This window comes from Puma concolor, chromosome A1 (assembly GCF_028749965.1).
Source record: "Puma concolor isolate L17-30 chromosome A1, mPumCon1.1.hap2, whole genome shotgun sequence".
NCBI classification, from domain to species: Eukaryota; Metazoa; Chordata; class Mammalia; order Carnivora; family Felidae; genus Puma; species Puma concolor.
In genome coordinates, this window is record NC_141667.1 from 214586194 (window position 1) to 214690654 (window position 104461).

Genomic DNA, 104461 nt, shown 5'->3' on the forward strand with positions numbered 1-104461 from the left:
GTGGTAGTAACTGTGTGTAGTATACGGTAACTGCACGTACAAACTGCCTCCATATCCTTCTCTCCTCCCCCCCCCCCGCCCCCGCCTTTTTTCATTTTATCCTTGCAACTTCCCTGAGTCTGAATGTTGGGCAATGTCATTCCCCTTCCACAGATAAGGAGAGATTTGGAGAGGTAAATGGGTATTGCAGGGACACAAGCCCAGAAAAATGATAGACCACACACTAGAACTCACACCTCTTCCAATGGTTACAAACGGCAAAAGAGGGGCCAAGAGGGTTCAGGAGTTGGAAAACCCTTCACTGGCTTCATCTGTTGGCGAATTTTTGCACCAAAAGGCTTCACTTAAACATTAATAATAAAATGGATCTTTCTACATCCAAGTCAGCACAAAACCATTTGTGGGGAGTGAGGTTTATTTCCTTGCTTACGTTTCTTCTTTGTAATTTCATCTTAAATATAACCGTCCATGCGGAGCGAAGGGTAGAATACGCAAATTACCACTTCTATTGCTTTCATGGGTTGGAGAATTGCGGCATTAAACAGAAGTATGATCAGTAGTTGGGGGTGGGAAGAAAGGTCTGGTGTGGGTCAGAGACCTATAGGCATTGCGGTTGGAGCCTCCGGGTCTCCCTTGAATAGCAATTTGATGAGAATAACATCAGACCATAGGGTTTAAATCCTGGCCCCTGGTAGGAAGGAGGGTTGGGGAAGAGCCAGCTCCACCACACAATGCCCAAGAGGGCATTGACTTGGGCCTTGACTTTGGGCCTCCGAATCTCCGTCAAACAAAAAACCCTACACGTCCTAGGGGTCTCAGCTCGGAGTCTGACCCCAGGTTTCGCTGGGACAAAACGGTCCCCGCCTGGGTGAGAAAGAGATCTTCTGGGGCCACGCCCTCCTTTGGGGCAGCGGGGGGCGGTGCCAACTAAACCCGCGAGTGAACCGCCCTAACTAGTTTGTCCCTGCGGCCGTCTCGTAGGCGACGCCCCGGCGCCCGGAGTCCTCCCCGCCTCCCATTGCCATGGCTGCCGGTGGCGGCGTCGCTCCTGCCGGCGAAGGTCTGCGTTACGCCGAGTATTCGCCGCCGGCGACCAAAAGGGCCGATGCGGACATCGACCACGGACTGGTGAGTCCCGCCGGCCGTTCCCGCCCGTCTCCGGGCCTGCCTGCTGGCACCCCGCGGACTCCTGCAGGCCGTGCGTCACTCCTCACCCCTCTCTCACTTCCGACGGTGGTAGTCCCGGCGTTCACGTCCTTGTGCCACCCCCTCTTTCGTGCGCCGAGCTGTGCTCTGTGCCGGGCGTGGACGAGTAGGCGTGTGTAGTCTCTGTTCCCTCAAGGAGCTTACAGTCTTGCGGGGAGATAGACCAGGAGACAGGCAGTTGCAGATACCGCGTGATAAGTACGGTAGGATGGATTCGCCGATCACCCATCATCCTAGGTAGGATGGATTCACCTATCGCCTAGAGTGGACCCCACTCCAGCCTTGCGGGGGTAAGGGGTGAAGTCAGAGGAGGCTTCTTGGAGAAAGACGGTTAAAAACTAAGATCTGAAGAATGAGTGGCAGATAACTCAGCGAAAGGAAGAGGAAAAAGTGTTTCAGGCACCGGTAGTAGTGTCTACAGAGTCGTAAGCCAGAGAAACAGGGCCCAGTTGGAAATTGCAAGTGGTTTCTTCAGGCTAAAATGCAGAGCTGGGAAAAGTAAGTGTCCAGTAGAAGCGTAATGCAAGCCACATACAGATCTTTAAGTTTTCTGTAGCCATTTTTAAAACGTGAAAAACAGGTGAAGTTAATTTAATTATCTTTTTAATGTTTATTTTTGAGAGAGAGAGAGAGCGGGGGAGGGGCAGAGAGAGAGGGAGACACAGAATCGGAAGTAGGCTCAAGGCTCTGAGCTGTCAACACAGAGCCTGATACGGGGCTCGAACTCACAAACCGGGAGATCATGACCTGAGCGGAAGTCGGATGTTTAACCGACTGAGCTACCCAGGTGCCCCAGGTGAATTTAGTTTTAACAATGTATTTTATTTAGCCCCGTGTATCCACGTTGATATTTTGACATGTAATCAATATAAAATTGTTGAGGTATTTTTTATTTGTATCCTTTTTTTATTGTACCAAGTCGTTGAAATCCAGTGTGTGTTTTACACTAATGGCACATCTTACCTGAGACTAGCCACATTTCAAGCGCTCAGCCACATGTAGCTAGTGGCTACATTATTAATCTGTGCAGTTGCCAGATATAAGTGGGGGCTAGAACATGCGAAGTATCTGATAAAACACGTGAACAAGTTAGGATATCCTGAGGGCAGTGATACCATTTTGATGAGCTTTAAGCAGAGAAGTGACGGGTTTGGCTGTTGTAAAGTTCTCTCAGGCTTTGTGTAAGAAGAGTGGAAGAAGTCTAGAAACATGGCTGTTTTGTTTCTTTTTCACGTAGCATTCCATGCTGTGCCAGCCTGCCATGATGTAGACCTTGCCTTTAGATGCACAGCACTTAACTGTCCCATACCCTTTGTTGACTACTGTACTGTGACATTTTTTATGTTGACCTGTCGTTTTCCGGTATTTTTCTAAGTTTCCTAAGAGCAGGGACTGGGGATTTTCTTCTAGTAACCGCTCACTTTGTGGGCACTCAGTTATCCTTACTTGATTAACTGATACATTTCTGGAGCGGTCAGATTGGGCTTGCCTGGGAAGGTTTCCGGAAGCAATGTGTTTTCATTCAACAGACACTTCTTGAATACTGCTAGGTACCAGTTATTATTCTAAGGCCTTGGGATAGGTGAGTAAACAAAACAGGTGAAAGTTTGAAGTAGTAAGCTCTGAGCTCTTGCTTATTTGAGTCATTTCATACCACAACCTTGGGAGGAAGGTTCTTTTTCTCATTTAAGAAATGAGGAGATTCAGAAAGTGGTAAGTAGGGGCGCCTGGGTGGCTCAGTCGGTTAAGCGTCCGACTTCAGCTCAGGTCATGATCTCACGGTTTGTGAGTTCGAGTCCCGCGTCGGGCTTTGTGCTGACAGCTCAGAGCCTGGAGCCCGCTTCAGATTCTGTGTCTGCCCCTCCCCTGCTCATGCTCTGTCTCTCTCTGTCTCAAAAATAAATAAAAACATTAAAAAAAAAAGTGGTAACTTACCCAGGATCATTGTCATAATAAGTAAGGGGCAGACCTAGGATTCCCTCTACCCTTCCACCGTGACTTGCTGACTTCTTAGAAATAAGGCTTTTTGAGGGTAATATTCAGTCTGTGATGTAGACCGGGTAAGTTCTTAGGTAGAGGAATCTCTTTATGGAGAATTGTAGAAATCTCAGTACTGGACCGACTTGCAAGGCAGTTGGCAGCTCTGGTATTTTGAAGATAGAAGTAATATTGGTGATCTTTCACATCTGTAGGTACTTCATTTGGAAGAGGGTATGTGTAGAATTTAAGATATCAGTTAGATGTCTTCAGTAGTCCAGGCACATGAAGGCTAAAGTGTGGGCCAGTGATTCTAAAGTGATTCCTGTCCTACCTAGTGCCCCCTTTTTTTATAATAAATATTTTGTAAAGTCTTCTGTAATATCCTAAAATGATCATCATAGACAATGAAATATACTCATAAAAATAACTTTTAAAAGTCAACGCAGTGCAGGGCACCTGGGTGGCTCAGTTGGTTAAGTGGCGTCTGACTCTTGTTTTCAGATTAGGTCATGATTGCACGGGTTCATGAGATCAAGCCCCGCGTGGGACTCTGCACTGACATCACAGAGCCTGCTTGGGATTCGGTCTTCGCTCTCTCTTCCTCCTTCACTCCCTCCCCCTCTCTCAAAATAAATCAATTAAAAAAAAAACAAACAACCAATGTAGTGCTTTAACTGAAACATAAAGGTGAAATATTTTATTAGAAAATAACAGGTTTGCTATTTAGGTATGTATGTAAATGCTCAGACATGATTATATTAGAAGATAAAATGAAGTAATCAATTGCTGGCATATTGCAAAGAATCACTATGAATGTGACAACTATAAATGCAGACTGATTTCACATGCATTCTGGCATTTCAGATACCGTAAGGGCCATCATCATTGACAAACTGATTTTTCCCAAATTTGTTAACAATGTGTGGTAAAATTTTGAACACAACAAAGTGGATACTTCCCTCAATTTACATAAATAATAGTTGCACTTCTGAAAAATTTGGTCTTCTTTAAAATAGCACAAAAATGGGGCGCCTGGGTGGCTCAGTCGGTTGAGCCTCTGACTTCGGCTCAGGTCACTATCTCGCGGTCCGTGAGTTCCAGCCCCGCGTCGGGCCCTGGGCTGATGGCTCAGAGCCTGGAGCCTGCTTCTGATTCTGTGTCTCCCTCTCTCTCTGCCCCTCCCCCGTTCATGCTCTGTCTCTCTCTGTCCCAATAAATAAATAAACGTTAAAAAGAAATTTTAAAATAGCACAAAAATGATATGTTTTATATATATTATAAAAGTTTAGACTAAGATGATCATAAATAAACTTTCCACCTACTTAATGCCCAGCAGATCTTTTAAAATCCTGAGGGATGCAGACAGTTCTCTGTTATACAGGGTTGTCTTACACATTTTAGGACTTCTAGGATGAATAGTTCCCCATCCACCAAATACCCTCCGTCCTATCCAAATGATTGTGACAACCAAAAGGTCCTCACAGATTTTCAAAATGTCCCTAAGGATCTGTTCTGCTTCTGTTGGAATCATTGGCCCAGGTAATGACCAATGATGTGTTCGAAGATAAGAGAACTGATAGTAATAATTTTGGGAGAGCTTGGAAGTACTGAAAGTGATGGGAAGCTGACAAAGAGTAAGTGTTAGGAAAAAAGAAACAACCCAGGAGTGGGACATATGGGTAATCTTAGGAAATAAAATAGTAAAAAATAAAATATCAAGGAGTTGAAGAAGAAATTTTTTACATTGTTTCTTAAAAAGATCCAATTTATTTTAAAGTTGTTGAAATATACTAAAGCAGCTGTAGATGTTAAATAACTCTTTCTCAGGTAAACTTCCCTTTAGAGACTAGGAATTAATGTGCAATAACCAGTTTAGGAGATTAAAAAGATAAAAATACAGGCAAAAATACCCGTGTCATACCTTGAATAAAATAGTAGCTTAAAATTAATTCTTTAATAGAGGTCATCGTCAGATTTTGCTTTGTAGCAAAACTGATTCTTATGAAAAAGTAGAGAAGAAACTTGAATGTTAGGAAGAGAATATTACCAGTTTTTATAGCATTTTGAAAAAAACCCGGTTTGTATGAAATGATAGCCTTCAGTTTTCAGTACTTTCCCAAAAAGTGTAACTCCTAGTGTCAGTAGCATAGTGTAACATGTAATTAGCCACATACACATTTCAGTATAGGCCAGCTTGGAAACGAAAACCTATCAAACATGTAAGTCATTAACTACTTACTACCAAAACAAATCACTTCTAGTATTTTTCATTGCAATTTGATTTAAAATGTTTACCTTGAAGCTTCCCTTTGAAGAAATCACATGACTTACATATCGTATATCCATATTTTTAATTTTATCTGATTTTTTCCCTCACTGTTATCATAAGCGGAGGTTATGATAACCTCCATGGGCTAAGCTCCATGGGCAGGGACTTTGCTTGCTGTCTGTGTTTTTCCAGCATTTATAATGGTGCCTGATATGTGATAAGCTTTCCAAAAAGAAATTGCTGAGTGAATAAATGTTATTCTGGAATGGGAAGGAATGAGAACTATTCTCTCAGTGAATGGAGTTAATAAGAATTTCCACTTGTCTCACCACTGAGTCCTACAAACAAAAATACAAACTTCAGCTGCCTAAAATGTAGCTTATTATGTTCTCTCCCCATACGAGCTGATTCTCTTCTTTCCCCTATCGTGAACAATGCCATTATCACTTCTGGTTTCTTCTCTATCTCCAGGTTTCTTCTGTTAGTTCGTTATCCTGATCTCTGATTTCTTTCTCTGACCTTGCCACTGCTATTGTTAGTCTTATCATCTCTCCCCTGGCCTATTGTAATAGCCTTTAAAAAGCAGTCCTCTTGGCTTCTGGTACTTTATCCTTTTTAAACTTCACACTGCCATCAGTTATTTTTATAACCTTTTTATAAGTGTACCATGGTCCAAACTTTCCTCAGGGTGGTATACAGGGCTTTCTATCAACTGACCCCCAAACAACTTACCCCAACCCTATTTTCCATTCCCCACACTGCACTGTACCCTGTGCTCTGACTTCACTTGGTGCGGTTTTCTCCTCTGTCTGAAATTCTTTGCCTGGCAAACTCCTGTTCATTTTGTGAGACTCAGGTTACTGATGTGAAGCCTTGCCTGACTCAAGTTCCCTCTCCCTAGTAATGTTTCCTCTTGTGTACTTCCTCAGAAAGTTGTACAGTTTTTTGAAATATTTCATATATCAAAATTATTCATCGTTGGGGTGCTAGGGTGGCTCAGTCAGTTAAGCATCCGACTCTTGATTTCGGCTCAGGTCATGACCTCACAGTTTGAGTTCAAGCCCTGTGTCAGACTCTATGCTGACAGTGCCGAGCCTGCTTGGGATTCTCTCTCTCCCTCTCTTTCTATGCCCCTTCTCTCTGCATGTGCACTCTCTCTCTCAAAATACATAAATAAACTTTAAAAAGTTACTCATCTTTGTATAAGCACCCAGGCTGTGAAGTCTTCTGAGCAAGAACTTTTTTATGCTTCTGTGATTGCACTGTAATTGACCCAGGGTAGTCACTTAATTGTTTATTAAATGAACAGCTATTAACTTTATTACTGTTGAGTGACTTAAACATGAATGTTTGATTCTGACATTGATGAATGTGTTTTTTCTGTAGGATTTCTCCTTTATGTTAGCCTCTGAGGAAGAACAGGAGTCTTTGTGTAACTTAGCACCGGGCCTGGTGCATGCTGAGTAAATGTTTGTATATGTATATGGTAAATGCTAAATAAATATTTGTGGTATGAGTGAATAGTCTCCATCTTTACTCTCTGCATCGCCAGTTCTGCCTCTTCCTGAGGCAGAATGATTTTTTTCCTTCTTAATTTCCCACTGGTACAGCTATTGTCTATCTTGAACTTAAGTGTTATAGTCTCCATAGAAGTTTCAGCATTTTATAACACTTTCAGGCAACTTATATTTATTGAGAAGGTTATTTACTGCTTATGCTGTTTTGGAAGAATAAAATGCCTTAGGGAATTAGTAAACAAATTTGAAGCTCTTTTTCCCCTCCTCCAGCAGTGGCAGTTGTGATGGAGTGAGCTGTTTTCCCAATTTTCAGAAATACTTGGATTCATAGTAGTGGAACATTTAAATTTTTTGGTTTGTTTGGTTTTTTTGTTTGTTTTTTTTCTGCTGAAGATTTGAAATTAGGTGACAGTAACAGATACCAGACTTGACCCACTTGTTGATTTGCTGGTATTTAAATAGTGCTTCTCCTTTTTGAAATATGTCTTTTAAACTAAGATTAGATAGCCTTCATAGGCAGGGACCAAGTTTTAAGGATCCTCATTCTCTCAGCTCTCAACATAGTACCAGTAACCTGGTTACTGCTCCATAAATTTTTATTGAATGCTTAAATTAGCAATTGAATGAAAACAACTGGATAGGAAAAAAATAGAAGATGAGAGAAATGTTTTATAGAATTATGAACTGATAGCCCTAAGGAATAAAAAAGAATAAGATAAATGAGACTCTCTTGTTTCACTTTTTAATGGTAAAGAGAGGGCTAAAATATAAGTAATAGTATGTGTAGTCAGAGTATACATAATACTCTGACTTCTGATGTGCTTTTCTAGGTTTTGGTAATTTTATTGCTTATTAACCTCCAATAACACAGTCTCCAACTCTGTTTTTAAAGTTTGTCAATTCAGTTTAATTAAAAAAATTTTGGGGGCACCTGGGTGGCTCAGTCGGTTAAGCGTCCGACTTCAGCTCAGGTCACAATCTTGCAGTCCGTGAGTTCAAGCCCCGCGTCGGGCTCTGGGCTGATGGCTCAGAGGCTGGAGCCTGCTTCCGATTCTGTGTCTCCCTCTCTCTCTGCCCCTCCCCCGTTCATGCTCTGTCTCTATCTGTCTCAAAAATAAATAAACGTTAAAAAAAAAATTAAAAAAAAATTTTTTTTGAACACCAAATATATGGAAGCTATATACTAGATGTCTGTGGGGAGGATGTGGATAAACCAGGATTGCCACTCTCAAGGACGGATGTCAGCAAATTTATTTTGTAGAGGGCTAAATAATATTTTAGGCTTTGCAGGCCATAGGATCTCTACTACACTACCGAACTCTGCCATTGTAAAGCAAAAAGTAGCCATAGATAATCCATAAATGTGGCTGTATTCCAAAAAAAACTATTCTAATAAAACTTTATTTTATTTATCCAACAAATAGTTGGAGGGCCGCATTTGGCCTGTGGGCTTTAAGTTTGCCTGTCACTGCTCGAGAAGGTAAATTGGATCAAATTTTTTTTTTTTTTAATTTTTTTTTCAACGTTTTTATTTATTTTTGGGACAGAGAGAGACAGAGCATGAACGGGGGAGGGGCAGAGAGAGGGAGACACAGAATCGGAAACAGGCTCCAGGTTCTGAGCCATCAGCCCAGAGCCTGACGCGGGGCTCGAACTCACGGACCGCGAGATCGTGACCTGGCTGAAGTCGGACGCTTAACCGACTGCGCCACCCAGGCGCCCCTGGATCAAATTTAAATACCTAATGCAAGACCGATTCTATTAAGTGCTGTCCTACTTTAAAACTCCTAGAAGAGAAAACGTGGGCAGCAATTTCTTTGATATTGGCCTTAGCAACATGTTTTAGATATGTCTCTTCGGGCAAGAGAGACAAAAGCAAAACTACCTAAATGTGAGCTACGGAGTCCCATTTTATTAGGTAAAGTACTGAGGCTAAGTGCTGTAGTAAGTACAAAGATGAATCAAACATGGGTTTCTCCTCAAGAGCCTTGAAAAATATCTCATTTTTCAAGAGAAGCTAGAAAGAGAGAAAACCAACTGTAGCTTATATTAAGGGGGGAAAAATAAGGGAAAATATGTTGGGATAAGATTGTGGATATACCTGAGTGGCAGGTTAAGGAACGAGTACCTTATCTATAGGCTGTTGCAGTTTTGTAGGAGCTGTGTGATCAGTAGTGGGCTTCAGGAAGATAAAGCCTAGGGCATTGTTCAAGAAGGGTAGAGGATAGAGAAGCAGAAGAGGGCAAGACCAGTTAAGATTGTATTACAGTGGACAGTCCTCTGGAGTCTAGAAGCCGTAATGGCAGCTGTAATAGTGGTGGTAGCTAAATGTTTTGTACCAGGTATTAGGCTAGTTCTTTAAATGCATGAACCAATTTAGTGCATGTAATAACCCTGTGAAACGTAGATACTGTTATAATCCCCCACTGATGGATGAACGAATCAAAGCTTAAAGCAGTGAAATAATTTGCCCAGGGCCACACAGTTGATGTGTGGATGAGCTCCAAAGGTGTTCTGCTTTATTTTCTTTTCTTTTTAATGTTTATTTATTTTTGAGAGAGAGCCAGAGCATGAGCAGGAGGGGGGCAGAGAGCGAGGGAGACACAGAATCCGAAGCAGTCTCCAGGCTCTGAGCTGTCAGCACTGAGCCCGACATGAGGCTCGAACTCACGAGCTGCAAGATCGTGACATGAGCTGAAGTCGGTCGCTTAACCAACTGAGCCACCCAGGCACCCCGGAATTCTGCTTTCTCTACTCTGCTTTTACTCCAAATATATTCCATCCCCATTGCCCTTCAACCTGTCTGTGTCCTCAAGGTCTTACTAGGAAAACAGACATATTTAAATTATGTAAAACAAAGGAAATGGAATGTAGAGAGTTGGTTTTACAGGTGAAGAGTTGTTGAGAAGATGGGATTGTGAGGCAGTGCAGAGGCTGAGAACAGGAAAAAGCCACTAGCGCTCTCCGGCTGCAGGGTCAAAAGGAAGAGGTGTTTTCATAACCACTGTTCTGTAACTAGACCGTGGGGGTCTGTGCAGGAGGGAGCTGGAGCCTCGGGACACGGCTGCTGTGAGAGCTGCTGCTACAAGGCAGAGGAAAGGGGAGAAATACCGTGGACTTCCCTTTTTCCCCACCCTCCTGTCTCCCACCATTGAGCCCCATTCATCAGACTCAACTGGAGCCGGGTGACACAGGAGCCTGCAGGACTCAGCTCTCCTCCCAAAAGAACAGAGTAGGGAAAAGCCGGGAAATGGACCAGTGAATGCAAACAGGTCTGGACCAACACACTCACTTTTATCTGTTTTCAGCTGTAAGGTGATTTGAATTTCACAGATGTGAGAAATTTGAAAGCATAGTCTCCTACCAGCAGTGTTACCAAACACTAGTTTATAAATGGTGTCCATTCCCTTAGCCCACAGGTCTATGTAACTCACAGCGTAAGACAGAGTATTTCAGGAACTCCATTTTCACTGTCTTATGTGCTCTGAATGTTATCTAAATGCTGTTAGGGATTCAATAAACATTATTAGCTCTCGTGAAAATCTAATCACATATAACATTTTTTTTCTTTTAAAATTAGATGTTTTTTCAACTACAGTTTTAGATTTACAGAAAAGTGAGAAGAGAGCACACAGAATACCCATGTACCCACACTCAGTTTCCCCTTTTAACATCTTGTGTTAGTATGGTACATTTCTTATAATTAATAAGCCATTGTCGCTTCATACATTATTAACCAGAGTCCCTACTTTATTCAGAATCTCTTGGTTTTTACCTACAGCCCTTCTAATGTATTCCAGGATCTCATCCAGGAGATCACATTACATGTAGTTTTCATGTCTCTTGGCTTCTCTTGGCCGACAGTTTCTCAGACTTGCCTTGTTTTTGATGCGCCTGACAGATTTGAGGAATGCTATTCCGATATTTTGTCGTGCCCCTCCACTGGAATTTGTCCATGTGGAAGGCACGTACTAGAAACATGATTTCTCACTATTTAGGTTCTCCTTGAACTAATCTGATGACGTAGCATTTGTCTGGTTTCTCCACTGTAAAGTTGGCTGTTTTTTCCCCTTTCCCTTCCCCTACTGGACTTTTTGAAAGGAAGTCACTATGTGTGGCCTACATTTAAGGAGTAGGGAGTTATGCTTCCCCTCCTTGAGGGTGGAGTTCTTTATGAAAGTACTTGGAATTTTTCTGCACAGGAGATTTGTCTCTTCTCCCCCATTTATTTATTTATTCCATCATGTATTTATATCGGCCCGGATTCATGGATATTTATACTTTGGGTTATAACAGTATTGTTTACTTTGTTGTTTAAATTATTCTTCCTTCGGCCTTGGTATCTCTTTCAGTTGGTTCCCATATACCTTTGACATACCTCATTATTGTGGAGTTTTTTTGAGCACTTCCTTACTTCTGGCACTATAAGGCGTTCTAGGCTTATTTTGTATATTTCTTGCTCCTGTCCTAGAATCAGCCATTTCTCTAAGAAGCCTTGTGTGTATAACATTTTATCTCATGGGAAACTTCATTCTGGGTCACAACTCTGGATCCTAATAGTTTCATTTTTATCCTCTTACCCAACTTGTCCCCATTTTCCTTATCTTCCTCTTGTGTAGCTGATGAAGTATGATAGTAAAAGATTTCCTTGTCTTGGAGTAAGTGGCTTTGCTTTTAGTCCACTAGAGAATGTGGCATTTCTCCTACAGCTTCAGCAATGCACTTTTTTGCTTTGTTGGTTTGGCTTTATTTTTGTTTTTCAATATCTGCCGACAGAGAGTGTCAGGGGATTGTGAAATCAGAGAGAGAGAGAGAGAGAGAGAGAGAGAGAGAGATTCATCAATTGTTCTGTATTTATCATTATATTTCAAGTTTGTTATAGTTTTACCAGGTCAGTGAACAGAAGTGCCTATGTCCAGGGATATGGTAAAATATCACATATTCCTCTAAGTAATTTATTATGGTCTTCCAGAGAATAATTCCACTTCCTTTTGGTATCTCTGGAATTTCACAATAACTATCATCACCATCACAACTGAAAAAATAGTTTTGGGGGTGCCTGGGTGGCTCAGTCAGTTAAAACGTCCGACTTCTGCTCAGGTCATACTCTCCTGGTTTGTTAGTTCGAGCCCACATCCGACTTCTGCTGTCAGTGCACGGCCCACTTTGGATCTTCTGTCCTCCTCTCTCTACCCCTTCCCCCGTCATGCTGTCTCTCTCCCTCAAAAATAAATAAACATTAAAAAATTAGTTTTGTATAGCAGGCATATAGAACTGAGGAGATAAGAACTAAGCCAGCCATGAAATCAGTTACAGATGGTACTACAAACAGCACTTTTCCCCTCAAATACTGCCTACATACAATGATGTTACAGTTTTATTCACCAAAAACTTTATTACTATATAGTATTTAATAATATTTCTAAATATATGGTTTTTGTAAAATTAGTAGATTTTTAAAGAGTAGATTTATTTTTTTTTAGAGAGAGAGAACATGAGCAGGGGAGAGGGACAGAGGGAGGGAGAGAGAGAGAGAGAATCTTTTATTTTTATTTATTTATTTATTTTAAAGAGAGAGCATGCAAGTAGGGGAGAGGGGCAGATGGAGAGAGAGAATCTTAAGCAGGCTCCACACTCAGCATGGAGTCTGATGCAGGGCTCAATCCTACAACCCTGCAATCATGACCTGAGCTGAAATCAAGAGTCAGACACTCAACTGACACCCCTTTTCCAATGTGTGGCTTGAACTCATGACCCTGAGATCAAGACCTGAGCTGATATCAAGAGTCGGACGCTTAAGCGACTGAGCCACCCAGGCACCCCTGTGAAGAATTTTAAATAGAAGTTTTAAAAAAGGCTCTGAATTGATACCCGGTTTGTATATTCCTTTAACTGATTCAGGGTAGCCCGTTTCAGCCTTTCCCTCCATTCTAGAAAACTTGTACTATTCTATTTAAACTACATGGAATATCATGTAGTTTAGAACTGTTGACTCATTCATTCTCATTTCTAAGTGTCAACACATCTATTTCTTTTTTTTTAATTTTTTAAAAATATTTATTTTTGAGAGAGAGAGACAGAGAGAGAGAGAGAGAGAGAGAGAGAAAGAAGGGTAGGGGCAGAGAGAGAGGGAGACACAGAATCTGAAGCAGGCTCCAGGCTCTGAGCTATCAGCACAGAGCCCAATGCAGGGCTTGAACTCTAAAACCGTGAGATCATGACCTGAGCTAAAGTTGGATGCTTAACCAACTGAGCCACCCAGGTGCCCCTAACACATCTATTTCTGATACTAAAGTTGTCTATATTGGTATCATAGAGTTTTTGACTCTGAGATTTTGTAGAGGATTACTTTTTCACTTTTGGGGGCGCCTGGGCATCCGACTTCAGCTCAGGTTGTGATCTCATATTTCGTGAGTTTGAGCCCTGTGTTGGGCTCTGTGCTAACAGCTCAGAGCCTGGAGCCTGCTTCGGATTCTGTGTCTCCCTCTCTCTCTGTCCCCCTCCCCCCCCCCCCCCCCCACTCACACTCTGTCTCTTTCTCTCAAAAATAAACATTAAAAATAAATAAAGGAGTTGTTGTTTTTTTAATTCACTTTTGGCCAGTACAAGTTTTTTTCCAGATTTGTTTGCCCCAAAACACTGCCTCTTAATCTTTTCAAATGTAAGTTCTTTTATAAAATGAAAAATTTCATACCTGTCTCCTCCTGCTTCCATAATGTTAGTAATATTTTCTATTTTTATTCATTGCATGTATGAAAAGAAGATAAAACTGTATGATATGCATGAATGTACTGACTGCATGATGTGCATGCAAATGGTTAAGGAGGAAGTAAACTAACAGTTAATGTCTGCTAAGTGCCAAACACTGTGATTACATTGTCCCATTTCTCATCATAACCCTGTGAAGTTAGATGCTACTTTTCTTACATATAAGAAAACCGAGGACCAAAGAGTTCTCAAGGTCATATAGCTAGTAAGTGGCAGGACTAGAATATGAAACCAATTTGACTTTGGAAGTCCTTGACTTTTTCACTAAATTATATTGCTGCTTCATCATTTAGATATCGGAAATTGATGAAATCCAACTCAAAGAAATGATTTATAGCCCTGATATTTGTGGTAATTTTCAGAGTCTTGAGATGCTTCAAGATAGTTTAAAATTCTTAAACCTTGAAGCAGAGTTAATTTTATCTCACCTTAACTCAGAAAGGAAGAAAAGAATACTGTGTAATGAAATTTAAGCTGTGAGTATTACCACTCTAAGAAATTGTTGCCTAAAGTAAAATAGGTTCTTGTAAGGGAGTAAAAGTAGCTTTTAGAAAGTGGCATGATTTGCCAAGCAAGAAGAATAAGCAAAGCTACAGAGTGTTGCAGGTAAGGTGTACATCAGGTGTAATCTAAGGGAGTTTAGGGAGTACTTGCCCAGGGCCTCTAAAGTCAGTGTAATAAAAGCTTGTAGGAGTACATGATAGAGAAGAGGCCAGCTAGAGATTCAGCAAGATCATTTTTATGCTCAGGGTGCAAACTTAAGTGCAAGGATAAAAAGGGAGATGCCAGAGATCATTGCATTTGTTTTTATTGGAGAGTGCCAGGAAGAATTTGTTTTTAAAGGTTATTTGTAAGTAGATAGGTCAGTGCATGTTTCACATATGCACTAATTTATTTAATTATCCCCTGTTGGGTATTCTAATTGTTTCCAACTTTTTATATTATGAATAGTGCAGTTATAAATATTCTCATATATAAGTTTTTATGCACCTCTCTGATTATTTTCTTAGTGTAATTTTTTCTAATTGTAGTTAGCCTAGTGTCTTGCATATATTTAAGGCTGTTGATTCCTATGCTGAAATTACTTTCAAGACAGATTGTCCCAATTTGCATTCCCAGCATCAGTTCATGAGATTGTTCATTGAGTTACTCCCTCAACAACTTGTAAGACTTTCAGTTGTTGGCTAAATTGTGTGCCTCTCATTAGTACTGGTCTTTATACTGAAAGAATGACAGAGTGCCACATGTTCCCATCCAGAAGAAAAGTTGAAGGAAATATGAGTAATTCCACTTATTTGCTTATTGAAGTGGTCAGTTTTATCCGCTTCCATACTTAAAAACTGAATGATTTTATATTAAATGTGACAGTATTGAAAATACAACTTATTGGGAGTGGGTGAGGGAATATAAAATTTTGTGAAAAAATAGGGAATTATGAGGAGTAAGGGCATCAAGGACTGGTGCTAGAATCTAGTTTGGCATGAAATAATTAAATGACATTATGTTCTCTAGGTCATTAAAAAACTAATAAATAGGATAAGACATTATAAGGTGTTTGTGAATGGGTGTTGAAGTCGGATAGGGATGTTTCATTGCCTGTGAGCTCACAGTGGAAAGATTGATGAATTTTTATAATCTTTTAAAAGAGCATGGCAATAATTTAATTTTTTTTAATGTTTATTATTTTTGGGAGAAATAGAGAGACAGAGTGCAAACAGGAGAGGGGCAGAGAGAAAGGGAGACACAGAATCCGAAGCAGGCTTCAGGCTCAGAGTTATCAGCACAGAGCCCAAGGCGGGGCTCGAACCCATGAAACACGAGCCGAAGTTGGATGCTTAACCGACTGAGCCACCCAGGTGCCCCATTTAAAAAAAAATTTTTTTTTAATGTTTATTATTTATTTTTGAGAGAAATAGAGTGCAAGCAGGAGAGGGCATGGCAATAATTTTGAATTGTTGCTTGAAGACATAGGGTCTGGTCTGGAATTAGGATACTTGTATTTTAGCCCAGGTGAAGACACTAATGACCAATGCTAAACCTTGGACAAGGAATGTCACTTTTTAGGACATCAGTGTCTTCCTATATAAAATGTGGGTTTTTCTATGTAATTCCTTTCAGCTCTATGATTGTGACATTGACTTACTGTATTAGTCAGAAACAACAACAAAACATTGGACACCCTATGGAAGCTGTTGGAAATAAAGCAAAACAGAAACATATCTTTTTGTATAAAAGTATGGTGTCTCTATATCTAGAATAATTTGTGTATTTCTGCTTGTACCTTTTAAAACAGTCAAATAGAAATGGAAATTTTCCAGGGGTGCCTGGGTGGCTCAGTGAGTAAAGTGTCCGACTTCGGCTCAGGTCATGATCTTACAGTTTGTGGGTTTGAGCCCCACATCAGGTTCTGGGCTGACAGCTCAGAGCCTGGAAGCTGCTTCAGATTCTGTGTTTTCTCTCTCTCTCTGCCCATCCCCCGCTTGTGCTCTGTCTCTCTTGCTCTCAAAAATAAATAATAAACATGAAAAAAACATTTTTATTTTTTCCTTTTTTAATGTTTGTTTGTTTATTTATTTATTTATTTATTTATTTATTTATTTATTTTCAATATATGAAATTTATTGTCAAATTGGTTTCCATACAACACCCAGTGCTCATCTCAAAAGATGCCCTCCTCAGTACCCATTACCCACCCTCCCCTCCCTCCCACCCCCCATCAACCCTCAGTTTGTTCTCAGTTGAAAAAAACATTTTTAAAGAGAAATGGAAACTTTCCAGAAAGAGATGTATTGAGGGGAGAAGTATGTATTGAGTGTGGAGGTGTGGGGAAGGGAAAGCTCATTTGAAGAAAGGCGAAATTTGTTTAGAACTGTAATTCAAGGATAGTTTAGAACTCTTAATTCAGGACATCACTGGACATGGAAGTAATTTAATAAAAGTACAGTAATAAAATGGTAAAGGATATCCATTGGGTAAAAAAGTCTCTGTCCTCCAAATTTTAGAAAACAGAACTGAGGATACTCCTTAAACATAAAAGAGATCAATTTAGGGCCAGCAAATTAAATAGCAGTGATGAACAAGTTAAAGTAACTCTTAGACCTAAATGAACCTTGAAGTGCCCAGAAGACCCAGCTTTTGAGAAGAGGTATATCTGAAGCTTCAGATCAAAGAACACATTTCAGAAGTTGTATTTATAGATTTGATGTGTTTAACATCAAGAGCTACAAAGGAAGAATACAGAGCCTATGATAGTTATTACTTTTTAATAGGTATTTTCCAAATGCTGTGGTTATTTTTCAGTATCATTCTGAGTTAGCTTTCTGATCAGAATTTTGCTTCAAAAATCTTGTCTGTTTTTGGTCTGTCTGCTTAATCTTGAGATGATTCCATATTGTTAAATAGATGGAAGGTTGACTTTATGTTTTATGAGTTGTCTGATCTAATCTGTTTAAAATATTCCATAGGTAACTAGTCTAATCTGTATTTAACATTTTATAGATATTTAATATATTCTATAGATGATCCCTGCCCTCTATCACACATACACATTGACTTGGGATGACCAAAGGTCACAATGAGTTAAGGGCAGAACCCTAGTCAGAAGTCAGGTTTCCCAGCTTCTAACCTTTATTTTGTCCCTATACTTTCCCTTTTTCCTCTTTGGCCTAACCTTGACTGTGTCCTTCAGCTTTATCTGGACTCTTCTCAGAAGCCATCTATTGCCCAGAAGCAGAGTACTCAATCAGCTGGCCATCTGTCTGTTTAACCATCTGTCCCCATATACATCCATCCTGTCAACTAACTACTAGCTTATTTAGCCCATACTATATTTTGGGAATATAAAGATGAATAAAGCCTACTTTTTGCTCTCTAGAGGCTCATGATTTAGTAAGGGAGACAATTCTGGGATCACAATGGAGAAATAAACTGGGAGATAGAGAGGTGGTATTGATGTTGGAATAGGGGAGATTCCAATGACATTGATTTCTTTCATATTTGAGAGTTTACTTGATCTTGCTGCCTGTCTAGAGTAGTTCCATTTTTCTTCTTTCCTGTTTAGTAGCTGAAAAGCCATGTTCGCAACACTCTTCTCTGTTAGGGATAAGGATTGATCATATCACCTTTTCGTGAAGGGTGGTGACATAGAAGGGCAGGGACTAGTGGAGTCAGTGAGGGTAGTGGGGATATGACTCAGGTACCTCTGCTCCCTTGCTCACAGCCAGCAGCTTCAGAGGAGAGAGAACTTATTTTGATAAAAAGTGCCGTGTTCCAGATACAGGGTTGGGACCAGCTCCTACGGAAAATGTGTAAGAGTAGGTACAGGTTTCTTATTGGCAGCCTCTGTCAAATATCTGCAAAAGCCCTCTTTCAGCCTCTCAATTCCATTGCTCCCTACTACATCAACGAAAATGAAATAAAGATATTAAAATGAAGTCTTCCCCTCTCAAGTTATATCTAGTGTTAAAGTGAAAGTTTTCACAAAATTTCTAATTCCAATTACTATATGATTATAATTTTATACGCATAGAATAGTTTTTAGTTAGTGCATCCTTGTTCCAAAATTTACTGATGAACTGTGTTAACACTAGCAAAGTATGTGTACTAGATTATTCTTAGCGCTCTGGTTATCTCAGTATAATTGTATAAAGCGGTGGATCTTAACTTCGATGTTCCCACATATTAATATAGCAACATGAGAAAATGGATGGGGTTTACAACCATGTGCTTTTGCAAGTAGCCTAGAGCATGCTTTATATGTGGTCCATAATCTGATTTAAAATCTGAGCCTAAGAATGGAAGTGTCCTATGCGTCAACTTTTGAGAATCATTGACAACTAGTATTAGCATACCTTTATTGTCCAAGAAGTATTTCTAGCTAAAAATCTAGTAAGTTTTAAAAGGAATTAAATATACTTATGGATAAATAAAATAATGAAAGCAAACTAGTAAAATTTGAAGGCATGCATGGTTTAAGATTGTGAATCAGTTTGTAACCTTTGTGAGGTCATCTTACTGATCTGTTTCTCTATCCCTACTGCAGTGTCTGGTCTGTAGTAGGTACCCAGATTAAATGTTTAAATGTTGATTTAATTGGTGAATAATATATGAATCAAGGGCATATGCCTAAAAGCTTTATTTTCTGGTCCTAAAGCAGAAATCTGTATCAGTCAGGATTTTCCAGAAAACAGAACCAAGTAGTATGTATTATTTATCTATTTATTTATTTTGATGATTTGGCTTAAATAGTTATGTGGACTGGCAAGTCTAAAATTTGTAGGTCGGGCCTGCAGGCTGGAAGCTTTCAGACAGCAGCTTATTCTTGAGGCAGAATTTCTGCTTCCTTAGGGAAACCTCAGTTTTGTTCTTAGTGCCTTTCAGCTGATTGTGTGAGGCCCACCAATATTGTCAAAGATAAATTTCTTTAAAGATAATATGCACTAGCCGCAGGTATGAAATACCTACACAATAGTGTTTAAATGACTGACGTAGCCAAATGGACATATGAAATGAACCATTACAGTGTCTTTAGGTTTAAGAACATGAAACCAAATGTACAGCCTGGTTTGGCAAACCTGTGATGAGCCCAGGAGCTCTTTGTGCTAGAGCTCCTAGCATCCAGGGCTAGGTTGATACTGGGGCAGGATTTTGACAAGCTATGTTGAATGTGAACAAAGAAAGCTGCTTATCTTATTAGGAAGAGGGGAGATAAGTTTTACATCAGTGGGTCACTGAAGAAATGCAAACTAGTACTTTAAGACTATTCTTAAGAAATCACTATTTACAGCAAGGATTTCAGTTTGGGGATTTTAATTATATTAGAAAGTGGAGAAATACTCAATTTGGCCATGCCTGAGTTTTGTTTCTTAACTGTGTTTGACTTTTGGCTTTGTTTTGTTTTATTTTGCTTTGTTTTTGTTTTGCCCTTTTATTTACTGTCTAGTCTTGTATAAATTAATGCTTGTCTATAGTTAAAAATAAATCGAGTGACTTAAAATTTTTTTAATGTTTTTATTTTATTTATTTTTAACGTTTATTTATTTTTGAGACAGAGAGAGACAGAGCATGAATGGGGAAGGGTCAGAGAGAGAGGGAGACACAGAATCTGAAACAGGCTCCAGGTTTTGAGCTGTCAGCACAGAGCCCTATGCAGGGCTCGAACTTACGGACTGCGAGATCATGACCTGAGCCGAAGTCGGACACTCAACTGACTGAGCCACCCAGGCACCCCAAAATATGTTTTTATTTGAGTTTTGAGAGAGAGAGAGAGAGAGAGGAAAGGAGGGTCAGAGAGAGAGGGAGACACAGAATCTGAAGCAGGCTCCAGGCTCTGAGCTCTCAGCACAGAGCCGGATGTGGGTCTCGAACCCGTGAACCGCGAGATCATGACCTGAGCTGAAGTTGGATGCTTAACCAACTGAGCCACCCATGCGCCCCTCAAGTGACCTTAAAGTGGAGGAAATACAGATGTAGTCAAGTTTTGCCTTCACTTTTTACGTAATTTAAGATTTTCAGGGGAATTGGTATTTTGAGAGAGGTTCAAGTGTGTTTGTTTTTGGCAATGGCTGGTAAAGGCAGGTAGATTAATGTGGACTAGTCCAATTTAGATATGATAGTCTGTGAAATTCATGCCAGCTTGAAGAATTTAGGGAAGGGTAATTGTAAAAATTATCTTCCTAATGTCATTTTATCATGTCTGACATTTTTTCTTGAATGTCAATTCTCTTCCTCTCTTTCTTTTGATCTGAATGTGCAATACTTTTCTTCCCCAAATTCTGCTGATTTGCCAGCAGTCTTTCTTGTTTCCTTTCTTTTTTCTTTTCCACTTATGTTGTCTAAATTCAAAGAGCTTTCTTTGTAGAAATTGAACCAAATAATAAGGCAGCATAAAACTCTGAGTTCAGCAGAAAGTGATTTGCTTGTGATTAACCCTTGAGAATTGAGAGTCACTGCAAGATAACAAAGAAAGAGTGTTTTTTGATACAACTTGCTCATTCTTCTTTTCCAATCGTAGACGAGACCTTTTTTTTTTCTCTCCAGTTGTTATGAATTCACATACTGCTTTGGTTGGGCTTTATGTATTATACTTATCACGGCATGGTTTTAGAAAAATAAGTACCGAAAGAGAGCTTATGGCCTCCCTTTCCTCTGACTGCAGTCCTGTCACAGACTTTACTCTCAGCAAAAAGGGAACTCATTTTCCAGTTGTTTAAGGCAAATAACCTTGACATCTCTTCTTACCCCCCAGCTTTATTGAGGTATAATTGACACATAAAAATTGTTTACATGTAAGGTATACATGCAATTTGATACACATCGTGAAATGATTACCACAATCAAACTAATTACCACATACATCACCTCACATTGTGTGTGTGGATATGTCTGGTGAGACACTCAAAGACCTACTCTTAGCAAAGTCAAGTGTAAAACTTAACTCATCTTATAACTAAAAATTTGACCAACATCACCCCCATTTCTCCTACCCCCAGCCTGGCAATCACTGTTCTACTCTGCTTCTGTGAGATCTTACAGTTTTGTCTTTCTGTGTCTGGCTTATTTCACTTTGCATAATGCCCTTAAGGCCCATCCACGTTGTTGCAAATGTTAGAATTTCCTTCTTTTTTGTGGGTGAATAATATCCCTCGTATATATACATATTTTCTTTATCCACTCATCTGTCAGTAGACACAGTCTCTCAACAAATCTTAATGCCTTTATCTTGAAAGTATATCCATGGCACAAAAACAGACACATAGACCAATGGAATAGAATAGAAACCCCAGAACTAGACCCACAAACGTATGGCCAACTCATCTTTGACAAAGCAGGAAAGAACATCCAATGGAAAAAAGACAGTCTCTTTAACAAATGGTGCTGGGAGAACTGGACAGCAACATGCAGAAGGTTGAAACTAGACCACTTTCTCACACCATTCACAAAAATAAACTCAAAATGGATAAAGGACCTGAATGTGAGACAGGAAACCATCAAAACCTTAGAGGAGAAAGCAGGAAGAGACCTCTCTGACCTCAGCCGTAGCAATCTCTTCCTCGACACATCCCCAAAGGCAAGGGAATTAAAAGCAAAAGTGAATTCCTGGGACCTTATGAAGATAAAAAGCTTCTGCACAACAAAGGAAACAACCAACAAAACTAAAAGGCAACCCACGGAATGGGAAAAGATATTTGCAAATGACATATCGGACAAAGGGCTAGTATCCAAAATCTATAAAGAGCTCACCAAACTCCACACCCGAAAAGCAAATAACCCAGTGAAGAAACGGGCAGAAAACATGAATAGACACTTCTCTAAAGAAGACATCCGGATGGCCAACAGGCACATGAAAAGATGTTCAGCGTCGCTCCTTATCAGGGAAATACAAATCAAAACCACACTCAGGTATCACCTCACGCCAGTCAGAGTGGCCAAAATGAACAAATCAGGAGACTATAGATGCTGGAGAGGATGTGGAGAAATGGGAACCCTCTTGCACTGTTGGTGGGAATGCAAATTGGTGCAGCCGCTCTGGAAAGCAGTGTGGAGGTTCCTCAGAAAATTAAAAATAGACCTACCCTATGACCCAGCAATAGCACTGCTAGGAATTTATCCAAGGGACACAGGAGTACTGATGCATAGGGGCACTTGTACCCCAATGTTCATAGCAGCACTCTCAACAATAGCCAAATTATGGAAAGAGCCTAAATGTCCATCAACTGATGAATGGATAAAGAAATTGTGGTTTATATACACAATGGAGTACTACGTGGCAATGAGAAAAAATGAAATATGGCCTTTTGTAGCAACGTGGATGGAACTGGAGAGTGTGATGCTAAGTGAAATAAGCCATACAGAGAAAGACAGATACCATATGGTTTCACTCTTATGTGGATCCTGAGAAACTTAAGAGAAACCCATGGGGGAGGGGAACAAAAAAAAAAAAAAAAAAAAAAAAGAGGTTACAGTGGGAGAGAGCCAAAGCATAAGAGACTGTTGAGAACTGAGAACAAACTAAGGGTTGATGGGGGGTGGGTGATGGGTACTGAGGAGGGCACCTTTTGGGATGAGCACTGGGTGTTGTATGGAAACCAATTTGACAATAAATTTCATATATAAATAAAAAAAAAAAAAAAAAAAAAGAAAGTATATCCAGAATCTGACCCCCCCCCCCCCCCCCCCCCGTCACTAATCACTTTGGTCCCAGCTACCATTATCTCTTGGATTATTTTAATAGGCTCCTAACGCATCTCCATACCTATGGCTTTGGGATTCTATTCTTAACATGACAACTAGTGGTCATTTTACAGTTCTAACTAAGATAATGTTAGGCCTCTTCTCAAAACAATCAAGTCTCCTATCACTCAGAGAGAAGTTAAAGTTTTTTATGTTGATCCTTAAGGCCTGACATGAGCTGTTCCCCATGTTATCTTCTGATCTCATTACCTTTTTCCTCCCACTTCTGCTCTGTGTACCCTGGCCTTCTGGGTATTCCTCAGGCACACTAGGTATATCCCTGCTTTGGGGCCTTCAAACTTGTTCCACCTGCCCAGTGATCTATCTTCCTTAAATAATGGCATGGCTTCTTGACTTCCTTCAGTTTTATTTTTGTTTTTTTCCAAAAATCACGTTTTCAGTGAATCTTTCCCTGCTTATTCTATCTAAATTTGCTGTTCTCAGTATATAAATACACATCCTTGTCTTTACCTGCTTAATATTCTCCATAGCACATAACACTTTCTATTGTCTCTTTTCCTGATTTATATTGTTTAATGTCTATTTCTTGTGCTAAAATGTAGCTTCAGAAGGATAAGGATTTTGTCTGATAAATCATCAGGACTTAGAATTGTGACTGGCATATAATATCGTAGGCACTCACTGAGTATTTATTGAAATCAGTCAACCAGTCAGAGATGAGAGATGGCCTCCAAATAGCTACTTGAAAAATATCTAACTCTTTTATTGGGAGTTTCTTTATTTTTCTTTGTATAACAACTCAATCATTTCTTCATGTTTTCCTATATGGACCTGTGGATTATCTTCACTTACGTAATGAAATTTACTGACGTACGACTTTTTACTTCATTTTCTTGGTCATCCATGAGACTTTTGGATATGTATTTATCTGGTTCAGGATGTTTAGAGACATGATTATGTGTTCTTTTCTTAATTAAATGTGACTGTCCTTGTCCATTATATTTTCCTATTTTGAATAAAATTCTATTCAGTAGCAGACACCAATGTAGTACACAAATCATACAAACTCCAAAAGGCATCTGGATAGTGGGGAACCTTCTTAAGGTCATTTTTATCTCATTATACAAGTTTTTGAAAACCTATTATGTACTGGATACTTCGTCAGATTTTGGAAATGCAAAGAGATAAACAGTCCCTACTTCCAGAAAGCTCATCTTTTAGGAGGGGTTGAAGTAGACAGATAAAACCATTATTAATAATGTATCATGTATTATAATAGATCTGTTAAATACCGTGAGAGCACTAGTGAGGGCACTAAAGAGGTTTGCTTGGGTGAGGAGGTGAATGGGGAGAGCTTCATTGGGAGATGACTTAAAGCTATTTGTTGAGGAATAAGTAGGGATTTTCCAGGTGGACTGAGCAGAGAGGAATAGAAAGGAGTAAAAGTAAAGAAGGACTAGCAGAGATCTGCTATTGTTTGCACAGTGTGCTCGTCATTTTTTATAATCTTGTCTCATAAATCATTTTGACCATCCTATGACGTAGGCATTCACATTGCCATTTTATTGATGAGGAAATGGGCCCAGACAGATCAGCTTAGGGTAATAGAACTGGTAAATGTTGGTTTGGATTTTGAACCTGATTAACTTTGAAGCCCATGTTTATCTATACATTCAGGAGTGGAATGTATGGATAATCAGGGTGGAAGATTGAGAGAGTTCATACCTGCTGCATGGATGAAAAACATGAAGGAAGTCTTATATAAAAAGTAAATATTTAGAATAGTAAAGGCAAAGAGGAATGGTATGAATTTGGGTTGAGGATGATGATGATACTGAACAGATTTGAAGGTCAGCAGACATCAGAAGCCATAATTTTCTACTGATGCCATTTAGTGTGGACATAAAACTTTTCTTTAGCCAGACTTAGCAGTCTAGGGAAAAGATTGTCTATGGTAACTCTCTAACCATTTTGAAACCAATCAATGATTTCATTGAGAAGTTACCATTCATTGGTTTCTGCATATGCTATTATGCATATGCCTGGACATTTTTTTTTTTTAATTTTTTTTTTCAACGTTTTTATTTATTTATGGGACAGACAGAGACAGAGCATGAACGGGGGAGGGGCAGAGAGAGAGGGAGACACAGAATCGGAAACAGGCTCCAGGCTCCGAGCCATCAGCCCAGAGCCTGACGCGGGGCTCGAACTCACGGACCGTGAGATCGTGACCTGGCTGAAGTCGGACGCTTAACCGACTGCGCCACCCGGGCGCCCCTTGCCTGGACATTTTAAAATTTAAAATATTCATACTTTGTGTATGGTCAAAGGTAATGCTTTATGAAAAGTGAAAACCGCTTTGTGGCATTTTTCACAGATATAATCTAAAATTGTCATGAATTTTTAAGACTTAATTAAATACCATTGGCCAATATCACATACATTTGTTATGTGTATACATATAGTCTTTGTTTTCCATGGTGACCATAATGAAATTGTTAAGAGCTGAATTTCCAAATTTGGTGCAAGTAGAATATTTTCTGTTTTCCTTATATATAGACCACTGTTCCCAAACACTAGTCTGGACTGGTTGTAAAGAATTAGTTGGTGGAATTTTTAACTGATTTGTAACTGATTTCTTTCTTAGGTGAACATTTTCCCCCCCAAGTTTTAATTTAAATTCCAGTTAGTTAACATATGGTGTAATATTAGTTTCAGGTATAGATTTTAGTGATTCATCACTTACATACAACACCTGGTGCTCATCACAAGTGCCGTCCTTAATCCCCATCACCTATTTAACCCATCCCCTTGCTCATCTCCCTTCCAGTAACCCTCAGTTTGTTCTGTATAGTTAACAGTCTGTTTCTTGGTTTGCCTCTCTCCTTTCCCATGTTCATTTTTTAAAAAGTTTGTTTGTTTGTTTTTTGAGAAGGCATGAGTGCACAATCAGGGGAGGGGCAGAGAGAGAGCGGGAGACACAGAATCCAAAGCAGGCTCAGCACAGAGCTGTCAACACAGAGCCTGACACTGGGCTCACACTCAGGAACCGGGAGATCATGACTTGAGCCAAAGTAGATGCTTAACTGACTGAGCCATCCAGGTGCTCACTGCACAGGTTCATTCGTTTTTTTTCTTAAATTCCACATAAGTTAAATTATATGGTATTTGTATTTCTTTTTTTTTTTTTATTTTTAAAAATTTTTTTTTCAACGTTTTTTATTTATTTTTGGGACAGAGAGAGACAGAGCATGAACGGGGGAGGGGCAGAGAGAGAGGGAGACACAGAATCAGAAACAGGCTCCAGGCTCTGAGCCATCAGCCCAGAGCCCGACGCGGGGCTCGAACTCACGGACCGCGAGATCGTGACCTGGCTGAAGTCGGACGCTTAACCGACTGCGCCACCCAGGCGCCCCGGTATTTGTATTTCTTATATGTGCACATTTTTATAGAAAGATCAGCTTCTTTAAGTATGTGCTAGCCTAATTTTGTACAGAAAAGAAAAATGTATCTAAGAATTTATTTAGATCTTCTGTATACCTAGAAAATAATAGCTGCTTTTCAAACCCATATACATCTGAATCTTCAGAGAAAATCTTTCAAAACTAAAACTTGCACAAGGCAGCTTTGTGGATATTTCTAAAAACAATAACAAAAATCCTTGTATAGCATCCATATTTACCATCTTATCTCTCCTATGTATGTATGACACCTGTGACAGTTGTAGCTAAGTCAGAGTACAGTTGTATACACATATTTCTTTTCAGTTTTTTATTTTATTTTATTTTTTATTTTTATTTTTAAAAAAAAATTTTAATGTTTATTTTTGAGACAGAGAGACAGAGCATGAATGGGGAGGGTCAGAGAGAAGGAAACACAGAATCTGAAACAGGCTCCAGGCTCCGAGGTGTCAGCACAGAGCCTGATGTGGGGCTCGAACTCATGGACTGCGAGATCATGACCTGAGCCAAAGTCGGCCACTTAACCGACTGAGCCACCCAGGCGCCCCAGTTTTTTATTTTATTGTTTAAGTTTACTTATTTTGAGAGAGAGAGACAGCACAAGCTGGGAAGAGGCAGAGAGAGAGAGGATCCCAGGCAGGTTCCCACTCAACACAGAGCCCCATGTGGGCTCGAACTCACGAACCGTGAGATCATGACCTGAGCCAAAATCAAGAGTCGGATGCTCAATCGACTGAGACACCCAGGTGCCCCTACACATCTTTCTTTTTAAAGAACACTGCCTGATTTCTTCTATTTTCAGCACCTATTGTAATTTTCCTAAGTCAAAGAAATAACATTTCTCTAGTTTTCTGTGAAATCACAGATGTACCATGTCTAGTCGCATGAGCAATTTTAGACATTTAACCTGGTTATTGCCTAGTTGTTAGAAAATGACTGTCTTTGTGGTAGTAACGCTGTGCCTCATTCACCATTTTGCTTTTAAATTGTCTTTTCAGTGTCGTTTTTGTTGTTCTGTTACTGGCAATTTAGTTTTAAAGAATCATTATTTAAAACACATTCAAAATAAAAATTGAAGTATATCGTGTGCTTGACACTGGATCAGATATGATGTTGCTTATATAAAAGAAAGAAATTAGATCCCGTTAGCCTGAGGATATAATACTGAAATTTAAGTAAATGTGAAATAGCATAGTGATAGAGCATATGTGAAATTTTTTTTGAATAGTGGTAAATTAGAGATGTTGATGGAATTGTCTGATATTTACAGAGTTAGGCCAAATGAACCATGGGCTATTTAAACGCCCCAGTATGTTTTAGATGTTATTTTACTTTTAAAAATTAAAGTCGAATAAAGGTATTGTCAAGAATTCTGTGTGAACTACTTGCTGAGATTTCAGATTCAATCTCCTGAACTTCCTGTTTTCTACATTTGCAATTAGATAGTTTCTTTTCCCCTTTGGGGTCATTCAGATATGTGGAGGGCTGGGGGAATTTATTGTTGCCTTAGAGCTCTCTCAATTTGTGTCTGAAAAAAAAATACCAGTGATGTTTTAGTGCATGAAAAACTGTTACATAGCAGATAAATGTGTTTTTCTAGGAAATTGATCATATTCTTATTTTGGACCAGTTAATGTTAAAGTTTTAACTTAAGTGCTTTATATCTAACAGTTTTAGTATTTCCATAGAAAACTTTATGAGAAAGACCTATGTTCTTATTTCAGAGTCTAAGATCTGATTGTGTATGATACATGGTATTTTTTGAAAATCTCAAGTGGAGTTCAATTTCCAAATAATATATTTTTATTTGTTATAAATGGTTTATGCTTAAAAAGTGTAAACTATTTTATTTTATTTTATTTTATTTTTTATTTTTTTTTAATTTTTTTTTTCAACGTTTATTTATTTTTGGGACAGAGAGAGACAGAGCATGAACGGGCGAGGGGCAGAGAGAGAGGGAGACACAGAATCGGAAACAGGCTCCAGGCTCTGAGCCATCAGCCCAGAGCCCGACGCGGGGCTCAAACTCACGGACCGCGAGATCGTGACCTGGCTGAAGTCGGACGCTTAACCGACTGCGCCACCCAGGCGCCCCCAAAAATGTAAACTATTTTAATATCAATTAATTAAAATATAATTAAGGAGGTAAATCAGTTATAGTTCTCTTCCAATAAGGAAAATGAGGTTGGTTTTTTTTTTTTTAATATTTATTTATTTTTGAGAGAGAGAGAGACCAAGCGTGAGTGGAGGATGGGCAAAGAAAGAGGGAGAATCCAAAGCAGGCTCCAGGTTCTGAGCTGTCAGCACAGAGCCTGATGCTGTGCTCAAACTCACAAACCATGAGATCATGACCTGAGCCAAAGCCGGACGCTCAACCGACTGAGCCACCTAGGTGCCCCAGAAAGATGAGTTTTTGATGAAAGCTGTGCACAGCTTTGTCCATTCACTGTGGGTAAATAAGATTTGACTGCAGTTTTTGGTCATATATTGAACATTCTTACTTGCGCCAGTGATCTACCTAATTTGGGTTTGGTTTCTTTTTGATTTTAAAGGTTGTAGGCCTTTTCATGTTTATCTTTCTATAAAGTTAGTCTTGAGAAACAGAGGTTAACTCTGTTGTCGGTGTTATTTTTCTGGTATTATTTTGATATATTATTGTATTATTAATACTTTTCTTGTATTGTTGAATGAATGTAAAGTGAAGTATATGTGGCAGGTCTTCTCATGTGCTCTAGGACCATGAAGGTAAATGATACACCCTTTTTGACCTTAGCGAGCTTATTTATTTATATATTTTTTATGGAGGTTCTCATGTTGGGCTTGTGAACTAAAGGGCTTCAGAGAAACCTTTGGATCCCTTCAAATTATGTATAAAAAATTTGCTGTGTGTACATATGTGTGGTTTTCTGGGGTGACCCATAGATTTCACCAGATTTTTAAAAGGTTCTTTATATGTAGAAAAGCTAAAGGAGACAGAGCACATCTAACTATAAACTAGTGTAGTAAATGTTGTAATAAGGGTAAAAATAAAGGTCTTTCGGAGATTAAACGTTGGAGGCCCATCACGTTTCAGGTCCTACATAGGACTCATTTGATATGGACCCTTGCCTTGCTACATGCTATGTCTGTTGTGCATAATATAGTGACTGATGTATAGTAATTTTTGTGTCATTGAGGGTCCTGGCAGTAATGGATGGTTTTTTTTTGAAGATAGTTTAATGAAGAGATTATTTGCAGAGGTAGGCATGGTTTAAGGTAACCAGAAATGGGTGATGAATCATCCAGAGGCTAACAATGGTTGGAGACTGTTATCCACCCAGAGAAAGGGGCAAGAGAATGGGAATTATGTATGTTCCAGAACCCAATGAGAGTCGTGGGCATGCAAGAGGAGCTCTTTAACAGGAGCTGTGGCTGAAAAGGAAACATAACAGGAAGTAAATTGTACCATTACTTCCATCTTTTTCCACCTTTTGCTTTTCTGCTGATGCTTCCTGTTTAAGAAGACGGTCTTTTGTGCACAGTTATCAATCCCACTTGGCCACATAAAAGTGGGTGCTGGGCGCTGCATACTTCCCTACCAAGAGATGAGGAGTTCACATACCCTGTGCTGGGATTACCACCTTTGTGGGATTTGTTCTGCTGAAGCATAGTCAATGGCTCTCACATATGCTCTCAGCTTTCAGTATTTCAGACTCCAGGGATGGTGTGGGGTGGAGGGGGTGAGTTCTTCTGTTGCGCCACCAGAGGGGTGGGTGTTTGTAGGCCCATTTCCCTTAGTTAGCTAGCACTGGGGGTGGGGGAGGGGGAACCCATTAGCCATAACGGACTGATGCATACAGCTGGAGCTGAACTTTGTCTTCTTTCGCGTAAGTAAAGCATTTTTCAGTGCTTGACTGTGTAATGTTTTCCTTGGCAACTTTGATACCAAGATGCAACAGGCAGAAGTGTTTGGAGTCCTCTCCTGGGATTCGTCACCTGTGCCTGGTGTTCTTTTTGAAACTTCCTCTCTTTGGTAAAACCCAGACAGAAACTAGTGGGCAAGTGAGGACTTGGCTAATGTGGATAAGGGGATGCAGAAGTACAGAGCAAGTCAGAGAAGGGTGGAGAATGAATCTAGAAGGACAAATGGAGAATGACAGCAGAGTCCTTAATACTTATTTGTTGAATTCAATTGAATATTGTTAAACATTTTAGATTTACAAATTAAAGGGAAAAATGACCAGATGCCTAATGGTTTAATGTTTCTGATATAAATACCTCCAAATGAAAATCTCTTTGGAATTGTAGAGGCAACAATTTGTATTTTGAGTAGTTAAAATAGTAAAAGTGACACAATTATTAATCTATAAAAATGTGAAATTAGAATAACACAACTTTTTAAGACTATATTTTTCAAATATGGTTTTTTGAAACGTGAGAATTTGTATTATTTAATTTAGAGAAGACCAACTCATTTTCTAGGGCCTACCTCAAAAATTACTTCTATGAATCTTCCCTTAGACAAATTTAAGTGTTTGCAGAACACTGTTCTTTTTTCTGCTATACCACTTATATTCAATTAATAGTAGTTATTTTATTGATAATATTAAAAGCAGTTCACATTTACTGACTGTTTACTATGTGCCAACCCACTGTGTTAAGTCCTTTACATACATAATTACATTTTATCCTCACAATAACCCTAGGAAGTATAGATACTGTTGTTTCGCGCTTGAGATGCCTCACCGGACAGAAGTTCCACAAAGGCCAAAGGTCTTTATGTGCTAGTATTAATATTTCTGCAGCATTTTGTTGTTAGCGTCCCCTAGGTATTCTTTTAGTTGAGTACCTTTTCATATGTTTATTAGCCATTTAGATTTTTTTCTATAAAGTCCCTGACCTTTTGCCCATGGTTCTGTTGGATTGTCTCCCTTACTAGTAATATGGAGGAATTCTGTACATGTCTTTGGATATATGCTCATTGTCTATTATGTGTTACAAATGACTTCTCCAATTCTGTGGTAGATTTAGACTAAAGTGTTGAGAACAGGACATATCGGGTAGGCAAATATAAATATTTCTAGACAGATGAAAGACTAAACAAGGTTATAAGGAAGGAATAAATTCACACATGAAACAGTTGAGTAGTTTGTTAGGACTGAGGTTCATTAAAGTGAACCAGTGGAAGATAAGACTGGAAATTTCAAACCATACAGCCTCAGGGAAGCTTTAGAAAATGGTAAACATATACCTCAACAGAATATCCTCTTTAAATCTATACTCTTTAAATCTATACCTCCCTTCTGTTCAGGACAGACAACCTGTCTAGACAACCTGAAGGGAACTTTGGAAACTGTTTTGCCTCTCTGGGTAGCTAGCTCTAGACTTCCTCTGCTCTGCTGGGGGAAAAAAATCTTTCTTTACTAGGGTATCCAGTGTTACTGCCTGGTAAAAAAGTATATCTTAGCATTAGAACTGAGGAGGAGAACCATAGATGAACTTCCTTCATCTTGTCTATGAAGAGCTCTAGATTTCTAAGAGATGCTGGATATTAAAGTTAGAGCACTTTCATAACGTCCCTCCAGTCTCAACCTCTGTCTTACTACTTCTGCACCAGTGTGAAATGAATCCATTCTGTTCCCTACTGAGGAAATTTTTTTTCTAGATGTATTTTTTAGTCTTTCCTGGATCTTACAGATTTACCTCTCACCATTAGAGAAAAACATTTCTATCGTGTCTCTCCTGAATTCTGTATCCATCAAAATTTGATTTGGCTGCAAGCGCCTAAAAATAATAGTGGCTTACAAAGATAGAATTTTATTTTTATCTTGTGTAAATAGAGGCAGTCCTGAGGTGCTATGGCGTCTCCCTGATCATCTGGGGCACAGTCTCCTTTCATCTCGTTGTTTTTCCTTCTTTATCCAACATGGCTGCTCTAGGTAGAATATCTACATTTCTAGCCAGTAAGAAGGAGGAATAGAAAAGGAGAAGGACATTTCTTCCATTCCCCAAAGGACTTCTCAGAAGTTGCATATACCACCCTGCTTATATCTTATAAGCCAGTATTTAGTTAACATAGTCATAGTCTAAGGGAGGCTTGGAAATATGTCTGACTAAAAATAGGAATTCCCAATCCTAGAGAAGAAAGGGGGAATGGATGTTGGGGTGGGGGAGCTATTGAGCTCTGTTATGTAAACCTTATCTGTTTTGATTTAAATATTTTTCTGAGATGGTAAAGGAGAAAAGCATAGAATAATATGGAGTATATAACCAATTTAAATTAGATTTTGATCAGAATGAGCTCATAACTTTATGGATTCTAAATTCTTGGCTCTTATTTAAAAAACTTTACATTGGTCTGTAAAGGTAGAAATAAACTAACTTTTAAATTATTCATAATTCTTACTAATTTTTGGCACTTTGACTTCTTTACTAAACATAGATCTAATGTTTTATCAAAATTTAAAATATAGCAAATGCTATTGCAAATATAAAGGAAATATGTTCCTTCTATCTTTGTAGAAGATAAATATATTTAACCACTATTAAGAATAACCTATAGAAAATATTTTAGCATAAAAGCTCTTGGGTAGAATGAATTCATATATACAGAAATTAAGTGAAATCTAGAATAATTTTAGTTTACTGAAAATTAATTTTTTTTAATGTTTATTTATTTAGAAGGACAGAGATATAGAGCATGAGCAGGGGAGGGGCAGACAGAGAGGGAGACAGAGAATCTGAAGTGGGCTACAGGCTGTTAGCTGTCAGCACAGAGCCTGACGCGGGGCTTGGACTCACAAGCCATGAGATCATGACCTGAGCCGAAGTTGGATGCTTAACCTACTGAACCACCCAGGTGCCCCAAGTTTACTGAAAATTAGCTAATATGGTACACAGCAGGTAGAATCCCATAGACACTGCAGATTCAAAAAAAAATTCTGTTTTTCACAGCAGAGCTTGAGTAAAATGTAGTATTTAACATAATTATTCTCATTATTTTAAATGGTTTACTTGAAGAAAAAAAAAAGCCAGTGTAAGACTACAAGTGATAATCATTTTTTTTCCTTCACAGGCAAGAAGTTTGATAGCTGTCGGACTGGGTGTTGCAACTCTTGCCTTTGCAGGTAAGATAAGTAAAGCATACTTCTCAATAAATGTTGCAGGAGAAATATTTCCAAATAGCTTCTATAGTGATTCATGAGGATACCCTCTGTATTCTGAGGTTTGGGTTTTAAGACATTATACATTTTCATTTGTTTCTCCATTTATAGTCCCTGAACATTTGTCAGTGTAGCAAAAGCTAGATAACTGTGTAGTGAAGAAAATTAACAATAGGAAGCTAGGAAAACTAGCCCCAATAATAGTTGATCTTCATAGTATTTTTTTTTAGCTTGAACTATAAAGTACTTTAAAAACATTCTTCAGTATGAAGCAATGTAAGTGATATGGGGTTCCTCTGTTCTCCCTTGTTTTTTTGTTTGTTTATTCTTGTTTTTTTCTTGCAGTAAGATGTCATATTTCCTGAGCAGTCACTTTTTTTGATGAGCATAGTTATTCCCTGTAATGTATTAGTTACTTCATTTTTTTTAAACACATTGGTGTAATTTCTTCTGAAAACCTGGGAGAATTTCTTTTACTGTCCAAATCACCAAAGAATAGTTATAAAAATTTAAAGCAAAATTGTTATCTCTTCCAGTTGTAAATTGGATAGCTATTTGCTAATCAGGTGTTGATCTGAGAGCATCTCTTGTTACATTTTTTGTTTTAGCATTTGTGTTTCTTAAGTTTCGTGGATTTGATTTTGTTTGTTGGATCTTCTCTTTAAGTGAAGCTACATTCCATGTGGTTATGTGGAGTTGGTAAGATCCAATTGCAAAATGGGACATAAAAGATTGTTGTTTTGTTTTGTTTTATATGATACTTAATTTCACGCAACTCTCTTAAAGCACCTTAAGCATAAACACTTAAAAATCAAGATCAGTGGTTCAGATTCTCTTGGTCTTTGTGCCATCAACGTCTTGTGTCTCATCGTGATGACTACACTGAGGTTTTCTGAGAAGACTATCATCCAAAAAGGAATCCTGACAAACTTGGCCCTAAACATGAAACGTGAATTTTAGTATCAACTATTTTAGCAGAATTGGTATAGTTATTTTGAAATTCAAATGGAAGATTTTTATTTGAAATTAAAGACAGATGCTGTACTTTTGCTAGGGTCTTCTTTCTAAAATGAGAAGAATTGGTGTGTGAATTGTGTAACCACACTTTTGCCAAGTTCTTATTACTAACTAGAATGCTAATAGCAGGCAGCTCTCTTCCAGAGCCAAATGCAACTGAATAATGGAATTTAGGAGAAAGTACACTTAGACTTGTTGGAACTTGGTCTTCTGGTTTATGGTTAACGTAAACCTTCAGATGTCACTTGTTGAAGACTTTACCTACTTTTTTCATCAAGACTGCCTGATTATATGTGCTTTTATATTTTAAATTTTGAGATAATTTAAAAGCTATACTGTGTACTATTGTAGAATCAAATGGAAATTGACATCTATAGGACAAGAGGTTTGGATGAGTTAGGCTCTCACTTAATTCAGTGTCACTTATTTAACTTATTTAATTTCCCTTTATTTAATGCTCTCCTTGAGGTCAAGAACTTTTTCTCTTCTATGTGGATTGACTATTTCCCATCACCCATATCTAGCATCCTATTTTTCACATGTTTGCACAGGAATAATAGTGTGTTTAGACAGGTAACTTCTTTTTTTTTTTTTTTTTAATGTTTTCTTTTTTTAATATTTATTTACTTTTGGGAGACAGAGTGCAAGCAGGAGAGGGGAAGAGAGAGAGGGAGACACAGAATCTGAAGCCGGCTCCACGCTCTGAGCTGTCAGCACATGGCCTGACGTGGGGCTTGAACCCATGAAGCGCGGGATCATGACCTGGGCCAAAGTCTGACGCCGAACCGACTGAGCCACCCAGGCGCCCCTAGACAGGAAATTTCTAAGAGGTGTATGTAATTGAGCTTTCCCAGTGGAAATCTTGATTTGCAAAGAAGGTTATGGTTGGAAATTGAATAAAATCCGGAGTATCATAGTGGGTTTTCTAGCAAGACTTTTGGGAAGAGAGACACTACTGTTGATCGGTACATAATGCTGATTAGGGTACAAAAGGTAAATTAATCAGGTAATATTTTATTCTTGTTCTATGCCCTCAAAATAGTTTGGGACCTGTTTTGCTATTGATGACTCAGGAGTTTTAATTATTAGGATACCTAAGAAAAGAAAGCACCAAAATAAATTATGCTTTTAGGAGAATAGTTAAATTTGGTGAGAAATTGACAGTAAATATCTTTGGTGAATATTTCTTACATAGTTGCTTTTTACTTTGTAGATAATTCCATTAAAATTGTTCCTATGTTTTACAGATCCTAAATAGTATTTGTTCTCTTAAGTATTTCAAAGTGATTATCACTGGGAAAATCAGTACAGATAACCAGATGTGTGAATCTACACATACATAAAAGGACTTTATCTATAGTTTGTGTTAGAGTACTAGGATTTTTTTTTTTTTTTTTTTTTGGTTACCTATCCTATCGTATAAATAGAAGATATTAAAAATTTTTTTTTTCAACGTTTATTTATTTTTTTTGGGACAGAGAGAGACAGAGCATGAATGGGGGAGGGGCAGAGAGAGAGGGAGACACAGAATCGGAAACAGGCTCCAGGCTCTGAGCCATCAGCCCAGAGCCTGACGCGGGGCTCGAACTCACGGACCGCGAGATCGTGACCTGGCTGAAGTCGGACGCTTAACCGACTGCGCCACCCAGGCGCCCCATAAATAGAAGATATTATACATAAACATTGACATTTTCTAATTTTATAATCATTAATTAGAACTTGATAAATAATAACTTTATTTTTATTTTTATTTTATTTTTTATTTTCGAGAGAGACAGAATGTGCAAGCCGGGGAGAGGGGCAGAGGGAGAAAGAGAGAATCCCAAGCAGGTTTTATGCTCAGCACAGAGCCCAATGCAAGAGCTCATCCCACAACCCTGGGATCATGACCTGACCTGCAAGAGTTGGATGCTGAACCAGCTGAGCCACCCAGACATTCCTCAATCTAATAACTATTTTAATTCTGTTAAAATGAAATGCTTCCTCCATTCAATAAATTAGACATTTGGAAAAATAGAACTTTCTGGTAAATTTTGAAATAGTTATTGAAATAATACATAGAAAAGAAACTATCGATAAATATTGTAGTTACTACCTTGTGGGTATTGTCTTTCCATATTATGGAAAATATGTTTGCTCTTATTCCTGTTGTTTTTTTAGGTCGCTATGCATTTCAGATCTGGAAACCTCTAGAACAAGTAATCACAGAAACGGCAAAGAAGATTTCCACTCCTGTGAGTTAAAGATGGCTTTAGTTAGAAGGCTTGTTTTGATTTTTGTTTATATGCCATATTTGATAGTAATTTAGAAAATGTCTTAGATTTTTCAACATTTGTAGTTTACTTTCTTCATGATACCTTTGGGGTGTTTGTCTATTTCTTGATTTGTTTCAGTCTCTTAGTCACGTTATTTTTATTTCTAATCTTATTCCTGCTTTTGACATCTAATTATTATATCTCTCTTAGTAGTATTACACCAACTTTGAGGTAATTTATCTTCCTTGTTTAATTAATATTAATTCTTTTAGTGATTGTCTATATTAATTCTTGTGGTAGAAGCTGGATATAGTTGATGAATAAAACAGACAAGTTCCTTGCCCTGATGGAGCTTACCCAAGAGTTTATTTCATCATAAAATTTGAAACTGATCCCCGTGTACCACCGCCTGATCATTTCAAACATAAAATTATAAGATTCCAATGCTGAAATCCTATAGGGTTTATATATTCATCTATAGGCATTGTAGCTACTCTGCTGAGCTAAATGTAAGTGAAGAATGAATGATAGTAGATACTTAAAAGCTACTGCGTAGTGGACTGGTTTGTAACTACTGGACACAATGCAAAGAAAACTCACTGAAGTGTTGCAGCATAATCGTTGACTTCTGGGAAATAGAAGCAGATATGGGATAGATCAACTTGGCTTGCAGCAATTGGAGAATGAATGACTTGTTTTAGCAAAGGCATTACAGGCTTGTGAGGCTTAGTTAGCCATGAACAATGACCACACTTTCAAAGGATGACATACAAATAATTAAACTCAGGTCCAAAAGAACTGCAAGTGATTTTGCAGACCTATAAATGTATGTCTGTGATTAGAGGGAGCATGTGTGGTTTTTTTTCTGTGTTCCTATTTATATTTTATTTGGCTACAGTATTAATAGGTATTTAGCATTCGTTCAGTGATTATTCATTAAGGGCCTTCTACATGCCAGACATTACTGTGGAGAGTGGGGTATAGTCAAGGACCATATAAAGATATTGCCCTTAGGAGTGTATATTTTAGTGGACACAGACAATTAACAAGTGAATGAATAAGTAAAGTATATACTATGTAGAAGTGTTGACTGCTTATAAGAAAACTGAATCAGGCTAAGAGTTTAAAGAATAACAGCAGAGAGGAATTGATACTAGATGGGTCAGGGAAGGCCTCACTGAGAAGATGAGAGAGCAGATGTGAATCTCTGAAGAAAGAGCTATCTAGGGACTGAAACACTGCAGAGGTCCTGAAGTGGAAATGAGCTTTGCAGCAAGAATAACCCCAGTGAAATATGCAAAGGGAATAGTGGTAGAATAGGGACCAGATCATTTGAGGCCCCATAGACTATGATCAAAACTGTGAATTTTACTTCAAGTATAATGGAAAGCTTTTGGAAGGTTTTGAGCATGGGGGCAATGTGATTTGCATTTTATTTTATTTTTAATGTTTATTTAATTTTGAGAGACAGAATGTGAGCGGGGCAGGAGCGGAGAGAGAGGGAGACACAGAATCCAAAACAGGCTCTATCCAGGCTCTGAGCTGTCAGCACAGAACCCGATGCGGGGCTCGAACTCATGAACCATGAGATCATGACCTGAGCCGAAGTCAGACGCTTAACCAACTGAGCCACCCAGGTGCCTGTGATTTGCATTTTAGATGATCACTTTGCTGCATGGAGGGTCAACAAGAACAAGCCAGAGTGAAAGCTCTCAATCCAGTTAAGAGGGTATTGAGATACTTCAGGTAATAGATAAATGGTGGCTTGAAATACAGGAATGAAAATAGTGGCATAGTTCCTTAATTCAATGTTACTTACGTCTTTCCATATGTTTATAAATAATGAATGGAGAGAATTTCAGAAATTATTTCTCTTCTGTTAAGGTGATATTCAGTAGATATATTTATGCTATAAATAAAGGACTCCCAAGTTTTGTAGAACTGCATTATTTAACATTGTAAAGGAAGAGAGAGCAAGAAAAGGAGAAAATTTTCACTGCTCTGTGGAGGCTCACGGATAAGGTAGAATAATTTGAGAGATTGTCATGGGTATACTAAATAGAGAAATAATGTGTCCCTCTTTCCTTTTCCTTTGTGGGCTTGAGTTAAGAAACAGTTTTTGATAAATCTGGCCCTGTTTTCCCCCACAAAATACTACTGTTGCAGTTTGCAGTGAAAATATTTTTTAGAACATCTTTATCATCGTCACTGTCATCATAATTATACCTCTGTGAAGATAAGGGTGTTTTAAACAATTCTTTAAATATTAATAATTCTAGGAAAACTGAGAAATTAAATATGCGCATGCTTTCTCTTGGCACTAATGATTCCAAAAAGTCAAACTTCATAAAACACAGCATTTACAATGTTTTGATGTTATTAATATGATTCATTATTAAACCAAATAGGGTTGTTAAAAAAATAGGAATTTGTAACTGTGTGCCACTAAATCTCTGTCACTCAAGAGAACCTGGAAAGCATTCAAGGTTCAAGTTTCTATGTTTTTAAAAAAAATTTTTTTTTAAGGGAGCCTGGGTGGCTCAGTTGGTTAAGCATCCGACTTCAGCTCAGGTCATGATCTCACACTCCTTGAGTTAGAGCCCTGCCTCGGGCTCTGTGCTGACAGCTCAGAACCTGGAGCCTGCTTAGGATTCTATGTCTCCCTCTCTCTTTGCCCCTCCCCTGCTCACGCTCTGTCTCTCTCTGTCTCAAAAGTAAATTTAAAAAAATGAAAAAAAAATTTTTTTTAATGTTTATTGTTGAGACAGAGACAGAGTGTGAGCGGGGGAAGGGCAGTGAGAGAGAGAGAGAGAGAGACAGAATCTGAAGCAGGCTCCAGGCTCTGAGCTGTCAGCACAGAGCCGCCCCACCCCCCCATCCCCCCCATCCCCGTGAGGCTCAAACACAGGAACTGCTAGATCATCACCTGAACCAAAGTCAGATGCTTAACCAACTGAGCCACCCAGGCGCCCCTCTATGGGTTCTTTTTAAATTTCTTCTTGAAGTTTGTTTTCTCTGTACTTTATTTAACATCATTTTGTCCTTAAATCTCATCTTTGTATTTTCATACCTTTTTTTCCCCCCATTTTTCTTGAATACTACCTGGAGTAATTTTTTCATATGGAATGCATGGATGGTAAATGTTTTAAGTTCTTCTCTACTAAACGGTTTGTTTCTTTTCTCTCATTGTTAGTCACCAGCTGCTGGCTCCTTGGAAATCTGGTGAGCCAGTATGAGGGAAGAACAGAAGTTTCTGCTCAGGGGCCACCTGGCTGGCTCAGTCAGTGGAGCCTGCAACTCTAGGCTCATGAGTCTGAGCCCCATATTGAGTGTAGATTACTTAAAAAAAAATCTCTGCTCAGACTGAACCTCAGTGCCCACATCCATGCTTTCCTGTATACTCTCAGCCACATTTTCTGGTAACTGAGACTCTCAGCTGGAATTTCTTGTGTTCTTATTCTTACTCCTTTGTAAGCAGCCTGTTTCGGTTTTCTTTTGTTGTTTGTGTTTTAGGTTTTTAGTTTTTTGGTAATTTTTATTTGTTTTTTAACTCTGGAAGTTTTGGGTTTTTTTTTTTTTTTCTTTATTACTGATGTTCTGAAATTTCACAGGTATTCTCAGTGAAATTTAAGTGAAAACTCCCTATCTTTTATTCTAGAAGATTCTCCTATACTTTTTCTTTAATTATTTTTTCTTTTACATTTTCTCTCTTTTCTGTTGCTGGAACTCTTACTAGAGACACATTGGACCTCTGAGTCTATCCTTTATGTCACTGAACAGTTTCTTTCTTATTTTTCATCTTCTTATCTTTTTGTTTTACATTCCACAGTATTTCCATAGCTTATCTTCCAGATCACCAGATTGGGTTTTAGCAATGGCCAGTCTGTTATTTAATCCATCACTAAATGTTTTACTTCAGTAATATTAAATATCTCTTTTCATAGCAATTTACTCTTTTATGGATATAAGATACTAATTTGAAAGTTGTCAAGTCCTCTTCTGCTTTCTGATTTACCTCCTTCCTCCAAAAGCCAGTTGTTACTTGTTCATCTTTCTTCTGTTTTATTGCCCCCCGTGGTATTGGATTTGTTCAAATGTCTGACAATCTTTGGTTATTGGTATATGTTTGTGAGGACTGAGTTGAATAATATAAATGTTATAATAGTATAACAGTTTGGTAAACTCACTTTATTAAAAAAATTTTTTTTAATGTTTATTTATTTTTGAGAGACAGAGCACAAGCAGGGGAGGGGCAGAGAGAGAGGGAGACATAGAATCTGAAGCAGGCTCCAGGCTCTGAGCTGTCAGCACAGAGCCTGACGTGGGGCTCGGACTCACAGACTATGAGATCATGACCTGAGCCAAAGTTGTACACTTTAATGGACTGAGCCACCCAGGTCGCCCCTGTACATTCACTTTAATTGAACAAGAGTGTTGATAGTGGGCTGTGAATACAAAGATGGTTTATGTCAACAGGCATGTTTTCCAAAGCAAGGAACCCAGAGGCAGGCTTGAGACCTCCAGAGAGAGGTTGAGGAAAGATTAAGCACTGAGTATATTTCATTCCTTGGCATAACTGTCCCCCTCACTGGCCTCCTGGGTTCTGTAGTGTGATCTGCTAGTACTCTCCTTTGCTTCTGTTGGGACCTACCACCCACAATGAGATACATCTCAGGCTAGTAGTTGTTTTTCTTAGCCAGAGGGCAAAAATGGCAGGTGGTGGGCCCCTTATGCTCTGTGTTAATGGAGTTAGAAATGGTCATCTCTGCTGTTCTGGTTTAATTAATTATCCTGATGTCATTATTATATTTGTTGACTCTAAAGTTAGTGTTTTCTTTATTTCCTGGGAAGGCTTTTCCACTTTCCTCTGGTGTTTGAAGCTGCAGTGATGTTTTTGTGTCTTTAATTGTAATCTTACCTGTTTTCAGCTTTCTGGTTTTCTCTTTGTCTCATTTCTTGTTTTCTCTCTCTTCTTATTTCAGAGGCACTTTAGGAAGCAAAAGACCTTTTTTTTATTCAATCTTCTGTTTTGAACCAGTAGTTTTTTTGCTTGACCTTTCTTATGTTAGTATCTGTTATAAACTCAGTCAGTGTTTACCCCTAATTTTTTTCCTGGGGAAGAAACCCAAGTCATTCATCTTCTTCTGAGGCTTTTCTTTTTCTTTTTAATTTTTTAAAATGTTTTTATTTATTTTTGAGACAGAAAGAGACAGAGCATGAGCAGGGGAGGGGCAGAGAGAGAGGGAGACACAGAATCCAAAGCAGGCTCCAGGCTCCGAGCTGTCAGCACAGAGCCTGATGCGGGGCTCGAACTCACGGACTGTGCGATCATGACTTGAGCCCAAGTTGGACATCTAACCGACTTAGCCACCCAGGCGCCCCGAGGCTTTTATTTTTCTATTTGTGAAAATGTCCCCTTATTTGAATACAGTTTTTAAAAATTGGACTTCTTTTGTTTTATGGTTAAGTGAATTTCATGGAAACAACACAAATTAAAATCGTACCTCTGTGGCTCTATAAATGAAATAGATTATTGTAAATAATAGGAGATTATAGTTTATGGTAAATTTATTTCTTCTTAAGATTATGGAATGATATAGTTCTTCTTTGGTTGTGTGGAGGGCTTTTGTATTTTAAGCTCTTGGCTGAGCCAATTAACGAAGTTTTGTTGAACTTGGTTCATTTCATATCTCCTTTGATAAGATGTGACACCATGGCATTTAATGCTAATTTCAGAACGAAAATGATTTTGAGGTATGTTGTTTATGTATATAATTTATGGATAGAATAACACAAAATAATAATTTGTAAGGTGCAGGGTATATTTCAAATGGCAGCATAAAAGTCGTGGCATCCTGTTTCTATTCTTGGAAATTCTGTTAGAAAAATATAACCATTTACTCTATTTGATGGAGTTTTTGTATAGTTAAACTGTTCCTTATAGATATGCCGAGATTAACTTATTCATAAGAAGGCCAGTGTTTTAGGGTAAGAGTCTCATCTAGATGCTATATTTTAAGTAGCTTTTTCTAGGGCACTGGGGTGGCTCAGTCAGTTAAGCATCCAACATCAGCTGAGGTCCTGATCTCACGGTCCGTGGGTTCGAGCTCTGTGTCAGGCTCTGTGCTGACAGCTCAGAGCCTGGAGCCTGCTTCGGATTCTGTGGAATCCGAATTCTGTCTCTCTCTGCCCCTCCCTGACTCACTCTGCTGTGTCTCTGTTTCTCTCAAAAATAAATAAACATTACAAAGAATTTTAAAAAAATTTAAGTAGTTTTTTCTGTGTCTCCTTTTCTACCTGGGCAAACCAGAAAGTAAATCAATTGCTCTGATACAATACCTGCTGTTAGGGCTAATGAGTTTCTGACTCATGGGGTGACACTTCATGAAACATCAGTTTATCATGTTTATTATGCTGAGATTTTGGAGTTCCCTAAGGTAAATAAATACTTACAGAAATGTCAGGGAGTCAGGTACGTATCTAGTAAAAATTTTGATCTGTTGAGAGAAAACTTAAAACTAGCTGTTATTCCTCTGTGAAGTCCCCTCGTTCTTTATATAATCTCCACGTGCATGTGTGTGTATAATTTGTCCAGGTTACTATGTGTACTTACATAATTTGATTCTTTTGCTCCCCTTACAACTTAGAGACGGGTATTTTTAGTTTTCTTTCTAGATTGTAAATTACTTGAAACTTGAAATAGTACGTCACATCCCTCACGGCACTGGTGCATTGATACATTAGCATCTATGTGATAAGGATGGAACTTGACCTGTCTCTTTTGAAATGTTGCTGGCATGTAATAGGTGCTGAAGTGTTTGTGAAATGAATTAATTGCCAGGGAATTATTCCCAGGTGGAAATTTATATCAAGCTGTTCAAAGAAAGCAGCTTATATAAATGACCAGATCTGGCTCCCTGGGACTCATTTTTAAGTTTGTTGGTCTTTTATTTAGTCCTCCTTTTTAAAAAAATTATACGAATAGTCTGTGTTCATTGTTGAAAACTTAGGAAATAAAGAAGAAAAAAAATTATTCATAACGTCACCAACTAGAAGTAACATTTTAGTGTATATATACTTTCAGAGTTTGTTTTATGTAAACATACACTTATTTATCCCTCCTTACAAAAATAGAGTTTCATGTTTTAGAAACATGTATACAGTACAGTCATCGATGCATTTTTTTTTCCTTCTAAAGTTGAGTTCGTGCATCCTGTTGCTTTGTTACGAGCTCCTAAAGAGCTGTCTCCCATTCCTTCTCTCCTGTTCTCTCTCAAACCCAGTCTCATCAGACTCTCACTCCTACTCCCTGCGACTCTTGTCAAAGACTTTGACCTCTTTGATAAATATAGCAGTCAGTTCTCAGCTCACATCTGATTTGACCTACAGAACTGTTTGAAACTTTTTCCCTTCCTTACTTTGGGCTGCTTTTCCTTCAGCCTTACTGCTGGTCTTACTCAGTCTGCTTACGGATTCCTCTCCATTTGTGTGCCCCTAAAAACTGCAATCTCTAGGGCTCACTGTTTGGACTTCTTACCTACTCTTACTCCTTAGGTGATCTCATTCAGTCTCATGGCTTTACATACTGTCTATATATACTCGTGACTCCTAAATGTTATCTCCAGGTCAGGCTTTTCCATTTAGATATTTAACAGACATTTCAAACTCAATGTATCCAAAACCAGTCTCCTGATACCTATTACCCTCAATAAACAACTGCTCCCTCTCTAAGTCATTTAGTGGCAGTTTGGCAATTTAGGCCAGAAACCTTAAAGTCATTTGCAGTTTAAGTTCCTTGGAACTGAGACAAAGCAGACAGACAGAAATTAGCAAGCTGGTAGTTCATCAGGGAGTGCTTTTAGGATCAACAGCTCCAGAAGGGAAGAGAAGGAAGGACAGAAGGACAATTTAGGCTGCAGTAGGCCTCAGCCAACCCCATAGTGAGCTCTGAAGCACGGGTAGCTCATTGTGGTTGTCCCAGGTTGGGGCAAGGAGCCACAAGACTGAATGATGTCACTTGATAAGTGAATATAGATAGGCAGTTTAAGGACTGAACTCAATGAACCACAATGTTTATACCCCCATATCAACCAGTCATTAAATAGAAAACTGCCCTGGGAAGGGGGCCTGAGCTTGACTTTCTTTAGCCAAGGCAACTCCTCTAACGAGTCTGACAGCTGAGTGCTGTCTGCCAGCAACAGCCCCAACGTCCACGAAGTAAGTCCTTCACGTCTGAAGGGGGAGCTGCACGTGTATAGCAGTGTTTACTGCATCATCTTTAATCCCTTTTTCATATCCCTTATGTAATCTGCCAAGCAAATTATTAGTTTTCCTTTCAGAATACATCTAGAATGTGACCAGTTTCAAACTACCTCCTCTATTACCACGTTGGCCCATACCACCATCATCTCTTGCCTAGGTTATTGTTATCTCCTCTTAACTGGTCTCCTGATTCTCTCCTGCACCTTTCTTCCTATTCTTCACATGGTATTTAGAGTAATCCTTTCAAACGAAAGCCAAATGACATGACTCCAGTCCCCTGGTTTCTCCTACCATTGAGAATAGAATCCTAAAGATTGCTGCTACTTACAGGGCCCCCCACAATCTGGCCCCTAGTTGCCTCTCTGATACTACGGTCTTCCTTGCTCATGCATTTCCAGCCACCTTTCAGTGACCTTTCAGTCCAGTTTTGTGCTCTCTCTTGGCCTTGCTGTCTGCTATTCTGACGTCCTCCCCACTTTGTCAGTTCCTCCTCTTCCTCTTCCTTCTCTATCAGCCAGTCCAGTGGGTAAAAAAGATGTGTGTCATATCAATATTAAATGACTTGTTAAGGTTACCCAATGAGAATATTATTGCAGAGCTTAGGCAGACTTCGAGCCTTTGCTTCTGTTGATTTCTTTGATTCTGTTATATCTTAGTGTAGAAAAATTAATGTATTTGAATGTGAAAAAATTGTTAATGTTTTTTAAGTTCGTCTTGGTCATAGTTTCTTGTAAAGGATCCTTGTTTAGTGCCCTCCCCCCCCACCCCCTACAGTTTCATGTTGCCTTGTAATAAAATGCATTACTCTTATTGCAGCTATGATAGGTTTGAGGTCCTGCCACCTCATACATGCAACTAATTATTTCATGCTCCTTCTTTCCTGTACAGAGCCTTTCATCCTACTATAAAGGAGGATTTGAACAGAAAATGAGTAGGCGAGAAGCTAGTCTTATTTTGGGTATAAGGTAGGTGAGCTACATAAGTCTTATTTTATTCTGTGGCCAAGCTTGTCTTGAAAAAGGGAGAAAATGTTACAGTAAAGTTTTCCTTATATTTTAAATTATGAATAGGAAGCAGAGGAAAAAATACAAAATTTTTACATTTTAAAAGCCCAAATCCCTAAAAATATCAGGCAAAGATGTGATGTGTCCTTATTCCTTAACAAGGGGCTCTGAGCTCTTATGTTTGAATACAGTACTAAAATTTCAAAGCAATTGTCAAAATCTCCCTTAACTGTGATACCCCATTCTTTCTGAACTCAGTTTTATAATTTATTATCTATCATATTTTCTGTTATAATATAGGATCTATTTCACAGTTCTTTTCTATTTTCACAATTTGACATCTAGCATATTTTATTATAATTGTTTCACCCTAGTATCTATTGTGTGACTTTGGACCACATAGGAGAAAGCTAATGATGTTGTGTGATTGCTCTGTGATAACATTTAACACTTAAAGTTAAGAATATGCCCCCTGCCATTTAGTTGCTAGTTGCTATATTCATTTGTTTACCTTATGTTCCCTTAGAGCCCACTCAAATTTTTGTGGGGGTTGGTTACAGTATGTCATCTGCAGCAGATCTTCTGGTGATTTAATCACCATCATTAAGCAGAATAGGTCATAAAGTCCTGTATTGATACAGTTTTTTGGATCTCTTGTAGATTTGCACATTTTTAAGGCCAAAACATGTTATTATTTCTTTTGACTTAGCAAGAAAAGATAAGGGGTAGGGAGCAAAGGAAATGGTTCGGTTGAGCTTGGTGCTTTATTTAAATATAAGAGATGAAGTTTCTTGGGGCACCTGGGTGGCTCAGTCGGTTGAGCGTCCGACTTCGCTCAGGTCACGATCTCACGGTCCATGAGTTCGAGCCCCGCATCAGGCTCTGTGCTGACAGCTCAGAGCCTGGAGCCTGCTTCAGATTCTGTGTCTCCCTCTCTCTCTGGCCCTCCCCCCGTTCATGCTCTGTCTCTCTCTGTCTCAAAAATAAATAAATGTTAAAAAATAAAAAATAAAAAAAAAAAGAGATGAAGTTTCTCACTGAGAATAGGTTTTAGGTAGGGGAGGGAACCAAAATAGGAAGTTGGCTCTATTTCTGACCATTCTTTGCTTTAATATTAATCAGAATGGCCTTGTTATTTTTCTGGAACTATTATTGGGCCCCCATAGCATCCCATTCATAGTCTTGAAATGTGAATATGGAACTTACTATAAAACTAAACACAAAGGTTTTTGAGAATATCAGTCGATATCATCCAAAGCATTCCTGTTGTTACAACAGGTAATTAGGAGTTGACTTAAGATTTCTGTTTTTAAAGGTTTATCTTGTTAAGCTAGAAACTGTAGAAAATTTCACAAAGATAATTTGCTGGTTAAGCGTATATACTCTCAGGGAGTCTGGGTGGCTCATTTGGTTAAGTGTCAGACTCCTGATTTCAGCTCAGGCCATGATCTGACAGTTTATGAGAGTGAGTCCCGGATCTGGCTCTGCGCTGACAGTGTGGAACCTGCTTGGGATTCTCTCCCTCCCTCTCTCTCTCTGCTCCTCCCCTGCTCACTTGTATGCACATGTGCTCTCTCTCACAATGTAAACTGAAAAGTATATGCTCTTAACAGGTGAATCTATGAATACCAGTTTTACCATTTACTAGCTGCATGACCTCAGTGTCCTCATTTGTAAAATAGAGATAATAATAGTTTCTGTCTGGTAGGGTTGTTGTGGAGACTGATACATAGATAATTCTGCACGTAAACACAGCACTTAGTGCCACAAGATTAGAGAACGCCACTCAGTCCCGTGAACCCCACTTCCCAAGTCCCAGTCACGTGCATTCCAGGGAACAGTTTGTATTTCTTGATGTAGGCAACATGATATTTAAAGTTATATTTCAATTTCATGGTGAAATTGTCTGTACTGGAGATACATCCGACCTTTATTTAATTTTTGTACTGTGTTTAAGAACTAGGATTCTCCCATCCTGTTTAATCTTTAGAATAACAAATAAATGTCTTATGTATTAACAAATAACAACAAATACCAGCTGAGCCAAACAGATTCTTATCCTGCTTCTGTCACTGAAGCACTGCATTATAGGATCCCAGTCAAGTTATTTTTAGCTTTTCTGCCCTTCAGTTTCTTCATTTTTGAATGGAGTTAGTAATATTTAGGCTTGTTGAAATAATATAAAATGATATGACGATACCTTTTTATAATAGTGCCTACCAAATAACAGATGCTAAATAAATGTTGGCTCCTCTTTCTTCCCGTTTGTATCACAAATGCAGAAGCTAAATATTTGCCCTTTACATATTAAACAGAAAGGTAACCCTTATTTGCTTTCCTCTAGCCTTTTCTTTCAGTCTGGTAGTGTTGTTTTTGACAAGACTCTTCAAGATCTGAATACGTTGCTGTGGCTCCCTTCTCTGTGATCATTGAATCTAAACTACTTAGACTATGTAACAAGTAGGCAAAGGCCCAGTGGAACTGACTGTTGATGACCTATTAAAAAAATACTCTATATGCTATTAGATGAGTCTATGCATTCTTACTGATTTCTCGAAGCCTAAAATATTTTACCGAGCGGCCCAGGAAAACTATTGTTCATACTTGTTACTTTCTGAAATGATTCACATTTGAGATTTTCATACTTTCTGAACACTCCTGTGGAATTATGTTAAGCTAAATGTTATTCAAAAGACCAATAGTAAAAGTGATGAAACCAAAACTGCTCCATTTGCCACGAGATTAGAGAACACCGCTCAGTCCCATGAACCCCACTTCCCAACTCCCAGTCACACGCATTCCTGGGAACAGTTTGTATTCCTTGATGTAGGCAACGTGATATTTAAAGTTATATTTCAATTTCACGGTGAAATTGTCCGTACTGGAGATATATCCGAGCTTTATTTAATTTTTGTACTGTTTAAGAACTAGGATTCTCCCATCCCGTTTAATCTTTAGAATAACAAATAAAGGTACTAAAGTGTATTAAATTCCTAGAGCCTTAATATAGCAGTCAGGAAAAGGGAATAAATTCTGCAGGCACACAAGAATGTTTCCCTTATCCCCAGAGCTCACCACTAGGACTCTGATCATTATTATCTTAAAGGCATAATGTTTTGAATGGCCGTACTTGTACATAGAAACTTACCTTGCATTTCTTACTTCCTTCAGTATATTTCAGTGGTTGGCAGACTACATTGTACATAATGCTTTATGGACTTTTATGTACAAAACCAAGTGTTAAAGGCAATGTAAGTGATTATGAACCATAATCTATGAGATATAATTATCAAGGATAATTTTCAGATTTTGTCCTATATGCTAAATTAAAGTTTAATATCCAGGGTAAGATGCAACTTACCATTTATACTCTCCCCAAAGAACATAGAATGTACATTTGGATTTTACCCAACTTACATCTTCATTATCTAGTGGTTCACATTTGATTTGTTTCATGAAATGTTTTTTAAAGCGCCTCTTTTTCCATTTTAAGATTTTCTGCAATACAATAATCCTTTATAGTGTCAGTGTTTACTAATATAGAGCCATTATTTGAAGGAGTTTACCTTTTAGAGCCATTTTGTTTTGGAGGACTATATAAAATGCATCAAGCACATATTGCATATTCAATACTGGATGCTATTTTAAGATACAAATCATAGCTTCTGCTCTTTAGTATCTACCTTAAGAAGACATGTCAAATACATGCAGAACAACTAGAAAGTATAACTAATAAAGGAAAGAAGGGCTGTAGAGCACCACACAAGAGAATGAGAAATGTAAGTTTGCGGCAGGAAACTAACCATACTGGAATTAAAAAAAATAATGTGTGTTCCATTTCTTAATAGGCAATTAATAAAGTATTCACAGCCATGATGTAATTTTAATGACTTATTTTTCAAAACTTAGTAGTCTTTAGAATCAGACACTGTCTTGATTATCCGGGAAGTATGTACAAACCAAAAAGTAAGTTTGAAATGGTCCCCCAAAGGACTTTCATAAGCCAAAAGGAATACCCTAAAGTCCTTATACTAAAAGACTTTTTTATTATTAAAAAGGTTTTTTTAATTTAAAAAATTTCCCTCTTGTTTCATTGAGATATAATTGACATATAACATTGTATATTAGTTTAAGATGTATAACATAATGATTTGACACATGTATAATATGTACAGATTGCAAAATGGCTACCATAACAACTTTAGTTAACATCCTTCACCTCACATAGTTACAGATGTATTTTTTCTTGTGATGAGAACTTTTAAGATCTACTGTTCTAGCACCTTTCAAATATAAACTACAGCATTGTTGACTGTAGTCACCATGCTGTATATTCCATCCCCAGGACTCACTTATCTTATAACTGTAAGTTGTACCTTTTGACTACCTTCACTCATTTCCCCCACCCTTCTCCTCTTGCCTCTGGCAACCACCAGTCTGTTCTGTTTTTGGGAGTTTGGCTTTTTTAGATTCCACATATAAATGAGATCATACAGTATTTGTCTTTCTGTCTTTGACTGATTTTTTACTTAGCATAATGCTGTCAGGGTCAATTCATGTTGTCACCAAGTAGCAAGATTTTCTTCTTTTTAATGACTGAAAAATATTCTGTCGTGTGTGTGTGTGTGTGTGTGTGTGTGTGTGTGTGTGTGTGACATTTTTCATTCATTCATCTGCCCATGGACACAGGTTGTTTCCATGTCTTGCTACAGTGAACATGGGGGTACTGATATCTCTTTGAGAGACTGATACTTTTTTTAAGTTGATTCATTTATTTTTTATTTTTTTATTTTTTTTGAACGTTTATTTATTTTTGGGACAGAGAGACAGAGCATGAACGGGGGAGGGGCAGAGAGAGAGGGAGGCACAGAATCGGAAACAGGCTCTAGGCTCTGAGCCATCAGCCCAGAGCCCGACGCGGGGCTCAAACTCATGGACCGCGAGATCGTGACCTGGCTGAAGTCGGACGCTTAAACGACTGCGCCACCCAGGCGCCCCTATTCATTTATTTTTGAGAGAGACAGAGACAGCATGAGTGGAGGAGGGGCAGAGAGAGGGAGAGAGAGAATCCCGAGCAGGCTCCACACTGTCAGCACAGAGCCCAATGAAGGGCTCAAACTCACAAAAGCAAGACATCGTGACCCGAGCCGAAACCAAGAGTTGGACAGTGAACCGACTGAACCACCCAGGCGTCCTGAGAGTGATTTTATTTCCTTCAGATATATACCTAGAAGTAGAATTGCTGGATCATATGGTAGTTTTATTTTTAATTTTTTCAGAACCTCCATACTGTTCCATAGTAGCTGTACCAGTCTACATTTCCACCAACAGTGTACAGGGGTTCCCTTCACATCTTTCTAACACTTGTTTGTCTCTTGTCTTTTTGATGGTAGTCATTCTAGAAGGTGTGATGTGATATTTCATTGTTGTTTTGATTTGCATTTTCCCTGATGACCAGTGATGCTGATCACCTTCGCGTGTACTTGTTTGCCATTTTATGTTTTTGGAAAAATGTCTAGGGAGATCCTCCACTCATTTTAAAATGAGATCTACCTATCATCTGTCTGTCTGTCCGTCTATCTATCTTTGCTATTGAATTGTATGAGTTCTTTATATATTTTGGATATAACCTCTTATCAGATATATGATTTGCAAATATTTTGTCTTATTCCATAGGTTGTTTTTTCACTTTGTTGATGGTTTTCCTTTCTGTGTAGAAACTTCTTAAACTTTGATGGAGTCCCATTGTTTTAATTTTGTTGCCTAGCTTTTGATTTCAGATTTTAAAAATTACTACCAAGAACGATGTCAAGGAGTTTACCCCCTGTGTTTTATTCTAGGAGTTTTATGGTTTCAGGTCTTTAGTTCAAGGCTTTAATCTATTTCGAGTTGATTTTGTGTATGGTATAAGATAAGGGTCCAGTTTTATTCCTTTGCATGTCAGCTGTCCAAATTTCCCAACGCCATATTGACAAGACTATCTTTTACTTGTTTTACATTTTTGGCTCCTTTGTCATAAACTAATTGACCATATATACATGGGTTTATTTCTGAGTTCTCTCAGAACTGTTTCATTGATCTGTGTGTTTCTTTCTAAGTTAATATTATACTGTTTTGATTTTTATAGCTTTGTAATATACTTTAAATGCAGGAGGTGTGATGCCTCCAGCTTTGTCATTTACCAACATCTTTGGCTGTTTGGAGTCTTTTGTGGTTCCATACAAATTTTAAGATTGTTTGTTCTATTTTTGTGAAAGATGCCTTTGGAATTTTGATAGGTCTTTCATTGAATCTGTAGATTGCTTTGAATAGTATGGACACGTTAACAAATTTCTTCCAACTTATGAGCATGGAATATCTTTCTATTTATTAGTGTTTTCAATTTCTTTCATCAGAATTTTACAGTTTTCATTGTACAGGTCTTAACTTCATTGATTAAGTTTATTACTAGGTATTTTATTCTTCTTGATGCAATTGTGAAAGGCATCATTTTCTTTTTTTCTTTTTTTGGAGAGAGAGAGTGTGTGTGTGTACATGTGAGCAGGGGTAGGGGTAAAGGGAGAGGAAGAGAGAGAATCTTAAGCAGGCTCCACATCCAGCACAGAGCCTGATACGGGGCTTAATCTCACGACTCTGAGATCATGACCCGAGTCAAAATCAAGAGTCAGATACTTAACTGATTGAGTCATCCAGGCACCAGTGGGGTTGTTTTCTTAATTTCTCTTTCTGATTATTTGTTATTAGTATATAGAAAGGTAACAGATTTTTGTATATTGATTTTATATCTTCCAACTTTACTGAATTTGTTGATCAGTTCTAAGTTTCAGGGTTTTCTTTATATAATATCATGTAATCTGCAGTTTTACTTCTTTGTTTCCAATTTGGATGCCTTTCATTTCTTTATCTTGCCTAATTGCTCTATGACTTCTAGTACTATGTTGGATAAAAGTGGTGAGAGCAGGCAACCTTGTGTTGTATCTGATCTTAGGGGAAAAACTTTGAGCTTTTCACCATTGAGTGCGATATTTGCTATGCATTTGTCATATGGCCTTTATCATGTTGAAATATGTTCCCTCTATACCCATTTTGTTGAGAGTTTTTATCATGAGTGGGTGCTGAATTTTGTCAAATGGTTTTTCTGTGTCTTTGGGGAGATCATATGATTTTTATCCTGTATTTTGTTTCGCATTTATGGTGTTTCACATCGATAGGTGGATGTTGAACCATCCTTTCGTCCCTGGAGTAATCCTACTTGTTCATGATGTATGATCCTTTTACTAATATTTTGTTGAGGACTTTTGCATCTATGTTCATCAGGGATATTGACCTATAATTTTCTTTGCTATAGTGTCCTTGTCCGCTTGTGGTGTCAGGATAATACTGGTCTCATAAAATGAATTTGGAAAGTTTCTTCTTGTTTTTTGAAAAGTTTGAGGGGAATTGGTATTCTTTAAATGTTTGCTAGATTTCATTTAAGCCATAGGTCCTGAGCTTTTCTTTGTTGGGAGGTTTTTGATTAATGATTTAATCTCATTATTAATAATTGGTCTGCTCAGCTTTTCTGTTTCATCCTGATTCAATCTTGGTAGGTTGTACGTTTCTGGGATTTATCTGTTTCTTCTACATTTCCATTTTGTGGATGTATAATTGTTAACATAGTCTCTAATGACCCTTTGTATTTCTGTGGTATCACTTTTAATGTCTTCTCTTTCATTTCTGATTTTATTTGAGTACTGTCTTCTTTTTTCTTGGTGAGTATAGCTAATGGTTTGTCTATTTTGATTATCTTTAAAAAAAATAACTTAGTTTCATTGATCTTTTGTCATCTTTTTAGTCACTATTTCATTTATTTTTACTCTAATCCTTGTTATTTCCTTCCTTCAGCTAAGTTTGGTCTTAGTTTTTCCTTTTTTTTCTAGTTCCCTGGGGGATAAAGGAGGTTATTTATTTGAGCTCTTTCCTTTTTCTTAATATAGGCATTTATTACTATAAACTTTCCTCTTAAAACTGCTTTTGCTGCATCCTATAAATTTGTTACATTATATTTCCATTTTCTTTTGTCTCAAAATATTTTTTCTCTTCTGATTTCGTCTTTGACTCAAGACATTTTTTATTCATAGAAGAATGTTTTATATGCTTATTGCTTTAACATGTTTGGTGATCTGGTATTTAACCTCAGAAGATTAGAAGTAGTAAGTAATGGTCAAGGAATAGCTAGAGACTGGAACAATGGCAGAATCAAGGCTTGACAGCTGATAGCAAGGGAGGCAGTTCTAAAAGTAAATAGAAAAACTTAAATGGAAAGCATTCTAGAACTCTTTAAAACAAGGGTAAGCAAATCTCTGCAGACCTTAAGAATTTCTTTGCACTTAATTTATACTCATGATAATACTTTTGAGTCCTTCAAGAGACGTCAAATTAGGTTATTTATACCCCACTTTTGAAAGGAAATATGTAATGTACTTTCATAAGCATCCTTTGTCTTCATAATAATTACTAAAAACTATTTATTTTTGAACACTTTGAACACTGTATATGATGTTATGCTAATCCTTTTACTTGCATTAGCTAATTTATCCTTAGAATAATCCTGGGAGGTGGTTTATTGTGTCCATTTTACTTAGGAGAGTTTAAGTGAGCAAGACAGAGTTTTGTAGCTAATGAGTGGTGGAATCTGGATGTTAAACCTATGTCTGAATATCTCTCTAAAAGTACCTGCTTTTTAGCTATTGCAGTGTGGTTCATTCATATGAATTAAATTACTTTGAGTTTTTCAACAGCCATGCTATACTTTAAGTCAGTTGCTATTATCCCCATTTGAGACCCATAAATACTAAGTAGCTTAGATAAGATAATATAGCTATTAATAAGCAATACCAGAATTTTGTTGTTGTTAGTGTTAATTTTGTTTCCTTGCCTGGAGAATGTGCTAGTGAGAAACATTTCCAATACTGGATAGATTAGTTTTTACTGAAATAATTTTAGGTTTATTTAACTTTCTCCTTTAATTTTTGTTTACAGCATAGGCTCTAACAGCTAGGCTTTTCCCATAGGTTTCTCCCAAGCTAAATAAATTATGAGCTATGAAATCTAACAGAAGACCATGGGGGAGGAGAAGAGGGAAAAAAAAGTTACAGAGACGGAGGGGGGCAAACCATTAGAGACTCTTAAGGACTGAGAACAAACTGAGGGTTGATGGCGGGTAGGGGAGAGGGGAAAGTGGGTGATGGGCATGGAAGAGGGCACTTCTTGGGATGAGCACTGGGTGTTGTATGGAAACCAATTTAATAATAAATTATATTAAAAAATTATGAGTTATGAAGAGTTTTGAGATGCTCTGTTGAAATGTAATAATAATAAAAGCTAACTAGTTTGGAACACTTGATCTAGCACTTTGTTGGCTTTAACCGATTCAGTCCTTACAGTTGCTCTGTGAGGAATATGTCTTTCTGAGTCCTGTTTTACAATGAGAAAACTGAAGTACGGGGAGGTTAAAAAATTTCACCAAGGTTACCCCTATCCTAAATAGGAATGGGATTAAAATCTGGTAGTCTAGGAGCTCTGGAGTCTGAATATGTGTCTATTACACACTATATACAATACCTTCTCCTCAAATAACTTGAAGCATAAGTTTTCAAACTGAGTATAGTCTATAGACTGTGACTGTCCTACCCTATATATTGTGTTTTATTTTTTAAAGTGATTAAGAATAGAGATTGGCATTACAAAGGAAGAAAAATGCATGTGACATTGAATCAATGGTTTATTTTGATAGTTAGTAAAATTAAGTGACAAGCTGTAATTTCATATTTATCCACAAGATGGTGAAATTCTCATTAGTTTTTAATTCCTTAAAACCCATATAAACTGTTAATTTATAATCTGCATTTGACACTATTTATTATAAGCACTTTAATTTCTTTTTACAGCCCATCTGCTGGCAAGGCCAAGATTAGAACAGCTCATAGGAGAATTATGATTTTGAATCACCCAGATAAAGGTAGGCAAAATTCCTAATTTTCAAAATATGTGGATGTGAATCTGCTCTGAATTTCTTTTCAGTTTACTTAAACTCATTATAAGTGATATATGTATACACACACACACACACACACACATACATACATATATTTGAAATGGAAGATTATGTGCCACATGTATTGTGATTTTTCTTATAAATAAATATGCTTTTGGGTTAGAGTTCATTGACCCACAGAAGTGGTGGGTTTATATCATAAGCTTTCAAGAATTGAGTTACTGATTTTTATGTATGTGTACCTAACTACTGTTTGAGGCTCCTAGCATTTTGATTGGGAAAGAGAAAACATGAATTGTAGACTCTGTATAAACTGATTTGGGCATCATGAGTTATGTTGGTTTAACCTTAAACATAAAAACATAAGATTTAGAGGATATCCTCTAAATCTCTGTAATATGTCATAGATAATTCTGTATTTCTTAATTTTATTCTGGAAGGCTCTGAGGCTGAGCCATTTGTTTTTAACTGGCCAGGTTTTTAATGTAAATTTATCTTACAGAAAGACAATTATTATAACTTTAACTACACTACAGCTGCTTGAGAGAGAAAGCCCATATGTTCATTACTGTTTCTTCTCTAAAATAACAGATGGTAGAAAGTTGCACTGTATTTCAGAAGTCAAGGGTGGCGGGGGGGAGTGAAGGGTTTTTTGGATTCTTATTTACAGGATTTCAGTTTTCTAATTATTTTGAAAAAAATTAAAAACAAATTTTGGATTTCTGCACATCCTAACTCACACCAAAGTAGGGCATTCTTTTTGAGTTTTCTTACTTAATTATTTCCTATAAAAATTCTTTTCACTAAACATCATCATTGATTTTTGCATTTGCTATTCTTTAGTATGAATAAACAGAAAATAAACTTTGAAAAGAGGTTTTGCTTAAAATTTCCAAATAGCTTTAACAGTTACTGAAAGATCTACTCAACTATTACTTTGTATTGTGGGGTTTCTGAGTAATTGACTCAGGCAGAAATGTGTTTAAAGTGCCTCCTTAAAGCCCTCTTTCTCCTAAACATCCTTTGTCCCTTCCAGGTCAAGTGTATGCCCTTCTCTGATTGATTGCAGTGGGATCAGGCACTCAGGTCTTTCAGACGATTGACAAGTTGTTGACGGTGCCTACTGGCAAGGAAACCAGTTCTAAAATGGATCTAAGAGAACATCTATTTTCAGATACCTGTAGTGAAAGAAAAAAGAAAATGTGTATCTTATACAGTAGTATTCAAAAAATTACTTGATTTGTGTTGAGGTCATATATTTATCAGAGGTGGGATTGTTGATTGCCTGTAGCATGCTTACTGATAATCCTGTCTGGCCCTGTGTAGGAGGCAGGATGTTAGGGAAGGGACCTGGAAGCAGGAGGCTGGCGTTTTTCTCTGGCTTCTGCCTTCCAGCCAGCAATATGGCCTTGAACACTTCCTTAAACTCTCCAAATGTCAATTTTATGTTCTGGAAGATGAAGGGATTTATTTCTAAAGTCCTTTTGGTTATAGAATGTAATATCTTTATATACCTATTCAATTAATGAAAAACCTGTAGTCTGTATTTTTCTTTCTTTCTTTTTTTAACTTTTATTTATTTTTGAGGGATAGAGACAGAGCATGAATGAGGGAGGAGCAGAGAGAGAGGGAGACACAGAATCCAAGGCAGGCTCCAGGCTCTGAACTGTCAGCACAGAGCCCAACACAGGGCTCGAACCCACAAACTGTGAGATCATGACCTGAGCTGAGGTCGGACGTTTAACCGACTGAGCCACCCAGGTGCCCTTGTACTCTGTATTTCTATTCGGATCACTTTTTTTTTTTTTAAGTTTATTCATTTTTGAGAGAAAGATAGAATGGGGAGAGGCAGAGAGAGGGAGAGAAAGAGAATCCCAAGTAGGCTCCATGCTGTCAGCACAGAGCCTGATGGGGGCTCACACTCACAAACCGTGAGATCATGACCTGAGCTGAAATCAAGAGTTGGACGCTTAACCAACTGAGCCACCCAGGTGCCCCCAGATCACATTTTTAAGAAAGATACTTTTAATCATTTTGGATTATTGTACCCTTTAAGAATATGTTGGCAACTGTGTACATTTTGTCCATATAATTGCTCATTCACCCACAATTTTAAAAAACATTTGGAGTTTCAGAGAGTTCATAGACCTCTCAACACCCAGCCATATGCTCACAGTTAAGAACTCCTGTTCTAGGGACACCTGGGTGGCTTACTTGGTTAAGCGTCTGACTTTGGCTCAGGTCATGATCTCACAATTCCTGAGTTTAAGCCCCACATCAGGCTCTGTGCTGTCAGCACAGAGCCTGCTTTGTATCCTCTGTACCACCCCCCACCCCCGACCCTCTTCTGCATACATGCACATACATTCTCTCTCTGTCTCAAATAAATAAACATAAAAAAGAACTGCTCTAGTACAAGTAGGGTGAATTAAGGAATACTGGAATTACTGAAGGGAGAATATTCATAGATGATGGAGTTGGGAGATAATAGTCCATAAATCCTGAAATTGTCTCTTGAGAAGGAGGGTTGTTTTATTTTATTTTTTTGTTTTGTTTTGTTCTGAATGAGAAGAAGATAACAGATTTTAAACAAAAATGCCTCACTGTCCTCAGAGAGAGAAAGCCAGAAGTATTGGGGGAAATATGAGAATGGGCAACTCTTAATTTTGTCTCCTCTTTTTCTTTCTTTTTTTATAATTTTTTTTTAACATTTATTTATTTTGAGACAGAGAGAGACAGAGCATGAATGGGGGAGGGTCAGAGAGAGAGGGAGACACAGAATCTGAAACAGGCTCCAGGCTCTGAGCAGTCAGCACAGAGCCCGACGCGGGGCTCGAACTCACATACCGCAAGATCGTGACCTGAGCCGAAGTCGGACGCTTAACCGACTGAGCCACCCAGGCGCCCCTGTCTCCTCTTTTTCTAATTCTTCACCATATTGCTTTGGCCAGATCAGCACTGACTGTTACATAGGTAGTTGAAAAAATTTAAATCCTCTACTCCATGCTTCTGAAATTCATGAATGTACCCCCATTTTATCCCCAAGTCACTTTTACTGCCAGCTAGTAAAACAAAGTTAGAACTTCAGATGTGTGATCAACTATAATTTGTCACACATTTCATTATCAGATTATGCAAAGAAAGTGACACCAGAAAAGTAGGTGTGGTAATGGCTGAAAATACATTTTTTGTAACCAGTTTTAAAAATAAGCATTCAGATGTGCTTTGGTAAAAAGTAAATTTTGCTATTCAATTTAGGGAGATAAAATCTCAGTTGATCTAATGTATTCAGATTAGATTATGTTTTTTTGAAATTGCTGGAGAGGCTAGATGTTTGGAAATAAGTAGTTTGATATTATGCCTAATGAATGAATATAGAAAGGAAGACAGACTAGGTAAATTTGAAAAACTGTAGAACCTCAACAATCTCTTACAAACTCTCTAATCCAGTGCTACTCAGAGGATAGTTTGCTCATGCACGCAGGCCGGCTTGTCACCTGTATGCAGTGAGTTTCAAACAAAAATCAAAGTAAGCATTTAGAAGCCGCTGTAGCAATTTGACATTGTGGTGACATCCAAATGTGTGATACTTTTGTAATTTGTGAAAGTATCGGTCCACTACAAATTGGAAATATTTTAAAAGGTGCTTGTTTACCATAGTTTGAAAGACACTGATCTGATCAATGTTGCCTCCTAAGTCAGGACTGTTTCTGCTCATCCTGGGGAAAATGGCCTGTTAGCTCTCCTGAAAGATTTTTAGTGATGGAGAGCTTTCTGCTTTACAAGCAGCCTGCGGGTAGGCAGCTCTGCCTACTAGAAAGTTCTTACATTTAGCTGCAGTTTACCTGCCTGCAGCAGAGATTCTCCGTCTTTTCTCATTTATGCCCTCTTTCAATAAACATTGTTTATTGTCACTCTTCTTTCACAGTGTTTCAATAAAAATTAAATATTGGGGCTACAGACAAATCAAAGTATACCATTGAATGGATTTCCCCTAATTACTCTCATTGTAGAAGAAGCTAAATTTGACAAATAGCCCTAGTAATAAGATATTACAATTTATTACAATATGTTACACTTAGAAGATGTACTGCAAACATTTATAAAAAGAAAGACATGATCACCAAGAGTCAAAATGGATTCACTAAGAAAAAGTGGTGCTTAATTAGCTTGATTTCCTTTTTTGATAGATGTACTAGACTCATACTTGTTTCAAAGGGCTCATCTTTTCTTCCCCTTATTTCAACAATTTTAATTAGATTTAAGGCTGTGTATTTGAGTTAATAACTTTTTTAGTAAATGTATGATTTTGTTTTATCCACATTGATTTTCCTTGGTAAATAGATGATGTGATCTTTAAAACATGAAGAACATGGGTTATTCATCTTTATAGTCTATATAGCTGACACTTGAACTTTTTTTTTCATGAGTAATGAATAAGAAAATGGATAAAAAGCAAGCATACAAATAAAATTTACAGGTAAAATAGAATTGGGATTGATAATACATAATGATCATATGAAATATTTTACATACTTATTGATTGATATGAAACCATCTGTAATTATTCTTTCAGTCATTCAGAAGGTATTTATTTAACTTCTGTAATGTGCCAGATGTGGTAAATCTTGGGGCTTTAACTGTAAAACAGGACGACTGGATCTTTGGCTTCATGGAGCAAGAATTCTACTGGAGAGACAGACAAAAAAGAAGTAAACCTATTTCACATCATAGTTAGTGTAGTAAAGGATGTAAGAAAGAGGCAGCTTTGCATGCAGTGGCTGGGAAGGCCTCCGTGAGGAGACCTGAAGGATGAAAAGAAGCCAGCTGTGTGAAGAATGCTTGCGAGGCCAGGGAACTAGCATAAGCAAAGGCTCTAGGGGTGTTTAATTACTTGAAAGAAGACTAGAATGATGGGGGTGTAATATGCAAGGAGAGAGAGAGCAAGAGATGGGGTGGTGTCCACATTTTGAAAACTGCAGGTGTGCTTTATGATAATGAAATGCTGTAGGTGGTGTGTAATACTTGATTCTAAACACAGTGGGAAGTTTCTGTCAGCTTTTAAGCAGTAGAGTGATGTAATTTACTTCTTAAGAAATTTTTCTTCTCAATCTCTGCTCTTTTTTCTTTTTTTAAATATACTTCGTTTTGAAGTATACAAGCAGAAAAGTGCACAAATCATAAGTATATATCTACATAAATTTTTACAAACACACCTGTATAACCATCCCCTACGTCAAAAACTAGAACATCACCACACCCCTGATGAAACCTCTTCAGGAGCACTTCCAGTTCTACTTCACTCTTAAAAAGAACCACTGTCTTGATTCATAGCATCACAAATATGTCTTGCCTCTTTTGAATGTGTGTAGTCATTTGCACCTGGCTGCTTTCGTTCAGTATTTATCCTTGTGAGAATTATCCATATTGTAATGTGAAGCAATAGTGTGTTCATTCTCACTGATACATAGCAGCCTTAGCAAGGTGGGCTCTGTGGGCCACGAGGGGTTCCTGAGACCCTTTCAGGAGCTCTTAGGTGAAACTGTTTTCCTTTTCCTGTGTGGACATTTGTAATGATGTTGCAAAAACATCATTGGTGTGTAAACTGCTAGTGCCTTAGCACCAGTAAAGGCAATGGCACCAAAGTGTCCATACACCCATATGAGAAAAATGCATGTTGACTCCATCTCACATCATATAGAAAGTTAATTCTTAATGGATTTTAATGTAAATGTGTGATACGAAACAGCAATACATCTCTATATTTCAAAACACAGAGTAGGTAAAGATTTCTTAAATAAGGCATAAATAGTACTTAAGGTATTTAAAAGGAAAAATGTGCCTCTGTTTGTGAGAAAAATTAGCCTGTAGTTTTGCTTTTTTAGAAAGTTAATAGATTTTGCTATCAGGGTCACTCTAGCCTCTTAAAGGAATTGGCAGTGTTCTCCTTTGTTCTCTGAATGAGTTTGTGTAAGATGTGTTACTTCTTGTTTTAATATTTGTAAGAATTCACCAATGAAGCCATCTGGGCTTGGAGACTTCTTTGTGGGAAGGTTTAAAATTACAGATTCACTGGGGCGCCTGGGTGGCGCAGTCGGTTAAGCGTCCTACTTCAGCCAGGTCACGATCTCGCGGTCCGTGGGTTCGAGCCCCGCGTCAGGCTCTGGGCTGATGGCTCAGAGGCTGGAGCCTGTTTCCGATTCTGTGTCTCCCTCTCTCTCTGCCCCTCCCCCGTTCATGCTCTGTCTCTCTCTGTCCCAAAAATAAATAAACATTGAAAAAAAAATTTTTTTTAAATTACAGATTCAGCATTTAAAAAATATACACCTCTTCAGATTTTCTGTTTCTCCTTATCCCTAGTTTTGGGTAACGTTTTTATAGGAATTTTTCCAGTTCACCTAAAATTTCAGATTGGCACAAGGTTGTTTATAATATCCCCTTGTTACCTTTTTTTGTCTTCTAAAGTTTATTTATTTATTTTGAGAGAACAAGAGAATGAGAGCGATGGAGGGGCAGAGAGAGAGAGAATCCCAAGCAGGCTCAGCACTATCAGCTCAGGGCCCAACTCACAAACGGTGAGATCATACCTGAGAGAAATGAAGAGTCAGACACTCAGCTGACTGAGCCACCCAGGCACTCCTGCCCTTAATACCTTTTTAATGTTTGTAGTAGCTGTGGTTTTCACTACTTTTTCATTCTCAGTGTTAACGTAATTTGTTCATTGGTATCATCCCCTTTGTTCTCTTGACAGGTCATGCTAAAGGTCAATATATGTGTATTAGTCTTTTAAAAACTTATGGTCGTATTTTGTTATTCTGCATTTGTAAGTTAATTTTCTGTATCATGAATTGTTATTTTTATTTCTTCTAACTTTGGTTTTAATTTGCTGTTCGTTTTCTTTCTCCTTTTTTTTTTTTTTTAAGTTTATTTATTTTGAGAGAGAGCAAGCAGGGGAGGGGCAGAGAGAGAGAGGGAGAGAGAGGGAGAGGGAATCCCAAGAAGGCTCTGCACTATCAGTGCAGAGCCTGATACGGGACCCAAACCCATAGACCATGAGACCACGACCTGAGCCAAAGTCAGATGCTTAACCCACTGAGCCACACAGGCACCCTGCTGTTCTTTTTCTATTTTTTAAACTGAATATTCAGATCATTGGTTTTAGCTACCGTTAGTTCAAAGTATTTTTCTTTCCCTCATGTGTTAACATATATTGCCTAATTTCCTAGTGACCGAATATTTTCTAGTTATCTGTGTTAGTGATTTCTGTCTTCATTCCACTTGGGAAGAGAACATACTCTGGTTTCAGTTCGAAGTTGTTGAACCTTACTTTATGATCCAGCATATATATGGTTAATTTTTGGTAAGTAATCTGTGAACACATTGTATAGTCTGTAATTCTTGAAATCAGTATTAAAGATATATGAGTAAGGTAAATTGTTTTGTCAATTAGATCTTCTATATCCTTGCTGTTTTGTTTACCTACTATGGTTGTGTATTTGTTTATTTCTCCATTTAAGTTTTGTTTTGCTTCACTTACTGTGATGGTATGGTTATATAACTTGAGGACAGATAATTTAGAATTGTTATATTTTCCTTGTGGATTGACTCCTCGTTTTGAAATAATCCTTCTTTATATCTAGTATTGCTTCTTGCCATAAAGTCTGCTTTATTTGAAACTGTAGCTTCCCCAGCTTTCTTTTGGTTAGTGTTTACATGGTATATCCTTTCCTGTCTTTTTCTTTCAGCCTTTTTTTAACTTTTGAAGTTTGACGTTTCTAAGCAGCAGGTTTTAGTTTTTTAATGAGATCTAACAGGTTTTGACTTTTAATACAAGTATTTAGTTCTTTTATGTTTAATGTACTTATTGATGTTTGAATATATATATATATATATTTATATATATTGAAAAGAAGTTGTGAGAACAGACATTTTTGTCTTGTTCCTGATCTTAGGGAAAAACATCCAGTCTTTACCACATTAGTATGGTATTATCTGTAGGTTTTTTTTATGGATGCCCTTTATCAGGTTAGGAAATTCCCTTCTATTTTTGTTTTTTATTCTGTAGATGTAATGGATTCCATTAATTGGTTTTCAGTTGTTAAACCAACCTCAGATCCCTGGGATAAATTTCACCTGGTCTAGCGTATAATTTTTTTATATGTTGCTATATTCAGTTTTCTAGTATTTTGTTGGGTTTTTGGAATACATATTCATAAGAAATATGGATATGTAGTTTTATTGTGATGTCTTTGGTTTTAGTATCAAGATAATGTGGGCCTTATAAAATGAGTTAGGAAGTGTTTCCTCCTCTTCTATAAACCGTCTAGGCCTGGGCTTTTCTTTGTACATAGTTTTTTGATTACTGATTCAATCTCTTAAGTTGTTATAGGTCTATTCGATTGTCTATTCCTTCTTGAGTCAGGTTTCAGTAATTTGTGTCTTCCAAGGAATTCGTCCATTTTATCTAAGTAATCCAATTTGTTGAAATGCAACTGTTCATAGTATTCTTTTATAACCTTTTTTTATTTCTCTAAGGTTGATAGTAATACTGGTTTCTAATTCCAATAATTTGAATCTGTTCTCTTTTTCTTGGTCGAACAAGAAAAAGGTTTTTATTGCTGATCAACAAGTTAAAGGTTTTTTTTTTCAAAGAACCAGCTTTTGGGTTCATTGATTTTTCTGTAATTCTTTTTTTTCTATTCTCTCTTTCATTAATTTCTGTTTTAATTTTTACTGTTTTCTTCCTTGTAATTGCTTTGGGTTTAGTTTATTCTTCTTCTTACATTGTCTTAAGGTTGAAGGTTAGGTCATTGATTTAAGATTTTCTTTTTTTAACATAGGCATTTATAGCTATAATTGCCTTGTAAGCACTGCTTTAGTTGTGCTCCATAAGTTTGAGTATGTTGTGTCTTCATTTTCATTTATCTTCACGTACTTTCTAATTTCCCTTTTTTGACTGATTTGACTCATTGATCAAGAGTATGTTGTTTAATTTCCACATATTTATTTCCTAAATCTGTCCTTATTGATTTCTAGTTTCATACCATTGTGTTTGGAAAACATAATGTGATTATTTCTATCCTTTTAGCCTATTGAGGTTTGTTTAATGGCCTAGCATATGGTCTCTCCTGGAGAATGTTCCATGTGCACTTGAGAAGAATGTATATTCTGCTTTTTGGGGGGTGGAGTGTTTTGTTCTGTAGATGTCTGTTAGATCTAGTTGGTATAAGTGTTGTGCAATTCTTCTGTTTTCTTGATCTTTTTTCTAGTTGTTATATCCATTATTGAAAGTGGGGCATTAAATTTTGTTGTTGAATTGTCTGCTTCTTTCTTCATGCTGTTAGTTTCTGTTTCATATATTTTGGTCCTCTGTTGTTAGATGCATACATGTTTATAATTGTTATATCTTCTTAATGAATTTGATCCTATTAGGTGTTCCTTTTAAAAATCTCGTTTACATTTTTAAAGTCTATTTTGAGAATATGCACTCTAGCTTTTCTATGGTTGGTTTTTTCATGATATATCTTTTTGCATCCTTTTACTTTCAATCTGTGTTTTTGTGTCTCTGGCGAACAGCATATAGTTGGGTCATGTTTTTTTAAATAAAATCTGACAACGTTTTGATTAATTGAATTGTTTAACCCATTCACATGTATTATTACTAATAATATAGTTGGATTTATGTCTGATTTACTTTTTGTTTTCTATGTCTCATGTCTTTTTTTTTTTTTTTTTTTACTCCTCTGTTCCTCCTTTACTTTTTTCTTTTATGTGGAGTGAATATTTTCTAGCATTTTAATTTCATTAATTATTTTTTCACTGTTTCTGAGGTTTTTAAAAAGTGATTGCTGTAGGGTTTCTCGTATGTACCCTTCCTTTATCAGACTCTGTTTCATATTTGTACTAGATTCCAGTAATATTTAGAAACATTAGTCTTACATAGCTCTATTCCTTGTGTACCCTTTTTGTGGTATTATTGTTACACGTATTATATCTACTAATGTTACAAACCCAACAGTATGCTTAGTATTACTACCTTATCATCTCCTGTTATTTCCTTAGTCCATATTAGCTTTGTTCCCACAGACCTCCTTTGTACTATTACTAGCATATATATTTTGCATATGTTTCTAAATGTTACAGGTTCAACAATACATTCTGTATGTATTATCTTCTACCATTTATTGCCTTTTCAGTGAATTAAGAGAAGAAAGAAAAATATGTGTTTATATTGTCTTCTATAATTATGGTGATCTTTACCTAGTGTTCTTTGTGTGTGTGAATTCAGATTGCTGTCTATGGTCATTTGCTCGCAGCCTAAAGAAATTCCTCTAGTATTTCTTCTCAAGTGGTCTGCTAACAACAAATTCTTTCAGTTTTGTGTATATGGGATAGTGTTTGTTTTGCCTTCGTTTCTGAATGAAGGCCTTGCTGAATTTAGGATTCTTGGCCTACCGTTTTTTTCTTTGAGGACTTTGATTATGTATCCCACTGCTTCTGGCCACCATTGTTTCTGTTAAGTCAGCTATCAGTCTTATTGGAGGGTTTTTTAAATAAGTGACACATTGTTTTCCTGTTGCTACTTTTAAAAGATAAACCTAGGTGGGCGCCTGGGTGGGTCAGTCCGACTTTGGCTCAGGTCATGATCTCGCGGTCCATGAGTTTGAGCCCCGCGTCGGGCTCTGTGCTGACAGCTCAGAGCCTGGAGCCTGTTTCAGATTCTGTGTCTCCCTCTGTCTCTGACCCTCCTCCGTTCATGCTCTGTCTCTCTCTGTCTCAAAAATAAATAAACGTTAAAAAAAAAAAATTAAAAGATAAACCTAGGCATATTAAAAAGGTTTATTTGAGCAAAAATCTGTTTGAATTGCACCAAACTGCAATTGGTTAGGAACACACCACTGACAGGAGCTAGGGGAAATACTTGTATAGAGAAGAGGCAGAAGCAAAACAAAGAAATTGTTTGATTGACTACAGCTTAAGCATTTGCTTTATTTGGAAGAGTCTGGTTGGCTGTTGGTGATTAGTTGCCTTCAGGTTTCAATTTCTTAATGTTGAGGGATTTACAGGCTTAGGTTTTGGTTTGGTTATGTAGGCTACTAAGGCATTAAAGCCACTTCTGTACAATGGCCACCTTACTTAATTAATTTGACACTGCTTTATAGATTTTCTCCTTGCCTTTGACTTTCAGCATTTTTACTGTGATGTGTCTGTGCTTAGATCTCTTTTTATTTATCCTTCTTGGAGTTTGTTGAGTTCTTTCGGTGAGTAGGTTATTGTTTTTCAGGAAACTTTGGACATTTTTAACCATTATTTTTTTTAAAGATTTTTTTTTTTCATTTTCTTTCTCCTCATCTTCTGGTACTCACATTACATGTATATTTGTGGTTTTAATGAGACATTTGTCTGAGACTTGTTGTTTTTTTTTCATTCTTTTTTCTTTTTGATCTTTGGCTTGAGTAATCTCAATTGCTCTATCTTCAAGTTCACTACTTCTTTCTTAGGCCAGTTCAAGTCTACTCTTGAGCACCTCTAGTGATTTTTCAATTTTGTTCTGTGGATGTATAATGGCTTCTTGGGAATCTTTTCCTATAAATCCAACATCTGATTATTTTCACAGGTAGTTTCTGTTGCTGCTTTTTCATTGTGTATGTATGGGTCATATTGTCATGACTTGTTAATTTGTATGCCTCATAGTATTTTGTTGGAAACTGAACATTTTAGATTATGTATTGTAGCAGCTCAGGGTATTTGTCCACCCCAGGGAGAGCTTATTATTTTTACTTATTTGTTTAGTAACTGGATTATTTTAGTGAAGTTGATACCCTCACCACCCCCCCCCCCCCCACCTCCCCTTGTTAAGCTTTTTACACTGTTCCTCAAGGTGGCATAGTTTTGGGTATGCAACTCAGCCACTGTGGGATGACAGTGGTATTGGTCGGGCACTCTTCCTCTCTTTTCTTGATCACACCCAATTGTAAACTCCACTAATTGCTGACCAGTTGCTCAGTTGTTCTCAACAATGCCCTGGGACACAAATTTCTCTACGAATGAATACAATCAAATAGTTGCACCTTTGATGAAACGGTTTCTGGAGTCAGTGTCTGATGTTTGTTCTGAACCCAGGAGGGCTCCTCTCTGCTGTTTGTTCCCTGTTTCTGTCCTGTGAACATACAGTCACTGTGTATGTTCACTAGATTCATGAATCTTCTCCCAGTTGCTTTTCAGAACCTCTGCTGTCCCTCCCTGTACTGTCCTTGAGAGCACCCTCCATGCTCTGTTGTGAATGAAGTCAGTTCCTTTGGAAAGACGTTTGGGGCTCTCTGTTTCATGGCCTGTTTACTTCATAGGAAAAATATCTGCCAGGGCTCTGGAGTTGAGACTGGGAACTATGGCAGTCTTCTCTCCAAATGAAACCCCCGCTGTAGGATCTAAGCATGCAACACAGGGAGCAGTAGCCTGAGGTCTTCTTGGCTTGCCTCTCTTGTGTGGAACCACCATGCTTTATGGACTGGAGAAGGACTCTTGAGGCCCAGTATTCTAAAGGAGCCACACTTAAGGTAGAGCTTCTGTATCACTTGCTTAGCACTTAGCCTCAGCAGCAGGCAGCTGGGGGAAGGAAGAGAAATAATGGAGATCATGATCCTCCCAGAAAGAAAACCCTTTGTCCAGGAGGTAGGGAGAGAGGGGAGCCCTGTGTTTTTGGCTGCATCAATCCAGCAGAAGTGTTTGTCTGGCTGAGCCGAGAGGAGAGGAGGGAAGCTGTTTTGGTTCAAATACCAGTTTCCTGCCTTTCTTACTGAATTGTCATAGATTTTCTTGAATAGATGTTTCTTTTTTACTTTTGCTTTTAAGACCATTTTCAGAGGTTTTAAGTGGCTGGGGTTATTTACATAGTTTTCACCAGTTCCACTGGGGAGCAGATCAGTGGAACTCCTCATGCCAGAAGTCCATCTGTCTCCACATGATTTTAACATCTTTCTTTTAAGAATTGTGGGTAGCCTTTAAGGATCCTTCATATCAGCAGATGGTAATGCTTTTTACTTCTGTCTTACAGGTTTGGAATGTAGACATTCATAAGTTTTAATGAAGGTTGAAGAATATGTAAAAACCCATGGAAAGATCTACCTAAGGAAAGCCCAAGGATATAAGGGAACTTGTATTTTCTTAATCCTCAGATTGGTGTGCTAATTATGAAACTCACATTAGTAACAATTATTCTACTTAATTAGGTATAATTATTAAGTTATAACTAATATTATTAGTTATATATAATTATTAATAATTATACCTAACTTTGAAACACTTACTAATTATAGAATATTTATTTTCTTTTGTACTTGTTAGGATTTCTTACTCAGCTGTTTTGCTGACATTTATTTTTTAAAGCACCTACTCGTGACACTCTTGTTACTGTTTTCCGTATCTTTGGGTCTTTGGAGTGGTTTTTCTTCTATGAAGCTGGTACCTGATGCAAGAAAAATAATATGGGGTGCCTGGATGGGCTTGGTCAGTTAAGTGTTTGACTCTTGATTTCAGCTCAGGTCATGATCTCACACGTTGGTGAGTTTGAGCCCCGTGTCTAGCTCTATGCTGACAATGTGAAGGTTGCTTGAGGTTCTCTTTCTGCCCCTCTCTGTCACTCCCTTGTTGTCCCTTTGTCTCAAAATAAATAAACTTAAAGAAAAACTTTTAAGAAAATAATAGTAACTCATCACTTTTTCTACTCCTCCACAAAGAGTACCTCAAGCCCCATTGGTGTACTCAGAGCTGTGTTGATAATACAGAGATATAAGGTTGTTCTTCAAGGTATTTATTATCTAATGGGTACATAGATATATACTTCAAATGATAAATCACACTCATGATTTCAATCTTCTCTAGAAGGAAGGGGATGGCCTAGGATGGGATTATGGGCTTGAAGAAAGCAGAAAAGGTCTACAACAACCACATGTTCGATACGATAGGAATTTAATACCCAAGAAATCTTGTAAACAAAATGGTGTGGTATGGTGATCAAGAAGATTGCCATCTTGGGGTACCTGGCTGGCCCAGTGGAGTGTATGACTCTTGATCTTGGGGTTGTCAGTTTGACCCCACATTGGGTAGAGAGATTACTTTAAAATCTTTTAAAAAAGAAGAATATGGGCAGCTCAGGAGCCAGGCTTCCTAGAAATCCTGGTTCCACTTCATATGAACTCTGTGGCTGGTGTTGGGCAACTTACTACACTTTGTTTTGTGATTTAGACTCTTTAATTTACGAAAATAGAATTGGAAACACCAAATAACGCCTAGTCACTACCCTCATCATCATGGTCTTGATCATAGGTTTGTTGAACCTAGTGATTTTTGGACAGTATGAATTTGTAGTGTCATCAGACTGCAGGAGGTCGACATACCTCAGTAAATTTTTCAATAAGCTTTTCAAAATTGAAATATACATTCATGAAAGTACATAGATGATAAGTATACAACTCAATGAATTGTCACAAAATGAATTCATTTATGCCGCTATTACCCAGATTAAGAAATAAAACCGTACAAATTTCTCCTCAGGTACTTTTCCTGTCATTCCCCACTCTTCAGAGGTGACCACTGTCAGGCTTTTATAGCCATAGATTAGCTTTGCTTTTTTTTGAATGTCATGTAAGTGGAATCCTGTAGTGTGCAGTCTTCCGTATTCATCTTCTTTCATTTATTATCTTTGTGAGATTCATTTATGTAGCAGTGAATGTTATAGAAATGATTCATTCATTTGTATTGCTGTATAGTATTCCATGGTACGAATATATATTCTCCATTTATTCATTTTTTGTTGTGTTGTCTCCTTTTCTTATTGACATTTGAGAACATTATATATTCTAACATTCTAGACATGAGTCTTTTGTGTTGTAAATATCTTCTCTCTGTGTCTTGCTTTTGCCTCTTAATGGTGTCCATTCATTGAACAGAAATTCTTAATTTTAGGGGTGTGTGGGTGGTTCAGTTGGCTAAGCATCTGACTCTTGATTGCAGCTCAGGTCATGATCTCCTGGTTTGTGAGATAGAGCTCTGTGTCAGGCTCTGCACTGACACCACAGAGCCTGCTTGGGATTCTCTCTCTCCCTCTCTCTCTGTCCCTCCCCAACTCATGCACACCTGCACACATTCTCTCTCTCTCAAAACAATTAAATAAACTTAAGAAAAAAATATCAATGTTAATAAAGTCCAGTTTGTCAGATTTTTCCTTTATACCTAGTGCATTTTTTATCTGTTTACGAAATTTTTGCCTGTCTCAAGGTCATGAAGATAATTTCTGAAATCTTTTACCTGACATAATTGTATTTGTAATAAACTGGAATCAATTTTTGTATATGGTGTGAGATAAGGGGAAAGTTTCAATTTGTTTTTAAGTAGGCTCCACGCCCTGTGCAGAGCCCAGTGTGGGCTTTTTTCTGTCTGCTAATTGCTAAATGAGCATGTTACGATTTCAGTATCCAGAGTGCATATCAATCAATTACAGGTTATATTTGAATTCAATTAATATTTTAATATTTGTTGAGGACATGCAGAATGCCTGGCATTGCCTTGGTAACTCTAAACATTTAAACAGCTTTCCAAGATTGACATTACCTAAGTTAAGATCATTTTCAAAGATAATCATGAAATCAGTTTATTTCATAACCAAGTGCATATGGAAACTTTCATCAACGTTGCTTGTAATTCTTACTGTATATTCAAGGACACTCCTTGATATATTCCATAAGTGTTTATAGCAGTTCAAATCTTGATGTAAAAATGTCAGTATTATCCTCAAGGGCAAAAAGCTAAATATAGCTTCCTCCAGCATTGCCCTTTCTGCTATAACCATGTTTGTTGATTTGTTTCCCTGCTTTTTTATTCCTATATAAAGTGGGTGGTATCATATTAATGAAAGGCTTGGATAAAACCTGGACAATTTACACACCAATGCTATCTAGGTGTATTTTGTTTTTTTGTAAGCTAGTGAGGTCTTATGAGGTTTTCAAAAGCCATAGATGGTTTGTACTCAAGGGGAGAGTAAAAAAATAAAAACAAACACAGAGAGATAGGTGAACCATAATATGATTGTTAGCTTAAGCGTTAAGCAGTAAAAATGTTCAGGGGTAGAAATGAGAAGGCATATAATGCTTAAATAGCCTAATGTGACTGTTTGGGGCTAGTATTTTTGTATGTCAGTTAGGTTCTGTTTGTGATTTATAATGATTCTGAGTTTGAAAATCAGCTCAATTTCCTTCTTACTATTTGCATTAGAAAGACTTCTAAAAAAAGAACTGATGTAATTTTATTTTAGGGTACAGTGAATCTAAGACTACTCAAGTATACATAAGTATCCTAATAGGATTATTTTGGAGAACAGAGAGCATTTCCTTTAAACATTATTTTTATTACCACTCATTTATTAGTTCATTCATCTACATTAGTAAATATGATTTTTAGGATTGGATAGTACATAGTTGATTTTCTAACATGTTTTTCATTTTTGTGGAAATGTATGGTTTGATACATCTCTGAAAGTTCCTGTGGATTGCTTTACCTCCTTCAGAAAGATACCCTCCTTCATAGATGAATATTCTTGTCTTTACAGAAAAAAAGTCTTGGAGAGAGACCATTATTGTATTTACCTAACCATCCACTTAATTTCAGAAAATTCTGTGATCAAATATTTGAATGGCAGTGTCTGACCAATGAAATGTTTGAGTGTTTTTCAAATTATTCCTGATCATAGCTTTCTTTCATTATTTTCCTCAGAGGTTATCTTTGATTGTTGGGTATCTGTAGTGCTTCACTAAACAAATTTAATTTATGCTGTTATGATTTCTACTTAGCTTGTAAAATAATTTGTCAACAGGATGAATGTGTGGGAAAATATCAGAGGATTCCAATTACGAGTGTTTTTCTTTATTTGAGACTTTTAAAAATGTCAGTGATGAAGTTTTAATCCATTTGTTTTTTCTTTGTCCTCCTAGGTGGATCTCCTTACTTAGCAACCAAAATAAATGAAGCAAAAGACTTGCTGGAAGCAACCACCAAACATTGATTGATGCCCAAGAAGCACTCTGAAGGAAGAGAAGGGGGAATTTAAAGCAAGAAAGTCCTGCAAATTAATCTAAGCCACGACCTTCACAATTTCCGTACATGTATTGACCACAATCATTTATTTCAATATTAAGGTATATAATAATAAAATATTAATAATCTATCTGTTTATTATCTTTTAAAGGAAGACTTTGCTTATTTTCCTCCTTTCTCTGTGGTAGTTACACAGTGTAAGATTTTTGTTCATTAGTCCTAAGGTCCCCCGGCTCCCCTCCCTCACTCAAGTGTCATCATCAGTAACGTGGGATTTGTGAGCAATTAGTAGAGATTTTCTTACTGCTTCTATTTATATTCACATTGTCCCTTGTTTCCTCAGAGGACTTTAGTACTCTGCCTGTGTAAGGTGCTTTACATGTTTTGAGATCAAACACTGACTGCCTTCCCATGGGGAAATGATCGGAAACTCCATCGAATTTACTAAATGGTGTTTTGTAAAGTAGTGGTTAGGACTTGTTAAAGAACTCTGTTCTTTCTAAGACCCTATAAGTGAAGCATGAGAACTTGGAGAGCTACTAAAATGATTAAAGATTTGCAAAATGAGCCCTGTGAGGAAAGGCTGAAAAGACGTAGGAAAAGTCTGAGGAATTTGTCTTTAATTATAGCCTTCCAGTACTGTATATTTATTCAATTCTTCATTTTGCAAGTATTTATTGACCACCTATGATGTGAAGGCACTATAGTGGGTCCTCTGAGAGTTACAGGTGTGAACTAACCATGGATCTTGACCCCCCCCAAAAGTTATATTTAGAGGAAAGATAAATCACAGGAACACTATTAGGGAAGTACAGGTGATATGCTAAAGAAGTTCAAAGAAAAAGAGAATATTTTAAGCTGAGAGCATAAGGAGGAGCCTCAGAGAATAAGTGGCTTAAGAGCTGGGCTTTAAAAACAATTAGTAAGAAATATACCACATGATTGGTGAGTCAGTGTTGTTTCCCCTGAGATCAGTCACAATTAGTAGAAATAAGATTTATTAGTATGATTGCAGTACAAGGTTTCTCAAAAGCAATTAGATGGATGCATGATCATGAAGGGCCAGCCTTTTATACTGCATGGAATTATTATCTCCTAGAGCCCCAGTCATCATCACTTTGCTACCCAAAGTTGAGAAAACGGATTCAGATACAGGGTACCAGCAATATTTTCCTGTAATCCTTTATAAATCCTGGGTCATCCCAGGTAAACTGAGCCACTATACTTCATCTGTCTTCAAATACTTTTTTAATATTCTAGTTGCATCTCTCAATTTATGACATCCTATATAGTTTGATGGCTCTCAATATTCTCAATATTGACATCTTGAGTTGAGTAATTCCTCTCTCCTGTGCATTGTGGGATAATTAACAACATCCCTGCCCTTAACTGCTAAAGGCCAATAGCACCCCCTCAGGGTGACAACCAGAAATGTTTGCAGACATTGCCAAATGTCCCTTGGAGGGAAAATCGCCCCTGGTTGAGAGCCACTGCTGTAACTTTTAAGTACTTTTTCCTTTGGTACATAAAATAATGATCTCACTGAATATCAGTTGAATCTTAGGATCACTAAAATATTGTTCTCACTTTAAAGTCCCCATGGATGTCCTAATTTTCTTGTGCATTAGGGTTTTTCATTTTTCTGGTCATTGTTATCCCTGTACCTTGAATGCCCTGATCCCTGCATCTGCACCTGCCAAAAGCCCAGGAATATTCAAGGCCAGGCTAAAATGTATCCCTGTCTTTCTGGCGTTTCCAGCAAAAGTAATACCATGAGTTGCCAGTTCTCTGAGAGCAGGGACCATATCTATCTGTTCACTGCTGCGTTGGCATTCAATAAATATTTGTTGAATGAATGAATAAATTCCCATAGTACTTTATTCCTCACTCATGATAGTTACAACTTGGTACCTTGTGGAAAAAAACTCTTTGTGTAACATGCCTTATTTCTCAAAAATGCAAGAACCATTGGAGCAAGAATCTTGTCGTTCATCTTCATAACCTCTTTTTAGTATGGAGCACTTGCACACAGCAGATACGAAGTTGTGAGCACTGAGAAAATGTTGTTTTCCAAATAGTGTGTTTTAAAAAATGCTACCACTAATTTTAAAAGTTATCTTAAGCAATATTGGGGTGTTCTCAGGACACACTTTTTTAAAAAAAATTATTTTTTTTAACATTTATTATTGAGAGACAGAGCGAGACAGAGCATGAGCATGGGAGGGGCAAAGAGAGGAGGAGACACAGAATGTGAAGCAGGCTTCAGGCTCTGAGCTGTCAGCACAGAGCTCAATGCGGGGCTCGAACCCACCAACTGGGAGATCGTGACGTGAGCCGAAGTCGAATGCCCAACCAACTGAGCCACCCAGGCGCCCCTCAGGATATACGTTTTAATTGACATGCTGTTTTCTAATCCATACTGTATTTTATGAGAATTTGAGCCTGTAGCATTAGCTTGGAATTTCCTTCATCCCATTTTCCTGCTAAGCATGTGCCTAAGAGTCTGACAAGATACAGTTTTGAATACTCTCCTTCTGTTACGTGATCTTGGGCAGTTAATCTGCAAGTCTATAGTGACCTCATTTATAAAATAGAGAAAATAATCCTATTTAATAAGGTTATTGTAGGAAATAAGGATATGTAAAGCATTTAGTCACATAGCAAATGCTCAAAAAATAGAATTATTGCTTTGTTCACTGCCCATTTAATTTAAAATCTTTCAGAATACCTTGAATTAAGGTTTGAAGGTGTGTTCCAGTAATCATTAATTTTACTCTTGAATCTGCAGTTTGGGTACATGGTGGGGACAGTTCGTCTCTATTCCATGCAGCATCAGCTGTCTCTGGAGGAACCACTTCATGTGGCTGGCAGTCAGGACCGGCTTTGGCTGGGAAGTTCTCCAGGACAAGTCAGCCAGGAGCCTCAGTTGCTGTCCGAATAGGCTTCTCCATGGAGCTGTGGAGAGAAGCATCATCACATTCTGGTGGCCGTGTTACAAAGAAAGTGAAGGGACAGGAAGTAGAAGCTGCAAACAGGCCGGGTCTGAAAACTGGCAGTGGTTCCGATAGGCACAGAGAATGCCAAGACTCAAAGGGAGAGGATAGAGAGGATAGTGAAAGAATTAGTGGATTAGTGGCCATTTTTTAAATAAATTTTTTTTTAACGTTTATTTATTTTTGAGACAGAGAGAGACAGAGCATGAACGGGGGAGGGTCAGAGAGAGGGAGACACAGAATCTGAAACAGGCTCCAGGCTCTGAGCTGTCAGCACAGAGCCCGACGCGGGGCTCAAACTCATGGACCGCGAGATCATGACCTTAGCCGAAGTCGGCTACCTAACTGACTGAGCCACCCAGGCGCCCCATAGTGGCCATTTTTAATATGTAGCAGGGCAGGGTTTAGATTTTCCTCTCCTTACTCAAGTCAGTTAAGGCATTGCTTTCAAAATGTTGTCAGGAGTGTAGAATTCAAGTAAACTAGCTAGAGTAGTTTCCGATGACACAACTACTACTTTAGGTAGATATTAATTTAGTAGTCATTCTGCAAATGGCATTGTACTTACGGAATAGAATTTTAAAAGCTACCCACCCTCAACTCCTTATTATCTAAAAAGCTTATTTGAATCGTCACTTATCCTCAGTAAAGATGGCTTTTACATATTTGCTGTCATTGCATATTCTTCTTAATTAGGTTCTTTGTTGATACTGCAGTTTCTGTTTATTCTTACATCTTAGATGCAATCTGAGGAAGCAGGAAAGACCTTTTAAAAAAAAAAACAATTACTTCCCAGATTCCAGAGAAAGTGTAAGTCAAATGGACAGTTAATTAAAGGGAGCATAGAATGCCACTTAGACTATAATTGGTGGTGCAATCTCCAGCCTAAAGTCAAAAGTGGAGAGAAGTCTAGTAAGGAAAAAAAAGTATGGTGATTTTGGAAGACATTGTTTTAGTCTTCATACCATTTCCTTTATTTGGTTTGAAAATTATGTGAGGCAGTAAAGTTATAAAATACATTTATTCTTAAAATGTGTAATATGCTCAAACTAAATAGAAAAACAGATTCTTAAAAACAGAAAACTTTTTTTTTTTGCCTGATACTTTTGAAATAAGAAATATTAAGAGCCGTATTACCAGTCATGCTTGTGATGACCAGCATGGTCATTAGAAATACCGTATCATATCCAAGGACAGAAATTCTTTTGTTGTCATGGGGAACCTTGAACACAGAAAAGAGCCTTTAATGACATATTTCCGACACATTTGGCAATTAGCTTAAGGTGGTTTAATGACATATGTAGGAGAAGTTGAATCAGCTAGGCCCTTAATGTCAAAAATACTGAAGTTTCCCTGACTCAACTCACTTAGAATGAACTACAGGGGCCGTGGTGCAAAGTTAAATATCTAAGTAGATCGACTCATTTTGCACTTTGGCAACCACGCTATCCACAGGCACTCAGCCCCTTGCCCACAGTCACCTCCTTAAAGGCCTCTGGCTCCAAGGAGGATTTGATGGTAGCAAAGTGAATGTGTCAGCATTGTGCTTCCCTCCTAACAGAAAGGCAACCCAAAGAGCATATCCCGTTAACGCTAGATCAGTATCATCTACTTGTCAAAAGCATTCCGTCAATTACGAGCTGAATTTTATTTATGGCAGAGTTATACACATTAGGAAATTAGAATTTTAACTTATTAGCTGGAAAAGTTGAGAAGTTCTCTGGACTCATTTTTTTAGGTAGAATCTAAGTGATTTGGATCATTGCCCACCAGTAAAATTGCTGGGCATGGTCGACAAAGAAAATGTTCCTTCTAATGATTTTTATGAGCTGAGCAGCTATTGTTCCCAGTTGAGTGCTCTTTTCCTTTTTTTATTGTTGCTGAGCAAAAGAATTTATAAAAAGCTTTTTTTTTTTTTTTATTAAAAACCCTGCTCAATTGAAATGCAAGTTCATTAAGTACTATTCATTTCTCTTCCTGCCATAATAACCCCCTGTCCCCCTCTGCTCAATTCAATAGTGCCTAGCCGCACTGGTCAACACTTTTAAGTCTGAACAGACTATTATACAATATAGATATGCAATCTCCAACATCAAGAAAGAGTTTTATTTCAGATGGGCAGAGTATGATCACTCAGGCTAAAATTGGCCATAAATTTCACATTAGTTCCTCAACTGAAGGGGGGAAGATGCCCCTGGAAATTTAAATCAACGGTGGGAAACTTAATTCAATTTTGACAAGATGGAAATCACATTGAGCTATTGGTTCAGTATTGACATCTAAGCAGTAGTGCTAAAGACTAAGAAATTCGAATCGGCTTGTTAGTGTAAGTTCAAGAGATTTTATTAATAATAGCAAATATTTGTTGAACACCATGTGCCAAGCCTCCTACCTACATTTTCTCTTTTAATTTTCACAGTACCCCTAAGAGATAGTTACTATCTGTATCCCCCATTTCACAGATGGAGAAAGAGAGGTAAGGTCAGAGGAGTTTTGGAACCTTGCCAAAAATTACATAGTTAGTAAGCAGTGAAACTGGGATCCAAATCCAGTTTGGCTTGACTCTGAAGCACATGCTCTTTACATGCTCTATTGTATTAAACCAATTCTGGACACATGGGAATCGTCGTAAAATGGAGGGACTTGACTCATTCTTTGCTTGTGAACCTTGGGTTATAGATTGTGAAAGGCTTGTGGGAAGGGTCGTGTCATTTGGCACTATGAACAAGGAGTGCCTAAGGTCTTTTATTCTGCCCTGGAAGCTTGTGATATCCATCCAACTGCACATACTGAGGGTTCACTTAAGGAGTTTAGCAGCGTGAGTTTCTGACTTCAGTGGGGATGAGATTTTATTTGAAACTTTCATGGGCAGAAGTTTCCTACAAAAACATCTAGAGCAACGTTCAGAAGATGGCTTGTGAAATTGAATCAGCAGACCTTGGGGGAGAAATGAAGAAATTGCTCGGTGTAATAAAGATGAGAATAAGAAAGCTGAATTTATTGAAAGGAACAGAGAGGTAGTGAAAAAATTAAGGTTAACAAGAGAGACAACTGAACCAAGAAGAGATCACTTACAGCATTTGAAAGAGAATTGCCAGTGCTCAGTAGAACATTTCAAAATCATTTGCCAATATTCCCAGCTGTGGACTGGGTTATTTGTTCATGCCACGCTTTTATGCCAAATTCCAAAATTACATTTTGCACAGTTATAGGCTTGTCTAGTAGGACCCATAGATCTTTAGTCGCCAATCTAAGAATGTGTCTTGAGATTATCACTTAATTTTCTATGCTTTCAGAAAGGTGCTCTAATCAAATGGTGAAAAGGTTTCAAACTTCCAGAGATTTATAACTATGCATGACTCTCCTATTCATAGGAGATTTGTGCGTTCCTTGAATGTTAGATACACATGTATTCAAGAGTAAGTACATTCCAAAGCCAACTCCAGCATCTTCCATCTATCTACTCTTAGATTACCCTTGCCTTTGTTCTTTCCTTCTGTAAATGTGGATAATCAGGAGTTGACTTCAGAAGTGTTTACGTTTTGCCTTCTCTGCCTCTGGAGTAGGATGAAATCTAATAGTGTTTGTCCTGTGATGGTGAGATGCCACACTGTATCTGCGTGGTCTCTATCTTTCAAATTGTGCCGGCACATTCTATAGTACGGTGTTGCAGAAAGCCACATGTACACACAGAAATGCAACCTTCCCTAATTAACCCTGCTTGGGTCTGATTTTATGCCTTGTTCCTCAGCTTCTTGGGACATAGGTATTCAGTTAGCACTTGATTCTGTCCCGGTTTACACTTACATACTATATACTTGTTTGGGCTTTTCTCCCCTTGCAAGCAGATTTTTTAACCTAATATGTAAAAATTAAATACATACATACATATATACATACACACTGTTGTGTTTGTTTTGCTTTAAAATTGTAAAGGATAAACTGTGGGATACTTTTAGCTGTCTCATTTTCCCAGCACAGTGAAAATGAAGTCTGACTTGCTAAAATTAAATTTACACTCAATTTTTTTCTGTCGTACAACTCTTGTAGAAAAGGCACTAATCTTATACGTAACGTAACTTCGTCTACACTGAGCTTTCATGCAGGCGCTGCTTTTATTTCTACTTCAGGAGATGCCTGGCCGGGTGTCCCTCAGGACACAGTATTGATTGGTTTACTTCTAAGGATAACTGTCAGGCACCAAAATTGTGAACATGTGGATTTTCTTAGAAGCCGTTAGTGAAACTTGGGTTTTTACCCTGCATACCAAAATAAGCAAGGGGGAAAAAAAATAGAAATGAGCCCAGTAATACTTTAAATTTTATTTTTGTAGGTATCTTGTAATGCAAAAACCAATTCCCTTGGTTTCCTTCTTCCTTGCCTCGGGTGTATCCCTAGCAGTTTTTGGTCTGCGGCACTTCTAACTGCCTAAACAACTCGAAACGTAGGCATTGGTAGTGGAAATGCTGACACAACCCGAACTGTTACCCCTAGAATGTATTACCGAGTATGTGGGCACAGATGCCAGATTCCGTACTTAGTGTAAGTGAAGGATAAGGCTACTACTGTTCAGTTTCCAGCTTCTCACAGGAGGGGAGTCCAGGTAGGTGTGGACCCTCTGTTTCTCCAATCTCGCCCTTCATCATCCCACTGCCCCCACACATGCCGTGCCCCATAAAGTGGTCGCTTCGTAATTACCTCCCACGGCCAGAGCGTGCAGCAGTCACTTAAGTGTTCTGGGAGGGTCTCGTGTTGTCCTGAGGCCCCATCCTGTGATCTGTTCTTCAGATCGGTGGAGGAACCAGGACTGACGGTGTTGAGCCAACATAAGGTGTGTCTGTCATAAAATACAAGCTTGAATTTTGTTTCGTCGGGAAGGGATGTTTTTCACAGCAGTCTGGTGAATTAAGAACAGTATACAGAATCATACGGTGAACGCGTTATATTTGGCTCTGCCGATAGGATTTATGTATGGAACATCAATTTTCTGTACAGACATAATTGAGTACATATTACCATGGTATGAGAACTGCAAGAATGCGTATGGTGTGTGGGATGTTAAGTTTTAAGAAATGTAACGAAGGGGAAAATCAGAGAAACCTGAAAACAACGCAACTGATAACATTAACTTGAATTTTTTTGCTCAGAATACGTGTGAAGTATGTATGTTCTATGCAGAAATACAAAGACAAATACATTATTTTAATATGTTGCCATCTTCCTTTTGGGGTTGAATTTTTTCGCAGAGCAAGAATACCTAGCGGGCAGTTCCTAGGGTCTGACGTATGGCTCAGTAACATTCTCAGTTTGTTAACAGCTTCTTCCCGTAGGGCTGTGAGTAAAGTGTGGTGTCAGGAGGTCTGAGGGTCTCTCCTACTTCCTACTATCCAGGGAATAGTGTGCTTTCCCCCAAAGCCTGGCTGAAAGTTGCTCTTGGGGAAAGAAGAAGAACCTGGCTGACAAATCTGTCACCCGTTTGAAGGAATCATCTGGAGCCACAAACAACCTAGTTAGTGGAGATCAGCAGGAGTTTAGGCAGTAATTGTCCAGAGCCCCATTCATTGGCGGTGGTGGAATTATTATAGAATAATGTGACTTTAGGGGACATATTGATCAACCGAAAGAGGTTTAAAGCTTCTCAGTGTTGGTGTTACAGTAACGGTTTCGACTTTCTGGATTCAGTAAGGAAATGCATAGCAGCTGACTGCTTGACTTCAGGTTTTGTGTCCCCCCTGTGTTCCCCCAGTAGCATCCGTTTCTGGTTCTTAGGCTGCCTAGCCTGAAACCGAGCTTTTGGTCTTTGCTGTCTGGGAGTTACACGCCCACAACGCGGCAGTCAGAGTTTTTCTTTCTCCTAATAAACCAAACTGCCTTTGTCATCTCCTACTCTTGGCCTCTTTTTCACCTTCGTACCAGTCACGCTTGCATCAGGCTGGGAGCCGCCGCAGCATCCGGCATCGGGGCACTGGGGCGTGATTCCTGCTGGGCTGTCGGTGAGCTCTGGGCCCACAGCCCAGCTCCCCAGCCTGCCTCGCCGCGTTTGCTCCTGCTGGAATACCATCCACCTACCTGCCCACAGAGTGAGACGGTGAGACCAATGAGAAACAAGTGGGAAATAATGAGAGACACGTTGAATGTTCTGGACACCTTGAAGAGAGATGTTTATTCAAGTCATTATTAATATTTTTGCAAAGTATGGCAACATTGATTTTTTTCATCTGAGAACGATTTTGCATGTGTACAGAGTTGGAATGTTGAATTGAACCTTTCTCTTATAAATGGGCGAAGTACCTCGCCCACCACCTAATAGCACAGACTTTGAAGTTGCTATTTTTTATTTCCAGCTTCAGGCATGAATCTTCGCTCCATTTTGTGGGTGGCCGGGAGATAATACTGCATTATTTTAAGTTTTCTACCTAGGGCTGGGTGTGTGAGCTGATGTCGAGCACATACACCATTGTGCACAGGATGCTCTGTGCATCTATGCTGCAAACTCGCCAGGCGCGAGGATTTAAAATTTTCCTTGGCAACCCAGCCAGTCAGGTGTCCAACTATACCTGGAAGCCAATTAGTATTTTTCACAGAGCCAGGTGCAAAGCTGCCAGGTAACATCTGTAAGTGACTCGCGTGGCTCTGATGGGATCTGCATATGTTCAGCCCTATATGAAGATGTTTTTCACTTGACACTGAGTCATCTTTGGTCTTGTTCTCCACCCACTCCATTAAGCAGACGCACCTACACATGTTGCTGATTTGATTTGCTTTCAGACAAGGATGGTGCCTCGAGTTTCTCTTCCTGATGCTAGTATTTCTGTAGATGCCTCTTGGAAAACTATCTGCCCATCCAAAGTGCTTTCAGAGGGGACGGGACGACAAATCCTTATGTTAATTATCAAGGCATTTTCTGATAATCCTGTGGGTCTGACCTAAATTACCCAATAAGGATTTATTTGAGGATTTTGTGTTTTCTTTTTCGACAATGTGTTTGAAGATGGCGGTTTTCCTCAAAGAAAAGAACACACCTGAGTTCCTGTAATGTTGAGGACTGAAGACTTGGGTTCTAATTGCCCTGGTTCCGCAGCTAATGAGCTATGTGACTTTGGGCAGGACACAGCCTTTTCGAAATACTTGAATGCGCTGCTCTCTCAGATGCGTGCAATCTGGAGAAGCACTTGTTCCCGAGTCACACAGACCTAAGTTTAAATCTCTGCTCCACCTTCTGTTAGTAGAGTGATCTTGTGGAAGTTCTGTTTCCTGACCCATAGAATGGGTATAATATTATGTACCTCAGAGGGTTATTTCCAGAGTTTAAAGATTTCATAGATACGGATGTGCGTGCTTGTTAGCGCCTGTGCACGGTAGCTTTTCCACAAATGTTCATTTTTACTGCTTGTCTCTTTGACTTTACTAGTTTTTTATTTCAAGTACTACACAAACATAATAACAATTAAATGATTTTTAAAGAATGAATAACGGGCGCCTGGGTAGCTCAGTTGGTTAAGTAACCGACTCTTGATTTCGGCTCAGGTCATGATCTCAGGGTTTGTGAGTTCGAGGCCCATGTTAGGCTCTGGGTTGACAGCGTGGAGTCTGCTTGGGATTCTGTCTCCCTCTCTCTGTGCCCCTCCCCTGCTTGCGCTTCCTCTTTCTCTTAACAAACAAACAAAAAAATAAAAGAATAAAAGAATGAATAGCAAATTACCAATAATTCCAACATCTGAACATCAACCATTTTCTTTTTTCTGGGGCCCCTTCGAGTGCATCTTAATATAGAGCCTTAGAAATCTTCTAGAAAACCCCTGTGGACAAATACACAGATCTCTAGATGGGAAATCAAACTATATTTTACAATGACATTGTAATAAAATTAGAATGTTTTTATTGAAATGAATAACTGATTATCAATAATTGTGACTAAATAAGAATATTTATTCTTATTTATTTAACAGCTGAAAAATCGATCCAAGAGAATTTAGAGAAAAAAACAGTCCTTTGGCCAGCTTTATGGCAAAGCCAGGTATGACAACTGGTAATTACTGAGTGCCTGATAATTTGTGCCAGACAGTATTTAAAAAAAAAATTTTTTTGTTAGTGTTTATTTATTTTCGAGAGAGACAGAGCGTGAGCAGGGGAGAGGCAGAGACACACACACACACACACACACACACACACACACACACAGAATCCAAAGCAGGCTCCAGGCTCTGAGCTGTCAGCACAGAGCCCGACGCGGGCTCGAACCCATGAACTGTGAGATCATGACCTGAGCTGAAGTCTGATACTTAACCGACTGAGCCACCCACACACCCCCAAAACATGCTGTATACATGATATCTTTAATCCTTACAACAACCCACTCAACTAGGTATTTTTATCCCCATTTCATCCATAAATAGGGGAGTTCAAGAGCTTAAGCACTTGCTCAGAATCCCAGTTAGGAAGGAATGGAGTTGCCTCTGCTTCCAATCCGACTAACCCCGAAGTCCGTCCTCTTTCCCTTGTCCAGCTGCCTCCCAGGAAGCGTTCCCAGCCAAGTACAAAACTCGCCCTCGAGACTTTTAGCCTGAGTTCCTGAAAACGTCACTCCTGGCTTAGAGAGGAGGCTGGGGATTTTATGAAGTCTCCTCGGGGTGGTCATTCATTCCAACATGATCACAGTCCAAGGGCCTCCCTACCTCTGAAGACATTTGTCACTTGTCATGTTGCGTTCAGGATGCCAGAGGAGGCATCCAGCGAAATGAACGGAGGCCCTTTTGTGACAAATAGACTTAAGGAGCTGAAGCTGGAGCGGGAGAAGACCTTGCAGATCTGCAGGCCTCCTCCAGGCGCTGTCTGATGGATTTCCAGATCCATGCATTTTCTAAGCACTTGATCACAGCAAAGAGGATAAACATTGTGAGTTAAAAGGGATAGCATCAGGCCTGGGGGCAAAAGAGAGTGGTACCACTTTTAAGTCCCCTCCGTTGGGAAACGGCAGGCTTCCAAGAACTCGGGCTTTGGAGACAGACTAATGTGGTTTTAAATTCTGGCTCATACACTTCCTTGCTGTGTGGCTTTGGACAAGTTATTTAACTACTTCTTTATTTTTTCTTTCTTTTTTAAAGATGTAGGTCTACAGTTTTAAGGAATTATTTCTTTTAAAGTAAAAGGAGATCACAAATTATTGCTTTATACCATTATATCACTCTTGTTTTATTGACAAGGTCTTTATTTATTTATTAAAAAAATGTTAATTCCAGCATCGTTAACACCCAGTGTTATATTAGTTTCAGGTGTACAATATATAGTGATTCAACACTTCTGTATATTACTCAGGGCTCATCATAATAAGACTTTACTTAACTTCTCTGAGCCCTCAGTTTCCTTATCTGTAAAATGGGGATCGTGTCACCACGTCACACAATTGCCATGAGGATGAAAGAAAGTGATGCGAGCAAAACCTCCTGGTGCACAGCCAGCACTCCCTAACTGCACATCATCGATTTCCTTTCACGAAGCCAGGGCTCCTCTATTTGGGCTGTTCCTTGGAATCGCGTCTGTAGCTTTTACAACCCTTAATGCCCAGGCAGCACCCCGGATCAGACTTTCTGGGATGGGAGCCAGGCAACAGTTTCTTTAAAGCCCTTCTGGTATTTCCTTGTCCAGCCAAGGTTGGGCATCCCGGGGCTGGGTACAGTACGAGTGACCCAGCATGTGCCCAGGCTCTGTAGGAACACAGCTCCAGCAGGTGTGGGGCCTGAGGGCCGCAGTGCAGTGTGGGAGGGACTCTCCGCTCTCCCTGGGGGCTGCGGGCACAGCTGTCCCCAGGGCCTGGTGGAGGTTAATCACCCTGGGGCCTCTCCTTCCCCCACAGCACTTTTATCCAAGTGAGACCAGCTTCACATGGAATTTGAGGGCGTCTTGGAAAAGAATCAGGGCCAAAGCAGACTGCTTAAGGGGAGATGGCATGCAAAGAGGGAGAAGAGACAGCAGAAGGAGATGGTGAGAGCAAGCCTTTCCCCGCAGGTCCTGACATCACAGGCACTCTGACTTTCAGTGGAAGGTGCCCAGAGTTACCTTCTCTTTCTTCCTCTGGAGTCAAGGACCGCTGATAGACTCATTACACTGAATGGGGTCTCTCCGAATCATTATTGGGAAGGGCAGTGTGGTCTGTCGCAGGACCAGAGGTATCACTGGGCAGCTAGTCAGAAATGCAGACTCTCAAACCCGCATCCCTCGGCAAACCTGAGTCAGAATCTCTAGGGATGGGGCCTAGGACTATGCATTTGAACAAAGTTCCCAAGTGAGTCTTGCGCTCATTAAAGAATGAGAAGCACCGCTACACTAAAAATAAAACAGGCTTTAGAGGTGAACGTGCTTCTGAATTTGAACCCTGGTTCTGTCATTTACTGTGTGATCTTTGAAAAGTTAACTTCTCTGAACTCTAGTTTCCTCATCTGAAAATTGGTGGTCAATATTTTTACCATAATAATGGACTGCCAAGGGAATTGTGGATGGAGTCCAGGGGGTCTGTGAACTTGGGTAGGAACAAAAGCATTTTTATTTTCACTAATCTATACCTGAAATTTAGCATGCTTTTTAACTAGGAATGTAGGCAGCAAACCACAGGAGTTTTAGCAACCGACAACTTTGTCAGCAGTAGAAGGCACAGAGATTCGCATCTCACATTACCATTGCTGCAGATATCTCTACATGCGTTTGTTTTCATCTACTTCAAAATTACAGTTGTTAGACTCACTGCTAGTTCTCAGTATTTAATGTATTAATAATGAGGCACTGGGGCGCCTGGGTGGCTCGGTTAAGCTTCCGACTTCAGCTCAGGTCATGATCTCGCAGTTCGTGAGTTCTAGCCCTGAGTCGGGCTCTGTGCTGACAGCTCAGAGCCTGGAGCCTGTTTCAGATTCTGTCTCCCTCTCTCTCTGCACCTCCCCCATTCGCACTGTGGGTTTTTGTCTCTCAAAAATAAACATTTAAAAAAATTTTTTTTAAAAAACTATAATGAGGCACTTACATTACTCCATCGTAAATGTTTTTATCTTTTTGAAAATCGTGTTTTAAACTAATTGGTGTCCTTTGGAATTTTATTTATTTATTTATTTTATGTATGTGTTTGAAAACTTTATTCTGAAAAGGGGTTTAGTGGTTCAGGGCACAAGAAAAGCTTAAGAAACCCCTCTCCTGCCTTGCAAGTTTGATGATTACACAAGGGAATCCAATGTGTCTAACGCTTAGCAGGGATGCGAATGAAAGCAACCTGATTGCCCTCCTTGGCATCATCATGCTTTGTCCTACACTCGGACCAAAGGATCCCCCAGCCTTTCCCTGTACACTGTGTCTAGTCAGCGTTCCCTGCAGGCATCTTTCTGGTTTATTCTGGTTTTATGGAATGAAAATTATTCTTTTTTGAGGGTCTGCTCTGTGTCAGAGAGGTGAAGGAAAGCTGTCGAGACTCACCCTAGCTAGGAATGGGAAAGCAGGCATTCAACCTTCATACCGCTATGTGTACTCCAGGTGTAGGGGGATAGGATAAGGGCTCCTGCATCGTCCTGGCTCAAGAGGGCAGCAGAAGTGATATCAGCTGGCTCACTAAACACCTATAATCTCTTAGTTCTTATACATTCAACGAACATATATAGACCATATATAGAAAACGCATAGGGAGAAAGCTCTTGGTGATGGTTTTTTGGATTTGACACCAAAAGCAAATGCAACAAAAGCAAAAAGACACAAGTGGGACTACGTAAACTAAAGAGCTTCTACACAGCAAGGGAAACCATCAACAAAATGAAAAGGCAGCCTACCAAACTGGAGAAAATATTTGCAAATCATTTATCAGAGAAGAGGTTACTGTCCAAATATAGAAAGAACTCATGTACCTCAATAGCAAAAAAAAACCCCAAACAATTTGATTAAAAAATGGGCAGAGGATCTGAATAGATATTCTTCTAGAAAAGACAGATGGCCAGCAGGTTCATCAAGGAAATGCAAATCAAAACCACAATGATATATTACCTTACACCTGTTAATGGAAAGATAAGAGATAACAAGTGTCAGCAAGGATGTAGAGAAAAGGAAATCCTTGAGCACTATTGGTGGGATTGTAAATTAATGCAGCAATGAAGGAAAACAATATGGAGACTCCTCAAAAAATTTAAAATAGAACTACCATATGATCGAGCAATACCATTCCTGGGAGGGTATCCAAAGGAAAGGAAATCAGGATATTGAAGAAATGTCTGCACTCCTCTATTCAGTACAGCATTATTCACAATAACCAAGATACAGAAACAACCTTAATGTCTATCAACAGATGAATGATTAAGACGATATGGTTTATACATATATATATATATATATATATATATATATATATATATATATATATAATGGAAAATCATTCAACTATGAGGAAGAAGGAAATCCTGCCATTTGTAACAGCACAGACCTTGAGGCATTTTGCTAAGTTAACTAAGTCAGAGAAAGACAAATACTGGATGATCTTACTTATATGTGGAATCTAAAAAACCAAACTCGTAGAAACAGAGAGTAGAATGGTTGCCATGGGCTGGTGCATGGGATAAACGGAGAGATGTTGGTCGAAGGGCACAAGCTTTCAGTTATAAGATGAATAAGTTCTGGGGGTCTAATGTCCAGCACGGTGACCATAGTTAGCAGTACTGTGTTATTACATGCAAGTTGTTAGGAGAGTAGACCTTAAATATTCTTACCACAAAAATATAAAACGGTAATTATATGAGGTGATGGAAGTGTTAATTAAGCCTATTGTAATTATTCTGCAATGACAGTATATAAGAGGATCCAATTATCAGCTTATATACCTTAAATATATACAATGTTGTATGTCAGTTATATCTCAACAAAGCCAGACCAACAATAACAACAAAAACCAACAACGAAAATCATTAAGTCCAATTGACTCTATCCACACGTGATTATGCACCCATGGGCTTTACCTTTTGTTTGATTGTGTCTTATTCTGTGGTTCTTGGCCTGGGGTTCCAGGATTCTAGGCCCTTGAGAGATTTTTATTTCATTACAGACCCTTCATAACAATGGTCTAACTAGGCCAATGTAAACTGTGCTGGTTTACTGGGCACAGACCATTTAGGGAGCACTGAGAAGCCTGGGGTTAGGAGGGAAAGGAAATAACATTTAGTGAGTGCTTGGCACGGTGCATTTTACATTCACTTTAACCTCTACTTATTAATACACAAAAAGGTATTTACAGAAAAGAATTCTGCCCATTTCACAGACCAAAAAAAACCCTGAAGGCTAGAGAGGGTAAATAACTTTCTGGCAGTCACCCAGCTAGCAACAAGGAACACAGTTGGCATCCAGACTTTGATGGGTCTGCCTGACACCCAAGACAACCAAGGCCAGGCTCTTTAAAACACAGGTGTTGCTTCCCACGGAAGGTGCTTCCTACCACCAATGGGTCCCTGTAGCCACACCAACCCCGCATGTGGGAGACCCTCTGTAGCCTGCTTGAGGTCCATCAGGGTCACCAAGTTGTCAAAGAAAGGAGCCCTCCAGTCTCAGGAGAGTCTTTGAAACATCCCACTTTGATCTTGGCGTGGAACTTGGGCTCTCTGTGGGCCTCATGCACGTTGGTCATCAAGCTCCACTTGACCCGGCTCCATATTTCACTGCGCTGCACGCCTGCCATTTTGCTCTGCTGATGGGAGTATCCATGGGGCCGAGTTGAAAGCTCTCCTGCAGCCCTTGGAGATTGCATCTGTTGTTGCTTCCTTATCTCTGTGTCCTTTCATTCTAACAGACAAGGAAATTAAATAGGTCTGGCACCACTTGCTCTCCAGAAAGCTACTTTGGCTGCTAAATCTCCCCAAAAGGGTGGATTCATTTGGGTGTTTCCTTCCGAAGTGAGTGAACAGGACTTTTCAGAGCTGCCCACGATTAGCCAAAAGGCCTGAGTGCCGTGCCAGGCCCACCTGTCAAGAGGATGGTGTCCAAATGGGGCAGATGGAATCCAAACAGGGCCAACAGATAGCCTCTTAATTTAGCCTCAGAGTCCTTTCCCATTCTGTTCTGAGGGCCCCTGGAAATAGGAAAACCGTGGAAGGCAAGAACCTGAGTCAGAGAAAACCATCCAGGAGCCTGTGCGTTGCAAACGCACCTCCGGAACGCAACAGCAATTCTTTAGAGGGGAAAAAAAGGCCGAACAACAAAATTAAATGTTGGTTTTTATTCATGCTGCCTGGAAGGCTCTCCCTTGCCTTGTCCTTTTTGCGAATAAATGTCTACCTCTCCATCCTTCAAAGGTCATCCCCTCTCAGGAGCCTTCCCCAGCACTGCCCCTCCTTCACCCACCCCACCAGGCAGAGCCCGCTGGTGCTTCTTTGTGTATCCTTAGCATATTGAAATGACCTCTTGACATAATTGTGAGTTCTCATTATTGTATATTTTTAATTTTGACGTCCTCTAAGAGGGAGGTAAGGTGGATTTCAAATATACAATTAAAATGTGAAATAAGCCACATACTTTAAAGTAGGTGACAAAATCAGGGCACAGGGAAATAAGGGGTAGAGAGGGAATAAAAAAAAATGAAGAATGAGGTTTATGCGTAGAATACATACTCTGGGGTCTTCTACTCAGGCTTTAGATGGGCCACGGCTTCAGCCCTAAGCCTTATAGCAGCCAAAGCAACCCTTTTAGGGGTCACAAACAGTGTCCTCAGCAGTATCCTCAGAGCGGACATAATACGTTTCAGGGGCTGTGTTATGTGACATCCTTTACTGTCCCCCTATGGCATCACACCCGAGTGCCCTTCAGGGTAAGCAATTCTGCGGGGAGGCCGATACAATCAGATCTGGCTACACGTGCTCTGTTGGCCCGGCTAGACTCACAGATGCGCTTTACCGAATCAGAGGGACTGCAGGGCTTTCTGGCCTCAGTGGAGATTTGGATACGTGTTGCGTGGTGGTCGTGAAGGATGTCCATTGTCTTCGTTACCGAGCATCCAAGCCTCCTTCCTAGCCTTGTTGAATTCCCTGAGCTGGGGCAAATCCTGCCTGCCCTTGGAGAAGCTGAAAATGGCAGCTACTTGCTCCATCAGCCTTCTTTACAACTGGCAGGTGGGCAGACCTCTAACTCGCCCCAGAGCTATGACAATGTAGGTGCTGGTAATAGCTGCGAAGGACGACCTTTTGAGGGCAAGCGCTGGTAACGGCCCTGACTGGTGGCACCCAGTGACTGACGTTAGCAGTATCTGTAATGTAGACTGTGACCTCCCCATTTGATCCAAGGCACTGTCCTGGCTGCAGGCCCCTGAACCTGGTTCCTCTGCCTTTCTGGTGATTCTGTGTGCCTCTTGATAATCCTCGTAATGAGTTTATTTTCTGCTTAAATCAGCCTGAGTTCGTTCCAGTTGCTTGCAAGAAAGGGCCTGCCTGATTTGCATAGCTCTTCAACTCTGCCTCCTGGCTGCTTGCACACAGAGCGAAGGAAAGTTGACCTACTATGAAAATCAGGATTGTATAAAAACATAAGGACATGATTCACGTCTGCCCACAGAGGGTCCCCAAGAGGCATGGAGAGAAGAATTGAACAGAGGGAAGACTATTCCAGCACTGACCCACCTGAAATCTCAAAGCCTAGAATTGCACAGTCCAATATGGTAGCCAATGGCCACACGTGGTGGTTAAAATATGAATTTAAGTTACTTAACATTAAATACAATTAAACATTTATTTTCTCAGGTGCACTAGCCACATATCCAGTGTTCAATAGCCACCTGCACCTAGTGGCTACCATTTTGCACAGGAAAGATACAGAATAGTTCCATCATTGCAGAAAGTTCCATTGGACCATGCTGGCCTAACCGTTGAAAAAACCCTTGAGTGTCAGGATTACTGCCTTGTTTGGTCACATCCATCTTTCTGGTGGCTGATGAGGCTAGGAGTACAAAGGCAGTGAGGCAGTAGTTCTGTGCTTCTTCATCCTGGTGGACCTCAAATCCACACCGGCTGGCGGGATCCGGAAACACTGGGTGAGCCCTGTGAGAAATAGGCAGAGGTATGGGGAGCCCCAGTTAACCTCCTGTATTTTTGTCTTGTTTATGTCCTTTGTACTGCTCGTTGTTGGCTGCTTCCTAGGAAAACAAAAGTAAGGCAACTTTCAATCTAGTCCTGACCATCATGCTCACGGTTCTAGGACCTGGACTGTGCTCTGCAGCCCAGGAGGGGCAGAGGCTGCCTCATGTAGAGACATGTGTTAGCGGTGGGGCCCCCTGTGCTTACCCAGGACCTGGCACAGTACTTGACATTGGAAGTACCCAGCCAACATTCATTGGGTTGGCACAGAGCTAATGCAGACCCCAAGGAACTTTATGTAGGACAGTCAAATAATGTTCATGCCAAATATCTTTCATTTAGGGGCGAGGCAGACGCTGTAATAACGACGACATGATGATGTATGAAAAAAATGGGAGTATATGGTATGAGCTTATTATCATTGGGCTTATGGAAAAATAGGTTGCATGTGTGAGTTCGGGGACTTTTTTTCTAAATTTTTTTTTAATGTTTATTTCTGGGAGAGAGAGAGGGAGAAAGAGCATGAGTGGAGGAGGAACAGAGAGAGAGACACACACAGAATCCAAAGCAGGCTCCAGGCTCTGAGCTGTCAGCACAGAGCCCGACGCGGGGCTCGAACTCACGGACCGCGAGATCGTGACCTGAGCCGAATTCGGACACTTAACCGACTGAGCCACCTAGGCGCCCCAAGTAAAAAAAAAATTTTTTTTTTTTTCTCAATGTTTTTATTTATTTTTGGGACAGAGAGAGACAGAGCATGAACGGGGGAGGGTCAGAGAGAGAGGGAGACACAGAATCGGAAACAGGCTCCAGGCTCCGAGCCATCAGCCCAGAGCCTGACGCGGGGCTCGAACTCACGGACCGCGAGATCGTGACCTGGCTGAAGTTGGACGCTTAACCGACTGCGCCACCCAGGCGCCCCCAAAATTTTTTTTTTTAATGTTTCTTTATTCCTGAGAGAGAGAGAGAGAAAGAGAGTTACGGGAGTTTTTTCTTCTAAAATTCCTTAAATATATACATATATATTTTTTATATATCTGATATATACATATATTTATACACAGATATGTATATTTATATATATCTGATATATATATTTATATACAGATATATAGACACATATATATTATACAGATATATATATTTATATATATCTGATATATATGTATCAGAGTGGTTAAGAATATGTTCAGACAGATGTGATCCCTTCTGTGAAATGAGAGCAGTGATAGTGCCTACTCCCTGGGTTGTATGACGAATAAATGACATAACGCATGAAAAACATTTAGGACAGTCCTCGGCACATCAGATATGCTAATACAAGATGGGAATTACTGTTATTTTGCTCTAGAAATCTTCAGGATAATAAAAGACCAAGGAGACTTGGCATCCGTGTTGTGTTATGACTTTGGTCCCCTTTCCTGTGGGACAGGGATGAGAAGGTGCTGGGCCTGGGGGTGGTTTCTGGATCCTGAAAGCCCCAGCCCTCTGCCCACAGGGCAGTTGTGCTAAGTCTCCGTTGCGTGCCCCCTGCACGAGGACGCTGCCAGGCTTCTCATACCATTTTACACTTCTTGGTTTAAGCTATGGAGGTTTGGAGGGATTTTTTTTTTTTTTTTAATTATAAGTCTGTCATTTTTGCAAATGATTTTGTCTTTTACAGCAATCCCACTCAAAACAAACACACTCTCCAGTTTTCTTTTTGTTGCCCTGTCTCCTCCTTTCCCTTCACATCCAGCAGCTATTTTTTCTATTAAAAATTTTTTTAATGCTTATTTATTTTTGAGAGAGAGAGAGAGAGAGAGAGCGAGCAAGCAGGGGAGGGGCAGAGAGCAAGGGAGACACAGAATTTGAAGTAGGCTCCGGGCTCTGAGCTGTCAGCACAGAGCTCAACGCGGGGCTCGAACCCACGAGCCACGAGATCATGACCTGAGCCAAAGTTGGGCACTTAACCAACTGAGCCACCCAGGTGCCCCCACATCCAGCAGCTATTAATAAGGGCCTCAGTCAGCAACCTGGGGGGGGGGGACCCAAAGAGCTGCCTCCTCTCCTTCTGTCTCTCTCTCTCTGTCTATCTCTGTGTATTTTTGTCTTTTTCCGTGCATCTCTTTCTGTTCCCTCCTCCCTTGCCTGTCACTCTTTGGCTCCTTGTGTCCCTGGAGTCTTCAAAGCCCCTCTGGGGACTGTGGTCTGGAACTACTAATAAAACCCATGCCACTCCCCAACCTCCACCACACCCTTGATAGACATTTGCTGCAGGAGCAGGAAGGGGGCTGCGCCTCAGCAAATGGTTCCTCTTTCCCAGGCAGGAGATAAAAATGCACCCTTCCTTCTGACAGCCTTTTTTCCTAAAGAGAAATAGTGTACACGGGCTCTTGCTGGGAAAACCTTCTGGGTGAGGAGGTCCCATCACAAAACAAACTTTCAAATGTATCAATTGTATTGAAACAAAATCTTTGTGGCTGTTTAAGTGATTTAGTCTGCTTGGAAACATGCAGAATAACTACAAATAAAATGTTTTTAATTATAACATTGCATTTAAAATCCTAGCCCTTTCATAATCTATTTTTTGATCTACTACCCTACTCTTTGTTTCTTAGGATAGCCTTTTTATAGTAGGAGAGGTGGTATTATTATCGTCTCCATTTTTAAAGGTGGGAATTGAGGCTCAGAGAGATGCCGTGATTTGCTCACCCTCACGAAGTTTCATTGCCCCAGGACCCCCATCTGCTGGGGACCTTGAGGCCCTCACTCCCCTCCATGGCCCCAGCTCCCAGATTCTCTGGTTCCCATCAGATATTCCAAATAAGGGGCTCCTGAGTGGCTCAGTCGGTTAAGCATCTGACTCTTGATCTTGGCTGAGGTTCATGATCTCAGGGTCATGAGATTGAGTCCTGGGTCAAGCTTCAGGCTGAATGTGGAGCCTGCTTAAGATTCTCTCTCTCCCCCTCTCTCCCCCTCCCCTGCTTTCTGTCACGCACGTGCTCTCTCTCTCTCTCCCTCTCAAAATAAATAAACATTAAAAAAAAAAAAAAAAAAAAAAAGAAATTCCAAACAACTCAGACCAGACTTGCCCCAGAGAGTCTGGGTGGCTTCAATGCACACAGTGTTCTCTCTAAATTGTCACCTACGGCCACATGCGCTGGCCGGGGCTCCAAACCGAGTGCCGCTCAGAGATCTAATCAGGTCCGCAGTTTTAGTCACTGCAGTGAATCTACAGCAAGTGGAACAGCAAGAGCCAAAGCAGAAACCCTGGTGGCAGTAGGTGCTCTCTGAGGGTTTCGTGGAATAAATTACTCAAACGCTTGGGTTTCTTGAGATGCCGTGAAACTTAATTCCTACTATGATACTGGGATAAACAAAATGTAATCTACAGCATTGTCCTAGCTCATCCAAATAGTATCTTCTTTTTCCATGTAAGTGATTGCAAAAAAAACATCGCAGAGACCTTCTGGAGCATTATCTTTTTTTGGATCCGATTGTAACCGGAAGGCCAAATATTTCGCACCAAAGGCAAGTGCATAGTTGCCGCGAATGTAAGGCAAACTCCAAGGTGAAGTGGCTCCCCTGTACAATGGGAGATGCAAATGTTTTAAAGCTACTCAACAATTTCCCCTCGCAGCTGCCCATTTTATCTCGTGCAAAACTAGCAATGATACAAGCAGTTGATTATGGTTTACAATAGCAATAAACCTCTCACAATTGGTTGTTTCCAAAATAAATAGCCATTCTGTTAAATGTTAAATAACAAGTCATAAACCGCTGAAAACAACCAATTTCTTGTGGATTATTGCCTGAATAAATTTCAGCAGGAATGGCAGATCATTAAGCCGTGAACACCACAGATCAAAACCATTGAAATTAAAAAAAAAAAAAAAAAAAATCAATCAACTAATCCATGAAGAAGAACTCCCATTTTACAAACCAAATCACACCACATCTTGTAACATATTCTTTGGGTCTTTTCCTCCGTTGGTCAATGGTTAGCTCTATTCTTGCCCAAATCCTTACACACTTTTTCACAGATTGAAGAATTTCCGGCCTGGTGGTTAAATTGGCCCGTTCTGAGAGCATGAGGTTTCACTCAGCCACATTCTATCGGCATCACGTTTAAAGTCTACAATATTCCAATTGCTAAAACACAGACCTGTCCACTAAGTTAAACATTTGAGTCAAAGCTCAGCGGCAAATATATTCAAACTGTAGCTCTGATCGAGGCTGTTCTTACAAGAAGAGCCAACTTCATCGGGGTGATTGACAGAAGATTCCTCACCATAGCAACCGGGGTTATCTCTCTGGAATAACAACATTAACCTTCCTCATAACCAGTTTTTCATCCTTACGTAGAAAAGTCAGTTGCATGCATCTTGCATGATCCTTTATTTTTATTTTTGAGTGAACAGTTTGCACTTAGACAAAAATAGGACAAGATGCAGGGAAACCAAATTAATTTTCAACTTCTCCCGAAAAAAGCGTGACAATGGGTCTTGGAGGCAGAACAGCGAAAGGGCAGGAGGGGTCCCTGTCTTTTCTGACCACAGGGCGATGGCGGAGAGATTTCTATTCATCGGCTGCCTCTAAAATAGCCTACTGCGTTGCATTGATTTCCTTTGTGTTGTCACGGGGCTGGGGTGGAGACTTTTTTCAGATCTTATTCCTGCCTCATTCTGTGGCCTCATAACCCCTCACACACGTGTGCATGTACACCCCCCCCACACACACACACCCTTACTTTAGCTGCGTTCAAGTACAAAATAATCAATGATCTGTGGGAAATGGTGGGAACATGCCTGCGTTCCATCTGGGAAAATATGCATATTCTATCACCTTTTTGAAAGAAACTGCTAACTGGATCCAAACCGCTTCTCGTCTTACATCTCGAGTTCTCTGGAAGCCTTGGACGTCAGTGGATTAAAATGTCACTGCAGCATCTCACCAGCACCTCAAAGAGATGCTGTGCTTACCTGTGACGCCAGTCTCTGCAAGTGAGAAGTGGGCACTCAAGCCTCAAGGAACACTAGGACAATGATGACGAGAGTCAGACTGTGAACCTGGAGGGGCTGCCTCCAAGTCTCGTTCTCCCCATCTCCCATCTCAGAATCGTTTCCCATGGGAGCCAACTTGATTGCAACTGCTACCTTGACAGGCCGAACGATCTTTCTTGAGGCTTGTGTATCGTTCAAAGTCACCATCTTGAAACCCAGGTTCCCAGGTGTAGTCTCGGAGAATTTTAGTCCTCTGCTGAGGAAAGGGCCTGGGTGGGGGAATAAAACAAGGTGTCGCTTGGGCAAAAGCAAGAGGAATTTGGGAATACGGTATTGAAAAAGTGCGAAACAACGTGGGCCTCAGAAGGGGAAGGTAGCAGAATCGTTCCAAGTGAATCTGTGTCCCGACTTGGATTTAAGCGAACAAATTAGCCAAAAGGGATGACAACGGATTTCAAAAAAAGTGTTCTGTGAAGAAACTGTGCACCCACTTTGGAAGTAGGAAGAACTCTTTGAGATCCCCCCTGTATGGGACACAAACATCGGAGGCGCCCTCAGATGCCCTTCAGGAGTACCTTGTTTCTGAAGAGGCTGCCCGTCCCCACATCCCCCACCAACGGCATCGCTGCTTTTGCCAAGCTCTGGAATGGACCCCTTGCCAAGCTGAGGCCCTAAGCCTCACAGCCTCACTGTGGAGCACATTCATTCCAGATGCCGTCTACTCCAGGATTTAGATGTCATGCTACAGCCAGGGGCATGGGACCTGGTTTCGGAGTGGCTGCTCAGGGACCAGAAGACACCCAGAAGAGCAGGATGTTGCCTCCCCGGGAGTGAACGTGGACTCAGGTAACTGGAGATGGGGAACCTATTCTGTCTCTGAGGGGTGGCGTCTCCCGGCAAACCTACAGCCGTTCCTCAGGCTGAGGGGACACACCACAGAGCAGCCCGTGTCTTTGGCCACCCACCAAGAAGCCATTCTGGTGGCCATGGCATCACATTGCTTCTTGTCTTCCCTGCCCTTCTTCCCCTTTTCTTCTCACCCTCACCTCTCTAGGGTTTTACTTCCCAAAGAAAATAGCTGTACTATAATCCTTGTCTCAGGCTCTGCAAGGAGGATGTGACTGAGAAAATCACCTAGAAGTGTCATTAGGGCTGTGGCAACGTTCTCTAAACAGCTTTCAGGCAAATAAACGGGTGGGGAAAAGCGCAACCCTTCTCTTTCAGTGAGTCTATAGACCACCTGCCCACCCCGCCTTCGTTTACTGCAGGATCCCTGACTCTACAGTGATTTCTGGAAGCTGCAAGTTTCCTAAAGGCCGAGGTGTGAGAAAGGGTTGGTTAACTGCTCTTAAGAAATAGTGTAATGAGGGGCGCCTGGGTGGCTCAGCCTGTTTAGTGTCCGACTTCCGCTCAGGTCATGATCTCGAGGTCCGTGAGTTCAAGCCTGGCGTCGGGCTCTGTGCTGACAGCTCGGAGCCTGGAGCCTGCTTCGGATTCTGTGTCTCCCTCTTTCTCTGCCCCTCCCCGACTTGCACTCTGTCTCTCTGTCTCTCAAAAATAAACGTTTAAAACATTTAATAAGAAAAGAAATAGCGTAATGGGCCTTTCTTATTCATCAACAAAGGCATTGAACTAGGAGAAAATTAAGCGTCTTTGCACCCAAGGTGTTTGCAATCAGTTTGTCTTAAAACAGAAAAGAAATGTATTTTAATAATCTAAAGAACACCAACAGCAGCAAAACCCCGTCGTAAATTGCTGGGGCTATCAGACTGAAGAGACCTGGTGCCCACTTTCAAAACACACAGCGGGGGCGTTGCCTTTCCTGGTTGAGAGGAAAGAACCCTGATGCTCTCCCTTTCCCACTCAATGCTCTCCTCACGAAGTCTTGCTAAATCCTGTGGCTCGTGTAAATATTTCATTCTTTACGGGTGTGTTGGTTTATTCATGGGCCTGGCCCAACCATCCTGTGATCTCTCTTTGTTTTGTGGAGTCTGTGTGCGACTGGTGGGTTGCAGCTGGTGCTAATGAGGCCAAAGTCTGGGTTCAATCCCCCTGGGGGCCAGTTAACTTCACTCTCCTCCACTGCCAGGGGCTGCGCCCAGCCACTCTGGCTAGAGCCTGTGTGTGTGACACTAGGGGGAGGGCACGCCAACAGAAAGGAGAGAGCAGCAGGAGATAGACGGTTCAACACACTGTCTACACCTCTACTGGAGAATGTAGCTACGTCCTGTGGTGCCTTTGCCCTCTGCAAAGGTCAACGCTGGTTTTCTCCAGGATTCCCTATTTGATCCTCTCTAATTGTGCATGTGTTTTTGGCGTTTTCCTTTTTTATTTAATCAGCAAATATTTGCCAAGTACCTGCCGTACATTAAGGACCGTGACATAGTTCCTTTGCTTCAATTCCCTGGCACATTCGTTGTTCATTCACTAGAGAAAACTGAAGGCTCTGTTGGGGGGGGGGGGGTACAACCTACGGACACCAGAAAATAAACTAGGTGGGGTTACAGATTTTGTATAATGTTTTGTGAACATATTGAAAAAAAAATCATTTGTTCACTCAACAAAATGTGTTGATTTTCTTTATGTCTTGGGACTAGGGCTACAGCAGTGAAACGAAACAGATTGAAAAATTCCTGCTCTCAGGGAGTTTATAGTCCAGTATGGGGTCCAATAAACAACAAATAAGAGAAGCTGATGTGCGTTACCTGGTGACAAGTGTGAAGGAGAACAGTGAGGCAGGAACAGGAATGGGGGTGGCTGGGAAGGATGCTGCAATTATAAATAGGGAGATCAGCACAGACCGGGCTGAAGAGTGAATGTTGCCAGCAATGACCCGGCAGGGGAGAGAGAGGGCGCTGTGTGGATAACAGGCCGGAGAACCTTCCAGTCGGAGGGAACGGCAAGGGTAGAGACCATGAGGAGGGAGCATGCACGGCATGTTTGAAAAAGAGCAGAGGCCAGGGTAGCTGGAGCAGAGTGAGCAAAGCGGAAGCAATGGGCAATGCAGCAAGGAGGGAGGGAGGATGGGGGACCAGGGAGGGTCTACAGGCACTTGTGTGGGTGTTGGCTTCTTTCTGAAGAAGTCAGAAAATGCTTCATCAGCTTGGTCTTAAAGGCTGAGTAGTCTTAATGCAATCTCCCATGGAAAGAGGTGTTGCCAGACCTACCGTGTGGTTTGGGAGGCGACATTTGCGTGTACCAGGGTGTGTTTGCAGACTGGAAGACTGACCGGAGTCAGCATCTATCCCCTGCCCCACCCCTGCCCCACCCTGTCCCCAAGTGCGTCTGTGCTAACAAGCCTGGGAATCACGTATGGTCCTGTGGTGGAAATCCACTCGGTCACTGGGATTACTTTTCCCACCAGCTGGGCAAGGGTGTGTGGGGGGGGGGGGGGGCGGGGCTCAGAGCAGATGTAGAAGAAAAGGGAATGAGTCATTTCTTGCCCTGTAGAGTTAGAGTCACCAGTTCATAGCTGACAAAGGAATAGGAAAATCACCTGGCAAGGCAACCCAAGGCCAAATGAGTGAGGAAGAAAGCAGATGTTCCCTGAGTTCCACGCAGGAGAGGGTGACCTCAAGGTGACCTCAGGGTGGCGGGGGTGGGGGGTGGGGGCGTGCAGGGTTGTTGGGAAGGGATTATGTTGGAACACATAGAGGAGGGGGAGATTTGAGTAGGTTGGGACGCATGGCTGAGATGTGGACCCGTGAGCAGGAGGGAGAACACTACAGATTTATGTCCCCGTGTGAGGGACAGCAGGCTGTTTTGTACATGTTCAGGGCTCAGGAAGGAGACTTCCCAGGCTAGAATGGAATTGCTTTACTGGGAAGGAGTAGGAAAAGGGCTGGCGAAGAGTAGGGCAGATAGCGGAAATCCTGGAATGCCAGATGGAGAAGTTTGGACTTTTCCTCAGGGCGATTCTCTGCTTTGGACGGCAGGGTTATAGCAGACAGAACCATATCTCTTTCCTTTAGGCCTGTGTATATGTATGTTGTAGCCTTGCCGGCTATAAAATACAGGGAACCCAGTTAAATTTGGACTTCAGGTAAACAACAGATAATCTTTCAGCCTGAGTATGTTCCATGAAATATTTGGGACATAAAAACAGGACACCCAGGTAAATTTGGATTTCAGATAAATGATGGACTTTTTTTTTTTTTTAAAGAAGTATGTCCCATGGAATATTTGGGACATACTTATACTGAAAAAACATGCATTGTTTCTACGAAGTCCAAATGTAACTGAACATCGGGTGTCTTTATGTGCTAAGTTTGGCAACCCTAGTGTGTAGAATTGAATAAGTGTTGCTTTTCGATGCTGTGGGCTCCAGCCGGGGCCCAACCCCCTCCGATGACACTAACTGGCCTGGAGAGCTCTGTCTTGGCCACCTCGGGTGCTGGCCCTCAGCACTCTGATGTCTCCAGTCTGAATTACTTAGAAGAACTGGTGGACCCCCAGCTGTCCCCTCAAGGGTCAGCTGCAGCTCCCCGAGTCTGCCCTTCTGGAGTTCAGCACCGCAGTCCTGACTTTTGCCAACAGACCGGTAGCAGCAGTGAAAATCAATAGTCTCCTCTCCTTCAGGACTCTGTCTCTCGCGCATGTGGTCCGCCACTCAGTTTAAGAACCGAAGCGCAAAGTGGGAAACGGAACAGAAGTTGTGTTGGAAGTCTAGAATGTGCCGAGCGCGGTAGTGAGCATCTTGGACGTATGGTGGTATTTTATCCCCATAGGAATTCTAGGAGATACGCAGTACTCTGCCCATCCTACAGATTCAGAAGTAGAGAGTCAGCAAGGGGAAGTGATTTGCTCAGGGCAAATCCTGCTAGTGCGTCAGAGCCTGGGTTCAAACCCAGGCCGATTTGACTTTTAACACTACTGCCTGCTCACGGAGCCAGATATGCCACACACACGACTGGTTTGTTAGACTAACCTGTCCTCTAAAATTCCTAAGTGATAAACATCCTCTGAGAAACCGTTCCTGGTTGCTTTGAAAATGATCAGGTATCTCTCTCTGCGCTCACACGATTTCCTTCCCACCTGTGTTGTTAAACAACGCCTGGCTCCCGCCACCCCGCTGTGCCACAGAAACATTCGCTTTTCTGTATTCCCACTTATCCCTGAGGTCCTCAAGGTCAGCATCAGTGTTTTTCTATCAAGTGTGTCCCTTTCTACCTGCATGGCCTTGGATGTTGGTCAGCGCACGGTAGACTCAATAGATATGTGCCACTGAATGCCGTTATAATTTCCAATTGTCTTTTCCCATTTGTGCAGTGATGTCCAAGGATGCCGTCATGTTCGTGTGTCTCATTTGTGACTGCTGGTATTCTGCATTCTCATCTACTTTTTTACAGTGAGTTTTATATGTATTTGTTCTTTCCGAGGGCTCAACTGACTAGTCAATATCAATACTGGGAGAAGGTTCTTCCACGGTCAAATGATGGACAAGTGGCTATATTTGCAGAAGCCCAAACTAGTCTTCCCCGTTGTCCTTCTTTGCCATCTGTTGGGAGGTTTTGGAGGGAAGCAAACCCGACGGGAAGCCTAACTTCCTAGACTTAGGATCTTAAGGCCAATGTCTTTTCGGTCACAGTGATACAGGGATGGGATACCAAGAGAAGGGGCTAGAAGACACAATGAAAGAGAATGACGGATCAGTTCTGATCCTATTTCCTCACAAGAGCTTCATAGAAAAAGTCACCCTATATTTGAAAAGAGCACACGTTCCCACAAAACCTTCCAGGAGGTAGACGGACAAAATTTTCTCATGGTTCTGCTTCCAGAAGGAAATATGTGTATAAAAGGAAGTGTGGTATCCCATGTGCACGCTGGCCCTTCAGGGGCCAGGCTGTGGAGCTGATGGTTGATGTTCACAGACAGGCTGTGGCTGAGGGGGTGGCATGGATTTTGAGCCTAGCCACCTGACACTCAAGCACTTAGTGAGGTCTATAAATGGAGATCATGGCATTTAAACATTTTTGATCTTTGTGATCTTCTGCAGGCCCGAGGTCCTTCCAGGAGTTTTATGACTAACAGTGATTGCCCTGTCACATTAATTCATTTCACATCGGCTGGTTTTTTATAGGTCCTATCTGGGGCGACGATGACTGTGACAGAAATCTGGGCTTGTTCTTGCTGACAGAGTTAAATTTGGCCTGTGTTCCTTCTGCACAAGAAGAAAGCCTGAATTGCACTGAACAACTGTCTTGAGGGCATGTCCAGAGCTGAGTTTGTCTCTCTCATCTTCAACCTTTTATTGTTTTTGTTACTGTACATATTTCAGTGATGTCAGGCTTTTTTAAGGCTCCACCTTGGGAGAAGCTCAAGAAATGGTCTGTGTTAACATTGGCGAGGTTAAGACAGTTTTATGCATATGAGCCTGGCTGTTTATTGATCCCATGGAATAAGAAACCATTTGGAATATCCTGGCTGTGAGAAATATAACCCTTGACCAGCCAAAGCCATTTGTCTGCCTTCTCAGTCGAGGCAGGCGCATTTAAAATTCCTCACCTGGGAGGAACTTCTTGGAAAGAATATTTCATGCAAAACGAATACACTTCTTAGACTTGAATTGCAATTTGGCCGAGAAAAAATGAGCTCGTTATGTCTGGGCATACATTTTATTAGAGTCCATCTTGAGAGTGAGAGCATGGATTACTCAAGGGGTTCTTGTGTGTCATGTATCTTGGAGTAGATCTGGGATGTGTCTTGCTCCCCATCCTGTATGAGGGGTTTGAGGCTGGGACCGCTGATTCTGTTGGTTTAATGCTGTATGTTGCTGGGGAGGAGATCCTAACAAAGTTCAGAATTTTAAAATAAAGTGCTAAAATATGCTAGGAGGAAATGGAGAACAGTTCTCCATTCCTATCTTGAGACCTTTATGGATATTTACTGGGTGTGGGGGGTGGGGAGGAACCTCCAAAACTTAAAGTCAGACTTAGATTTTGTACACATTTTGAATTCGGGAGAATGTCACATTGGCCTCCAGAGGTTCTGTTTTGTTCTTTTAAGCTAGTCACTCTGTGAAATGCATTCTCTGAGGAATGTTGAAGAAACATCCAATCGATATTTTCAAGTTTCTACTGCTTTGGTGGCACCAACTGTGCCCAGAACTTTCTTCCTCACAACCTGCTATTTTCGAATGACGCACTGAGCTTAGAAGGTGGCTGAGTGGTGTGTGAGTACTTTACTAGAGAATGGATTTCAATAGCCCCTTGTGAGG

General features: G+C 39.5%; 1 protein-coding gene across 1 annotated transcript; it reads left to right on the plus strand.

The window, feature by feature from the left end:
• The first annotated feature begins 972 nt into the window (after positions 1-972).
• On the plus strand, positions 973-73327 carry DNAJC15 (DnaJ heat shock protein family (Hsp40) member C15). Its single transcript, XM_025924875.2, has 6 exons — positions 973-1128; positions 33448-33499; positions 36713-36786; positions 45958-46034; positions 56003-56073; positions 73095-73327. Exons 1-6 carry the CDS (start codon positions 1024-1026, stop codon positions 73163-73165), a joined length of 450 nt encoding a protein of 149 aa, XP_025780660.1. The 5' UTR covers positions 973-1023; the 3' UTR covers positions 73166-73327.
• The last annotated feature ends 31134 nt before the right edge of the window (positions 73328-104461 follow it).

Bases quoted from the DNA above. Each gene is read 5' to 3' on its own strand.
- DNAJC15 (XM_025924875.2), top strand. From the start codon at position 1,024: ATGGCTGCCGGTGGCGGCGTCGCTCCTGCCGGCGAAGGTCTGCGTTAC. The intron at 33,500-36,712 runs GTAAGATAAGTA...TTGTTTTTTTAG, and splicing joins TGCAACTCTTGCCTTTGCAG to GTCGCTATGCATTTCAGATC. The intron at 36,787-45,957 runs GTGAGTTAAAGA...TTTCCTGTACAG, and splicing joins CAAAGAAGATTTCCACTCCT to AGCCTTTCATCCTACTATAA.